This window comes from Mobula hypostoma, chromosome 2, assembly GCF_963921235.1.
Source record: "Mobula hypostoma chromosome 2, sMobHyp1.1, whole genome shotgun sequence".
NCBI lineage: Eukaryota > Metazoa > Chordata > Chondrichthyes > Myliobatiformes > Myliobatidae > Mobula > Mobula hypostoma.
The window spans coordinates 21167641-21311819 of record NC_086098.1 but is presented as its reverse complement, the minus strand read 5'-3'; the positions used below and the strand labels follow the sequence as shown (position 1 = coordinate 21311819).

Sequence of the window (144179 nt, the reverse complement as noted above, 5' to 3'; positions counted from 1 at the left end):
ATCCCTGCTTCCTAAACCTCATGTATGCTGCCTTCTTCCACCTGACTAGATTTTCCACCTCACCTGTCACCCATGGTTCCTTCACCCTACCATTCTTTATCTTCCTCACCGGGACAAATTTATCCCTAACATCCTGCAAGAGATTCCTGAATATCGACCACATATCCATAGTACATTTCCCTGCAAAAACATCATCCCAATTCTCACCCGCAAGTTCTATCCTTATAGCCTAATAATTTGCCCTTTTCCAATTAAAAAATTTTCCTGTCCTCTCTGATTCTATTCTTTTCCCTGATAATGTTAAAGGCCAGGGAGCAGTGGTCACTGTCCCCCAGGATGCTCACCCACTGAGAGATCTGTGACCTGACCTGGTTCGTTACCTAATACTAGATCTAGTATGACATTCCCCATAGTCGGCCTGTCAACAGACTGTGACAGAAATCCATCCTGGATACACTTAACAAACTCTGCCTTGTCTAAACCGTTGGAACTAATCAGGTGCCAATCAATATTAGGGAAGTTAAAATCACCCATGATAACAACCCTGTTATTTTTGCACCTTTCCAAAATCTGCCTCCCAATCTGCTCCTCGGTATCTCTGCTGCTACCAGGGGGCCTATAGAATACCCCCAATAGAGAAACTGCTCCCTTCCTGTGCCTGACTTCCACCCATACTGACTCAAAAGAGGATCCTGCTACATTATCCACCCTTTCTGTAGCTGTAATAGTATCCCTGACCATATTGCCACCCCTCCTCCCCTTTCTCCACCACTCTCTATCCCCTTTAAAGCATGGAAATCCAGGAATATTGAGAATCCATTCCTGCCCTGGTGCCGGCCAATTCTCTGTAATGGCCACTACATCATAATTCCATGTATCCAAGCTCTCAGTTCATCATCTTTGTTCCTGATGCTTCTTGCATTGAAGTACACGCATCTTAGCCCTTCTACCTTACTACCTTTACACCCTTTATTCTGCTTCTCTTTCCTCAAAGCCTATTTATATGTTAGATTGGCTTTACTCCATGCACTACAGGGAAATATTCAGGAGGGATAGACATGAAGGAAGGGGAGGTGGGGTGGCGTTGCTGGTTAAAAAAGAGATTAACGCAATAGAAAGGAAGGACATAAGCCGGGAAGATGTGGAATCGATATGGGTAGAGCTGCGTAACACTAAGGGGCAGAAGACGTTGGTGGGAGTTGTGTACAGGCCACCTAACAGTAGTAGTGAGGTCGGAGATGGTATTAAACAGGAAATTAGAAATGTGTGCAATAAAGGAACAGCAGTTATAATGGGTGACTTCAATCTACATGTAGACTGGGTGAACCAAATTGGTAAAGGTGCTGAGGAAGAGGATTTCTTGGAATGTATGCGGGATGGTTTTTTGAACCAACATGTTGAGGAACCGACTAGAGAGCAGGCTATTCTGGACTGGGTTTTGAGCAATGAGGAAGGGTTAATTAGCGATCTTGTCGTGAGAGGCCCCTTGGGTAAGAGTGACCATAATATGGTGGAATTCTTCATTAACATGGAGAGTGACGTAGTTAATTCAGAAACAAAGGTTCTGAACTTAAAGAGGGGTAACTTTGAAGGTATGAGTCGTGAATTAGCTAAGATAGACTGGCAAATGACACTTAAAGGATTGACGGTGGATATGCAATGGCAGGCATTTAAAGGTTGCATGGATGAACTACAACAATTGTTCATCCCAGTTTGGCAAAAGAATAAATCAAGGAAGGTAGTGCACCCGTGGCTGACAAGAGAAATTAGGGATAGTATCAATTCCAAAGAAGTAGCATACAAATTAGCCAGAGAAAGTGGCTCACCTGAGGACTGGGAGAAATTCAGAGTTCAGCAGAGGAGGACAAAGGGCTTAATTAGGAAGGGGAAAAAAGATTATGAGAGAAAACTGGCAGAGAACATAAAAACGGACTGTAAAAGCTTTTATAGATATGTAAAAAGGAAAAGACTGATAAAGACAAATGTAGGTCCCCTGCAAACAGAAACAGGTGAATTGATTATGGGGAGCAAGGACATGGCAGACCAATTGAATAATTACTTTGGTTCTGTCTTCACTAAGGAGGACATAAATAATCTTCCAGAAATAGTAAGGGACAGAGGGTCCAGTGAGATGGAGGAACTGAGCGAAATACATGTTAGTAGGGAAGTGGTGTTAGGTAAATTGAAGGGATTGAAGGCAGATAAATCCCCAGGGCCAGATGGTCTGCATCCCAGAGTGCTTAAGGAAGTGGCCCAAGAAATAGTGGATGCATTAGTGATAATTTTTTAAAACTCGTTAGATTCTGGACTAGTTCCTGAGGATTGGAGGGTGGCTAATGTAACCCCACTTTTTAAAAAAGGAGGGAGAGAGAAACCGGGGAATTATAGGCCGGTTAGCCTAACGTCGGTGGTGGGGAAACTGCTGGAGTCAGTTATCAAGGATGTGATAACAGCACATTTGGAAAGCGGTGAAATGATCGGACAAAGTCAGCATGGATTTGTGAAAGGAAAATCATGTCTGACGAATCTCATAGAATTTTTTGAGGATGTAACTAGTAGAGTGGATAGGGGAGAACCAGTGGATGTGGTATATTTGGATTTTCAAAAGGCTTTTGACAAGGTCCCACACAGGAGATTAGTGTGCAAACTTAAAGCACACGGTATTGGGGGTAAGGTATTGGTGTGGGTGGAGAATTGGTTAGCAGACAGGAAGCAAAGAGTGGGAATAAACGGGACCTTTTCAGAATGGCAGGCGGTGACTAGTGGGGTACCGCAAGGCTCAGTGCTGGGACCCCAGTTGTTTACAATATATATTAATGACTTGGATGAGGGAATTAAATGCAGCATCTCCAAGTTTGCGGATGACACGAAGCTGGGTGGCAGTGTTAGCAGTGAGGAGGATGCAAAGAGGATGCAGGGTGACTTGGATAGGTTGGGTGAGTGGGCAAACTCATGGCAGATGCAATTTAATGTGGATAAATGTGAAGTTATCCACTTTGGTGGCAAAAATAGGAAAACAGATTATTATCTGAATGGTGGCCAATTAGGAAAAGGGGAGGTGCAACGAGACCTGGGTGTCATTATACACCAGTCATTGAAAGTGGGCATGCAGGTACAGCAGGCGGTGAAAAAGGCAAACAGTATGCTGGCATTTATAGCGAGAGGATTCGAGTACAGGAGCAGGGAGGTACTACTGCAGTTGTACAAGGCCTTGGTGAGACCACACCTGGAGTATTGTGTGCAGTTTTGGTCCCCTAATCTGAGGAAAGACATCTTTGCCATAGAGGGAGTACAAAGAAGGTTCACCAGATTGATTCCTGGGATGGCAGGACTTTCATATGAAGAAAGACTGGATGAACTGGGCTTGTACTCGTTGGAATTTAGAAGATTGAGGGGGGATCTGATTGAAACGTATAAGATCCTAAAGGGATTGGACAGGCTAGATGCGGGAAGATTGTTCCCGATGTTGGGGAGGTCCAGAACGAGGGGTCACAGTTTGAGGATACAGGGGAAGCCTTTTAGGACCGAGATTAGGAAAAACTTCTTCACACAGAGAGTGGTGAATCTGTGGAATTCTCTGCCACAGCAAACTGTTGAGGCCAGTTCATTAGCTATGTTTAAAAGGAAGTTAGATATGGCCCTTGTGGCTACAGGGGTCGGGGGTATGGAGGGAAGGCTGGGTTCTGTGTTGGATGATCAGCCATGATCATAATAAATGGCGGTGCAGGCTCGAAGGGCCGAATGACCTACTCCTGCACCTATTTTCTATGTTTCTATGTTTCTATGAAACTGGAAATTGATGTTGAAAGTATTGTGCTCAAAGTGTACAATCATTTCAGCATCTCAGCTAAAAGAACAGCCCAGTTAAAGGAATTCTGTGAATTCGTAGACTTGTCTAGGGAGGTTATTTGGGAGGAATTGAGGAATGGAAAAGGTGTAGTAACGCTTATCGGGGTGTATTACAGACCACCTAATGGGGAGCGAGAATTGTAGGAGCAAATTTGTAAGGAGATAGCAGATATTTGTAGTAAGCACAAGGTTGTGATTGTGGGAGATTTTAATTTTCCACACATAGACTGGGAAATCAATTCTGTAAAAGGGCTGGATGGTTTGGAGTTTGTAAAATGTGTGCAAGATAGTTTTTTGCAGCAATACGTAAAGGTACCAACTAGTGTTGGATCTCCTGTTAGGGAATGAGATAGGTCAGGTGACAGAGGTATGTGTTGGGGAGCACTTCGGATCCAGTGATCACAATGCCGTTAGTTTCAATATAATTATGGAGACGGATAGGTCTGGACCCAGGGTTGAGATTTTTGATTGGAGAAAGGCTAACTTTGAGGAGATGCGAAAGGATTTAGAAGGAGTGGATTGGGACAATTTGTTTTATGGGAAGGATGTAATAGAGAAATGGAGGTCATTTAAAGGTGTAATTTTGAGGGTACAGAATCTTTATGTTCCTGTTTGGTTGAAAGGAAAGGTTAAAAGTGTGAGAGAGCCATGGTTTTCAAGGGATATTGGAAATTTGGTTCAGAAAAAGAGAGAGATCTACAGTAAATATAGGCAGCTTGGAATAAGTGAGGTGCTCAAGGAATATAAAGAATGGAAAAAGAATCTTAAGAAAGAAATTAGAAAAGCTAAAAGAAGATATGAGGTTGCTTTGGCAAGTAAGGTGAAAATAAATCCAAAGGGTTTCTACAGTTATATTAATAGCAAAAGGATAATGAGGGATAAAATTGGTCCCTTAGAGAATCAGAGTGGACAGCTATGTGCGGAGCCAAAAGAGATGGGGGAGATTTGGAACAATTTCTTTTCTTCGGTATTCATTAAAGAGGAGGATATTAAATTGTGTAAGGTAAGGGAAACAAGAAGCGTAGTTATGGAAAGTATGATGATTAAAGAAGAGGAAGTACTGGCGCTTTTAAGGAATATAAAAGTGGATAAGTCTCCAGGTCCGAACAAGATATTCCCTAGGACCTTGAGAGGAGTTAGTGTGGAAATAGCAGGGGCTCTGACAAAAATATCTCAAATGTCATTCGAAACAGGGGTGATGCTGGAGGATTGGTGTATTGCTCATGTTGTTCCATTGTTTAAAAAGGGTTCTAAGAGTAAACCTAGCAATTATCGGCCTGTGAGTTGAACGTCAGTGGTGGGTAAATTGATGGAAAGTATTCTTAGAGATGGTATATATAATTATCTGGATAGATAGGGTCTGATTAGGAACAGTCAACATGAATTTGTGCATGGAAAGTCATGTTTGACAAATCTTATTGAATTTTTTGAAGAAGTTACTAGGAAAGTTGACGAGGGTAAAGTGGTGGATGTTGTCTATATGGACTTCAGTAAGGCCTTTGACAAGGTTCCACAGGGAAGGTTAGTTAGGAAGGTTCAATCGTTAAGTGTTAATATTGAAGTAGTAAAATGGATTCAGCAGTGGCTGGATGGGAGACACCAGAGAGTAGTGGTGGATAACTGTTTGTCACATTGGAGGCTGGTGACTAGTGGTGTGCCTCAGAGATCTGTACTGGATCCAATGTTGTTTGTCATCTATATTAATGATCTGGATGATGGGGTGGTAAATTGGATTAGTAATTATGCAGATGATACTAAGATAGGTGGAGTTGTGGATAATGAAGTTGGTTTTCAAAGCTTGCAGAGAGATTTAGGCCAGTTAGAAGAGTGGGCTGAAAGATGGCAGATGGAGTTTAATGCTGATAAAGGTGAGGTGCTACATTTTGGTAGGACTAATCAAAATAGGACATACATGGTAAATGGTAGGGCATTGAAGAATGCAGTAGAACAGAGGGATCTAGGAATAATGGTGCATAGTTCCCTGAAGGTGGAATCTCATGTGGATAGGGTGGTGAAGAAAGCTTTTGGTATGCTGGCCTTTATAAGTCAGAGCATTGAGTATAGGAGTTGGGATGTAATGTTCAAATTGTACAAGGCATTGGTGAGGCCAAATTTGGAGTACTGTGTACAGTTCTGGTCACCAAGTTATAGGAAAGATGTCAACAAAATAGAGAGAGTACAGAGAAGATTTACTAGAATGTTACCTGGGTTTCATCTCCTAAGTTACAGAGAAAGGTTGAACAAGTTGGGTCTTTATTCTTTGGAGCGTAGAAGGTTGAGGGGAGGACTTGATAGAGGTATTTAAAATTGTGAGGGGGATAGATAGAGTTGACATGGATAGGCTTTTTCCATTGAGAGTTGGGGAGATTCAAACAAGAGGACATGAGTTGAGAGTTAAAGGGAAAAGTTTAGGGGTAACATGAGGGGGAACTTCTTGACTCAGAGAGTGGTAGCTGTGTGGAACAAGCTTCCAGCAGAAGTGGTTGAGGCAGGTTTGATGTTGTCATTTAAAGTTAAATTGGATAGATATATGGACAGAAAAGGGATGGAGGGTTATGGGCTGAGTGCAGGTCATTGGGACTAGGTGAGAGTAAGAGTTTGGACTAGAAGGGCCGAGATGACCTGTTTCCATGCTGTAATTGTTGTATGGTTATATGGTTATATGTTGATAATTGTAATCTGTTACGGCATGTTGTGACTAGATGGCTCTCTCTTTTGCCATCTATTGACAGAATACTTAAGTGCTGGAAAGTCCTAAAACGTTATTTTCAGAGTCTAGGTGAGGAGGAGAGCCCCAAGGTACTGTGGAAGTGCTTTGGAGATGAAGGAAGTGCTTGTGAATCATCAGAGATCTATTCCGTTTTCTTCAGTCACACTCTTAAATTGTTCTCAGACACTATTGAAGCACTAGAAGTCGTCATTCAGCATAATTTCAGTATTTAAGCTAATGGCTGAACTGAAAAGTAAACGAGAGAAGGGTAAAGGACTGCTTTTTTTTGGCTTTGCAGTGAACACCAAGCTTAGCTAGCTTCCCCCAGAGTGTCTAAGAAATGTGAAGCAGACTTCATTGTTTTCCATGAATGAGTCAAAAGGTACTTAAGTGACAGGTATGACTTCTCTGAAAACAGCTTTCATAACAAAGTGTCAAAATTGAGTCTAACAAGTTCCATACCTTTTGGAGAATTCTGTGATGCAGTCAAGGCCTATAACATTCAAGATATTGATATGGCTGAATTATATGAAGAGTATGGGATTGTGGAGGTAATTATCAATACTCCTGAGATAGTAGATAACCATAGTGAAGAACGTTATCTCAAGCTGCTCAGTAAATCTGAGGTCTCTTTTACAAACCTGAAGAAGGTGAATGCTTATACCTTCTCTATTCCATGCAGCAATGCTCACACATAACGAGTTTTATCAATGATGACCTCAGCTTGGAGAAACGAGAGAAACCATCCTGCAAGTGGACTCAGTCAAAGCAGAGCTCCAAATATGCAACAACTTCTCAGAAGAGTGCCCAGCCATGTACAAAAAACTCCTGGCCAACAGAAGACTCCTGGAGATGGCAAGTAAAGGGCAGAAGTACAAAAAATAGACATCCATACCTCGCAATCCATGGTAGGCCTAAGTAGGCTACTTCCTTTAGTTTGTGAAGTCATTTAATTTGGTTAGCATTCTGCTTCAGCAGGAGTAAAAATGAATATTCATCTCTTTCAGTTCTTTATTTGTACTGTATGAATGCGTGTATGTAATATGCAGAATGATGAATCATTGAATAGGAAAAAGGGCTCTGGCAGAAAATTTTTAATAATGAAATAGCTAGGTTTTTGCTGCATTTATATAGATTAAAAAAAGCATCATGTAAGAATTTTTATTTAATAAAATAACTAAAGTGATCATCTATTTGCATTTGTTGTTTTTGCAATACAGTTTAAATTTTATTAAAAAAATAATTTTTTTGAAACACACTGTATATATGGTAACCTATGACCATGTTTGCAATGTCCTCCTTTTTGGAAATTTGGAAATGGCCACCCTATCTGTGGCTGATACTCCAAGGACACTTAAGTTGTTTCTATTTTCCCATGGAAAATGGGTGATTTCCAGCAGGGAACAAGAGGTCATCTGGGTCCTTGGCTGCTCATCCACAAGAACTGGAGATGACAATCTACCCCGCAGAAGGGTTGGGAAACCTGTGGGAAGAGATCATAAAGTTCCTGAATCATTACACAGACTGGGACTATGCTCCTGGTGTGGGAGGGATACAGGGAGCGGAACTGTGCATGGTGTTCTCAGAAGTGTGACATCAGTCGTGTGTTGGCATTATCTCGTCTCATAAAGGAAGATTACAGAAAAAGTTGGTGGAATATCAAAATGCACAAGCTGGTAATGGTACAGTAAAGCAGGCTGGTTTAATGAATTACTGCCCACTGACAATGGTCTGACAATCTGGTAATGGTGCAGTAAAGCAGCAACACACACAAAATGCTGGAAGAACTCAGCCGGCCAGGCAGCATCTATGGAAAGAGAATACAGTCAACGTTTTGGGCTGAGACCCTCCAGCAGGATGGGAGAAAAGATGAGGAGGCAGTTAGAAGATGGAGCAGAAGGGAGGAAGAAACTCAAGGTGATAGGTGAAACTGGGAGGAGGGGAGCGGTGAAGTAAAGAGCTGGGAATTTGATTGGTGAAAGAGATACAGAGCTGGAGAAGAGGGAGTATGATAGGAGAGGACAGAAGGCCACCCCACCAGCCTCTCGTCCAGCTTCTCTGCAACTTCTGCTATCTCCAACAGGATCCCACCAAGCACATCCTTCCCTCTTCTCCCCACCCCCTACTTTCTGTGTTCTGCAGGGATCGCTCCCTAATCCATTCATCCCTTCCCACTAATGTCCCTCCTGGCACTTTCCTTGCAAGCAGAACACATACCCCTACACCTCCTCCCTCACTACAATTCACAGCCCCAAACAGTCCTTCCAGGTGAGGCGACACTTCACCTGCAAGTCTGCTGGGATCATATACTGTGTCCAGTGCTCCTGGTGTGGCCTCCTGTATATTGGTGAAATCTTACGTAGATTGGGAGACTGCTTTGCCTAGCACCTATGCTCCATCTGCCAGAAAAAAAAACGGGATCTCCCAGTGGCCACTAATTTCAATTCCACTTCCCACTTCCATTCTGACGTGTCCACCCATGGCCTTCTCTACTGTCACAATGTGGCCACACTCGAGTTGGAGGAGCAACAGCTTATATTATGTCTGGGTACCTCCAGCCTGATGGCATGAATATCAATTTTTTGAACTTCCAGTAATGCCGCCCCCCTTTCCCTCTCTCAACTTACCTCCTTGCCTGCCCATCGCCTCCCGCTGGTGGTTCTCCCATTTTCTTTCTTCTATGGCCTTCTGTCTTCCATTAGTTTGCCCCTGTATCTTACACCAATCAACTTCCCTGCTCTTTACTTCAACCCCTCTCCCTCCCAGCCTCATCTATTATCTTGTGTTCCTCCACCCCCCTTCTAAAACTGACTCATCTTTTCTCCTCCAGTCCTGCTGACAGGTGTCAGCCCAAAATATCCGCTGTGCTCTTTTCCACAGATGCTGCCTGGCCTGCTGAGTTCCTCCAACATTTTGTGTGTGTTGCTCGGATTCCCAGCACCTGCAGATTTTCTCTTGTTTGTGCAGTAAAGCAGGCTGGGTTTTAATGGGTTACTGCCCACTGGTTGCAGGAGACTGGGATAGAATTTCCTGCCTCTGGGTGTGTTGAATCTTTGGATAATTCAATGCTGTTATCTTCTAGGGAGAACATTGAATAGGAACAGGCCCTTCAGCCCACTATGCTGTGGCTGAACTAATTAGACTAGCAAATACACTAACCACTTCTGTCTACACAGTACCTGTCTCTCTCCAATGTCTACACGTTAATGTCCATATCTAGGAATATCTTAACCACCTCTATATCTGTCTTTACTCAAAACTCCTCCAGTGCCTTCCAGGTAGCCACCGTTCTCCATGTAGGAAACTTACCCTACACACTGCCTGTTAACTTAGCCCTCTCATGTTAAATGCATGATGTGTATTAATAGGCAACTGGGAAAGGATTACAGTTGTCTACTCAATGTCTCTCATAGTCTTTGTCACTGCAGAGAAAATAACACAACTTGTCCAACTTCTCCTTGTTGATAATGCCCGCTTATCCAGAGAGCATTGCAAGGTCCTCCTTGTCCGTCTAGGAGAGCAGAACTCAGGTAAGCCTGTAGAGAAGGCAGGCTTGCTTAGAGTGGGTACAGCTCAGTCAGGATGTGTTGATGGTGGAGTTAATTTTCTGGACAGGTTGTTGTTTCAGTATGGGGGAGATGATCAGAATCACAGAGGGTGCAGGAGAGGGAACAGGCACAGTCAGAGAGATGAAGAAGTTCTTCCTGCTCTTCCGCCAGGGTTTAAAGTTGGTGGAGAACTCACCAATAAACATGAAGAGTAACCGGAAGTATCCACAGAGTACTGAAGAACAAAGCATCAGATGAAGGGATCTTTTGTCTCGCCGAACCGTTTCTTCTCTGTTGTGTCATGTTCTCCACAGTAAGACAAGAGGTAAAAGGAGCTTTACTCGGTCTGATCGCGGGTTGTATTTTTGAATGTGGTGGAGGGAGCTTCACTCTGTATCTGACCCAGAAAGTGTGCGCTAGTTTTCATCGTATCTACCGTCTGCACACACAAAGCACCATAATCTTATGAGAATGGAATGTGTGTTCCAAAGACGGAAGAAGAGGATGATGCACTTGTCGCCCTTTCCCAGACGGGCAGAGAACAGTGTTTTCAACAACAGCTTGCAGAGCTGGCTAGAGGATGGTGTCTGACACCCAGTACCAGAGCGGGGAATTGGATGGTGTATCTGGCTACCAGACCCAGGGGGGAAGGGGCTATAAAATTTGCCATTCTTGACCATTTGCCTCTGACCCTTTGCCCCTTACTGCAAGCCTAACAGAAGTCTACGACTTCTCAAGCACATTTGTCCACTACAGTACACTTCTGCCTCCCAGTCTCTCTCCCCATCCCAGAATCTCAGCCTCCAGCCCTCCGCATTCGCCCCTGCCCCTTCCCTCTCTGGCAGACTCACCTTCCGTCATCTGGCAGGCAGCAGCAGTCGAGCCAGCGAAGTACTTGGTTCCCGTAGGATTTTGGTTGCTGTTCAGAGGTGTTCTGAGTTGCTGCTGAGAAAAGCTCTGATCTGCTCCTCACTCTCTGGGTTCATCTTGGAAATGTCTGTCCCGAACTTGTTGTCAAAGCAGGGCGGTGGTGGCATCCGTTAGTCTCGCGAGACCATGGATCTGTGCCTGGAAAGTTCCAGGGCGCAGGCCTGGGCAAGGTCGTATGGAAGACCGGCAGTTGCCCATGCAGCAAGTCTCCCCTCTCCATGACACCAATGTTGTTCAAGGGAAGGGCAAGGGCCGATACAGCTTGGCACCGGTGTCGTCGCAGGAGTTGCCAGAAAAAATGGTCCTAGCCAGACAGTCAGGATTGTGTACCTTGGGTAGAATGTAGATTCTGCAGATGCTGGTTACCCTGAGAAAGACATTAAATGCTGGAGGTGCACAGCAGGTAAGGCAGCATCTTTATAGAGGAATAACAGCTCGGGGTGTCAGATGTCAGAGTTCAATTTCAGCGCAGTCTGTAAGGGTTTGTATATTCCCCCCGTGACCATGTGGGTGCTCCGGTTTCCTCCCACAGTCCAAAAACGTACCAGTTAGTAAGTAAATTGTACTGTCATTACTGTTGTCAGTATTAGAGAGGTGGGTTACTGGGCAGTGTGACTTGTTGGGCCTGAAGGACTTATTACACGCTGTATCTTCAAATGGAATCAATGTTTTGGGCTGAGGTGCTCACCAGGACTGGAAAGGAAAGGGAAAGAGAGCCAGAATAAGAAGGTAGGGGAGAAGCAGAGTCCAAGCGGACAAGTGATAGATGAAGCTAGTTTAGGAGAAAGGTGGGTGGGGGTGGGGGGGGTCGGAGATGACAGGTGGAAAAGGTGAAGGACTGAAAGAGAATGGAAATTATAAGAGAGTGGACTGTGGAAGAAAGGGAAGGAGCAGGGGTACCACAGGGAGGTGAAGTGGTCGGCAGGGAGCCAGAATGGGAAATGGAAGTCACAACACGCTGGAGGAACTCAGCAGGTCGGGCAGCATCCGTGGAAATGATCAGTCAATGTTTCGGGCCGGAACCCTTCGTCAGGACTGAGGAAGGAAGGGGCAGAGGCCCTATAAAGAAGGTGGGGGCGGGAAGGAGAAGGCTGGTAGGTTCCAGGTGAAAAACCACTAAGGGGAAAGATAAAGGGGTGTGGGGAAGGGAGGCAGGGAGGTGATAGGCAGGAAAGGTGAAGAAGGAATAAGGGAAAACACAATGGGTAGTAGAAGGAGGTGGAACCATGAGGGAGGTGATAGGCAGCTGGGGGAGGGGGCAAAGTGACATAGGGATAGGGGAAGGGAGGGGGAGGGAATTACCGGAAGTTGGAGAATTCTATGTCAATACCAAGGGGCTGGAGACTACCTAGACGGTATATGAGGTGTTGCTTCTCCAACTTGAGTTTAGCTTCATCATGACAGTAGAGGAGGCCATGTATGGACACACCCAAATGGGAATGTGAAGCAGAGTTGATGTGGGTGGCAACCGGGAGATCCTGCCTGTTGCGGTGGACGGAGCGGAAGTGCTCGACGAAGCGGTCCCCCAATCTGCGTCGGGTTTCACCGATGTAGAGGAGGCACACTGGGAGCACCGGATGCAATAGATGACCCCAACAGACTCACGGGAGAGAGAAGAATTTACTGACGATAGAGAAATCAATATGTCTCAGGTTGGAAGCTATGCAGATGGAATATGCTTGCTTTAGGTCGCATCTAGAAATTCCAGTTGGCAGACAATTTCCCTCCACGCCACTCTGACATATTGAGAAATCATGTACGTGGCAGGTTACAGCAGTGGTTTGCCTTTGCCTAATGCCGGGTGAGTTTAAAGAGATCACCACCTCTTGCAGTGGATGACCAGGACGTCTAAGTGCCTTGTCGTGCTCTTAGTGCTCCACTAACGCCTACTGGCCTGCCTTCTTGACCGTTGGACCATTAATCAGTCTCCTCTGCTCCATCTGTCAGGGCCGGACGTCACACGCTGGGATAGGCAAATCCCCTACCTCACTGAGGGTCAAGGACCCATCGGCTACCCTCACCTGGTTTGGCCTGTCTGCCGAGACGGTTTACCGGGGTGTGGCCGCTGCACGTGCTACAGCTACTTGGAGCCAAAGGTGAGAGCTGAGCGCCAGGTGGGGACCAAAGGTGGATGAGCTGCCCTGAAAAATGGCATGGCAGGCCCCCCACCAGAGGCGCTACCCCTCCCTAGACACCCCATACTAAACCAACCTGAGTGCGGCCTCATCGTAGCGGTAGGGGAGGCTATGGAAATATTAAAATGGGTGGGCACCGGAGAATCCTACCTTTAGTAGCGGATGGAGGGAATATGCTCGAAGCGGCCCCATTTCTTGTCCCCAAACTTTGACGTTTAACCTTTTCCTCAAGGCGTGGGAAGGAGCCAGTTTGTGCTTGATTGGCAGGTGGGTGAGGAGGCCGGGCTTGGCTAATTGGCGAGGACAAGAAAGGGGCAGGACCTGTCGTTGATTGACAGTTAGCTCTGGAGCTGCTGAGTGGCCAGTACGAGAAGGAGCGGGAACACGGATTGGACGTCGTTTGGCTCATACAAAAAAGGAGCATGACTCCACATGGAGCCGCTCATTCCTGAGGAGCAACTGAGGCTACTAAACTGAAGGGACAAGACTTCCCACTAATTGACACAATGGCACAAGGTTTGGGGTTTACCGATAAGGACTAATAAGGGGTGAGTCAGATCAGTAACGAGAGAAAATCTGCAGGTGCAACACACCCCAAATGCTGGAGGGACTCAGCAGGCCAGGCAGTATCTATGGAATAGAGAACTGTCAACATTTTGGCCCGAGAGCCTTCAGACTGTACGCCTTTCCATGGATGCTGCCTGGCCTGCTGAGTTCCTCCAGCATTTTGTGTGCCCTGCTCGGGTCGGATCAGCGGTTGACGTGCTCAAGAGATGGAGTGTGGCAGCGTTCGTTGGTGCCGATAAGAAGTGGGAGGAACTGAAGATGAGAATGAGAATGAGAAGGGGAATGAGAAGGGGCAGGACGGATAGGGCACATCAGTGTACTCCTCCTCGAAATTTTGTGTGCATTTTGTACTGAACCCGTTTGGAATGTCAGCGCCATCCCGACAGTGTGTACCCGAGCCCACAGTCACTGTTGCAGACTTAAGATCGGTCTTTTGAACCCATGGAAAGTCAGGCCCAGAGGATTTTGGGGGACAAAGTGTCTGATCTATTTCGTTTAGCCCAAGAAATAGTGGATGCATTAGTGATAATTCTTCAAAACTCATTAGATTCTGGACTAGTTCCTGAGGATTGGAGGGTGGCTAATGTAACCCCACTTTTTAAAAAAGGAGGGAGAAAGAAACCGGGGAATTATAGACCGGTTAGCCTAACGTTGGTGGTGGGGAAACTGCTGGAGTCAGTTATCAAAGATGTGATAACAGCACATTTGGAAAGCGGTGAAATCATCGGACAAAGTCAGCATGGATTTGTGAAAGGAAAATCATGTCTGACGAATCTCATAGAATTTTTTGAGGATGTAACTAGTAGAGTGGATAGGGGAGAACCAGTGGATGTGGTATATTTGGATTTTCAAAGGGCTTTTGACAAGGTCCCACACAGGAGATTAGTGTGCAAACTTAAAGCACGTGGTATTGGGGGTATGGTATTGATGTGGATAGAGAATTGGTTAGCAGACAGGAAGCAAAGAGTGGGAATAAACGGGACCTTTTCAGAATGGCAGGCAGTGACTAGTGGGGTACCGCAAGGCTCAGTGCTGGGACCCCAGTTGTTTACAATATATATTAATGACTTGGATGAGGGAATTAAATGCAGCATCTCCGAGTTTGCGGATGACACGAAGCTGGGCGGCAGTATTAGCTGTGAGGAGGATGCTAAGAGGATGCAGGGTGACTTGGATAGGTTGGGTGAGTGGGCAAATTCATGGCAGATGCAATTTAATGTGGATAAATGTGAAGTTATCCACTTTGGTGGCAAAAATAGGAAAACAGATTATTATCTGAATGGTGGCCGATTAGGAAAAGGGGAGGTGCAATGAGACCTGGGTGTCATTATATACCAGTCATTGAAAGTGGGCATGCAGGTACAGCAGGCGGTGAAAAAGGCGAATGGTATGCTGGCATTTATAGCAAGAGGATTCGAGTACAGGAGCAGGGAGGTACTACTGCAGTTGTACAAGGCCTTGGTGAGACCACACCTGGAGTATTGTGTGCAGTTTTGGTCCCCTAATCTGAGGAAAGACATCCTTGCCATCGAGGGAGTACAAAGAAGGTTCACCAGATTGATTCCTGGGATGACAGGACAAGAAGAAAGACTGGATGAACTGGGCTTGTACTCATTGGAATTTAGAAGATTGAGGGGGGATCTGATTGAAACGTATAAAATCCTAAAGGGATTGGACAGGCTAGATGCAGGAAGATTGTTCCCGATGTTAGAGAAGTCCAGAACGAGGGGTCACAGTTTGAGGATAAAGGCGAAGCCTTTTAGGACTGAGATTAGGAAAAACTTCTTCACACAGAGAGTGGTGAATCTGTGGAATTCTCTGCCACAGGAAACAGTTGAGGCCAGTTCATTGGCTATATTTAAGAGGGAGTTGGATATGGCCCTTGTGGCTAGGGGAATCAGAGGGTATGGAGGGAAGGCTGGTGCAGGGTTCTGAGTTGGATGATCAGCCATGATCATAATAAATGGCGGTGCAGGCTCGAAGGGCCGAATGGCCTACTCCTGCACCTATTTTTCTATGTTCGGTTTTTTTATGTGCGGAAAGAGGGATTGGGGGGGGGGGTTGATGTGCCTGATCCGGGGTTAGGGGGCTCTAGAGAGAGGTAGTACTTTTGATGTCTGCTGGCCGCACTGTACCTGAAAGGGTAGACGGACATCACTGGTCCTCATCTGTCTCCTAAATCTCTCATGTTTGCCTCCAAGTGGCACACCCCCAGTACACCGCTTCAGCTGGCGGGCGAAGTAACGTGAGGGTGTGGTGTTAACACCGCACCACCTTGTCGACAAAGTCACCGGCCAGGGTGGATGATTGCCCTGAAGAACTACGATGATCAGCTCTGGTCTGGCCTGGAAAGGGATGGGCGTCACCAGGCCTCAACACATGGAAGGGCCTCTACGACCAATAAAGGGGGTTGCGAGATCCGCACCAAACCAAATTGTGCCTGATCTGTTTTGTTTGCTATTCTTGTGCGGGAGGGTGGATTTTGGGGCTGATATACCTGTTCCGGTTTTGTTTTTTTTTTGCGTGGGGATGTGGAATTTGGGTGTTGTTGATCATGCTGCCTTTCTTTTCTTTCTTGGTTTCATGACTAGCCAGAGAGTTGAGGAATTTCAGAGTTGTATACTTTGATAATAAATTAACCTTTTGAACCTTTCCCTATTACTCATTGATTTGGAGTCAAATATATAAAGGTAATAGACAAATCTTCCCTGAAAGACAAAACCAAATGAACTTTACTCCACATTCTTGTGCTTTCTATGATTTCTGGTATCAAATTATTTAAATTTCCCCTTTACTGTGATGGGATTTGAACCTGTTCCTGGGTCAAGTGTTCAACCCACTAAGTGTAACTTAATCTGGGAAAACTAAATGGTTGTGAGGCCTCTTCAGAGTGAAGAAGACATACCACAGAAACAAGACCTTCGGCCCACCCTGTCCAGACTGACCAAGGTAGAGCTGTACACTAATCCCGTTTTCAAGCCTTCTATACAGTCTGATTCTCATCTACTTCTCAAATGTTGTGAGAGTCTCTGTCTCCATCATTTACTCAGAATCAGGTTTAATATCACTGGCATACGTCGTGAAACTTGTTGTTTTGCGGCAGCAGTACACTGCAATACAAAATACCAAACTATAAATTACAACGAGAAATAAATTTTAAAATTAGTAGTGCAAAAAGAAAGCAAAAGAAGGACAAAAAAATAGATAGTGTACAGGGGTTCATTACCATTCAGAAAATTGATGGTGGAGGGGAAGAAGGTATTCTTGAACAGTTGGGTGTGTGTCTTCAGGCTCCTGTACCTCCTCCTTAATGGTAGCAATGAGAAGAGGGCTTGCCCTGGATGATGGAGGTCCTTGATAGTGGATGCTGCCTTTTTGAGGCATCACCTTTTGAAGATATCCTCGATGCTGAGGAGCTTGGGCCAATAATGAAGTTGGCTGAGTTCACAACTTTCTGCAGCTTTTTCTGATCGTGTGCAGTGGTCCTTCCATACCAGACAGTGATGCAACCAGTTAGAATGCTCTCCATGGTACATCTGTAGAAATTTGTGATGGTGACAAACCAAATCTCCTCAAGCTCCTAATTAAATAGAGCCATTGTGGTGCCATCTTTGTACTTGCATCAATTTGTTGAACCCAGGAAAGATCTTCAGAGATATTGACACCTGGGAACTTGAAACTGCTCACCCTTTCCATCAATAAGGACTGGTGTGGGTTTCTTTGACTTCCCCTTCCTGAAGTTCACAATCAATTCTTTGATCTCACTAATATTGAGTACAAGGTTGTTGCAACACCAGTCATCCAGCTGATCTTCCTCACCGCTGTGTACTTCCTTGTCACCATCTGAAATTCTGCCAACAATAGTTCTGACATCAGCAATTTATAGATGGTGTCTGAGCTGTGTCAAGCCACACAGTCAAGGGCAAAGGTCGTGGGCTACACACACAATCTTGAGCGCCAGTGTTGATTGACAGTGAAGAGGAGATGGTAGTTTTGTTCCATACTGACTGTGGTCCCCCAGTGAGGGAGTCAAAGATCCAGTTGCAGCGAGAGGTACAGAGACCAAGGTTTTGGAGCTTGTTGATTAGTACTAAGAGTATGATTGCATTGAACACTGAACACCTAAAGAAGACTGTTGCAGATTTCAACCCGCCTTCTCATCCATCACCCCATATCTTAAAACTATGTCCTCTGCCACGCAAATAAATACCCTATTATGTACTTTACATATCAAAATCGTTCTTTTGATCACTGCTAGGTGCAGCTGAAGTTCTGTGGGGCTGGATGGTAGCGTAGAGGTGAGCTTTGCCAGCAATCAGGATTCAATTCCTGCCGCTGCCTGTAAGAAGATTGTACGTTCTCCCTTTGACCACGTGAATTTCCTCTGGGTGCTCCAGTTTCTTCCCACAGTTCACGACCCTTCATCAGGACTGGAGAGGAAAGGGGAAAAACCAAAATAAGAAGGTGGGTGGGGGGAGGAGGAGGAATACAAGCTGGCCGGTTGAGACCAGCTGAGATGGAAAGTGGGTGGGTTGGGGAGGTGATAGGTAGAAGAGGTAAAAGGCTAAAGAAGACAGAATTTATTATGAGAGGACAGTGGACCATGGAAGAAAGGGAAGGAGTAGAGGAACTGACCCCGGGAGTGTGTAGGGTGTTGTATCTGACCCTGGGAGTGGGTAGAATTTTCTGTCTGATGCCCAGTCCCAGGATGAGGAGGACACATGGACATTGCCATCATTGACCATTTGCCTTTCATCCTTTGCCTTTCACTGCAGGGCTAACCAAAGAGTGATACTGCAATTCCCAATGTGCATTCGCCAGTACACATTCTGCCTCCCATGGGAGTCACTTTGAGCTCCCTCACATCTATCGTTACGCTGACTGGGACAGCATAGTCTGGGCCAGGTTTAGAGGGAGTGGATCCGTGTCTGTGCACAACTACAAATGTTTGTACATATATATTCAATAACAGCACGCACACGGGAGATGGCTTTAATTGGTGTATTCACATTGCAGCAAGAGAGACAGAGAGAACAACATGCATGTGCAGACAACAGATCAACACATTGTACTAAGGGAGGGATCATTGTTCTAAAAGATATAGATCCATACATTAGACTTCCTCCCCCTGTAGACTAATGCAATATAAAACTGTATATGTACAAAACATTCAATCCATAAACCCATATTCCATATTTGTAGATTACTGGAAGATTTGAGAGTAATATGATATTTTCTGTGAATAAAAACACAAGTAACAAGTGACAAGAAAATACAAACACAAGTTTCTGGTGTCCAAATATATATGTAATTTTATTTATTTATTTATTTATTTTGCGTTACAGCGTGGAACAGGCCCTTCTGACCGAAAGAGTAACATCGCCTGGCAACCCATTTATTTATCCCAGTCAAATCACAAGACTATTTACAGTGTCTAATTACTTACCAAGCAGAACACCTTTGGAGTGTGGGGGGAAACCAGAGCACCAGGAGGAAGTCCACGCTCTCGCAGGAAGAATATACAAACTTCTCCCAGATGGAACTGAGTCCTGAATTCTGGCAATCCGAACTGTAATGGTGCTGCGTTAACTTCTACAGTACTATCGTGCACTAATTATATATTGACTATTTCAAAAAAATAGAAAATTCTACAAATACTTAGGGGATCAGGCAGGAAAAACATCTTTGCCATAGAGGGAGTACAAAGAAGGTTCACCAGATTGATTCCTGGGATGGCAGGACTTTCATATGAAGAAAGACTGGATGAACTGGGCTTGTACTCGTTGGAATTTAGAAGATTGAGGGGGGATCTGATTGAAACGTATAAGATCCTAAAGGGATTGGACAGGCTAGATGCAGGAAGATTGTTCCCGATGTTGGGGAAGTCCAGAACGAGGGGTCACAGTTTGAGGATAGAAAGGAAGCCTTTTAGGACCGAGATTAGGAAAAACTTCTTCACACAGAGAGTGGTGAATCTGTGGAATTCTCTGCCACAGGAAACTGTTGAGGCCAGTTCATTGGCTATGTTTAAGAGGGAGTTAGATATGGCCCTTGTGGCTACAGGGGTCAGGGGGTATGGAGGGAAGGCTGGGGCGGGGTTCTGAGTTGGATGATCAGCCATGATCATAATAAATGGCGGTGCAGGCTCGAAGGGCCAAATGGCCTACTCCTGCACCTATTTTCTATGTTTCTATGTTTAAGTTGCAAGCTCAACAATCGATAGGAGAGATGGATAAATAAATAAACAACCTACTTTCAGTCAATTGAATAATGTTTTTTACCTCTTTATTTTGTTATTGTGTTGAACTGTTCAAATGACTATTAGCAAACAAAATTTACTTATTGGTAGCATGAAAGCCAAAGCAAATTTATTATCGAAGTACGTATATGTCTCCATATACTATCTTGAGATTCATTTTCTTGCAGACATTTACAGGAAAATAAAGAAATACAATAGAAATTATGTAAACTATACATAAACAAAGATTAGCAAACGACCAGCCATTGTATAATAGAAACACGATACGGTCAGCTGAACATAATACTGTAATAACACATTTACTTGTGGGGATATCAACTGATTACTGTTTACTAAAGATATAGCAATCTTCACAAGTCCCTGGTTGTTTCCTTAAGGTTGACATAGACAGGGGAGGCAGTGGGGATAACGTAGGGTAATATAATGGATGATGATGATACATATTCTTCAAAATAGAAACTATTCTCTATAATTCACATACACATTCAATGAATAATTGTGTTCATTTTAAGAGATGGTGTCTGACATAATGATGACAGTTTAAGGACTACCTTTTCGTTTGTTGGTACTGGAAGTAAAGGGCTGTGGCTTTTGCTAAGCACATAAAATGACTCTTGCATGTTTTATTTAATAGGTAGCTCTCACTACCTATTAAATGCTCCCAATGGTGTGTGTCTCAAATAGTCTCTGAGTACTAAGTCCAGCTGATCTTCACATGTGGCTTAGCTACTAAGCCCACCAGAAGCATTTCTACTGACAGGAGACGGGGTAAAGGTGGGTTCCTGGTGCCTTAAAACCAGTTGTTTTGGGCAGATGCATTGGCAGCCATGGTTGGCAGCTCATCTAGGAGAAGGAAAACTTTGAGTTCTAACCTATGCTGTCTTGCCGCTATACCCACTTATGGGGAAGACTTTGGGAGTAAACCCCAAGGAAATATATAGAGCTGGAGTCCTAAGACAGTCCAACATTGAGTTCTACGCTGTCTGGCAACGGTGACCAGACTGTATTGGTCTCTGGCATCCCTTTGGATTCACCAACTGTGTGGAGATGGGAAGCCTGTTGCATGGCAACAGCTTGCTCTCCATACCATTCTGCCCTGGCCTGCACACCAGCTTGCGTACCCCACAGACAACATATTCATGATCGACTCCAACCAACAGAGGGCCGCACCAGTCCCTGGTTAGTCTGGCAAAGACTTTGCGATATTTACTCAGCTATTAACTCAAGCATTGTTCAGTTCAGACTTTTGTTTGCTCTAGGATGAGATTTATGACATTAATTTCTGCAAAAGACAGCTGTTTGAGCTTATGTTTTGCTCACTGTTTTCAAGTGTTTTATTAGACACTGCAATATTCTTCAGGATAGGCAAAGCATGCCTCAAAGTTGATCTGAAAGTGATTTTACAACAGATGTTGGATGAACGTTTCTTACAAAGTTTGATGGGCAGTTGACAGCCAAGTAACTTTAAATGCAAAAGTAGAATAAAAATGAACCATAAAACCATTTTATAAACCTCTCCATAGATCTCCACTAGAGTTAATTCATATTATAGCCATTTGAAGCCTAGAAGGCTCCTAATTTCTGGACATGCAGTTGATGAGGGTAAAAAACTAGGTTTCACTTAAGTCTGGGCATTACTTAATTTATAAATAATATATTGCATTAAAAACAATCATATCTTGAACAATGCTGCAATTACAATTCTTGGGCAGAATATTAGATGAAGCACTGAATGGATGCAGACTTCTTTGGTTCCTGAGTTTTTCCAATCATTTTTACCATTTTTACATCCATTATTCAGGATTTATGACTAAACTCCGGCTTTCCTATTTTCCCAAAAGTGTGAACTATTTCTTTTCCTCAGAGTATAACTTAGAACCTTTGCATGATATGTCCTTCCATGTAAAATCTATCTCAATGCATCCCATGGGATCCCTGGAAGGTTTACTATCTTAATAATAAACTACTATGTTTTTGTTCTCTGAATATATTCCAGAAATTTTATTTTCTCTACGATGGGTGCCTATAGCTCAGATTATAATCTTAAGGACAAAGTGCAGATCATACAATAATGCTGGATAGTTTATCTAATACAGATGTAAACTGATCAGATGACATTGCACATTAACCATACAATCTGATGGAACTAGCTTTGCTGGCCCCAAAGTTCTGAACTCTAACAAAGAAATTAAGCCCTATCTGATATGAATATCCATGGGTATCCTCACTAAAGTGAGGTTATACTATAACTACCCAATCATCAAAGACTTGTTCACTTCCCTGCCTATCCACCACAGTGGGTTTTATTGCCAATACCCACTATTTGAGTGGTGCCCTCCATCAAAGAGAAGATAGTTCTAGCTGGTAAATTCATTTAAACACAGTTCATTTACTTTCAGAGACACAATTTAAATTGAAACAACATTCTTAAAGCCCATTTAACAGTCTCAGAAGATGTCTATTTTATAAAAACTTCCAAGTTACAAGCCATTTCTAAAACACAAAAGATTTCCCAAATCACAGGTACAACTCCTATAAGCTAAGAAGACATATTCATGAGCTGCAGATGAACCAGTTGTCCTTCACAGAAATTGAAGGCAGAGAAATAGATTTTAGTTCACCCCATGTTTCTTTCATGCTTCTTGATGTTTCTCAGCCATTCTTAAAAAGTCTGAACTGTTCTCTAAATTTATACAATTTCTTTGCCACTTGGGTGACATCACACACGTGATACTTTTTTGGATACCTTCTAAAACAGACAGTCTAAAGGCTACTGGAGACAGTTACCAGGTACCCACAGTTAATGCTGTGAAGCTGACTATCATGAGTATACAAACTTTCCAGCTTCTTGATAGATCAGCTATTGATATGCTGAGTGATAATATCAATTAGGTTTGCAAGCTTCCTTGAATTAAACAACTCAGCCAGTGCTGTTTGTTTTGAAACAAGCCAAATTAAATAACCCATTGTCTTATACTGCACCTCTTCAGCAGTTAGGCCAGGTGCTGTGAGCCAGCAAGGCAGTGCCTGTTTGCAAAGCTGCCCTTTTAACTTCAAACTGATTATTACTTGCAATTGACTTTAAAATTTGAAAGCCGGCTCCTGTTTATGACTGGAAGCTAAACAAAGAATACTGGTTGGAAGTTTAACTTATTTAAAAAACAACTCCTTAGTCTAGAAGTTCACAGCTGCTGTATTTAGAAAGCTGAGCTTGGAATAAATGACTCTCTTTGGGCCTGGACAGTGAATATCCATCAGAACAAATAATAGAAGAATATGATTACATTTAATATAATTTTGAAAAGCATTTACTCTCTAGATTTAGAAAACTAAATTCAAATATGTCAGAGGTGCTCTTGATTTATCTTATATTTTGTTCTACTGTACTTTAGCCCAATAGTTAAATAATTCAGTATAATGCATGAATAATAGAAAATAGAGTTAAAAGCTAGTTGTGCTGGTTTCCTTAGTGCTGCTTATTTAAAATTGGCTAAATCAGTGCAAAGGATAGTTGAATTTTAAGTGGAAAATAATATTTCTCTGATACTGAGTTTCCGAGATATTTAGTATTGTCTTCTTAAATAAAATTGAGCTGGATATTGGCTATGCCCACAAAGTTGGCCTATGACCAAAATAAATAAATCATCAATGCAAATTTGCACTAACAGTTTTGGCTTGCGAGGCTGTTTTCCTTCAAAGCATGCACCCTAATTCATGTTTTTAAATCTTTTAAATATATGCGATGTTAAGTTGTTAGGAAGCCAACCACTTTACCCTCGTACAATTAATAAATGGTTCTATATAATTGTATAAAGTCACTTGTAGCTATTTAAGTTCAGTTTTCCTTCAGATGGTGGATGCTTTTGAATATTTATTTTTTGTGATAAATTGTTTTAGGTATATTAATAAAGTTGCACTGTTTCTACCTTTATTTATTAATATAATTAGCCCTTTTAAGTTTTGCTCTCTATTTCCGCTATTTCAAGATAGCTTTTATGTTTTCTGTAGGGAAATGGTTTGAGGAGAAATGAAAGAAACAAATCACATATCACAATTTGAATATAGTTTATATTTATATTTCTGTTGCAGTTAAGTGCTAATCTTATCTTTTCATTGAAAGCCATTCTTCTGTGCTAGCTTGGGATTGGTTTATTTAAGGAGCATTGCAGCCTTTCTACTGGCTGTCGTTTGGCACCATGGCACCAGCTGATGACATCATGGTGCCGGTAGAGTATAAATCTAGTGTGCTGAAAACACCCCATCTTTTTCCTTTTTTTGCTTCAGGGCCTCACCAATGGACAGGGTTGCAACTGGTGCCACAGAAACAGTGGAAGTGTGCTGCACAGACAGAGGGCCCATGCACACACTTTAGTAGCTGGATGTAACTGGTTTAGAGTCTGTCTTGTCCTGTAAATCAATAGTTAACTAACTTTCCTATAGTGAGTGTCTTCTGCCTCCACTCAGTGATTTTACGCAACAATTTCTCAGTGTGTTACATAGAAATACTTGGCCTCTGTGATCTACAAATTCAATTAACTCCTAATCTAGCCGAATCTGTGGATCAGATTAGCTACACCTGCCCCATTCCACTTTTCATTGGCATTATGGTACTGATAAGTTAAGTCTAACAATAACTTTTAATAACTCACATGTTGGAACTCACTTGGGATTAGAAACTCTTCTAAAGCCCTCAAGGAGGAAAACCCTTCACATATTGTGGTTTCTTAGCAACAAGTATATGGGTGATAAATAAGGCTATTTTATTAATTTTGTGCAACCACAAGTAGCTGGTGTAATTTGACCTGGAGACTATCTCAGTCATGGTCTGGCCTGAAAATAATGGATTTCCATAAGCAAGGCACTAAAAAAATACAGAGCAATTTACCTCGATTTCTAGATTTTTACCTTTTGAAATTGACTGTTTTTGGCATCACACACCTCATGGGACTATTAAAGGTATGTACCACCTGATGGATGGCAGAATGGAGAAATAACTCTACCAAAGGAGGTGTAAGACGCTCTTTCCCTCTGCTAGCATGAACGTCACCTTTGGGTAAGGCTTAGCAACTCCTTAGCTTCCCCGATCAGGGTCAAGTGAAGCCATTGGAGCAGGTAGTGGATGATTGTATGAGCAACTGGTGCACATCAGGAGTCCTGGATATTCAACCACTCATGCCAGGCGGACAATCTCTAAACAGTATTGATATTGGCTGGGGTCATCCATCTTGTAAAGACACTGCCCAAAAGAAGGCAATGGCAAACCACTTCTGTAGAAAAAAAAATGCCAAGAGCAGTCATGGTCATAGATCATGATCACCCACATGATATGACATGGCACATAATGATGATGTGCCACCTGGAACTTGGGCCCACTGGGCAATCTCGCTACAGTTAGTCTATAGTGAGGAGCAATAAGTTTATTTCCATGGTTGCAGGAGTCAGCATGGATTTACGAAGGGAAAATCGTGCTTGACTAATCTTCTGGAAATTTTTGAGGATGTAACTATGAAAATGGACAAGGTAGAGCCAGTGGATGTAGTGTACCTGGACTTTCAGAAAGCCTTTGATAAAGTCCCACATGGGAGATTAGTGGGCAAAATTAGGGCACATGGTATTGGGGGCAGAGTACAGACATGGATTGAAAATTGGCTGGCTGACAGGAAACAAAGAGTAGCGATTAACGGGTCCCTTTCGGAATGGCAGGCGGTGACCAGTGGGGTACCGCAGGGTTCAGTGCTGGGACCACAGCTGTTTACAATATACATTAATGATTTAGATGAAGGGATTAAAAGTAAGATTAGCAAATTTGCAGATGACACAAAGCTGGGTGGCAGTGTGAAATGTGAGGAGGATGTTATGAGAATGCAGGGTGACTTGGACAGGCTGGGTGAGTGGGCAGATGCATGGCAGATGCAGTTTAATGTGGATAAATGTGAGGTTATCCACTTTGGTGGTAAGAACAGGAAGGCAGATTATTATCTAAATGGAGTCAAGTTAGGAAAAGGGGAAGTACAACGAGATCTAGGTGTTCTTGTATATCAGTCACTGAAAGCAAGCATGCAGGTACAGCAGGCAGTGAAGAAAGCTAATGGCATGTTGGCCTTCATAACAAGGAGAGTTGAGTATGGGAGCAAAGAAGTCCTTCTGCAGCTGTACAGGGCCCTGGTGAGATGACACCTGGAGTACTGTGTGCAGTTTTGGTCTCCAAATTTGAGGAACGACATTCTTGCTATTGAGGGAGTGCAGCGTAGGTTCACAAGTTTAATTCCCGGATGGTGGGACTGTCATAAGTTGAAAGATTGGAGCGACTGGGCTTGTATACACTGGAATTTAGAAGAATGAGAGGGGATCTGATTGAAACATATAAGATTATTAAGGGATTGGACACGCTGGAGGCAGGAAGCATGTTCCCGCTGATTGGTGAGTCCAGAACCAGAGGCCACAGTTTAAGAATAAGGTGTGGGCCATTTAGAACGGAGTTGAGGAAAAACTTTTTCACCCAGGGAGTGGTGGATATGTGGAATGCTCTGCCCCAGAAGGCTGTGGATGCCAAGTCTCTGGATGCTTTCAAGAAAGAGATGGATAGAGCTCTTAAAGATAGCGGAATCAAGGGTTATGGGGATAAGGCAGGAAATGGATATTGATTGTGGATGATCAGCCATGATCACAGTGACTGGCGGTGCTGGCTTGAGGGGCCAAATGGCCTACTCCTGCATCTATTGTCTATTGTCTATAAACCTGCAAAACCCTAATTACCACCTCAGCATAGCAATACCATGACTACTTTGACATCTTTGCACTACAATAGATTTTGGAATTATATCTTATTCTTAGCATGATTTTCTTCTATAATTTTGTATAATATATATTGAATTTATGTTTTTCTTATTATGTCTCTACGTGTGTCTTTTCCTGAATGTTCCATCTCTAATGCTATGTGCCTGTGAATCAAGATCATGAGATTTGTTAACCATACAGCAGTAGCATAATGAAATACATGACAGATAGATAGAAAGAAAAAAACCTGAGTTATATTAAGTATATATATATATGTCTATTAAATAGTTAAAGTAAAATAAATAGTGCAAAAAACAGAAATAAAAAGTAGCGAAGTAGTGTTCATGGGTTCAATGTCCATTTAGGAATCGGATGGCAGAGGGGAAGAAGTTGTTCCTGAATTGCTGAGTGTGTGCCTTCAGGCTTCTGTACCTCCTTCTGATGGTAACAGTGAGAAGAGAGCATGTCCTGGGTGGTGGGGGTCCTTAATGATGAACACCACCTTCCTAAGGCACCGCTCCTTGAATAGTACAGAGGCTGTTACCATGATGGAGCGGCCTAATTTTACAAGTTTCTGCAACTTGTGCAGTACCCCAGCACCCACCCCTCCCCATATCAGATAGTGATGCAGCCAGTCAGAATGCTGCCCATGGCACATTTGTAGAAGTTTTTGAGTGTTTTAGATGGAAAACCAAATCTCCTCAAACTCCTAATGACATATACTTTAGCTGTTGTCCTGCCTTCTTTATAACTGCAACAATATGTTGCATCCAGGTTAGGTGTACAGAGATATTGATCCCTAGGAAATTGAAATTGCTCACTCTCTGACCCCTCTACGAGAATTGGTTTGTGTTCTCTCGTCTTGCCCCTTCTGAAGTCTACAATCAGCTCTTTGGTCTCGCTGACATTGAGTGCAAAGTTATTGCCATGACACCACTCAACTATCTGGTATATCTCACTCAAGTACGCCCTCTCATCAGCATCTGAAATTTTGTCAAAATGCAAATTTATAGATGCCATTTGAGCTATCCCTAGCCACATAGTTATGGGTGTAGAGAGAGTAGAGCTGTGAGCTAAGCACTCATCCCTGTGGAGTGCCAGGGTTGATTGACATTAAGAAGGTAAAGATGGAATACAAAAGTAAGCTAGCCAATAATATTAACGAGGATACCAAAAGTTTCTTCAGGTACATAAAGTGTAAAAGAGAGGCAAGTGTGGACAATTCTGGAAAGGTAGTAATGGCGGACAAGGAAATGGAGAACAAACTGAATAAATATTTTGTATAGAAGACACAAGTTCCAAGTGTCATGGGTCATGAAGTGTGTGAAGTTACTATTTCTAGACAGAAAGTTCTTGGAAAACTGAAAGGTCTGGAGATAGATAAGTCACCTGGACCAGATGGTGTAATGTCATGGTTCTGAAAGAGGTGGCTGAAGAGATTATGGAGGCATTAGTAATGATTTTTCAATAACCACTAGATTCTGGAATAGTTCTGGAAAACTGGAAAATTGGAAATGTCACTCCATTCTTCAAGAAGAGAGAGAGAGGCAGAAGAAACAGAGCTATAGGCCAGTTAGTCTGCCTCAGTGTTGGGAAAATGTTGGAGTCAGTTATTAAGTATGAGGTCTCAGGGCACTTGGAAGCACATGCTAATATAGGCAATAGTCAGCATGATTTCCTCAAGGGAAAATCTTACCTGACATACCTTCTGTAATTATTTGAAGAAATAATAAGCAGGATAGTCAAAGGAGGATTGGTTGGTGTCTCTACTTGAATTTTTAGAAGGCCTTTGACAAAGTGCCACATATAAGGATGCTTAACAAGCTACTAGCCCATAGTATTAGAAGGAAGTTTCTAGTATAGTTAAAGCAGTGCCTGATTTGCTGGAGGCAAAGAGTGGGAATAAAGGGAGCCTTTTCTGGAAGGCTACCGCTGATTAGTTCCACAGGGGTCTGTGTTGGACAGACTTTTTATGTTATATGTGAATTATTTGGATGAATTGATGGCTTTGTTGTAAAATTTGCAGATGATATGGAGATCGATGGAGGGGCAGGTAGTTTTGAGGAAGTAGAGAGGCTACAGAAGGTTTAGGCAGATTGAATTAGTGTTGGGAAGTGTATGGACATGCACTTTGGTAGAAAGGGTAGATTATTTTCTAAATGGAGAGAAAATACAAAAATCTGAGACACAAAGGGACTTGGGAGTCCTTGTACAGGATTCCCTAAAGGTTATTTGTAGCTTGGGTCGATAGTGAGGAAGGCAAATGTAATGTTAGCATTCATTTCAAGAGGACTAGAATATAAAAGCAAGGATGTAATGTTGAGACTTTATAAAGCGCTGGTGAAGCCTCACTTGGAGTATTGTGAGCGGTTTTGGGTCTCTCATCTTAGAAAGGCTTTGCTAACATTAGAGAGCAAAGGAGGTTAACAAAAATTATTCCCGGATTGAATAGCTTGTTAAATGAAGAGCAGTTGATGGCTCTGGGCCTGTATTTACTGGAATTCAGAAGAATGAGTGGTGAATTAATTGAAACCTACTGAATGGTGAAAGGCCTTGATAGAGTGGATGTGGAGAGGATGTTTCCTATAATGGGAGAGCCGAAGACCAGAGGACACAGCCTCAGAATAGAGGGGTGTCCTTTTAGAACAGAGATGAAGAGGAATTTCTTTAGCCAAACAGTGATGAATCTGTGGAATTCTTTTCCACAGGCAGCTGTGGAGGCCAAGACTTTATGTATATTTAAGGCAGAGGTTGATAGATTCTTGACTGGCTGGGGCATGAAAGGATACATGGAGAAGGCAGGAGATTGAGGCTGAGGGGAAAATTGGATCAGTCATGATGAAATGGTGGAGCAGACTCAATGGGCCAAATGCCTAGTTCTGCTCCTGTATCTTACGAATATAGTCATAGTCATAGTCATAGTCATAGTCATACTTTATTGATCCCGGGGGAAATTGGTTTTCATTACAGTTGCACCATGAATAATAAATAGTAATAGAACCATAAATAGTTAAATAGTAATATGTAAATTATACCAGTAAATTATGAAATAAGTCCAGGACCAGCCTATTGGCTCAGGGTGTCTGACCCTCCAAGGGAGGAGTTGTAAAGTTTGATGGCCACAGGCAGGAGTGACTTCCTATGACGCTAGTCTAGTTCCATCCCCACATACCGGCCTTACGAATGAGTTTATTGATTCTGTTGGTGTCTGCTACCCTCAGCCTGCTGCCCCAGCACACAACAGCAAACATGATAGCACTGGCCACCACAGACTCGTAGAACATCCTCAGCATCGTCCAGCAGATGTTAAAGGACCTCAGTCTCCTCAGGAAATAGGGATGGCTCTGACCCTTCTTGTAAACAGCCTCAGTGTTCTTTGACCAGTCCAGTTTATTGTCAATTCGTATCCCCAGGTATTTGTAATCCTCCACCATGTCCACACTGACCCCCTGGATGGAAACAGGGGTCACCGGTACCTTAGCTCTCCTCAGGTCTACCACCAGCTCCTTAGTCTTTTTCACATTAAGCTGCAGATAATTCTGCTCACACCATGTGACAAAGTTTCCTACCATAGCCCTGTACTCAGCCTCATCTCCCTTGCTGATGCATCCAAGTATGGCAGAGTCATCTGAAAACTTCTGAAAATGACAAGACTCTGTGCAGTAGTTGAAGTCGGAGGTGTAAATGGTGAAGAGAAAGGGAGACAAGACAGTCCCCTGTGGAGCCCCAGTGCTGCTGATCACTCTGTCGGACACACAGTGTTGCAAGCACACGTACTGTGGTCTGCCAGTCAGGTAATCAAGAATCCATGACACCAGGAAAGCATCCACCTGCATCGCTGTCAGTTTCTCCCCCAGCAGAGCAGGGCGGATGGTGTTGAACGCACTGGAGATGTCAAAAAACATGACCCTCACAGTGCTCACTGGCTTGTCCAGGTGGGCGTAGACACCGTTCAGCAGGAAGACGATGGCATCCTCAACTCCTATTCGGGGCTGGTAGGTGAACTGGAGGGGATCTAAGTGTGGCCTGACCATAGGCCAGAGCAGCTCCAGAACAAGTCTCTCCAGGGTCTTCATTGTGTGGGAGGTCAATGCCACCGGTCTGTAGTCATTGAGGCTGCTGGGGCGCGGCGTCTTCGGCACAGGGACGAGGCAGGATGTCTTCCACAGCACAGGAACCCTCCGGAGCCTCAGGCTCAGGTTGAATACATGGCAAAATACTCCACATAGCTGAGGGGCACAGGCTTTGAGCACTCTGGTACTGACACTATCCGGTCCTGCAGCCTTACTTAGGTTGAGACATTTCAGCTGTCTTCTCACTTGTTCAGCTGTGAAGCCCACCATGGTGGTTTCGTGTGGGGAAGGGGTATAGTTATGAGAGCAGGGTGGGGGACTCTGAGGAGGGGTAGGAGGGGAGAGTGGAATATGTGTTGGTTGGGGGCCGACAACAGATGGCTCATGTGGGGGATGGGCAGGGGCCACAATGTCAAATCTGTTAAAGAACAGGTTAAGTTCATTGGCTCTGTCAACACTGCCCTCAGCTCCTCTGTTGCTAGTTTGCCGGAACCTTGCTAGTTAGACAGAAATCCTTTTTTAAAAAGACTGTCTTCCATTTACTGTACAATGTGTTCCACTAATGGACTTAAGTGTGCAACCTTTTACCCTTTTATCAGGTTATAATAATCTTTATAAATGTATCGTAACTCTTTGAAATCGGATTTTTGAAACTTCTATTTTAGAAAATTGCAAAAAATTTATTACTTTATGTGTTATAGTCTCCTAAAGCCTTGACTTGCTGAATCCATTAAATCTCTAATATCATTACATCTGTCTACTGTTTGCTTTTAGGAACACATACATTTATCAAATCTGTTCATAGGAACCCTATGTGTTTAGTAACCACAGGGAGAAAATCACACGGAATGAGATAAGAGACAGCAAATTGATTGTAGAGTGAATGATTCAAGATTCTTACAAGGGTGAACATCTTCTGGGTAATTTATTATTTTGAAATGTTGGGTTCCTAGGTCTGTTTTGCCAGGAACATGTGAAGCTAGCTTTTTTATTTCAACTTTTTTTGATTCATGATTCTTAGGTGGAGTGTTAAGTAGAACAGGGGACTTTAATAACATTTTCCTCCGGCCCCCCTCCCCAACTGTCATTTTGCGAGCTGCAAGTTGAAGCATAAACTCCATTCCTGGAGCAGATGTTGCCTTAATCCCAATTTACTGGGAAGATCTTGATATTTTCTGGTGGGATAACCATGTGTAATTATGACCTCTCTGGTAACTTCCAGGTAAATCCAGGAGTCCTGCAGACAAGATGCCACTGTTGCATTATCGTAGCGTTCAATTCTAAATAAACTTCTTGGCGAACTGATATTGTGATTGTTGAATTTATGCACAATTGGGTGCATGCTCTTTGCACATAGATGGGAGGGGGAATGAAACAGTGGTACAGCTAGCAGAGCCACTGCCTTGCAGCTCTAGACACCTGGGTTCAATACTGATTTAGGATATCTTGGATGCTGCCTGTGAGGAACTTTCAAATTCTCCCAGTGACCACATGGACTTCTACTGACTCTTCTGATTTCCTCCCACATCTCAAAGTTTTGTGGTTTGGTAGGTTAATTTGCCACTGTAATTTGCTCTCAGTACATAGGTGAGTTGTAGGGAGTGGGGAGAAGGTAAGGACGCTGTGCGGAGAATATAAAAATGGGATGAATGTACGTTACGATCAGAGTAAATGGGTGGTTGACGGTAGGCATGAACCCCATGTGGTATCTTTGTATGACTCTTAATCTCAATTCTGTTACATCACCACTTTTCTCAAATTAATTTGAAATGATTTGATGCTCACATTAATATAATGATTACTGATCCACCTAGTCAAAGTATATTACTCAGATATGTTTTGCCTCACTGTGAATAAAGTTCAAAATAAACTTATTATCAAAGTACATATATGTCACCATCTACAACCCTGAGATTCATTTTCTTACAAGCAATCACAGTAACTACAAGAGACAGAATAGAATCAATTAAAGCCCACATCCAACAGGACACAAACAAATAATGTGCAAAAGGTAACAAACTGTAAAAATACAAAGAGTACATAAATAAATAAATAAATAAATAAATAAGCAAGCAAGCAAGCAATAAATATTGAGAACATAAGATGAAGAGTCTGTAAAAGTGAGTCCATAGTTTATGGGAACAGTATAGTGACAGGGCAAGTGATGTTGAGTGGTTATCCCTTCTGATTCAAGAACCTGATGGTTGAGGGTTAATAACTGTTCCTGAACCCGGTGGCGTGAGTCCTGAGGCATCTGTACCTTCCTTCTAATGGCAGCAGTGAGAAGAGAGCATGTCCTAGGTGGTAGGGGTCCCTGATGATGGATGCTGTTTTCCTGCAACAGTGTTCTGTGTAGATGTGCTCAATGGTGGGGAGGCTTTATCTGTGACGTACTGGGCAATTTCCACTACTTCAGATAGAAAGAATCCTATCAGGATTCATCATAGATTGGTGTGGCAACTGTTCTGCATGTGACCACAAGAAACTACAGAGAGCTGTGGACATAACTCAGCACATCACAGAAAACAGTGTTCCCTCTATGGACTCTGTCTATACTTCTCACTGCTCCATTAAAGCAGCCAGCAGAATCAAAGTCCCCACCCATCCCGGACATTCTCTCTTCTCCTCTTTACCATTGAGTAGAACATTCAAAAACATGAAAGCACACACCTCAGAATCAACATCTGATGTGATTTTCCTTTGGTGTTCCCATACAGGCTGTGAAGCAACCAGTCAATATACTCTCCGCCACACATCTATAGAAGTGCTACTGTACGATATACGTTGAGGCAGGTTACCATGTTCTTCTTACTCATTGATATAATTGAAGCCTACTTGAAGCAGGTGGGCACCTCGGACTGCCGAAGTGAGGGGTTAAAGAGATTTCAGCCAGATGGTCAGCACAGGTCTTTATACTCATTCATGTACTCCATCTGGGCCGGACACATCCTGTGGCTTCACCTTCCTGAAGGATGCTCTCCCATCGGCCTCAGGGACTAAAACCATAGGGTCATCAGGGGCTGTGGGAGCTTGTGAAGGTGCTTCCATGTTTTGGCTGTCAAAGTGAGCATAAAAGGCTTGAGCTAATCTGAGAGTGAATCACTCGTAATTATTTGGGTTGGGTTGGGTTGGGTGAAAATAAGTGTTAAGATTTGTGAAAAATAATTCATTAGCAACTACTCTCTCTTTATGCTCCTGACCAGTCTGATTTTTTTAATAGTATTGAACTTAGATAATAGTGTCTTGCCACATTTTTATGACATTAAAGGCATCCATTAGTCTTGCGAGACCATGGATCTGCGCCTGGAAAGTCTTCACTCTCCAGGGTCCAGGCCTGGGCAAGGTTGTATGGAAGACCAGCAGTTGCCCATGCTGCAAGTCTCCCCTCTCCACGACACCAATGTTGTCCAAGGGAAGGGCGTTAGGACCCATACAGCTTGGCACCGGTGTCGTCGCAGAGCAATGTGTGGTTAAGTGCCTTACTCAAGGACACAACACGTTGCCTCGGCTGGGGCTCAACCTCACGACCTTCAGGGCACTAGTCCAATGCCTTAACCACTTGGCCACGTGCCCACCCATTTTTATGACAATACTAATACTAAAGTTTCTCTCCTTTGAAGGACTATGCTTAAATTTCCATTGACCTTAATATAACTGTAAGGTAGAGTTATAGAGAACTACAGCACAGAAACAGGACATTCAGCCCATCTAGTTCATGCTGAACTGCTATTCAGCTTAGTCCCATCGACCTGCACCTGAATAATAGCTCTCAATACCCCTCCCCATTCATGTTTCTATTCAAACTTTTCTTAGAAGTTGCAATCCAATCTGCATCTACCACTTCACTGAGTGAAGACATTCTCTACCTCAAGATTTCCTTAAATATTTCACCTTTCACCCAAAACCTATAATCTCTAGTTCTGATCTTATACAACCTCAATTAAAAATGCATACTTGCATTTATCCTATTGACATGAGTGGCCTCATTATTAGGTAGTTCCTGTACCTATAAAGTGACCACAGTGTGTAGTTTTATTGTCTTTGGCTACTGTAGCCTCTACACTTCAATGTTTGACATGGGCATTCAGAGGTGCTCTTCTGCACACCACTGTTATAACATGTGACCTCTTGAGTTATTGTCGCCTTCCTGTCAGTTAGAACCAGTCCGGGCATTCTCCTCTGACCTCTCTCATTAGCAAGGCATTTTTGCCCACAGATCTGTTGCTCTCTTGGTGTTTTTTTTGTTTCCTTCACTGTTCTCTGTAAACTCTGGAGACTGTTGTGCATGGAAATCCCAGATGATCAGCAGTTTCTGAGATTTTCAAACCACTCCGTCTGGCACCAATAATCATTCTACAGTTAAAGTCACTAGATGACCATTTCTTTCTCATTCAGATGCTTGGGCTGAACTATAACTAAGGCTCTTGACCATGTCTGCATGCTTTTATGCATTATCTTGCTGTCATGTAATTGTCTGATTAGATATTTGCATTAACAAACAGGTGTACAGGTGTATGTAATAAAATAACTACTGAGTGTACATCTCTTATAATTCTATGTATCTCTCAGAAATAACCCCTCATTCTTCTACAGTCCCAGGAAAAATGTTTTAACCTGTTCAATCTTTCCCTATAAATCAGGTCCTTAAATACTGACAACATGTTTGTAAATTTTCTCTGTACTTGTTCAATCTTATTGATATCGTTCCTCTAGGTAGGTATTGCAAATACTCCAAATTTGGCCTCACCAACATCTTGTACAACTTCAACATGATAACTCAGCTCCTGCACTCATTACTTTGATTTATGAAATCCAACGTGACAAAAGATCACTTTACACCCTATCTGTACCAGTGACTCCACTTTCAAGGAATTATGGATCTGTATTTTCAGATCCCTTTGTTGTACCACACTCCTAGTTAAGGGTGAACAGTGACAATCTGGCAGCCTGCTTAGAATTCTGACTGTTCCAACCAAATCAGCTGAAAAGAGCTTTGCTAATATTGTGAAAATAATGCTGGAACAAAACCATTGTTGATTCCAGAACGCTTTCGACCATTAGACATCGGAGCAGAATTAGGCCATTTGCCCCATCAATTCTGCTCTGCCATTTGACCACGGCTGATCCATTTCCCCCTCAACCCCAATCCCCTTCCTTCTCCCAGTAATCTTTCATGCCCTGACTCATCAAAAATCTATCAGCCTCTGCCTTAACTGGAGTCAATGCACTGGCCTCCACAGTGTCCTGTGGCAATAAATTCCACAGGTTCACCATTCTCTGGCTAAAGAAATTCCTTCACATCTCTGTTCTAAATAGCCGACCCTCTGTTCTGAGGTGGCACCCTCTGGCCTTAAGACTCTGCCAATAGAGGAAGCTTTAGGTTTCATAAGCTAAAAGAAGGGGAGTCCATTTCAGCACATGCAGCTGAATTGATGAGATTGACTGAGAATTGTCAGTTCAGTGATGGGCTTAATACACTGAGAAATCATGTAAAGTGCTACTAAAACTGTGTATCAGTTCCTAATAGTTATTGACAGAGGAATTCCACCAGTTTCAACTGCTGTGTTCATTTGATTAACTGTAAATGAACAAAATCACCACTACACCAAGTGCAGATAATGAAACTGCCTTCACACTATTTCACCCTCCAAATCTTAACTTCCATTGTAATTTTCAAGATAATTGTCGATACCTTCAAATTCTTTGTAGTTCCTAACTTGTTGAAGTAGTGAGATTATTTTATTTTCACTCCCGTCCATTTGTTAACTCCATTCTGAATACTTGAAACCACCGTGAGCAAAACAATTCCTAATTGTCTTAATGCTTATTTCTTGCCAACTATCGGTGACAAAAGTCACTGCTTTTTGGACACAAACACATACAACTAACTCTATTTAAAAACTGATCGATCTACTCATAATGTTGTGTCTAATGGTCACACAAGTGACCTTATTAAGATCATTAGATGTCTAATTCAGAATAGCGTTCTTCACGGAGTGAGCACATATTAAAAACAAGAGTGAAAATGCGGCTCTTCAGCTGATCTGAATGAAGAATTCTTACTCAGACATATGAGGCCTATAAAAAGCCTTGGTAGTGACTAAAACTGAGTGTGCTTGGGGTCATTTGTTGATTAAAGTAGCTGTACACATAAAATCAACTTTGCTTCCAACTTCCACCCTGCCCTCAAATTTACATGGTCTGTTTATGACACCTCCCTCCCCTTTCTCAATCTCTCTGTTTCCATCTCTGGAGATAGTCTATCTACTGATATCTTTTAGAAACCCATTGATTCTCACAGCTACCTGAACTGTACCTCTTCCTACCCTTTTACTTGTACAAATTCCATCCCCTTCTTTCAGTTCCTCTGTCTCTGCTGCATCTGCTCCCAGGATAAGGCTTTTCATTCCAGAACTATGGAGATGTCCTCCTCCAAAGAAAGAGGCTTCCCTTCGTCCACCATCAACACTGCCCTCATCTGCATCTCTTCCATTTCATGCATGTCTGCATCATTCCACCCTCCTGCCGCCATGCCAGGGATAGGGTTCCATTTGTTCTCACCTAGCACCCACTAGCCCCCCTGTCCAGCGCATAATGCTCTGCAACTTCCGACATCTCCAACAGGATCCCAGCACCAACAACGTCCTTCCCTCTCCCCACTTTCTGCTTTCCACAGGGATCACTCCCTATATGAATCCCTTGTACACTTGTCCCTCCTCTCTGATGTCCCTCCTAGCACTTAACCTTGCAAGCAGAACAAGTGCCACACCTGCCCCTACACCTCTTCCTTCTACCATTCAGAGCCCCAAACAGACCTTCCAGGTGAAGTGACATCTCACCTGCGCATCTGTTGGGGTCATCTACTGTACCTGGTGCTCCCAGTGTAGCCTCCTGTATATCGGTGAGACTCGACGTAGATTGGGAGACTGCTTCGCTGACTATCTATGTGCCGTCCACCAGAAACAGCAGGATCTCCTGGAAGCCACCCATTTCAATTCTACTTCGCATTCTCATTCCGGCCTGTCAATAATGGCCTTCTCTACTGCTGTGAAGAGGCCACACTCAGGTCGGAGAAGCAACACCTTATATTCCATCTGAGTAGCCTCGACCCTGATAGCAAGAACATCAATTTCTCGAACTTCCGGTAATTGCACCTCCCCCCGCCTTCACCATTCCCCATTCCTGGTTCTCTCCCTGACTTTATCCCCTTACCTCCCTATTACCTACCTCTGGTGTTCCTCCTCCTTCCCTTTCTTCATGTTCTTCTATCCTCTCCTATCAGATTCCCCTTCTCCAGCACTTTATTCTTTCACCAGTCAACTTCCCAGCTCTTTACTTCACCTCCTCTCCCCTCCTGGTTTCACCTAACAGCCACCACCTTGTACTTCTTCCTCCCTTCCCCTCCCTTCTTACTCTGACTTCTCATACGTTTTTCCAGTCCCGATGAAGATTCTTGGCCCAAATCGTCATCTGTACTCTTTTCCATAGATGCTGCCCGGCCTGCTGAGTTCCTCCAGCATTTTGTGTGTGTTGCTTTGGATTTCCAGCATCTGCAGATTTCCTTGTGTTTGTGATTGACGTAGCTCATCTGGCTAACTGTGACAGGCATCTTTTTATTGACACAACCACGAGATTCAGAACAGAGATGCGAAGAAATTTCTTTAGCCAGAGGGTGGTGAATCTATGGAATTTGTTGCCACGGGCAGCAGTGGAGGCCAAGTCATTGGGTGTATTTAAGGCAGATATTGATAGGCATCTGAGTAGCCAGGGCATCAAAGGCTATGGTGAGAAGGCAGGGGAGTGGGACTAAATGGGAGAATGGATCAGCTCATGATAAAATGGCGGAGCAGACTCGATGGGCCGAATGACTGACTTCTGCTCCTTTGTCTTATGATCTTATGTTTCCATGGAAGGATGACACTTATTGTCCAGCCTTAACTTAAGTGCTCCTGATAGATTTGCTAGACCACATCAGAAGGTAGTTTAGAGTCAATCTTACTGATCGGTCTGGATGTTGTGGGGCTGAGGCTGTGAAGTAATTACTGTATTTAATTCAGAAAAGATCGTGGACTGGGGAGGAAGCAGGATGTCAGAAGGAGCATTAAGTACAAGGATATGCTATCTTCTGGAGTTTTAGACCATAAGATATTGGAGCAGAGCTAGGCCATTCAGCTCAGAGTCTGCCCCGTCATTTGATCATGGCTCATTTATTTTCCCCCTCAGCCCCCTTCTCTTGCCTTCCTCATATGACTTTTGCCACCTTTACTGAGGTGCAATGGGACTTGGGAGTCCTCGTGCAGGATACCCTTAAGGTTAACCTCCAGGTTGAGTCAGTAGTGAAGAAGGCGAATGCAATGTTGACATTCATTTCTAGAGGAATAGAGTATAGGAGCAGGGATGTGATGTTGAGGCTCTATAAGGTGCTGGTGAGTCCTCACTTGGAGTACTGTGGACAGTTTTTGTCTCCTTATTTAAAAAAGGATGTGCTGACTTTGGAGAGGGTACAGAGAAGATTCACTAGAATGATTCCGGGAATGAGAGGGTTAACATATGAGGAACGTTTGTCTGCTCTTGGACTATATTCCGTGGAGTTTAGAAGAATGAGGGGGGACCTCATAGAAATATTTTGAATGTTGAAAGGCATGAACAGAGTGGATGTGGCAAAGTTGTTTCCCATGATGGAGGAGTCTAGTACGAGAGGGCATGACTTAAGGATTGAAGGGCGCCCATTCAGAACAGAAATGTGAAGAAATTTTTTTAGTCAGAGTGTGGTGAATCTATGGAATTTGTTGCCATGGGCAGCAGTGGAGGCCAAGTCATTGGGTGTATTTAAGGCAAAGATTGATAGGTATCTGAGTATCCAGGGCATCAAAGGTTGTCTTGAGAAGGCAGGGGAGTGGGACTAAATGGGAGAATGGATCAGCTCATGATAAAATGGTGGAGCAGACTCATGGGCCGAATGGCCAACTTCTGCTCCTTTATCTTATGGTCTTATGATCTAATCAAGAGCCTGTCAACCTCCACTTTAAATATACCCAGTGAGTTGGCCTCCACAGCTGTTTGACAGATTCACCAACAACTGGCAAAAGTAATTCCACCTTATCTCCATTATAAAGGGATATCCTTGTATTCTGAAGCTATGCTGTCGGATCCTAGACTCTCCCGCTATTGAGAACATCCTCTCCACATCTACTTTACTAAGCTCTTCAATATTTGATATATTTCAGTGAGATCTCATTCTTCTAAATGGCAATAAGTGCAGGTTCAGAGCCATCACATACTCCTCATATGTTAACCTTTTCATTCTCGGGATCATACTGGTGAACCTCCTCTAGACCCTCTCCAATGCCAGCACAAACTTTCTTAGATAAGAACTGCTCACAATACTCTGAGGGCAGTCTGACCAATGCCTTATAAAGGCCCAGTTTAGTCCCACTGCCAACAATATCTCCACAAAAGGCATTCAGGTAACAGTCCGCATCACCTCATAGTCATACAAGCTACTCTGTGCCCCAGAAGGTAGCCTCCACAACATTCGATAAGGTACCACATAGGAGATTGGTGGGTAAAATCAGAGCTCATGGCATTAGGGGGAGGATATTGACATGGATATAAAACTGGTTGGCAGATAGAAAGCAAAGGGTAGCAGTGAATGGGTGTTTCTCGGAATGGCAGGTGGTGACTAGTGGGGTGCCACAGGGCTCAGTATTGGGACCACAGCTGTTTACGATTTACATCAATGATTTAGAGGAAGGCATTGTGAATAACATCAGCAAGTTTGCTGATGATACTAAGCTGAGTGGCAGCGTGACATGTGATGAGGATGTTAGGAGAATTCAAGGTGACTTGGATAGGCTGGGTGAATGGGCAGAAACTTGGCAGATGGCGTTTAATGTGAATAGGTGTGAGGTTATTCACTTTGGGAGCAAGAACAAGAAGGCAGATTATTATTTTAATGGTGTGGAGTTAGGTAAGGGAGAAATACAAAGAGATCTAGGAGTACTTGTTCATCAGTCTCTGAAGGTGAATCAGCAAGTGCAGCAGGCAGTGAAGAAGGCTAATGGAATGTTGGCCTTTATTACAAAGGGAATTGAGTACAAGAGCAAGGAAATCCTTTTGCATTTGTACAGGGCCCTGGTGAGACCACACCTGGAGTATTGTGTGCAGTTTTGGTCTCCAAGGTTAAGGAAGGACATCCTGGCTAAGGAGGAGGTGCAGCGCAGGTTCACTAGGTAAATTCCTGGGATGTCTGGACTGTCTTACGCAGAGAGGTTAGAAAGACTGGGCTTGTACATGCTGGAATTAAGGAGATTGAGGGGGGATCTGATCGAGACATACAAGATTATTAAGGGATTGGACAAGATAGAGGCAGGAAATATGTTCCAGATGCTGGGAGAGTCCAGTACCAGAGGGCATGGTTTAACAATAAGGGGTAGGTCATTTAGGACAAAGTTGAGGAGGAACTTCTTCTCCCAGAGAGTTGTGGAGGTGTGGAATGCGCTCCCTCAGAAGGCAGTGGAGGCCAATTCTCTGGATGCTTTCAAGAAGGAGCTAGATAGGTATCTTATGGATAGGGGAATCAAGGGTTATGGGGACAAGGCAGGAACCGGATATTGATAGTAGATGATCAGCCTTGATCTCAGAATGGTGGTGCAGGCTCGAAGGGCCGAATGGTCTACTTCTGCACCTATTGTCTATCTGGCGAACGTCATACAGAGATGCAGAAAATCTAGAGTAACAACAAAGTGTTTGAGGAACTCAGCAGGTCAAGCAGCATCTATGGAGGGGAATAAACAGTCAATGTTTTGTGCCAAGACTGGACTAGATCTTTAGATAGTTTGGATTTCATGAATAAATGGCTGGCAGTGTCAGCAAATAGACAGAGCCTTCTGGACTTGTGTGTTTGGCTGCATGCAAGCTGACGCAGTGTTACTCTGAGTGTTACAGGAGGATGCTGGAAAAAGGCCAGGAACATCATGAAGGATCCCAGCCATTCTGCCCATAGTCTGTTTGTTCCACTCATCAGGGAGGAATGTACGTGACAGCCATGCTAGGACCACCTGACTCCAAAACAGTAATTTTCCCCAAGCTGATCAACACCTCCAGTCACAAATCCAACCCCCCCCACACACCCCCACCTTCACTACTTTATAATTTGCTGTTAGCCACCTTATGTACAGCACTCCTGTGCCTAACATCATTTTGTGGACATACATTCAATCTATGTGTTTATAAGCTTTCTTATGTCTTTATTGTGTACTTCTTACGATTGTGCTCCATATGTATTGTGCTTTTGTGCTGCATTGGATCCAGAGTAACAGTTATTTTGTTCTCCTTTACACTTGTGTACAGGAAATGACATTGAACAATCTTGGATCTTGAATACTGAATTTTGAGTCTCTCCAGAGACGTAGTGAACACTCCTCTCCTCAATATTATTTGCAAGGCAAAATCTGGGCCATTACTTAACAGATGATAGCTACCAGACTTTACAATACAACTAGGACATGATCAATAATTTCTTTTATTCAACAGGTGAATTATTTATAACTTGTGGAAAAGTTAATATTGCTATACTAAATGGAGCAAGAAGTCAATTTCTATCAATATTTCATTTTTAATATTTTACTCATATATTGTTTAATGCTGCTATGAAGGAAGAGAGCACCGAAAATGTAATAACATATCAATGCTGGAAGATATTGGATACCTTTGAAAATATACAATGCCGTATACGTGTTTGTAAAACAGTATATTGATTATTGGGATGTGTGAGGCATTAAGGGAGGGGTAGCACCTCTGGTGAAGGGGCTTGTCATGTCTCTCTCACCTTTAGTCCCCACCGGACTCCCAGTTCTCACTTGTGGCTCCGAGTAGCTTTTGCATGCAACAATCTTCCTGTTTGTGGGAGTTTGGTGCATGGTACACCGCTTCGACAGGTGAGCCAAACCAGATGGGGGTAGTCGGCAGCCTCATACCCTGGTGAGACAGGGACATGCTTGTCCTAGCATGCGAAGTCAGCTCTGGCGGATGGTGAGATCAAACGGCCAGGAAGGCGATACTGCTACACTCCATGGAGAGTGAAGGGCATGACAACCATAAGACCATAAGACAAAAGAGCAGAAGTCGACCATTCGGCCCATTGAGTCTACTCCGCCATTTTATCATGATAGTCATACTTTATTGATCCCGGGGGAAATTGGTTTTCGTTGCAGTTGCACCATAAATAATAAATAGTAATAAAACCATAAATAGTTAAATAGTAATATGTAAATATGTAAATTGTGCCAGGAAGTAAGTCCAGGACCAGCCTATTGGCTCAGGATGTCTGACCCTCCAAGGGAGGAGTTGTAAAGTTTTATGGCCACAGGCAGGAATGACTTCCTATGACGCTCTGTGTTGCATCTCGGTGGAATGAGTCTCCGGCTGAATGTACTCCTGTGCCCACCCAGTACATTATGTAGTGGATGGGAGACATTGTCCAAGATGGAATGCAACTTGGACAGCATCCTCTTTTCAGACACCACCATCAGAGAGTCCAGTTCCATCCCCACAACATCACTGGCCTTACGAATGAGTTTGTTTATTCTGTTTGTGTCTACTACCCTCAGCCTGCTGCCCCAGCACACAACAGAAAACATGATAGCACTGGCCACCACAGACTCATAGAACATCCTCAGCATCGTCCGGCAGATGAGCTGATCCATTCTCCCATTTACTCCCACTCCCCCACCTTCTCACCATAGCCTTTGATGCCCTGGCTACACAGATACCTATCAATCTCTGCCTTAAATACACCCAATGACTTGGCCTCCACTGCCGCCTGTGGCAACAAATTCCATGGATTCACCACCCTCTGGCTAAAATAATTTCTTCGCATTTTTCTTCTGAATGGGCACCCTTCAAGCCTTAAGTCATGCCCTCTCGTACTAGACTTCCCCATCATGGGAAACAACTTTACCACATCCACTCTGTCCATACCTTTCAATATTCAAAATGTTTCTATGAGGTCTCCCCTCATTCTTCTAAAGTCCGAGGAATACAGTCCAAGAGCAGACAAACGTTCCTCAGATGTTAACCGTCTCATTCCCGGAATCATTCTAGTGAACCTTCTCTGTACCCTCTCCAATGTCAGCACATCCGTTCTTAAACAAGGAGACCAAAACTGCCCACAGTACTCCAAGTGAGGTCTCACCAGCGCCTTATAGAGCCTCAACATCACATCCCTGCTCCTATACTCTATTCCTCTAGAAACGAATGCCAACATTGCATTCGCCTTCCTCACCACCGACTCAACCTGGAGGTTAACCTTAAGGGACTAGGCACAGAAGATGTCACGGTCATCCACTGCAAACAAGGAAGACCCCAGTTTGTAGTGCTTGTTTGTACCACTGGACTCAAAAATCCGAGGTTGAAAGAGTGGAACTGTTTCAGTGCAACAGCTTTTTCACCTTTAAGACTCTCCCACAAAGGTTTCACAATGGACACCCACCATATTGATTATTAATTTACATAGATTTAGACCATAAGACCATAAAACAAAGGAGCAGAAGTCGGCCATTCAGCCGATCGTGTCTGCTCTGCCATTTTATCATGAGCTGATCCATTCTCCCATTTAGTCCCACTCCCCCGCCTTCTCACCATAACCTTTGATGCCCTGGCTACTCAGATACCTATCAATCTCTGCCTTAAATACACCCAATGACTTGGTCTCCACTGCTGCCTGTGGCAGCAAATTCCATAGATTCACCACCATCTGACTAAAAAAATTTCTTCGCATTTCTGTTCTGAATGGGTGCCCTTCAATCTTTAAGTCATGCCCTCTCGTACTAGACTCCCCCATCATGGGAAACAACTTTGCCACATCCACTGTCTATGCCTTTCAACATTCAAAATGTTTCTATGAGGTCTCCCCTCATTTTTCTAAAGTCCGAGGAATACAGTCCAAGAGTGGACAAACGTTTCTCATATGTTAACCATTTAAACTTGACCGCAGACATAAATGTGCATTGATTGGGTTTTGTGAAGAAAACATTTTGACTAATTCATGTACTGTTCTGAAACTTAAATCATATCATTTGGCTAACATACAATTTGTTTCTAAATACAAAAATATGATAGGATGTGTTTCGAACATAGAATATTACAGCACAGTACAGGCCCTTCGGCCCACAATGTTGTGCCGACCCTCAAACCCTGCCTCCCATATAAGCCCCCACCTTAAATTCCTCCATATACTTGTCTAGTAGTCTCTTAAACTTCACTAGTGTATCTGCCTCCACCACTGACTCAGGCAGTGGATTCCATGCACCAACCACTCTGAGTTAAAAACCTTCCTCTAATATCCCCCTTGAACTTCCCACCCCTTACCTTAAAGCCATGTCCTCTTGTATTGAGCAGTGGTGTCCTGGGGAAGAGGCACTGGCTATCCACCATCTATTCCTCTTATTATCTTGTACACCTCTATCATGTATCCTCTCATCCTCCTTCTCTCCAGAGTAAAGCCCTAGCTCCCTTAATCTCTGATCATAATGCGTACTTTCTAAACCAGGCAGCATCCTGGTAACACACATCAAAGTTGCTGGTGAATGCAGCAGGACAGGCAGTATCTCTAGGAAGAGGTACAGTCAACATTTCAGGCAGAGACCCTTCGTCAGTACCTCTTCCTAGAGATGCTGCCTGGCCTGCTGCGTTCACCAGCAACTTTGATGTGTGTTGCTTGAATTTCTAGCATCTGCAGAATTCCTGTTGTTAGCATCCTGCTAAGTCTCCTCTGTACCCTTTCCAATGCTTCCAGATCCTTCCTATAGTGAGGTGACCAGGACTGGACACAGTACTCCAAGTGTGGCCTAACCAGAGTTTTATGGAGCTGCATCATTACAACGCGACTCTTAAACTCTGTCCCTCGACTTATGAAAGCTAACACCCCATAAGCTTTCTTAACTACTCTATCCACCTGTGAGGCAACTTTCAGGGATCTGTGGACATGTATCCCAAGATCCCTCTGCTCCTCCACACTACCAAGTATCCTGCCATTTACTTTGTACTCTGCCTTGGAGTTTGTCCTTCCAAAGTGTACCACCTCACACTTCTCCGGGTTGAACTCCATCTGCCACTTCTCAGCCCACTTCTGCATCCTATCGATGTCTCTCTGCAATCTTTGACAATCCTCTACACTATCTACAACACCACCAACCTTTGTGTCGTCTGCAAACTTGCCAACCCACCCTTCTACCCCCACATCCAGGTCGTTAATAAAAATCGCGAAAAGTAGAGGTCCCAGAACAGATCCTTGTGGGACACCACTAGTCACAATCCTCCAATCTGAATGTACTCCCTCCACCACCACCCTCTGCCTTCTGCAGGCAAGCCAACTCTGACACCACCTGGAAGTTTGTTCTTGAAACTGCTGAAAGAGTAATATAGACAGTGCAACAGGAATGATTATGTTTATGTACCATCTTTTATGTGCCTTTCAAGCAATTCCAAAATGCTTAATAGATTTTGGAGTATTGCTGAAATGAAATCATGCTACTAGTGTAGCACATAATATTTCCACACACCAAATTCCCACATGATGATGACTACATTGCATGACCATGAGAAGAGGTAAGAGGAGATCTGTCATGTTGGTCCATGGTTTCCTCTACTACCACGAAGAGGCCACTCTCTTGTTGAAGGAGTGTGTGTGTGTGTGTGGCCTCCGTCGGTCCTGGTCGACCATGGGTACTGCGGCTCTGGTAGTCACTGGTTTGTTGAGCAGTATCGACTGTGGCTATTGAGGCTGATTCTGGAACGGCAGGCTCTGCCACAGTTGTGGCATATGTAGGGCGTTGTGGAATTGTTGTCCGCTGTCCGCTGTGCTCTCCGCTCCTCAAACTGACTCAGGATCACTCTTTTGTCTTGCTCTCGGTGTTGCTGAAGAGTACCTCACCATTTGTTGTGGTCATCTGCTGTATTCTCCCAGCACTCTGTGTTGATTTTTAAGTCTTTCATGTCGCGCTTGCAGAGGTCCTTGAAGCAAAGCTCGGGTCTACCAACGTTCCTCTTGCCTATTGCTAGTTCTCTATAGGGGATGTCCTTTGGCAGTCTACCATCCTTCATACGATGGATGTGGCCCAGCCAGTGCAGCCTGCATTGTCTTAAGGTGTGAACATTGTGGGAAGTCCAGCGTGGGAGAGGACCTCAGAGTTTGGGACTTTGTCTCTCCAGGTGATGCCGAGGATGTTATGCAAATAAACTTGCTTTCTTGCATGTCTTATGGAATGCCCAGCTTATAGACATCAAATATGGAAAATTGAATGGCCACTGGCAGGGATGGATTCTGTGGGATTGCAGTCTTCTTCGGCTAGTTGGGAATGGGACACATTCTTGCTTGCTTTCTCTGTCTATACTCTCTTCATTCCTCTCCCCACCTTCACCTGACTTCACCTGGCAAATCTATTTTGTATTGGACACAAAGCAAACTCTGACCGCCATTCCATTACTTCACTAGTTTTGATGAGATTAGGCTCTGCAAATGGTGGGTATTCCTTGTGTGAAGATTGGCAGATAATATAGGTACAAAGTTACATGGCACAGGCTTTCTGATTAACTCTCTGCTTATGTTTTATATTGTTATCACAAGCTCAACATAATGGGCAGTATTGATTCCACATGATCGTATGTGGTCGGCTTCAATCACTTGGAATGTGTATGTTCTTAACTTATTTTGGACCAGTCATAGTGTAAGTGTGGAAAAGTGGAGGTGGGGGTGTCGGTGAAGGATATCATAAGCATTCGACTCCAAAAGTGCTGATCAGGTTTGACATTGATGGTGAGATACATCCTAGCATGTGCTGGGCACATCATCAGTGATGTAACCTGTGCTCACTCAGTAGCCTCTGCGACCATCCTGATGGCTCTTTTCTCTGCAGCCCCTGTAATGCCAAGGAGAGGATAGGTTCTGCAGAGCAAGTGGCCTGCAAAACCTCTACACCCCATCTTTATATTCTCGCATCGTGCCCTCCAGCCGTGTCTCTGGCTCTGCTCAACCACCTTCTGGTATTTGTCTTCCTCACACTCAACGCCTCCTCAGTCCAGTCTTCCCAAGGAACTGTCGGTTCGATGATAACCACCTGCTTTGAGGTTTCTGACAGAATGACCGTGTCAGGCCTCAGTGATAATGATGCGACAAAGCCAGGGAACTTTAATTGTTACCCAAGACTGTCACAATGGCAGGGGCATAGGGAGCAAGGGTGGACCCAAATGCAAGACACATCTTGTGAGGTTACTTAGATTTAGTTTATTGTTCGATACCAGGAGAGCAAGGCAGGAGCAGGAGTAGCAAACTGGACAAGGGCTCAGGACTACGACTAGGCTGGGACCAAGGGTCTGGGCTTGGACTCGGAATCGGCTCCCAGAACTACGGGAGACATGAAGAGGCTAGGGTATGGACTCCGAGCCTGAGACTGGGCAAGGACCCAATACCTGGGTCTTGCCTCGGACCCCAGAACCAGGCATGGACATGACATCGGCTAGGGAGAGGAGGAACATGGAAAACAGAGCCTCGGTCTCGGGAGAGCAGGTACATGGAACCATAGACACATACACGGAACACAGAGCCGGGACCCCTCCTTGGGTACAGGACATAGGGCCTGGACTCATAACCCCCCGCGGGGCAACGGCAAGACGGCCTGACTTACCCCACGGAGGCAAGGACAAGACAAGACAGAACATGACCCTCCGCGGGGCAATGGCAAGACGGCCTGACTTACCCCATGGAGGCGAGGACAAGACGAGACAAGACATGACTCTCCGCGGGGCAACGGCAAGACGGCCAGACTTACCCCCATGGAGGCAAGGACCAGACAAGACAAGACCAACACGAATGAACACCAGACAGAACCTATCTAGCTCCGGTGATGGAACTAGACTGAAGTGCAGGCGGGGGCTGCAGACGAGGGCTAGAGGCGAGAGGGACAGAGAAGGGATTCAGACAAGGGGGTAGGACAGGAATCACAGACTGCCAGGGCCAGGACTTGACTCAGAACTGGGAAGCCGCCAGGGCCAGGACTTGACTTGGAGCCTCCGGGTAGTGGCAAGCTCTCGACTCGGCCCGGGAACAGTAGACAGCGGTTGTTGATTCCCTCCGGCAGTTTAACTGATGGACCCACCTTGGTGAGGAAACTTTGCAGGCTCGCTTCGGCGAGGTAACTGGACTGGGTTGCTCCGGTGAGGAGAGGCGAATTACCGGCACTCGCTTCGGCAGAGACTAGGCTTGCTCCGGCCAGATGACATCGGCACAGCGTCCCTTAGATGACTTTGCAGACACTCCTGCGCCGAACAGCTGAAAGCCGGAGACTATAAACTACCGGTTCAGCCGAGCGTTCATTGCCTCTAGTCACCAAAGTCGAGGGACACGGGAAATCAGGGAATCAACGGTCTGGATCGTAACATAAACAAGGTAAATTTAAAGGGATCTGGACCATGACAAAGACATGAAGGTACACAGCAATATGTAGGGACAAAGTCTTTGGCAGCTTTCACGCTGAAGGTCGATATTTTAAGTGCATGCCATCAACCTTTTGCAGACAAATCTGTGTGGGTCTCTGACCATGTCAAGTGAGGTGATGCAATGAAGTGTGTGGGGGGAGGCAGGAATGAGGGAGGGACAGTTCCTTCTTGTTGTCAGATTCCACAAAGAACAGGTCATGTGTACTGAATAATCTCCCAAACCAGATAACTGAGTCAGGGTCACAAGTTTTCAATTGCAAGTGGATGGGAGGGTATAAAGCTCTTGTGAAATTCAATTACTGTATTCACAGGAACATGCAGTTTCTCACAACCCCATCTGCTTCACTGGGGTCATGCTTTGTAATCTACCAATTGTCTTGGTCAGTGTACTTTCCAAATTTTGCTCTGAAAAGTAGGCAGTATTGACATGCGTTTATTCTTGTCGCATGTACCAAGATACAGTGAAAAGCTTGTCTTGTGTTCTGTTTATAGATATGAAATCAGAATAAGATAAATCAGTAAAAATGCAAAATGAAGTGTAAAAGCCACCCAAGAGGAGCTGTGCAGGTAAACTATAAACAGCAAGATAACAATGAGGTAAATTAAGAAGCCAAGAGTCCTTCTTATTGTACAAGAATCTGTTAAAAGTGGATTAGAAGCTGTCCTTGAAGCTTGGCTGAATTGAGACAACAGCAGGGAAAAATACGTTTGAATATGTGCTGAGGTTCTCTGCCAAAGTGGTATTAAGGGAACAATTTAAAATCAAATCATGGAAATCAGCATTTGAATCAAAGCTCTTGTTCTTTGACAATCACAGTTCTAAGATGTATAAGCATTCAATTGTTTTACAACTGCACTCAGTCAGATAAGGAAGTAGTTAAATTTGTATAGACTATTATTCTAGGAGTAGATATGCACATAAGATAACCAAATGTATTTGCAAAGTGACATGATGGTGCTCGAATGTTTCCATTTCTTTAATATTCTGTAACAGTTGCAGAATATGCAGCAAACTAACTATGGGGTAAAATCTTTTAGTGCATTGAAAAATATGCCCATATGTTATGCAACTTCAAATAGAAATGGCCATCATTTCATCACCATCCTCTTCCACCCACAAAGAAACATTGATTTTATCTCCCTCAAACTTCCAGGAATACTTCCACTCCATCTTCAGATTCTCTTTTCTTCCCTCTAAGCATGTCATCGCCTCCTTAACCCTCCTTGCCAATCATCTGGCAATCTTCCCTTTTTCTATCTTTGAACCTCTTCAAATAGATTTGTATCCAAGCTTTAGTCCCAAACTGCTCTAACTAAAGTCAAAAACTTACTTCCTTGATGCCTGTGACTATATGGAATTTTCCACCTCTGTCTTGTCCTCTGTTCAACCTCTCAATAATCCCATTTGTTCCATTGTCGAATGCAAGGAGTTTTCCCTCATCTGGTTCCTGTCCTGCCTCTTCCGTTGCCACAGAGATAAGCCAGCAGTTATTTCTTGTCTTACTCACCACTTTTCTTCATCCTCCATGGATCAGTTCTAGTTTCCACTGCTTCCCGTCTCATCCAAGTTGATGTTCCTAGATGTTATGGATCACCTTTTCTATGATGCTGATTCAACTCTGCTTTACCTTGTCAGGTAAATGTGATCATGCCCACCAAACCGTGAATTTCTCAGACCTTTCATGCAATCACTAACAGCTCCAAAAACCATTTTAAGTAAGTTCTCAAATACAGGAGTTGAGATACCAATGTGTGGCTTCACATCATGGGTACCGCCATGAACTGATGTAAACTGGAGGTAGAATACTATTCCAAACAGAAGGAAACCTGTAGGTGCTGGAAATCCAAAGCAACACACACACACAATTCTGGCAGAACGCAGCAGGCCAGGTAACGTCCACGGAAAAGAGCGAAGTGTTGATGTTTCAGGCCGAGACACTTCATCAGGACTGATGAAGAATCTCAGTCCGAAGCATTGACTGTTTGATCTTTTCCATGGATATTGCCTGGCCTCTTGCATTCCTCCAGCATTTTGTGTGTGTTGTGGTAGAATACTATTGAACTGCCAAGCTATGTGACAGACTGGCATTCTGATTATCTCTGGGTGGACATTATGATCCCCAATTTAATCACTGGAAGGATCTAAATTGTTTTTTTTTGGCCAGAGTTTCAAACCTTATTCTCTCCCCTTGATTCCATCCTTTCCCAGGTTGCTGCCTCAGACAGAGTCAGATTGCTTGCACAATTGATGTCCCTCCACAAACTATCATTTGCAATTAAAACCATTGGTGCAGCCTAATGGCTGCCCTCACCCTTTCAAGATTATTTCCACAGATGTTCGTAGGATTATAATGAAGTGCAGTGAACTGCATAATCCTGGTGAGCTGAAAATACTGTCAAACAGGTTACAAAGAATCAGTACAAAGCAAGGCATCACTTCCTTTTCAAGGCTCCTTCTGAGAAAGAAGTCAGGTCACTTTGTCTTGGGCGTGGTAATATTCAGCACTCCATGAACAAGGAGGAAGGGTCGCGAGGTGGAGATACATCTCTACCAAAGGAGCTCCAAAACGCTCGTTCCAACCACTAGCTTGCAGGTCACCCTTGTGCAAGGTGTAGCACCATCGTGATCAGGATCCCGTGAAGCCATGGGAGCAGGTGGTGGATGGTCCCATAAACAGCTGGTGCATCTCACAAGTCCTAGTTATGTGACCACTGACATCAAGTAGACAATCTCTGAAGGGTATTGGTAATGGCTGGGGTCACCCATCTTGTAAAGACACTGCCCAGAAAAAGGCAGTACCAAACCACTTCTGTAGAAAAATTTACCAAGAACAATCAAGGTCAAGATCATGTTCACCCTCGTCATATGACACAGCACGTAAGGGAAAGCTGGAACAAGGGGGTCTTCCCAAAACTATATTCAACTGGCAACTTTCATAAGATTGGTTCTTTACTTACAGCAACATTATACCAGTCCTCCTCTCTCAGCCACACTGCCCCTCCAACTCACCAATCAGCTGAGTCCTCAAGGCCATGTTTACCACGATTAATAGAGTTAGTAATAACTCTACACGTCACTTGCTTCATCACTGGCTCTGATTCTCTGTATGATCTTTTCAAACTCATATCAGCACAGGTGTTGAATGCAGTCATAGAAATTGAGGAAGAAAATGTAATAAATGCCTTAAAAGGAAAAAATATAGTTGTAGGAATGATACTCCGGGTGAAGTGAACTGCTGCATGTCTGGAAAATAGGAATCGGTCCAGTTCTCCGTCAGGTTTATGGCTTACCTGTGGAGGTCCAGTAATCACTGACATACTCATTGTAAAATGATAAGAAGCATTGATAGAATGGGTGGCCAGCACCTTCTTCCCAAGGTGGAAATAGCTAATACAAGAGGACATAATTTTAAGGTGATTGGAACAAAGTATAGGGGGATGTCAGACAGAAATTTTTTTCACAGAGAGTTGGATGTGTGGAACACCCTGTCAGGGGTGGTGGTAGAAGCAGATTCATCAGGGGCATTTAAGAAAATCCTAGATAGTTACATGGATGATGGAAAAATGGAGGGTTATGTAGGAGGCCCGAAATGTTGACTGCATTCTTTTCCATAGATGCTGCCTGGTCTGCTGAGTTCATCCATCATTTTGTGTGTGTTGCTTGGTTATCTAGGAGGGAAAGAGAAAGAGGGACTGATGTTAGAGAAGGTTAAAAGGTCAGCACACTATCATGGGCTGAAGGGCCTGTACTGTTCTATGAACTATGAACACCGATTAGATCAAGTCACTCAGACTGAAGTTCATATCATGAGTCAGAGATTTTCACCAAACCACTTGTAGTTCAGGAACAAACTGAACTTGCCCCTACAAAGAAGATAGTAGGGCAAGGTGGACATTTGTCTGAAAGGCAAGCTAAAGCAATTAAATTCAAAACTTTCCTCAGAGAAAGTATGCTACTAGTCTGGCTCTAACGTACGAATGATGCACACTGAGGGAACTGAAGAAAGTGAAAAAAGTGATGGAAAACATTATAAGATGTAAAAGTAAACGTTACAAAAATAGTGATGGGATCAGATCAGCGCACAACATCCTCGAGGAAGCCAGTGAAGTAAGTATGGAGAGGAAAAAGTATGGAGAGTAAGTCAATGTAGAAATAACAAGAGCAATTGAAACCAAGTTTGGGTTTGGTGAGGTGGGAGGCTGAGAGTACTTAGAAGCTGAAATTCCAGACATGGGGACATATTTTAACCCGAAGACTGAGTTAAATGCTATCAGTCTATTTGCATCCTGAACAAGTGGATAAAGCACATTCCTGCCCCCAAAGAAGAATTTTGTGATGTTTCTTTCTCCTTTGGAACAGGATAAATCTGTCTGACAAGAAGATTACAATTAATGACAGCAAATCCCAATTAATATTTATGCACAAGGATCATAATCAGCATTAGATAACAAACTTCTCTATTTTAACTGTATCCCTTCTCCATTTTCACCCAAATTCCAGTTAGTGTTTCTATTCTTTAAAAAAAAAGTCAGTGGAAATGGTTCCACTTACATGTCTCTTTGTTTAATGTCTGGATTAAGTCTTGTTAAATCAGGTTCAGTTTGGGTAACAGATACACACAAGCCTCAAATTAGATCCTTTTACTTTAGTATTCTGTCACCAAGCAGAGAGAGAGATTACAGGACAACATCATCCTTATAATTTAGCAGAAAAGAGGATGTAAATGTCAAACATGTAATGTGCTAATTACATCACCGTAGGAACATAAACACCACAGGCAGAAGAAAGGATCTCACTGGTTATAATGCAGCAATGGCTAAGCTCCCAGATTGCTGGTTGCAAAATCAACGACAAGACGATAAACAATTCCTGGTCATTTGGATATTGAAAGAAAGACTTTTGACAGCACACACAATGCAGAACTGTTTCTTAGACCATTTCAAAAGCAAGAGCAGTGGGAAAATTAACTTTAAAGTAAATATTAAGGTTCTGATCTCTATGTGCTGGAGTATCTTGACAGGATTTGTTGTCTGTGAATGTACTTCAGGTACTGTGTGAAAATATTCAACATATTCCTTGCCTTTTCCACGGAGATGAACAGTTAATAATATTATGGTAGCTGTGTTTCCACATTCACAATAAGGGGAAATATTTATCCACATGTAAAAGCAAAAAAAAAGCTGAATGCTTAACAGCGCAAACACAAGGAATTCTGCAGATGCTGGAAATTCAAGCAACACACATCAAAGTTGCTGGTGAATGCAGCAGGCCAGGCGGCATCTCTAGGAAGAGGTACAGTCAACGTTTTGGGCCGAGAAGGAGAAAGCAGAAGAGCAAGTAAGAGATTTGAAAGTGGGAGGGGGAGGGGGAGACCCAAAATGATAGGAGAAGACAGGAGGGGGAGGGATGGAGCCAAGAGCTGGACAGTTGATTGACATCCCATATTCCTCTCATATCCCTTTTGTCATATCTTCCTAGAGATGCTGCCTGGCTTGTTGCGTTCACCAGCAACTTTGATGTCTGTTGCTTGATGCTTAACAGGATATGTTGCAGCCCCCTGTGCTCACTACTGAATTCTTCAACATCAGATAGGGCTGTTTTTGTCTGTCCTCATTATCCATCTCTCCCTTTGCTTCAGAATGATATATCTTTTTCTCTCTCTGGCATTGGAGGACACGCCCAGCTTGAACGATCAGCATGCCAGCAAAACAACTAATTTCTTGACATATTTCAGCAACGTCTTATATTCCGTCTGGGTAGCCACCAACCTGATGGCATGAACATCGATTTGTCCTTCCAGTAAAAACCCTCCTCCTCCACTTTTCCCTATGGTCCACTATCCTCTCCTATCAAATTCCTTCTTCCCCAGGCCTTTACCATTCCCACCCACCTAGCTTCACCTATCACCTTCCAACTAGCCTCCTTCCCTCTCCTCCCACCTTTCAATCTGGTGTCCTCCCCTTTCCTTCTCTTCTGAAGAAGGGCTATGGTTTTAAACGTCACCTGTTTATTCATTTCCACCGATGCTGCCTGAAATGCTGAGATTCTCCTGCATTTTGTGTGTTGCTTTGAATTTGCAAAATCTTTCAGACTTTCCCATGTTTATAATAAATCTGATTCTGATTCTGCTCTGCACTTCTATATTCCTTTGTCCATGTTTTTATTTCATATATATTCTCACTCACCAGCTCTCCCCAGTAGGGGGGTCACGGTAGCTTAGCAGTTAGCAGGATATGATTACAGTTCGGGGCATTTCCGAGGATGGAATACAATTCTGGCATCCTCTGTAAGAAGTTTGAACATCCTTCCCATGAGCACGTGTGTTTCCTCCAGGTGCTCTGCTTTCTCCCACCATCCAAAGACATGCTAGTTGGTAGGTTAATTGAGCAAAGTGAATTGTCCTATGATTAGTTGAGGGTTAAATAGGTGGGTTGCTGGATGGTGTGGCATGTTAGGCCGAAAAGGCCTGTTCCGTGCTGTATCTTTACTTTATACTTTATTGTCGCCAAACAATTGATACTAGAACATACAATCATCACAGCGATATTTGATTCTGCGCTTCACACTCCCTGGATTACAAATATTAAATATAAATATATTAAAAATAGTTAAAATTAGTAAATATTAAAAAATTAAATTATAAATCAGAAATAGAAAATAGAAAAATGGGAAGTAAGGTAGTGCAAAAAAACTGAGAGGCAGGTCCGGATATTTGGAGGGTATGGCCCAGATCCGGGTCAGGATCCATTCAGCAGTCTTATCACAGTTGGAAAGAAGCTGTTCCCAAATCTGGCCATACAAGTCTTCAAGCTCCTGAACCTTCTCCGGGAGGGAAGAGGGACAAAAAGTCTGTTGGCTGGGTGGGTCGTGTCCTTGATTATCCTGGCAGCACTGCTCCAATGGCATGCAGTGTAAAGTGAGTCCACAGACAGAAGATTGGTTTGTGTGATGTGCTGCGCCGTGTTCACAATCTTCTGCAGCTTCTTTCGGTCTTGGACAGGACAATTTCCATACCAGGTTGTGATGCACCCTAGAAGAATGCTTTCTATGGTGCATCTATAAAAATTAGTGAGGGTTTTAGCGGACAGGCCAAATTTCTTTAGTTTTCTCAGGAAGTAAAGGCACTGGTGGGTCTTCTGGGCATTGAACTCTGCTTGGTCTATTTATTTATCTCTAAATAAATAGATAAATAAACCCACTCACTGATCAGGCAGCCATGCGTATGTCCAAAGTTTCACCTGAAATATTAACTATTAATGTTTCTCTTCCTGCAGATGCAGGCTGGCCTGCTGAGTATTTCCAGCATTTCCTGTTTTTTGTCAGATTCCCAGCATCTGTAGTTTATGTTTGATTAGTATTTACTCTGACATTTTGCTGATTTTAATCTCTCTATTTGGGTGGCAGGGTAGAGATATGTCTCTACCAAAGACACTCCTTCCCTCTGCTAGCCTGCAGCTTACCCTTGGGCACCTGCTTAGTCCCCTGATCAGGGTCACGTGAAGCTATGGGAACAAGTGTTGGATGGTTATGTGACCTCTGACACCAGGCAGACAATCTCTTAAGAGTATTGATAATGGCTGGGCTCAACTATCTTGTAAAGACACTGCCCAGAAGGCAATGGCAAACTACTTCTGTAGAAAGAAGTGTAGTGATGGATAACTGTTTGTCAGATTGGAGGCCGGTGACTAGTGGTGTGCCTCAGGGATCTGTACTGGGTCCAATGTTGTTTGTCATATATATTAATGATCTGGATGATGGGGTGGTAAATTGGATTAGTCAGTATGCAAATAGTAATAAGATAGGCGGTGTTGTGGACAATGAAGTAGGTTTTCAAAGTTTGCAGAGAGATTTAAGCCAGTTAGAAGAGTGGGCTGAAAGATGGCAGATGGAGTTTAATGCTGATAAATGTGAGGGGCTACATTTTGGTAGGACTAATCAAAATAGATCATACATGGTAAATGGTAGGGCATTCAAGAATGCTGTAGAACAGAGGGATCTAGGAATAATGGTGCATAGTTCCCTGAAAGTGGAATCTCATGTGGATAGGCTGAAGAAAACTTTTGGTATGCCGGCCTTTATAAATCAGAGCATTGAGTATAGGTGTTGGGATGTAATGTTGAAATTGTATAAGGCATTGGTAAGGCCAAATTTGGAGTATTATGTATAGTTCTGGTCACCAAATTATAGGAAAGATGTCAACAAAATAGAGAGAGTACAGAGAAGATTTACTAGAATGTTACCTGGGTTTTGTATGCTAAGTTACAGAGAAAGGTTGAACAAGTTGGGTCTTTATTCTTTGGAGCGTAGAAGGTTGAGGGGGGGACTTGATAGAGGTATTTAAAATTGTGAGGGGGATAGATAGAGTTGACATAGATGGGCTTTTTTCATTGAGAGTGGGGGAGATTCAAACAAGAGGACATGAGTTGAGAGTTAAAAGGCAAAAGTTTAGGGGTAACATGAGGGGGAACTTCTTTACTTAGCGAGTGGTAGCTGTGTGGAACGAGCTTCCAGCAGAAGTGGTTGAGGCAGGTTTGATGTTGCCATTTAAAGTTAAATTGGATAGATATATGGACAGGAAAAGAATGGAGAGTTATGGGCTGATTGCAGGTCAGTGGGACTAGGTGAGAGTAAGAGTTTGGCACAGACTAGAAGGGCCGAGATGGCCTGTTTCCGTGCTGTAATTGTTATATGGTTATAAGAATAATCATGGTCATGGAACCATGATCACCATTGCCATATGACACAATACATAATGATGATGATGAATCTCACTAGGAATTCATTCTGCTTTATACTGAATTTGTGGTTCTGAGTGCATACTGAAAAAAATAATACCATATAATTCCCAAAATCCAAAGGAGAAACTTCTAGTAAAGACGTCTTCTTTTAATTCTGTGCATTTCCTTGCTTTAACAATTTTATAACTGAACGTTAGAATCTTGGGAGTGCAGATTCAGTCAATTATTTTTTGTTTTTGATTGTGAGTGCCTCTTTCGAGTCCTTAAAATCATCAGGGAATCAATCCAGCAGGGAGTGACATCGCAACTGATTTCAGGGTTGGCAAAAGAATTCAGTGTCAGGTTTTCTTCCTTTCAACCATTGCAACCTCTAACAGGTACATACAACTGCCATTATCAGCAGTAGACTGATAAGAAAATGGAAAACACTGGGTGAAAAATTATGCTCTTGCCTTTGTATCAGAGAACTGTGAAGTCCCACCCCTTTGGTTTCTAGGTATAAAAATCCAGCTGACTCCCTTGTGCACAATTGAGCAAATTCTGCACTATTAAGGTTGTTATTGTTGGATGAGATAATAAATCAAGAACCAATTTTCCTTATCTTATGGGTATAAAATTCCGAAGCTGCTATTTCAAAGAAAACTAAGGTAATTATTCCTGGTGTCCTGGCTAATATCTAACTCTCAGGCATCACACAAAACACATTATCCTGGATTTTAATCAGTAAATGCCACCAAGTAAATGTCAAAAGCAAGTAAGAACCACAATTATCAATCAAATGTTGGCACCTTATCTTTCAATGTGCACCAGAGCCAGCACTGGACCTTGCTTAGTTCCCCATCATTTACCCTCAACACTGGATATTGTTTAGTTCCCCATCATTTACCCTCGTGAATTACCCCTCTAATTCTACACTGTTAGACCTACTGTATGACATGCAAGATAATTGATTTCATGAAGGACTATACTCTTTTCCATCGATGCTGCCTGGCCTGACGAGTTTCTCCAGCAAATTGTGTGTTGCCTTAATTTTTCTCAGTTATGTTTAGTATTAATTATGTAAAAGTGCTCTTAAAATGCCTTTGATTGATTTGATGCTTTTTAGGTATTGTAATAAAATTATCTTCTTTTAAATAGTTGTTTTATGTTCCTAATTTTTTTTAAAATTTATTTTTTACTTTAAGTGCATCCACTGCTTATGGCCTTGTTCCTGGACCCCTGCACACTTCAAACCAACAGATAGATCCCCATTGTTCAGATTAACAAAACCTGAAGAACAGAGACTAAAAGCAGCAACCCCATGCAAGCAAAACTGATTCAATATCTTTTCACTATCTCCTCCGTTTCTGGGATCTTGCTGTGTTCCTACTGGCTACCTGGTTTTTGTGTTCCCCATGGTAAAACAGACTTGGCTTCACAAAAGCACTTAATTAATTGTTAAGCACTTTGGGCCATCTGGAGATTGTGAAAAATGTTTTATCAATTCTTTTTATTAACTGTAAATGACTTGTTTTGTACACTGACCCTGATCTTTCGTCAGAATACTGTGTGGATGCTTTAGATATTATGCAGTGTTTATTTTCAGCACATTAAATAGTTCCATAAGTGGAGAGGAAACAATGTGTTCAAACCGAATCCCACCTTCCAGCAATTAACGTGCTAATTGATGGTTGCTATGGGTGCCACAGACCTTCTCCACTGCCAGCATAATCCATAATAAATGTGTTGCCCAACTTTTCCATTTTTGTTATGGCTGCAAAATAAAAGCACAGTGGCAAGTGATGAACACCATATTGAAGATTTGTTTATCTTAATGAGAAAGTTCAAGGGACGATAAAACTAATAGGCTGAAGCAAAGAAAACACCAGTCATCATTCCTGGACGATTGAGTTTAAATCCATTGTGTGGAAAAATAATGAAAAATATTTTTGCTGGTGACTGAAAGATACATGCAAATTCAACATTGCGTTCTTGGGAATATCACTAACGATTACAAATTGTTAGGGCATATTCTGGAATTAGTTTCCTGGAGCTTTGGATGACAATTAATTGAAAACCAGCCAGTGCTGATTTACACTCATTTTGGCTGTCTGGAGTGTGCATGTGAAGAAGAAAATTTGTGAAAATGATATGTAATTCAAGGGAGCATTGTGCATACATTGTAACTATAGAATTACCCTTTGATCCTTAGCATATAACATCTCATGTAGTACTGAATCAAACAGGCCTCTTCCTGCAACAGGATCTCAATATGATGCCTGCTGCTCATTTTTGTTGAGGAAAACAATTCAGTATCCAAACAACAGCAGTTCTACAGATGCTGGAAATTCAAGCAACACACATCAAAGTTGCTGGTGAACGCAGCAGGCCAGGCAGCATCTCTAGGAAGAGGTACAGTCGACGTTTCAGGCTGAGTCCCTTCGTCAGGACCTGACGAAGGCTTTCGGCCTGAAACGTCAACTGTACCTCTTCCTAGAGATGCTGCCTGGCCTGCTGCGTTCACCAGCAACTTTGATGTGTGGTGCTTCAGTATCCAGTAGCTTTAGGGTCTTTGTGGGGACTTTGTTCATGATGCAACATAAATTTATGGTATATAGTAGATAAAATTGAATGCACAGTCATATTCAGGGGCAGATGTACTTCTAGTCTTTGGGCCATGAAAATTAAAACTTGGTTCTATTATTGTAAAATCAGAATGGAGTCATGAAACAAATAAGTCAGCTCATGACAACAACAACTTCTTACATATAAATTAGTACATTTCAGAAGAAACATAGTGGTGTTCCTCTCTAAAAACATGGAGGAACCTTTATAAACTCCCACAGCCTTCGATGACTCTGTGATTTCAGTCTCTGAGGCCGACATGAGAGCATCCTTCCGGAGGGTGAGCCCACGGAAAGCATCCTGCCCAGACAGGGTACCTAGCTGAGTGCTAAAGATCTGCGCTCATCAACTGGTTGGAATGTACACTAATATCTTCAACCTCTTACTTTGACGTTCTGAGGTACCCACCTGCTTCAAGCAGGCTTCAGTTATACTTGTGCCTCAGAAGAAAGTGATAACCTGTGTTACGTACCCTGTAACTGGGTTGCCAAACCAGCAGAAATGGGTCACTCAGTTGGAGTCTGGATTACTAGAACTAAGAAAGTTTTATTAAAGAAACAAGCAACACAGTAATCGAAAGGATAATAAATGCAACAGTTCAGCAATGATAAACACACATGTGCACAGAATTAAGATAAGAGCATCAATCAAGCTCTATCGTTGTCTAGGGGTAAATGACCAATTTCAAAGTGACACAAAGTTCAGTCCAATTTAGTTCAGTTCACAGTAATCGTTGCCATGGCGATGGACAACGTAGGGAGAGAGAGAGAGAGAACGGGAACGACTGATCATTCAGAAACGGCTTCCACTCACAGACCGGCGATATTGCTCACAAGCAGCTTTCGGGCGAGTCCTTTGTGATGTCACCTGAGGTCACCGACTGTGACCCCTCCTCCAGATGCGGTTGATCCCCTGCAGTGAACCCGGCACCCAAGCGAGGGTGGACACACACCGGGTTCCCGCAGGTCGTACCTTTCCGCCCTGTGCGTTTAAGGTCCGGTACTTCCCACCAACTCGTGAGAGGCACACCGCTTCCAGGGTCTCGTTACCTCGGGTGTCGTGTGTGTCCTGCCTTAGCGAACCTGTCCCCTTTTATCCCCCTGCTGGGGTATCGCCTGTCCATCACTTCAAACAGTTCAGGGTTCAAAGGGGGAGCTGCTCCAGACAGCTCTCTCTCCTGTCCCTTCATTACACATCTCCAGATGCTGCTTCATTGTTCCTCATCTCTCCTTCCCCTGAGGACAGGTGGCAGACCAACTGCTGATGCCACTGATGCTAACCCAGGCCAGCAAACATCTTAATTTTGTGTATTCTCGTCACACCTGCCTCACTGACTATCGTCCAGTAGCACTTACATCCACTCCAATGAGGGTCTTTGAGAGATTTGTGATGAAGCACATCAACTCCTGGCTGAGAAGAGACTTAGATCCATTCCAATTTGCCTACCAGAGCAACAGATCCACAGCAGATGCCATTTCATTGGCTCTTCACTCAACCCTGGAACATTTGGACAGAGAAGATGCATACATCAGGATTTTCTTCATTGACTGCAGCTTGGCATTCATTACTACCACAAGGCTGTGTGCTTAGCCCCCTGTTCTACTTGCTTTATACTTATTACTGTGAGGCCAAGCACAGTTCCAATTCTATACTTAAGTTAGCCGATGACACCAGTGTTGTTGGCCAAATCAGAGGCGATGATAAATCAGTATTTAGGAGGGAGATTGAAAATCTTATGGTTACACAACAACACCCTCTCACTCAATGTCAGCAAGACCAAAGATCTGATTATTGACTTCAGGAGAAGGAAACTGGAGGTCCATCAGCCAGTTCTCATTGCAGGATCAGAGGTGGAGAGGGTCAGCAAATTTAAATTCCTCAGTGTTTTCATTTTCATTTCACAGAGTCTGTCCTGTGTCCAGCACGTGAAGGGCATTATGAAGGAAATGCTGCAGCACCTTTACCTCCTTAGAAGTTTGAAAAGATTCAGAATGACACCTACAACTTTGACAAACTTCTATAGATGTGTAATGGGGAGGATATTGACTGACTGTATCATAGTCTGGTTTGGAAACACCAATGCACTTGAATGGAAAATGCTAGAAAAAGTAGTGAATACAGCTCAATCCATCACAGGTAAAGCCTTCCCCACTATTGAGCACATCTACATGGAGCACCGATGCAGGAAAGCAGCATCCATCATCGAGGGCCCCCACCTTCCAGGCCATCAGGAAAAAAGGTACAGGAGCCTCAGGACCCAAACCAGCAGGTTCGAGAACAATTATTACTCCTCAACCATCAGGCTCTGAAACAAGAGGGATAACTTCACTCAACTTCACTCTCCCCATCACTGATCTGTTCCCACAACCTACAGTCTCACTCCTTATCTCATGTTCTTGATACTTATTGCTTATTTGTTTATTACTTATTTTTTCTCTTTTGCATTTGCACTGCTTGTTGTCTTTAGCACATGGTCATCCTGCTGGGTATGGTCTTTATTGATTCCATTGGGTTTCTTGGATTTACTGCATATGCCCACAAGAAAATGAATCTCAGTGTTGTATATGGTGACATAGACGTACTTTACACTTTGATAATAAATGTACTTTGAACTTTGAAGTCATACATCGTTCAGGGGAAATTTGCGAAGATTTTTTTCTGATCAGTTGTCAACTTTTGACAATAAAAATGATTCTGTGCTCCACTCACATAGAGAACAGGCAGCATCAGAATCATTAAACTGCATCCGTGTACCTTGGATTATGAGTCCGAGCCTTGGTATAGATTATCTAAAGCAGTCTGTTTAGATAAGTCAAAGAACAATTTCATAATATTGTTTATTAAACACCACTATTCATCACTGCTCTAAACTGATTCTATGACCTCCAGATTCATTTTCAAGGACTCTCTAAAACTCATGTTCTCAGTACTATTTTTATTTCTAGTTTGTCTTCATTTGCACAGTAGTTATTTGTCAGTTCTTGTTTGCTTATGGGTAACTTTTCAAATAATTCTGTTCTATTTCCTTTTTTCCCCTGCAAATGCCTGCAAGAAAATGAATCTCAAAGTAGTATACAGTAACATATACATACTGTGGTGATAAATTTACTTTGAATTTTAAACTTAAACTGTAAGTAAATAGGATTTGGTCTGACATTTTCTTCTTATTGATGAAATGTGAGCGTCACCAAAAATGCAAAAGTTATTTTGAACATCCCTAAGTATCTTTCAGAAAGGGAGCTTGGGCCACGTCTTGACAACTGTGTGCCTTAGTGCCCTGTTTCAGAGGGAAGTTGTAGATGTCGGACAAAAACTGAAGAGAGTAAATAAAGCAGGCTTCCTTCTCTAGAGGGCAGCAGTGAACAAGATAGGTTTTAAAGCAAGTTGTTGGTTTCAGATAGGTATATCTTAAATTCCTGTATTTTTAAAATAATTGATTTTAAGCTCCCACTGGAATGAGTTTCAGAGGCAGTGTACAATGACTATGCAGCATGTTTAACACTAATAATCTTAAATACATTTCTAAGCAAACAGCTGCTCTCAAATTGCACAGATGACAGGCACAACGTGATGTAACCTTAAATCCTTCATATGAAGGAGAGATAAAGAAACACCGCTTGGGAGAAGTAAACATACTACAAATATGACCTCTGCTCAGCTTCCATAATGCTTCCTCTGATCCGCTGAAGAATGCACCAGAGATAGACCCAGACACACTTCCCCAGCAATAGGATGAAACAATTCACTGATATCACTGAACAAGGTGTGGCTGGCCTCTACAGCCCTTTGTGATAGCAAGTTCCATAGATCCACCATCCTGAGTTCTAAATCACTAGCCCTGTGAACTGTAACTGTGATCAATCAAATAATGACAAGTACAGGAAGGAGACAGACATCCTGCTTACAGAGTATCATGACAATGATGTTTCCCTCAGTGTCAGCAAAACAAAAGAGATGTTGCTTGATTTCAGGAAGGGGGAAGGGGATGCTCATGCCCTTGCTTACATCAAAGGCACTGAGGTCGAGATGGTTGAGAGCTTCACGTTTCTAGGAGTGAACATCACCTATAGCCTGTCCTCATCCTATCATGTAAATGTCATGGACAAGGAAGCTCACCAGTACCTCTGCTTCCTCTGGAGGCCAAAAAAAAATTGGTACATTCCCTTTGATCCTCAGCAATTTTTATCAATGAACCATAGAAAGCATCATGGCTTGGTATAAGACAACTGCTCTACCCATGGCTGCAAGAAACTACGGAGAGTTGTGGACCCAGCTCAGCACATCAGCCTTACCTCGTCCTACAATTCCTGCTGCCTTTGTAAAGCAACCAACATAGTCAAAGAACACAGCCACCATGGACATTCTGTCTACTCCCACTCTCTTTTTGCTGAAGATATAAAAGCCCAAAAGCACGTCCCACCAGCTTCAAGGACAACTGATAAGAGAATGATAAGATGGACTTTTGATCACATTTCCAGTTATTTCTCCCCCTCCCCATTTCTCCTTCTTCATTCCCCATTCTGGCTCCCCTCTTTCCCCTTCTCTTCTCCTCACCTGCCTTATCACCTCCCTCAGTTTTGCCTCCTTCTTCCCTTTCTCCCATGGTCGACTACTTTCCAATCAGATGCCTTCAGACCTTTACCTTTTCCACCTATCATCTCCCAGCTACTCGCTTCATTGTGTCCCCCCCCCCTCACTTGGCTTCATTTATCACCTTCTAGCTTGCACTCCTTCCCCTCCCTCCACCCTTTTAATCTGGTTTGTTCCTGCTTCCTTTCCAAGCCTGAGGAAAGGTCTCAGCCCACCACACCAACTCTTTATTCCTCTCCATGGACGCTGCCTGACCTGCAGAGTTCCTCTGGCATTTTGTGGGTTATTTCTCCATAATCGAGAGCAATGTTCTTGATATCTAAAAGGCTTTAGTTAATTTTAGTTATCTTCTTGTATATTATGCACTTAAAAACAATCTTGTATTTTCTTTTGATTTTAATTACTATGTCCCCTTTGTGTTTACTAAATTTCATTTAAATTTCACTGCTACGCTTTCAACTGTTTGCTGCTGCCCGTTACGCTGCTGGCGTTTAAGGCAGCAATGACAGCCCTCCAGTTCTGTCAGTCGTTGGCCATTCAGATGTAGAAGGAATCTTCACTGCTGTTTCCATAACTGTTTAGTTTTATCAGTCAGGGTTGTTAACCCTGAGCTGAAGCCCTGAACCTGGAGGACCAGAGGATCACTTTTAGTCTGGCTTCTGCCTTTTGACCTGTTTGGCATGGGTGACCCTACCAAGAGCCAAAGTGCAAAGCCCTAACACCAGCCAACGTAGCTCTCTGGGTCATTGAAGCACACAAGCCTCCAAACCACAACAACGTTGTAGTCCCCTTAGCAAAACACTTCGCTAGGCTTCCAAACTATTAAATTCTTGGTGTCAGACTTCAGCTTCTCTTCTTTTGTCTTATCTTTCATATCGCTAGTCATCCAGGGAGCTCCGGATTTGGCAGTGCTTTTAATTCAGGGAATGACAACAACAGTGCATGTGCTACGTGTTGTGAGCCTGTGGGCCTCTGCGGCTTGCAGTAGAACATTGGGCTTCTAGTTGTGAGCCTGCTGTCTACTGCATCTGGGTTGAGGTAGTGCCAGCGACTCCCGTGAAAGGGAAAGCCTGCTGTTCCTCCGCACTAGGGTCCAGCCCTGTGAGCACACACTGACAGATACGTATTTCTGATGCAAATGCAGACATGAGTAAATAGTCATTTGGTCAATAAACTGAAGAGAACCAATTCAATAACAAGTTAATATTTTCATAAGAAAAGCAGAAATGCTTGGAAGCTGCAAAGTATGTATTTGCAAAATTGAGAAATGTCTGCTATCTCTCGTCAGGAGACAGCAGAGAGAAAATGACAACAGAAAACTTTGATGCAGTTTCAGAACATAGTTCTGAGAACAAATTTGTGAATTTATAATAATTGATCAGAACGTGAGGTGGGTATTTGCAAAGAAGGACTATCAGGGTCTACTGGTTGGATCTACAAGAGAATTGTGGTTGAACCCACATACATTCACAGTCTGCCAAGAGCTGTCATGTTTGGATGAAAATTGTGATGAGAATACGATTTCCATAAACCAAATATAAATAGTCAAAGTGCCAAATCTTTGTATCAAAGGCATTTTAACAGCACAGACACAAAAGAATGCAGATGCTGGAATCTGGAGCAACAAACAATCTGCTGTTTTCGACCCGAGATGTCGACAATTCCTTCCCTCTCACGGATTGTGCCCAACCCGCTGAATTCCTCCAGCAGATTGATTGTCGGTCAGATTAATAGCTTATTCGGCACTCCAAACAACCACTACAGAACAAAATTGATCCAAGTTTCATATGCTCTCTACTTCAAGAAGAGATCTCAAAACCAGAAAATATCTGTGCTTTAACAGTCTGCTGAAGGAAGCCAATGGGTTTGAGCAGTGGCAGCGCCAGAGATTTTTTTTCTTGCTGGTGCTACAGTGGGGCTGAATTATTCAGTGATGGTGCTGAGGGATGTACCCTATGGTAATATGTAATCACAAGGCCAGATACATGGCATTCAAAAGTCAGTTTCAAGCATTATGTGCCTACTATAAATACCTCCGTTAATTCGCAAGCAACAGCAATTGATAAATATAATATAGAAGTGAACTGTGACAGTGTTAACAGCATCAGAGACAACCCAGGCTACACAGAGCATAAACAAGCAAACAAAGCATCTGACCCACAGTGCACAACGTGAATCACGCACCAATCCCGCAATCAGCATCAACTGCGTACTTTTCAACTGAAAAACACAGCACTAACCCACAATGTCCACTGCCATTCGCATTACATAGGCAGACAATGCCAAAAGATACACCATTATTAAAGTCAAATAAGGCAAACAACAGATGAAAGGCTTTACCAGGAGTTGGACAAATCGTACTCTGACGATGTAATACCTCAATTAATTCGGCTACTGAATTTAAAACAAAAAGGCTGGAGGCTGCAGGATGGGGTCTTGAGTCTTGAAATACAGAGGCTGATAACTCAGAAGCTGGAGCTCAGAGACAGACTGGGAACTGTACATCAACAGAGAGCCAGGACTTATCCTTCAAAAAGCCAGGACTCACCTTTAACTTGAAACTAACATGAGACTGGACACTGGACAGTACATAGACAGAGCCAGGACTCATTCATAGACAAGCCAGGACTTAACTTTATCTCCACACCAAGGTGGGACAGGTCCACCTGTTGGGTAATGGCAGAAGGGCCAAACTTACCCAACAGAGGCAAGGACAAGACAAGACAGATCCCCCCACAGGGCAACAGCAGAACAGCCCAACATACCCCACAAAGGCAAGGACAAGACAGGACGAGACAAGACAAGACCCCGCAGGGCAATGGCAAAACAGCCTGGCTTACCCCACAGAGGCAAGGGCAAGAAGAAACACCAAGGAACAATAGGCAGTTCCATCTCTGCTTCAGGGTAGCTCCGAGCCTCAGTTCAGCCAGCAACCTCAGCTGGCTAAGAAAACAGCCAGATCCCTACGTAGCTCAGAGTGGCTGGTAGCCACACAGCTGGCCTGGAAAACAGCTAAATCCATACTGCAAAGACAGCTCCAATTACCAACAGCAAGGCTCCATGAAGTGATGGTTCTCCAACACAGCCTAAAGATGACAAGTGGCCACTCTAGCCTTCCACCAGCAGGTTGTTCCTAGGAGAACTTGACAAGACAACCCAGCAGCCCACACTCAAGCCCAAGGCTACTTATATTCCAAGCCCCAAGATGGGAATCAGGTGCCTATGATTAACTCAATCAAAACAAGGGACAGCTGGAAGACCCGGAGTCCTGAGTCCATGGACCGGACCGTGAACTGGAATGTGGACTTCACGGACTGGACCATGACACAATGTGTGTGTGTGGCACCCGATAGTCTCGCGAGACCACGGATCTGCACCTGGATGTATACTATCAATCTCTCGCGTGAGTGAGAGTGAGTGACATCACCACCTTAAGTGATCTTAGATCAGCTTAATTGATCTGAGGACAGCAACAGCAAGACATTGACAACGAACGAATAAGCAGAAGTGTAGAGTGGATCTGACAGAGTTTGTAACTTTATTGCTGCGTGGGTGCTATGGTTATTGGGGGTGCTGTTTCACTAGATCAGCTGGAGAAACAAGCTGTATTCAAAACTATACAGAGAAAGCAAAGCAGCTGCAATTTGTATGTTAAATTTCAGTTAATTTCTTGGTGGTGCTACAATGGTGCTGTTGCAATTTCTGCTGGGGCTATAGCACCAGCAAGCACCACCTTAGCGCCGCCTCTAGGTTTGAGTTAGCAACCGCGTGGGAAAGGAAGTGTTGAAGAAACACTGCATCAGGACTGATTTGTACTTGATTCTATATATACAGTACTGAGCAAAAGTCTTAGGCCCATATATATAACTAGGGCACCAAAGACATTTGCACAGTACTGTATTTGTCATCGTGGGGCAGACAGCAAGTTTGTTAATCTGGCAGGAGCAAAGGATGTTGGGAATAGTGAGGGTGGAGCACTATGGGAGGGGTGTGGGACAGGTGGCTGAGAAGGAGTTCCAGAGGCAGGTTGGTGCTGGTGCAGACTCACCCAGCCCTGAGACACCAGGCAAGGTCATTTGATTTTAAACAATTGGTTTATTGATCATTACAGTATGTCGCTCTCTGGTACTTACTGCTCCCTTCCCTCTCCCTTCCTTCCCCCTTTCCCAACCATGATTTCCGTCTCCTTGCCTCCTTCCCACTCTCAGTCTACAATAGAGACCCATATCAGAACCAGGTTTATCATCACTCACATATGTCATGACATCTGTTTTTTTTGCAGCAGCAGTGCAATGAAATATATAAAATTACTACAATACTGTGCAAAAGTCTTAGGCACCATAGCTATATATATGTCCCTAAGACTTGCACGATAATGTACACAGCGGCCACTTTATTAGGTACACCTGTACACCTGCTTGTTAAAGCAAATATCTACTCAGCAAATCATGTGGCCACAATTCAATGCATAAAAGCATTCAGGCATAGTCAAGAGGTCCAGTTGTTGCTCAGACTGAACATTAGAATGGGGAAGAAAGCAACTTTGGACGTAGAATGATGTTTGGTGCCAGATAGGATGGTTTAAGTATCTCAGAAACCGCTGACCTCCTGGGATTTTAACGCATGTCAGAGTTCACAGAGAATTGTGCGAAAAACAAAAAAAGCATCGAATGAGTGGAACTTGTGGGCCAAATCACATTTTTAATGATAGAGGTCAGCAGAGAATGGCCAGACTGGTTCAAGCTGACAGGAAGGCAACAGTAACTGAAATAACCACAGGTTACAACAGCGGTGCGCAGGAAAGCATCTCTGAACGCAAACCACTTTGAAGTGATCACCCTGAAGTGGAGGGCCTACAGCAGCAAAAATCCATGGACGTTCACTTAGTGGTCACTTTAGGTACAGGAAGTCCCTAATAAAGTTGCCAATTAGTATCTTTTAAATATGTTCTAATCAACATTTTCTGCTCGCTCCGATCAATGCTTCCCTTTCCTTTACCGCCAGTCTCATCCAGCCATTTCAATCTTTATAGCTGAGTTTAGTTCAGTGATGTAGAATGTAAATTCAAGTACTAGATGTCCTAAAAGTTGTGGACTTAGGAGATTCTAAATTAGAAATTAAATTCTGTAAGGGCTGAAAGGTCCAGTCCTTTGACTGCTTAAATCAAAGCTCACTTTCTCTGACCATCAACTGCATTCTTTGTTGTTCACAGATATACCTAAGGAACTCCATCACCCAGAATGTGCCCTCTTCTCATTATTACCACCAGGGAGGGGGCAGAAGACATAGACTTGCATTTTTAGGAACAGCTTCTTCCCCTCTGCCATCAGTCTTACAAATGGTCCATGAACCCATGGATGCTATTTCACTATTTTGCTTTCTTTCTCCACTACTGTATATTCCTATTGTAACTTATAGTAATTCTTACTATAGCACTGTACTGCTGCCACAGACAGTAAATTTCACCACATTTGTCAGTGGTAATAAACTTGATTCTCACTCTCATTCTGACAGGACGATAACTGTTCTAAAACTGTCTACAAGTTTGCTACCATATTTGACCGAGAAAAGCTTTGGGCTATGTCATCACTTTCTCAGATTCAATTGACCCTAACCTCAGTCCTCGTGATAAAACAGCTGAAGTTTAACCAGATAAGGCAGAAGTCTGATTGTTGGAATGGCAGAACTGAGATATGAAGAGAGATTGGCTCAAGGATGTTTACATTCACAGGAGTTGAAAAGAATGAGAGGGTTGTCAAAGACTGACAAAATTCGAACAGGACCTGACAGATTGTATGCAGGAAGGACACTCCCAGTGGCTGTGTGGCCGGAATAAGGGAATCGCCGACTAAAGGATGAGAGGGTAAGTCATATAGGGTAGAGCTGAGGAGAAATTTCTTCTAGAGAATGGTGAATCTCAGAAAGAGTATCAGGTTCAATATCACCGGCAAATGTCATGAAATTTGGTGACTTTGTCGGTGATATTAAACCAGTCTCTGATTCTGAGGATACAGTACAACGCAATACATAATAATAGAGAAAAAAAAACAAACAGTGGATTACAAGGGGTGATTGATAAATTTGTGGCCTAGGGTAGAAGGAGTCAATTTTACAAAACCTAGCACATTTACTTTTTCCTACATTTACACACTTAGTCCAGCAGCCGTGGGGCATACGGATCCCTTCTTTGTAGAAGTTGGCATCTTGGACCTCCAGAAAGTGGTCCACAGCAGGGGTGATTGATAAGTTCGTGGCCTAAAGTAGAAGGAGATGAGGAGAAACTTAAAACTTTCTGCATTTTCACTCAAAGAGTTGAACTGCACGTGCATGTAACAAGAGCTGTATAACTCATTTCCTTCTACCGTAGGCCACAAACTTATCAATCACCCCTACTGTGGACCACGTGGAGGTCCAAGACGCCTTCGTTACATACACGTGCAGTTCAACTCTTTGAGTGATATTGCAGAAAGTTTGAAGTTAATAACTCATCTCCTTCTACCTTAGGCCACAAACTCATCAATCACCCCTGCTGTGGACCACTTCTACAAGGAAGGGATCCATATGCTCCATGACCGCTGGACTGAGTGTGTATATGTAGGAGGGGACTACGTTGAAAAATAAATCTGCTAGGTTTTCTAAAACTGACTCCTTCTACCTTAGGCCACGAACTTATCAATCACGCCTCGTACAGTATGTATGTATGGATGTGTATACATATAAAAATAGTGAGGTAGTGTTCATTGATTCAATGTCCATTTAGAAATTAGATGTAGATAGGAGGAAGCTGTTCTTGAATCGTTGAGCGTGTGCCTTCAGGCTTCTGTACCTCCTTCCTGATGGTAACAATGAGACAAGGAATGAGCTGGGTGATGGGGGTTTTCTAAAAAATATCTTTAAATGCATTCGGGTGTAGAGAATGGGGTTAGGGAGGAGATATTGCTCTCAGGTTTAAAGTACGAATTTTCAGCCTTGGGTCCACAGACTCCTCGGTTAATTGTAGAGGTCCATGGCATAAATATGCTTGGGAGTCCCTGCTGTAATGGGATCAAGGGATATGAGATAGAAACTGGATTAAGAAATAGAATCTGGATGATCAGGCATGATTAAACTGAATAGCAGAGCAGGTTCAAGAGGCAAAGCAGCCTAGTACTAATCCTAGTTTCTATATTTCTCTGTTTCTAATGATGATGCTGCCAGACCTGCTGAGGTCCTCCAGCACATTGTGTGTATTGCTGTAGCTTTCCAGCTTCTGCAGTATCTCTTGTGTCTATGAAGAAAAGCTTTCTTGGTTTGCTGCTGAACTTGGGAAACTCTTAGCTGTGGCTCAGTCAGAAATACCTGTGAATGGATCCGAAGGTGTGGGCTCAGCTCCCGTTCCAGAGGCTTTAGTGCAGCCATTCAGGCTGGTAGTTCACTAGAGTTCAGTAAGGCTGTTGCCCTGTCGTAAACTTAATCTATTACACCAGTGCTCTCTGACTTGCATTGGCTCACAACTAGATTTTACAATGCAGATCTTTTTCTTAGAGATACAGCAGCGTAGCAGGACCTACCAGCCCAGTGAGACTGTGCCTCCCAATTACACCCATGGGACCAATTAACCTACAAACCTGTACGTCTTAGGAATGTGGGCGGAAACTGGAGGAAACCCATGTGGTCACGCGGAGAATGTACAAACTATACAGCGAGCAGCTGGAATTAAATCTGGGTCGCTGGTGATATAAAGCTTTACACTAATTGCTAGACTACCATGAAGCCCAACTCTCTTCTCTTTACAATTCGCCAAAGCCACTCTCCTGTCTGTCCTTTTAATCTCCTCAAACAGCAATGTTCCAGAACAACTGCATTTCCCCTCTTCTGGGACATTTTCATTTAGAATCGGTCCATGATTGCTGGCTACGTTCAGGGGTCAAAGTGTTAAGGAATTTTCCCCCTCAGTATTTCAGTTCTTTTTTCTCCCATTCAGGAAGATCCTTCAAGGCATCACAGTATCAAATGAGTGATAATGCTCCTATGAAGATCTTAGGAGCTTTTCATTTTGTTAAAGGTTTATAATTATTTTGGATTTTTCTCAAGTGCTTTCCCCCACAGGCAAAATTTTTTGAAATGATTTCATATAGACATATAGAAATATAGAATAGTACAGCACAGTACAGGCCCTTCGGCCAACAATGTTGTACCGACCCTCAAACCCTGCCTCCCATATAACCCCCCACCTTAAATTCCTCCATATACCTGTCTAGTAGTCTCTTAAACTTCACTAGTGTATCTGCCTCCACCATTGACTCAGGCAGTGCATTCCATGCACCAACCACTCTCTGAGTAAAAAGTCTTCTTCTAATATCCCCCTTGAACTTCCCTCCCCGCCTTACCTTAAAGCCATGTCCTCTTGTATTGAGCAGTGGTGCCCTGGGGAAGAGGCGCTGGCTATCCACTCTATCTATTCCTCTTATTATCTTGTACACCTCTATCATGTCTCCTCTCATCCGCCTTCTCTTCCAAAGAGTAAAGCCCTAGCTCCCTTAATCTCTGATCATAATGCATACTCTCTAAACCAGGCAGCATCCTGGTAAATCTCCTCCGTACCCTTTCCAATGCTTCCACATCCTTCCTATAGTGAGGCGACCAGAACTGGACACAGTACTCCAAGTGTGGCCTAACTAGAGTTTTATAGAGCTGCATCATCACATCGCGACTCTTAAACTCTATCCCTCGACTTATGAAAGCTAACACCCCATAAGCTTTCTTAACTACCCTATCCACCTGTGAGGCAACTTTCAGGGATCTGTGGACATGTACCCCCAGATCCCTCTGCTCCTCCACACTACCAAGTATCCTGCCATTTACTTTGTACTCTGCCTTGGAGTTTGTCCTTCCAAAGTGTACCACCTCACACTTCTCCTGGTTGAACTCCATCTGCCACTTCTCAGCCCACTTCTGCATCCTATCAATGTCTCTCTGCAATCTTTGACAATCCTCTACACTATCTACAACATCACCAACCTTTGTGTCGTCTGCAAACTTACCAACCCACCCTTCTAACCCCACATCCAGGTCGTTAATAAAAATCACGAAAAGTAGAGGTCCCAGAACAGATCCTTGTGGGACACCACTAGTCACAATCTTCCAATCTGAATGTACTCCCTCCACCACGACCCTCTGCTTTCTGCAGGCAAGTCAATTCTGAATCCACCTGGCCAAACTTCCCTGGATCCCATGCCTTCTAACTTTCTGAATAAGCCTACCATGTGCAACCTTCTCAAATGCCTTACTAAAATCCATATAGATCACATTCACTGCACTACCCTCATCACACCATTTCATTTCACACGGTGGCATTGTAGCATAGCCATTAGAGTAACGCTTTGCAAACTCAGCAAACTGAGTTTATTTCCACTACTGTCTGTAATGAGTTTGTACATTCACCCTGCAAATGCATAGGCTTCCTCCAGGTTTTCTGGTTTCCCCCCACATTTTAAAGATGTATGGGTTAAGAAGGGTTAATAACACCAACAGAGGCATGGTGCCAAAAGCATGGTGACATTTCCGGGCTGCCCCCACACGTCCCCAGGCTGTGATGGTCAAATGCCTCACTTCACTCTATGTTTACGTATTTCAATGTACATGTGACAAATAAAACTGATCTTATCTTATTTCTCCCCTTGGGTTCTGGATAATTTTGGAGATTGTAATGCAATATTTGTAGAACTATCGCGTTTTGAAAAAAAAAAATTAAACTAAACTCACGTCCATTCTCAATAATGATTTCAAAGGCATCTTCTTTTGAAGGTGTCCTTAATGCTGGGGGAGGCTAGTGCCTATAATGGAGCTGGAACTTCACAGTGGGCAAGTGGTTTATCTCCAGTTCCAATTCCTGTTCTGATATGTCAATGTATGGTCTCCTTTTATGCCAAGATGAAGGCACCTACAGGGAGGAGGGGAGCGACACCTTGTATTCCATCTGGGTACCTTCCAACCTGATGGCATGAATATTGTTTTCTTTTTCCTCTGTTCTCCACTCTGACTATTTACCTCTTCTCACCTGCCTATTACATCCCCCTGGGTCCGTCCTCCTACCCTTTCTCCTACAGTCTACTCTCCCCTCCTATCAGATTCCTTCTTCTCCAGCCCTTGACCTTTCCCACCCACCTGGCTTCACATATCACCTTCCAGCTAGCCTCCTTCCCCTCCCCCACCCTCCGCCCACCGTTTTATTCTGACATCTTCCCCCTTCCTTCTAAGTCCGGAAGAAGGGTCTCGGCTCGAAATGTCGACTATTGATTCACATCCTGACCTGCTGAGTTCCTCCAGCATTTTGTGTGGAGTTTGCTGTGTTTGTCACCCTCTGCAGTTTTTTTTATCCCTATCCTGTGCAGTGGCCCCTCTAAATCAGACGATAATGCAACCATTTAGAACAGTGTTGAAATAGTGAATAGTTCATCTTCCACCAAAGTCCACCAGGACAGCACTCAGCCAGCCCTCCAGGTAGATCAGAAAAAGGTAAAGACTTACCTCCCAGGTCAGGCAGCAGCAAACAAGAGTGGGTGATCATAATCTGCAAAGTTTTTTGCAATGATTTCAACTTACTGTTAAATAACTTTGGCAGATTGCAAACAGAGAAGTTCCATTCAAGAGATTAAATATATACTATTTTGTTCCCATGATTTATGCCTGGAGAAGTAAACACTTTGATCAGGAATTCTATTTTAATTCACAAATGTTAAAATTGCAGAAACAGTAGTCTTAGTGAACAATAAACCTGGATTCCCCTGTAGCTTTGGTAGATGTGGAAGCAGTGATACCTCATTACTGTCTGAAAGGTTTAAACAACCACCTTCTCCTATTATACCATAAATTACTCTGAGATGAATTACTTGCAGATTGAACACTGAACCTTGGCAGTCATTTTGGAATGAGGAAATTTCAAACATACTTTTTATTTCAAGATGAAGAGCCTACCGTTTGTGTGTCAAGGAATTCCTTATTTTAACTGCTGAGAATTTGGTTATTCTGTTTGCCAGTAAATCAAATTACCAGCATAACTGGATTTGTAATTTTTTTTGTCACATCTGTACTTGGATGTGATGTTCAGTGGAATAATATATGTTGCATCTTTGGTTCAACAGAAATTTATATATACATAAAATTAAATTGCTGGTTTTACTGAACAGAAGCTGTGAAGTGTTTTGTTTCAGAGGAAGGTTTGCTGGGGAGTTTTCACAAGGGTCAAATGTTCTCTGTAATGTACCAAAAGGTAACTTTGATGTGCTCTACCACCCATGAAAATTCTGTGGATTTCACAATGAGACATAGCTGTACATTTGCTTATTCCCAAAACAAAAAAAAATTCTGGGTAAATTTTGTGTTGTCAGTGCTTTGGGGTACTGTCATTCTGTCATGCATTCCTTATTTTTTTTCTGTTTCGTGGTTGTCTGCAAAGAGTAAGAATTTCAGGTTGAATATTGTAAACATTCTCTGATATCAAATTGAACCTTTGAACCATTGATGTGAATGCTTCTGGTCATCTCTAATGAAAGCTATTGCTTTTATAAACATTGAAATTGAAGAGTAGAGATTACCATGTATAGTTCATATTAGTAGTTGCAGTGCAAGTACTGTCAGTCCAGAGCTTGTGAAGAATCTTCTGACAATATAGACTTATTGATCCATATTGTTGAGTATAATAGTTTTCATTACAGTCCTGTCCTGGCATCCTCTCTGCAAATTGCTGAAAGATTGCAACAATTATTTTGTTTACAGGTTGCTACAGAATATAATTCATGATTTTCTTGCAACACACATAAAAGTTGCTGGTGAATGCAGCAGGCCAGGCAGCATCTCTAGGAAGACGTACAGTCGATGTTTCAGGCCGAGACCCTTCGTCAGGACTAACTGAAAGAAGAGCTAGTAGAGATTTGAAAGTGAGAGGGGGAGGGGGAAATCTGAAATGATAGGAGAAGGCAGGAGGGGGAGGGATGGAGCCAAGAGCTGGACAGTTGATTGGCAAAAGGGATATGAGAGGATCATGGGACAGGAGGCCCAGGGAGAAAGAAAGGGGGAGGGGGGAACCCAGAGGATGGGCAAGGGGTATAGTGAGAGGGACAGAGGCAGAAAAAGGAGAGAGAGAAAAAGAATGTGTTATATAAATAAATAAATAAATAACGATGGGGTACGAGGGGGAAGTAGGCATTAGCGGAAGTTTGAGAAGTCAATGTTCATGCCATCAGGTTGGAGGCTACACAGAATATAAGGTGTTAATGATTTTAACCTGAACTTCTCAGTGATGACTGCATATTCCTGATGAAGCAGGGTTGGGAGAAGCAATATACTGTGTTTTCATCTTCTTAAACAAAAGAACTGAGTATGTAATTGGAATTCTATTGCTCTAATAATCTTTAACAGAATATTCCAGGACAAAGCAGTAGATAAGTACCAGACTAATATGGATAGCAATTTGGATACAGCATACCTGTTCCAAAACATTGATACAGTTGAATTAAATAGGAAGTGTGTTCATAAATTGACATTCAGAGGTTTAGATCAATTGTATTTTGGATCAAATGTACTTGTTGAAGATGGGAATATAATTGTATTTATTTATTTATTGAGATACAGCACAGAGTAGGTACTCCATGCAAGGCACTGCTCCTGCAAGACAACAGATTTCACATCATATATAATTAAGGATGGTAGAGTGGAGATAAGTCTCTGTCAATAGCGAGAGTGCAGAGGAGATTTACAAGGATGTTGCCTGGATTGGGGAGCATACCTTATGAGAATAGGTGGAGTGAACTTGGCCTTTTCTCCTTGGAGCGACGGAGGATGAGAGGTGACCTGATAGAGGTGTACAAGATGATGAGAGGAATGGATCGTGTGGATAATCAGAGGCTTTTTCCCAGGGCTGAAATGGCTAGCATGAGAGGGCGTAGTTTTAAGGTGCTTGGAAGTAGGTACAGAGGAGATGTCAGGGGTAAGTTTCTTACGCAAAGAGTGATGAGTGCGTGGAATGTGTTGCCGGCTGCAGTGGTGAACGTGGAAACGATAGGGTCTTTTAAAAGACTCCTGGATAGGTACATGGAGCTTAGAAAAATAGAGGGCTTTGGGTAAGCCTAGGTAATTTCTCAGGTAAGGACATGCTTGGCACAGTTTTGTGGGCCAAAGGACCTGTATAGTGCTGTAGATTTTCTATGTTTCTATGTTTCTATGAAATAAACTTATTTTGAATTGACTTTATTTCTTAAATCCTTCAGATACAAGAGAGTAAAAATCTTTACTTTACATCTCTATCTAAATGTGCAATGTGCAATCATGGTAATTTATAATAATTTATCATAAATAGAACAGTAAATGGAATATAGGGTACATTCAAGTCAGCGTGAGTTCATCAGTCTGATGGCCTGGTGGCAGAATATTTAATGTTTATGGGAAGTATAATCATCAGAGTAGCATTGCGATCTATGTAGGTCTTCTTTTTGTTGAAATCCAACAATTTCAGCAGTTGTAATGATATCTGGCTCCTTATATTGTTATAGCTGCAAGTGATAATGGGGCATGCTCCCACAACCTATTAAACGCTTCCAAAGGTGTGCACCTCAAATTGCCTCTGACATCCAAGCACTGCTTCACATGTGGCTTAGCTACTAAGCCCAGCAGAACCGTTTCTACTCACAGGAGAAGGGTCAAAGGCAGGTTACTGGAGCCTTAAAACCAGTCGCTTCAGGCAGATGGGGCTCATCAACCGTGGCTGGCAGTTCATCGAAGAGAAGGAAATCTCTGATCTCAGACCTCCGCTGCCTTGTGGCTATACACACTCAACAGGAGGCATTGGGAGTAAACTCCTAGGGAAAAATCCGGAGTGAGAGTCCCTAAGGCAGTTCTACATTGTTGACTAGCAACTCTTGTGACACTGCTAGTACCAAACTGTATCAGTCTCTACCGTTCCTTTGGGTTCATCAGATGCGTGAAGAGGGGGAGCATGCTATTCAGGCAGCAGCTAGCTCTCCATATTGAACTGCTCAGGCTTGTATAACAAGACAGCTAGGACACAGTAACAAAGGTCAACTCTGACCGATGGAGGCCTCAGAATGATATCCATCCAGGTAACAGATGAAGTGATTTCTTTTTACATCGTGAGTGAACAATACATAAGGAATGGAAGCAAGAAGTGACTATCTGGATCATTTCATTTGCTCAATATTTAGCTTAATTACTTTACTTTACTTTATTGTCACCAAACAATTGATACTAGAGCGTACAATCATCACAGCGATATTTGTTTCTGCGCTTCGTGATCCCTGGATTACAAATCGATAGTAAATATTAAAAATTTAAATTATAAATCGTGAATAGAAAATAGAAAAGGGAAAGTAAGGTAGTGCAAAAAACAATGAGAGGCAGGTCGGGATATTTGGAGGGTACGGCCCAGATCCGGGTCAGTATCCGTTCAGCAGTCTTATCACAGGTGGAAAGAAGCTGTTCCCAAATCTGGCCGTATGAGTCTTCAAGCTCCTGAGCCTTCTCCCAGAGGGAAGAGGGAAGAAAAGTCTGTTGGCTGGGTGGGTCGTGTCCTTGGTTATCCTGGCAGCACTGCTCCAACAGCATGCGGTGTAAAGTGAGTCCAAGGACGGAAGATTGGTTTGTGTGATGTGCTGCGCCGTGTTCACGATCTTCTGCAGCTTCTTCCGGTCTTGGACAGGACAACTTCCATACCAGGTTGTGATGCACCCTAGAAGAATTTTGGTATGTAGCTAAACAGATGTGACAAGGAGTCATAGCATATTCACAAGCGACTATCTATATGGCTGCACTTGATGAAGCAGTTGACTACATATCTGCTTGTATGGCTACATATGACTAATTGCATGGATACAAGTTGCAGCCTGAATGATAACATGTCAAAAACTGCATGGACACACACATCTAAATGCATTGTTACATGAAGCTAACCAGTATAATGCATGCCTTTATTTGAAAGATACAGGTCATTTGCTGCATGGCTTCACATAACAAGAAACATGAATTCGCATGCCAATGTATAACAATGTGAAATTAATTGTATGGATACAATTTGCTAACTCCAAGGTCAGAATTAGAAACATAGAAAATCTACAGCAAAATACAGGCCCTTCGGCCCACGAAGCTGTGCGAAACATGTCCTTACCTGAGTAATTACCTAGGGTTACCCATAGCCCTCTATTTTTCTGAGCTCTATGTACCTGTCTAGGAGTCTCTTAAAAGAGCTTATCGTATCCGCCTCTACCACTGTTGCCGGCAGCCCATTTCACGCACTCACCACTCTCTGCGTAAGAAACTTACCCCTGACATCTCCTCTGTACCTACTCCCCAGCACCTTAAAAACTATGCCCTCTTGTGCTAGCCATTTCAGTCCTGGGAAAAAGCCTCTGACTATCCAACATGATCAATGCCTCTCATCATCCTATACACCTCAATCAGGTCACGTCTCATCCTTCATCGTTACAAGGAGAAAAGGCAGAGTTCACTCCACCTATTCTCATAAGGCATGCTCCCCAATCCAGGCAACATCCTTGTAAATCTCCTCTGCACCCTTTCTACAGTTTCCACATCCTTCTTGTAGTCAGGTGACCAGAACTGAGCACAGCACTGCAAGTGAGGTCTGACCAGGGTCCTATATAGCTGCAACATTACCTCTCGGCTCCTAAACTCAGTCCCACAACTGATGAAGGCCAATACACCGTATGCTTTCTTAACCACAGAGTCAACCTGCGCAGCAGCTTTGAGTGCCCTATGGATAATTGCCTCTTTTGTCAATTGCCTCTTGGATAATGGAACTATCAGGCAGAATTGTGCACCAGAGAGCAGCCATTTACAGTATGTAGTTAATTGTGTGGCCACATGCAGCTAATTGTATAGGTATATGCTCCTGACTTCATGATTTCAAAGTTCAAAGTTCAAGGTGAATATATTATCAAAGTACATATATGTCATCATATATAACCCTAAGATTCATTTTCTTGTGGGCATACACAGTAAACCTAAGAAACACAATAGAATTAATGAAAGACTGCACCCAACAGGACGGACAAACAATCAGTGTGCAAAAGACAACAAATTTTGCAAATGCACAAGAAAGACAAAAAATAATAAATATAAAAACAGTAAATGTGGAGAGCGTGAGATGAAGAGCCCTTGAAAGTAAGTACATAGGCTGTGGGAACAGCTCATTGATGGAGCGAGTGAAATTAAGTGAAGTTATCCCCTCTGATTGAAGGGAAGTAACTTTGCCTGAACCTGGTGGTGTGGGCCCTGAGGTTCCTGTACTTTCTTTCTGATGGCAGCAGCATGAAGAGAGTATGGCCTGGATAGTGGGATCCTTGAGTTTTTTTTTTAGTGTGTCGCACCAGACCGTCAGCCATTCTTGTCTGGCGCGTGGTGTCAGATTTGGTCTCCTTTCGGATTAACCGGGTCACGGTATGAACGTTCCTGACTCGACACTTTTTTTTTTACGAGACCGAGCGGCTAGCTTGATGCTCAACCTGGCATGGATGGAAAGTGTGCTGGGAGGGTGGCCCGACTTGGATTCGAACTCGTGAGCCTTCACTCCAGAGTCCGGTGCTGATGCCACTGCGCCACCAGCCGGCCTGCTTAATGGTGAGGAGAGTTTTACCTGTGATCGACTGGGCTGTATTCAGTACTTTTTGGAGGCGCTTCCATTCAAGGATATTGGTGCTTCCATACTAGACCGTGATGCAGCCAGTCAATATACTTTCCACCACACATGTATAGAAGTTTGGCAAAATCTTGTCAAAATCAAATCAAGGTCTAGGACGGGGTAGGCAACCTACGGCCCGCAGGCCAAATCTGGCCTGCGAAGGTATTTTGACCAGCCCGCGAGCAAATATTGGGATACTATGCTTATCTTGGCCCATGAGTGATTTTTCCTTATTCTGAGTGTTTCACGCGACCACACTGATGGACATGCATGGCGTCTTGTTACACTGGCCCCAGGTTCCGTTTTGTTCCAAACCAAACACTGGTATATACGAATGACAGGAAGGCAGACTACCTTATTAATATGTATTAGATACTCTCCGTACACTCGCAGGTGTTCAGACGGGATCGTTCAAATTTGTAAACAGAAACAGCATCACTGTGTTTTAACAAGAAATTCACGCTAAATTTCCAAATATTTACATGTGCTATGATACTTACTGAATAACTCTGGTTTTGAAATAAAATCGAAGAAAAAAATTCCAATGACAATGAATGCAAAACACAGGAAGGTAGACGCTGAGTGCCAAAAGGAAAGGAAAAAGAGGGGGAGAGGAAGATGGCGACGCGACGCAGCGTGCACGCCCGCTCAAAAATGGTATTGTATGTGTTAACTAGGGGCCGTGCACAATCCTGATTTGATGGAGATAGACATGAGAAGCACAGAAGAACACCTGGAGAAACTTCTGAAATGCCTGCTTCTCTGCCGCTGCTACTGTGCGATCGAGAATCTCCAGAGGGGAAGGCCCTAAATCCTCGGCTTTGACTATTGCCTGTTGCCAGGGCCGGGGTTGAAGCGCTCGGCAGAGATGGTGCTCGGTGCTCGGTGTTGGAGGGCTGGTCGGAGGCTTGAAGTTTTCGGACAGACTCAAGAGTCGGCTGTGGTCGGGTGCTTCCAGGGTGCTGCATCGGCAAGTTTGCGGCGCTGGAAGCTCATGGCAGGGAGAGTTTTTTTTCTTCCTTCTACTGTCTGCATGAGATGCTGGGACTTCCGAGAGACTTTGAGACTTTTTTTTACTGTGTCCATGGTCTGTTCTTCGTCAAATTACGGTATTGCTTTGCACTGTTGTAACTATATGTTATAATTATGTGGTTTTTGTCAGTTTTTCAGTTGGTTTGTCTTGTGTTTCTGTGATATCATTCTGGAGAAACATTGCATCATTTCTTAATGCATGCATTACTAGATGACAATAAAAGAGGACTGCGTGTCCTCATAATCTAAAAAAAAATTTCCAAGGCAATTGGACACTAGATTACTTCTTCATCGAGCAAGCTGGGAAACCAGTTTGTCTCATTTGCCTAGAAAATGTTGCTGTGAAGAAGGTGGCAAATATCAGGCGACATTATGAGATCTGCCATAGTGGAAATTTTAACAAGTTTACTGGGCAAGCAAGGAAAGATGAAGTTGAGCGAATGAAGGCTAGTTTTGGAAAACAAACGTCATTTTTTGCCAAGAAAAGCAGTGAAAGTGAAGGAAATACCCGTGCCAGCTACGAAGTCTCAAAACATATTGCAGAAAAGATGAAGTCATTTACGGATGGAGAGTTTGTCAGAGAATGTTTACAGGCAGTGGTGAATATTGTTTGTCCTGAAAAGAAATATTTATTTGCATCTATCAGCCTGTCAGCAAGAACGATCACACGGTGAGTTGAAGAAATGTCAGCAGATGTTATAAGTTGCTTAGGGGATGCCTGCAATGAATTGCAATTTTTTCCAATTGCGCTTGATGAGAGCACAGACTTGAGAAACACTGCTCAACTTGCAGTGTTTATGTGAGGAGTGACCTCAACTTTTCAAATTTTTGAAGAGTTTATTCAATTAATTCCTATGAAGGACACGGTTACTGGAGCAGACATTTTTGAAGCTTTGTTGAAAATGATGTCAGAAATGAAACTTAATGTGTCGAAGCTAATTGGCATCACAACTGATGGGGCACCAGCAATGGTGGGACAGAAAAAAGGCATCATCACATTTCTGCAAGGACAAATGGAAAACCTTGGTTAAAACCTGGTTAAAACCCTAAAACCTGGTTAAAATTCATTGCATTTTCCATCAAGAGACATTATGTGCCAAGTCTTTGAAATTAAAGGATGTTATGGACATTGTTGTGAATTCATTAATTTGAGGCAAAACATAACGAGATGTACTTAAATGGATAATTCCCATACTTAAAGTTTTTATGGCATTTATCTGGCTCACCATCCACTCATTAATACACAATCTGGCCCACAGAGGCAAAAAGGTTGCCGACCCCTGGTCTAGGACAAGAGGGTATGACCTGAGGATAGAGGGGTGTCCATTTAAAACAGCGATGCGGAGAAATTTCTTTAGCCAGAAGATGGTGAATTCGTAAATTCTGTAACCAAAGGCAGCTGTGGAGGCCAGGTCATTGGGTATATTTAAGGCTGAGTTTGATAAGTTCTTGATTGGACACGGCATCAAAGGTTACGGGGAGAAGGCCAGGGAATGGAGTTGAGGAGGGGAAAATGGAACAGCTATGACTGAATGTTGGAACAGACCTGATGGGCCAAACAGCCAAAATCTGCTCCTATGTTTAAAAACGCAAACAACAGGAATTCTGCAGATGCTGGAAATTCAAGCAACACACATCAAAGTTGCTAGTGAACGCAGCAGGCCAGGCAGCATCTCTAGGAAGAGGTACAGTCGCCTGCCCCATGATCCTCTCATATCCCTTTTGCCAATCACCTGTCCAGCTCTTGGCTCCATCCCTCCCCCTCCTGTCTTCTCCTATCATTTTGGATCTCCCCCTCCCCCTCCCACTTTCAAATCTCTTACTAACTCTTCCTTCAGTTAGTCCTGATGAAGGGGCTCGGCCTGAAACGTCGACTATACCTCTTCCTAGAGATGCTGCCTGGCCTGCTGCGTTCAGCAGCAACTTTGATGTGTGCTGCTCCTATGTTTTATGGTCTAAAATTTTAGATGATGTGCCAAATCTTCACAAACTTCTAAGGAAGTAGAGGTGCTGCCATGCTTTCTTCATAATTGCACTATGTACTGGGCCCAGACAGATTCCCTGAAATGATAACATCAAGGAATTTGAAGTTGCTGACCCTCTCTACCTCTGATCCCTTGATAAAGTCTGGGTCATGGACCTTCAGTTTCCTCCTCCTGACATCAATAATCAGCCATTTATTCTTGCCGACGTTGAGTGAGAGGTGGTTGCTGTGGCACCACTCAACCAGATTGTCAATCTCCCTCCTATATGCTGATTCGTCACCACCTCCGATTTGGCCAATGACGGCGATGTCATCAGCAAACTTAAATGTAGCATTGGAACTGTGCTTAGCTTCAAAGCAGTAGGCTAAGTATGTATCCTTGAGGTGTGCCAGGGCTGATGAAGATCATGAAGGAGATATTGTTGCCAATCCGAACTGACTGGGGTCTGCAAATGTGGAAATCGAGGATGTAGTTGCACAAGGAGGTATTGAGATCATGGTCTTGAAGTTTATTGATTAGTTTTGAGGGGATAATAGTATTGAATGCCGAGCTGTGGTCCGTAAAGAGCATCCTGGTGTGTGCATCTTTACTGTCTAGATGTTCCAAGGTTGACTGAAGAGCAATGAAATGGCACCTGCTGTTGACTTGTTGAGACAGTAGGCAAATTGGAGCAGATTCAAGTTGCCTCTTAGCCAGGAGCTGATATGTTTCTTCATTGACTTCTCAAAGCACTTCATCGCAGCGGATGTGTAAATGCTACTGTACTTTCTGTATGGGTACACATAACTGTGCGTAATTCAAGGTTACAGGTGGCTAATTGCGTAGTTACATTGCAGATATAGCACAAGTGAAATGCTACATGAACTTGAGTGCACAGCTCATAGTGGCTCACTGTACGATTGTAAGTTTCTAACTGCGCTGCCACATGTAACAAATTCAACTATTACACAGAGGTAACTGTTTTTAGGTGGCTACTTCACATGGCTAGTTGCACATAGCAGATACCTGGAGGACTACATATAGCTAAATACATGACTACATGTGGTTAATTGCAAGACTGCACATGGTCATTTATATGGCCAGGTTATGATGTGCAGACAAGGTTCCTTGCAGCATGCCTTAACATACCTAGCATCGTGATTGCATGTGCCTTAATGTTAAGCTATCTGGAATTGGTTGTATGGCTACACTTGTACAAAATGTGCAGCTATTATATTTTTGGTAAATTGTGGATATAAAGTACAATACTGCCGGTAACTAGTGGTGTTCCACCGGGGTTGGAGTTGGGACTGCTTCTTTTCATGTTATATGTCAATGCTTCGGATGACAAAATTGATGGGCTTTGTGGCCAAGTCTGCGGACAATATGAAGATAGGTGGAGGGGCAGGTAGTGTTGAGGAAAGAGGGAGTCTGCAGTATAACTTAGACAGATTGGGAGAATAGGTAAGGAAGTGGCAGATGGAATATAGTTCAGGGAGGTGTATGATCAATGCACTTTGGTAGAAGGAATAAGGGCGTAGACTATTTTCTAAATGGGGACAGAATACGAAAATCAGAGGTATAAAGGAAGTTGGGAGTCCTCATACAGGATTCCCTGAAGGTTAACTTGCATATGAGACAGCACTAAGGAAGGCAAATGCAATTTTAGTATGCTTTTTGATAGGACTAAAATATAAGAGTAGGAGTGTTTACTGAGGCTTTATAAGACATTAGTCAGACCTAGCTTGGAGTATTGTGAGCAGCTTTGGGCCCCTTATCTAAAAAGAGACATGCTGCCATTGGAGAGAATCCAGAGGAGGTTCACAAGAATGATTCCGGAAATGAGAGGATTAATGTATGAGGAGCGTTTGATGGCTCTGGGCCTGTACTTGCTGGAGTTCAGAAGAATGAAGGTGGGGTATCTCTTTGAAACCTTTCAAATACTGAAATGTCTAGATAGTTTGGATGTGGAAAGTATGATTTCTATAGTGAATGAGTTTAGGATCAGAAGCACAGTCTCAGAATAGAGGGATGTCCATTTAGAATCCGTAGTACCCAAGACATCCTCAAAAAGTGATGCCTGAAAAAGGTGGCATCCATTACTAAGGACCCCACCACCCAGGACATGCCCTCTTCTCGTTGTTACCTTCGGAAAGGAGGTATAGAAGCCTAAAGGAACATACTCAACAATTTGGGAACAGCTTCTTCCCCTCTGCCATCCGATTTCCTGAAGCAGGGCCTGAAATATCAACTGATTACTCTTTCCCACAGATGCCGCCTGTCCTGCTGAGTTCCTCCAGCGTTTTGTGTTTGTTCGTTATGATCAATTTGACCTCTTAATTACCACCACTTTCAGTCTTTCAGTGTGCACAGAACTTCTAACAAAAAAAGTCCTATCTTCTTTTCACATTACCATCTGATATAAAAATGTTAAACTCAGTAAACTCTAATCTGTTTGGTTTTGCTTTGGCTGAAATCACTTTATTACCATCAAAGCAAATTCATGAATTACACTAATTTGGATGAAGCAGTTGACGTTCTTTGAAGTATGCAATGTGGCTCAAATTGACCATTGCGCTAATTGGAAGCTTAGAACAAAGGACTTTTCTCTATTGACCCTTGGCAAAACGCTGCAGGGAATTTGCACAATATGCAGGAAATACATCACGTGTGACTGGCTTCCTTTGCCTTTGAGTACTTTATGATTGGCAAGTGAAGAATTACTGTAAACATAATTAAGCTGATCAGGGAGCTAGGGCTGCAAAGGAACACAATTACGACTAATGCTTATAATCGTAGAAATATAGGGACTAGTGACCTGGTATTCACTTGAGCTTGAGCTACTCATTTTACTTTGAAACTAATTTAAAAGAAAGTTGTACTGTTTTATATTGGTGATCTTTGATGAGTTTTATGTTTGAAAGATCTACATTTACCTAACTACTCTAATGATCTCAGACCATCTTAAAACTTCCAGTTTAAGATAGCACCCCAGTTTCCACTGTTTGCTGGTGTGGCAGGTGGTGGGGAAGCTCCGTAGTCTTGGTTGCAGCGAAGACTAGGCTTCAAGCCATGGGTTTGCCTTTGGTGCAATCCAGAAGAAGAGATGCCAGAGGCGGTGCAGCGTGACGTCCGTGCATGGTTGGGGGCTGGCCTCGCCCATTGGTGCTGCCCTCCAGTGTTCGATTGGTGGAATAACAGGCTGGATAGCAGTAGCTGCCCACTGCTGGGAACTGTACCATTAGTTTGTGGGACATGTTACTCAGAGTCTTGAGCTATATATGTGTTTTTTTTTTTGCTTGACTGTTTTTAACTCAGTGTTTTGAACATGCTGTATATGTTTTGCACCTTGGCCCCAGAGGAACATTGCTTTATTTAGCTGTATTCATGTATGGTTGAAGGATAATTAAACCTGAATTTGATTTGATTTGTAGTTATTGTTACCGGGCAGGATGTTCAACAGTCAATTTGTGCACAACTAGTTAATGACCACAGGTTGAGTTTAAGTGATGAGCAAAGCAATGTCCTAGGAACAGATGGGACTTTGGATTAATATTTCAAAAAAGAGAGGCACCTCTGCAATAATAGCCCTTTCCTCAATTCTGGACAGGAGCATCAATAGGTTATGAGTTGGAACTGAGTCTTGAATCGGGAGTCTCGGACAACAAAACATATTATCACTTAGTCAGAGTTTTCATTTATAGATAATTTTGTTACACTGTAGCATGCAAAATAATCACTCAGGTGTGTGTGAAATGTCAAAGTTGCTGGTGAACGCAGCAGGCCAGGCAGCATCTCTAGGAAGAGGTACAGTCGACGTTTCAGGCCGAGACCCTTCGTCAGGACTACAGGTTCCAGCATCTGCAGAATTCCTGTTGTTTGCGTTTTTAAAATTCACTACTGCGAAGCCTCTTCCGGTGATGCCTACACCGAAGAAGTTTAGAACCTGACAAAGGGTCTCGGCCTGAAACGTCGACTGTACCTCTTCCTAGACATGCTGCCTGGCCTGCTGCGTTCACCAGCAACTTTGATGTGTGTTGCTTGAATTTCCAGCATCTGCAGAATTCCTGTTGTTTGTGTTCTTCTTGTGTGTGAAATGTGCTTATTTTGTGTGACCTGTTAATAGAAACTGAATTAAAAGTCTAAAATTGGACTGAGATCTAAATCTGTTTTAATGAGGACTGGGGTGGGTGGATTCTGCATGAAGCCTAATGCTAAAAACAATATAATCCTGCATACAATCCCATGACTAATCAATTTCCCTGTCAGAACACATTTGTCACTTATCATTAATAAAATTATACTAAAGACGAAAGGCTGTGCATAAAGATATTGCAAAGGATTGCGGAGATCAACATATTCTTCATCTTGTTTTTGAATTGATAAGAACTGAAATGCACCATTCATTATTTAGCTATTTATTGAAATAAATATCTTAAGTTTAGTTACTGATCTGCTAAATTACACTCCCTCCAAAACCTTTTATAGCCTTGTCATCATTACACGTTTTCACATTAAGTAATCCTTCTAGTTTCCCCCTTCAGCTCCACAGCCTTATGTCCATGAGATACTGGTTAGAACATTACTGGTAGAAAACAGTGTAATGTATTTGACTGGGTCCTGTTAATCACTGACAAGGTCCTGCTCTTTGCCAATAAAACCAACTACGAGCCAAACATATTCTCTGTCTATTCTTCTCCACTGCAAATAGTCTTCCTAAATTGGACTTTGCTGACTTTACCTTCAACAACAAAGGCTTGGACTTCAATAATTACTTTTGTCAGAAAGACCAAGAATATCTATTTGGTTGAACACACAAAATGCTGGAGAAACTTAGTAGGTCAGACAGCATCAATGGAGAGGAATAGACAGTCGATGTTTTGGGCCATGACCTGATAAATGTCAACTATTCCTTCCTCTCCCTAGAAGCTGCCTGACCTGCTGAGTTCCTCCAGCACTCTGTCTGCATTCCTCATCACCTGAAGAACCTTTTGTGTTTATGATATCTATATGGTTACCTCTTCTGTTTCACTTTTACCCTGTTGCTCATCTGGCCAAATCCCTCCAAATCTTCACTGCTGCTGTAATCTCAATGAGCCACACAGCCCAGCAACCCACCTATTTAACCCTAACCTAGTTGTCGGACAATTTTCAATGACCAATTAATCTACAAACTGATACTCCCATGGACTGTGGGAGGAAACCAGAGCACCTGGAGGAATCCAAGCATTCTTGGCGAGAACATGCAAAATCCTTACAGACGGCCAGAATCTAACTTCAATCTCCAGAAAGCCCTGAGCTGTAATAGCATCATGCTAACTATTATGCCAATATAGCACCCCATTAAAAATTTAAAAATTTAAAGACTTGTAAAAATCTTTAAAGATAAAAGAGTTAAAATACTTTTGGGATTTTGGGAGATAAAAAGATTCTATGATCCCACAATTGTCCACTTGCAAACTTCTACCGATCTCCAGTCCTGACCATAGCCCATGACCATGTTGTCATCTATTTCTTGGCAAAGATTAATACTGTTGCTTTTGACCACACTCCCTGGTGTTCAACCTCATGTCAGGAAATTGCCTGAAATAGAGCGAGACCAATGGCAGCTGTAGAGTTGTTTTTGGCACAAAGCTGTGTTTTCCTCCACATTTTCACTCCTTACTTAGACTGCCCACTTCCACCAGTGAACCAGTGGTCACTGTCCCTCCCTCTGTTCATCAGCTGCTCTAAATTCCATCTGTGGCTTTAGTAAAATTCTACACACATTGGAAACTTGAAATTAAAAAGAGACAATTCCAGAAAGGTCATGCAATAGAGCTAGTGATTCAGATTGATGATCTTTTATTAATCTGCAGGTGTTGACTGTTGAAAAAATCTCTTGGATGGCCTCCAATCTCCTACCCTATATATATCTGTGCTCATCAAAAGCTCATCCTCTCATATCTTCTCATCTTTTTCTCCAGACCTGATGAAGGGTCTCACCCCCAAAATGCCGACTGTTTACTCTTTTTCATAGATGCTGCCTGGCCTGCTGAGTTCCTCCAGCATTTTGTGTGTGTTGCCTCGGATTTGCAGCATCTTCAGACTTACTTGTGTTTGTGCCCATATCTTAACCCACTGCAGATCTTATTCTCCTGTCAAAGTTTGCTGAATGCCCTACTTTTCCCTGCCTTTGAGCACAACACAATTTTTAAGCATCCCATCTGTTTTCATGGCCATTTCAACATCCCTGCCAAATCCAAACCCACAAGCCCTACAAGCCTTCCAGATTTTAGCAGTCCTCCACTTCTAGCTTTTTGCTTTCTCTTGAAATTACTCACTTTACCATTAAGGCCATAATTTCAACCAGTCTGGTCCATTAGAACTTTCATTATGAATCATTCCATTTCATTTCCATAATACCATAAGACACAGGAACAGAATTAGACCATTCAGTCCATTAAGTCTGTTTTCCCATTATATCATGGCTGATTTATTATCCCTCTCAACTCCATTGTCCTGCTTTTTCACTGTAACCTTTGATGCCCTGTCTAATCTAGAAGCTATCAACTTCCACTTTAAATTTGCTATACCCTCCACAGCAATCTGTGGCAATGAAAATCAGTTAAAATTCCCCTTTAAGATGCTCCTTACAAAATCCCACTTGGATAAACCCTTTAGGAAGTGGTCTTAATATCTGCTTTTGTGTCTTGTTTTGTTGGGTATGTTTCAGCATATTTGAGGTATTATAGGAATTCAAATTGTTATTGTTTAACTTCTTTATTGCAGAGCCAAACTGAAATTAATTCTATCCCATGCAATATACGTACCCTTACAACTAAAATAAAACCATTGAAACATTTTGGAATTTTTTTGGAGACAAGATCAAAACTACAACAAAAGTGATTGTGTAACGCTGCTGAGCTCTACATTTTACTCATGACAGTCATCTCACTCAGACATTTTGCACATGGCATGTTGGTTCCACATGGTTTATATCTGTGTGGCCATTAGCCCAAGTGTTTCAAGTGCTCAGATCAAACAATGTATTACATTTCTTGCACTGATTTTAAGATGTTTGCCTTCTCCATGCAGAAGGCCATGCCCATTATTAACCTGAAAAATACAGATATTATAAGTAAGCACAGTAAGCACAATTTGCATAAGCATTGGCCAGAAAATTATTAAATATTTGGGAATCACATCTGCGGCTATGATGCTTTCATTGTTAAAGTAGTGGTCAAGTGGACCATCTGCAGAAATGCTCGTTACGTGACAACAGCAATGTATAATTTCAGGAAATCTGTATGACCTCTGCTTCATGTTCAGTAAGCAGAACGTACTGAGCAGTCTACTCTCGGTAATTAGGATTTTCTTGGAACTTTGAATCAAAATACAGGTAGATCAAATAAATATATAATTTATAAGTAGGCAGAATTATTTATAAAATATGGGGTCGAGAGAGTTTAGTTTTATTTAGTAGAAATGGTTATATTAAACTTACCATTCACTTGTAGCAATTATTGAAGACTTTGCTTTTACACGAGTTTCTGAGATTTGATTACATCAGACGAAGTTGAGGTAAATACTAAGAACACAGGAAGATTTACTGTCAAGTGCAAATGTCACAATGCAAACAGATGAACTTTCAAGATCACAGAACTTCAAACACATTCAGTTAAGTACTTCCATCAACATATGCCCTATTTGTGCAATGCAGTGACTTATATAGATTAGTTCTAAGCTCCTCAAGCTAAGAGTTCAACCAAGGGTTAGCAGCTTGGGGATGGAGAAATCTTTGAACATAAGTTAATGAACCCTTAAGTAAAGTTCCATTGCACTCATATTCCACATTTTAACTAGGCAATGGATGAATCTTTCTTCAAAGTCAAGCTTATGTTAATTGTATACAGAGTGAGAGTATAAATGCCATGAAAATTAGCTGTTTGCAGCAGTATCACAGTACATTACAATCATAACAAATCTTAGCTAACATGAACTTAAATTATACAGAACGTACATGACAAAATAAACAAAATGTCACTAATGTAAGTTGAAAAAGCGAGATAAAGTTCAGAGTTCAAAGTAAATTGTATAATCAAAGTACATATATGTCACCATATACAACCCTGAGATTCATTTTCCTGTGGGCATACTCTGCAAATCTACAGAATAGTAACTATAACAGGATCAATGAAAGATCAATCAGAGTGCAGGAGACAATATGTAATGCCCTGGTTAAGTTTTCTACTACTGTGGTGTGAGGTATTTTTATTTTAGCAGTTTTCTGCAAATGCAGTAAGCTTCATAGACAAGTGTTTTGGCTTCAGCTAAAGATAAGGAGCCATTTTGTCAGAATTGGGAATGTTGTGTAACATTTTGCCCAGTGGGATACTATGGGAGATTCGAGAGATCTGGGTGGGATCAAATTTCTGAAGGACAGTAATCTGATTTGGTGTCTTTCGGCAGCTGGTGCAGAAAAGAGCACAAGGGAAGAAGCTTGGAGGATCCCACCCAAAGGAGAGACCCTATTGTAAGACGTGCTTTGTGCAGATGAATGGTTCCGAGGAGGAAGTGTCAATACTCCTGAGTTAGCCACTTCATTTGAAATGGTCTTTGAGGGAAGTTCGAACTATAGCTAGAGTCCTTCACGCAGAATGTGGGTCCAGTGCAAGAGTAAACAAAGTGAAGCATCCTGACTACTCCAGAAATGAGCTCCAATGTTTATGTGCACATTTAGACTGGTTGAAGTGTAATTGGCCCTTTTATTTATTTTTCCTTTTTCTGTTAATTGTTTGTTAAAATTGAAATATTAGTAAATAATATTTACTATGTAATTTTATGCCAGTGTATGATGTGTTATTTTTCTGGTGTGGGCACATGGCCAAGTGGTTAAGGCATTGGACTAGCTACCTGAAGGTCATGAGTTCGAGCCCTAGCCGAGGGAACGTGTTGTGTCCTTGAGCAAGGCACTTAACCACACATTGCTCTGCGACGACACTGGTGCCAAGCTGTATGGGTCCTAATGTCCTTCCCTTGGACAACATTGGTGTAGTGGAGAGGGGAGACTTGCAGCATGGGCAACTGCTGGTCTTCCATACAACCTTGCCCAGACCTGTGCTCTGGAGAGTGAAGACTTTCCAGGTGCAGATCCATGGTCTCGCAAAACTAACAGATGCCTTTATTTTCTGGTGAACAATAACAGTGCATGGGACAGTACTTACAATGTACTTCCCTCTCCGGAACATTCCAACTTTCCTGTTTGGTTGAACCCAAATCATACTGACCCTAGATGTACGTTGCTTCTGGAAGGTGACCTTCTCACCGCTGAGTAACAGGGCTCTTAGCAGAGTTAACTAATGAGCTAGGCTTGTATACAAGCCTTTGTGAGAGGGTCACACAGATATAAACAGCAATAAATAGTGAGAACATGAGCTAATGAGATAAAAAGTCATTGAAGTGAGATCATTGGTTTGGGAACATCTAAATGGATGCGCATGTGAGATTAGTTATTCCCTTTTGTTCAAGAGCCTAGTGGCTAATGGGTAGTAACACTTCTTGAACCTGGTGGCATGAGTCCTGAGGCACTTCCACCTTCTTCCTGATGGTCTGGGCGATGACAATCTCTGATGGTGGATGCTTCATCTTTAAAAGTACAATCTGAGTCTGTCCAAAAACTTCGAGCCTCTGACAAGCCCTCCGACACCGAGCACCGAGCATCATCTCTGCCGAGCGCTTCGACCCCACCCCCGGCCGCCGAGCAACAGGCAAAGCCGAGGATTCAGGCCCTTCCCCTCCAGAGATTTCAGATTACACAGTAGCGGCGGCAGCAAGACAGGCATTTCAGAAGTTTCACCAGATGTTCCTCCGTGCTCTCACGTCCGCCTCCATCAAATCAGAATTGTGCACGGCATCCTACTTGACAGATAACAGGTATTCATCACCGGAGAGGCCGCGCAAATACAGTCACACAAAGAAATTATAGTCCAAGACCCTGAGCCCATGACTGTTTCAGCAACCTGCAATCAAACACAATATGGCTTGTCTTCTACTGAGCAAACACTAGGGGCAGCACTAACTCCAACTTGGTCACCGCACCACACCACCTATGGTAAAGTGTACCGACTCTGATGCCTCCCTCTTGGGTGGCTGTAAACAGGCGACACTGCGGCTTGAGGCATAGTCCTTGCTATGACTGAGGCCACGCAGCTCCCCTGCCGTCCACCGATAAATCAGTGAGCCAGACTTGCAGCATTCTTCATTAACAATGTCCAACAGAGTCTTGCAATCACAAGAAAAGCAACTAAGATGATCACTCGCTGTTAGACTACACACTGACTCTCTGACGCAGGCAGCAGCACGATCTGAACCAAGTCCAGCTCCTTTAGTTTCTCCACCAACCTGCAGTACTTTAAGTTCTTGACGTCCAGCAGGGTCTTGTTAAGGTTCCCAATGTCAGTGGCGTCCCTTTATAAGGGAAAAAAAATGAGCTCAATACTCTCCCACAACAGAAAGAGAACTGCCTAGGATGCCTGTCAAGAAGCACATTTGTGGAGAGAGAAACCACTTAATATTTTGTGTCAGGGAACAGTGTGACTGTTGTGTTTGTCAAGCGTTTCTGTTTTTGTTTTATAGATAGATAGATAGATAGATAGATATACTTTATTAATCTCGAGGGAAATTTGGTTTCGTTACAGCCGCACCAACCAAGAATAGAGCGTAAGTATAGCAATACAAAAACCCCAAACAATCAAACAACAAAATGCGTACTATGCCAGATGGAAAATAAATCCAGGACCAGTCTATTGGCTCAGGGTGTCTGACCCTCCGCGGGAGGAGCTGCACGTTCGGTGGCCACAGGCAGGAACGACCTCCCGTGCCGCCAAGTGTTGTATTACGGTGGAATGTGGCCGAAGTCCAACAGTAAAAAGTTCAATATTCAGTCTGCAAACACGTTCCTCGATCGTAATATACCCCGGATTGCACCATCTGTTGTTAGCCAGAACAGTAAGCACCCAACTTCTTTACACTTACCGCTCTCAGTGCACTTCTGGTCAGCCGGAACGGTATTACCCACCAAACTCCTCTTCTCCAAAAGTCTCTGTTGTCTCGACCCGGTCCTCTTTCCTCGGCTTTGTGATCCCCCTCTGCATCCTCTGTGTGTTTTCCTCCGGATTTCAGCAGGGATGTCCGCTGCTCTGCACACTAAACCGGTCGGTATTTGCTGGTCCATGGAATACACAATGCTACCTTGCTTCTGTCCCGCGTATCGGGATGTAACCATTTCCAGCGCTAAAGAAAACTCAAATAAAGCTCTCTCTACCAGCATGTTAGAGAGGGTGCAGCTTTGACGTGTTACCATGAGAAAAAAAATACAAAAATAACGTAAATTAAAAAGTAAGAAGAAGAAAGTAAGAATAGATCGGAATGGCTGTACCAGGCTGCATGCACCACCGGCGCATGTGCACTAGAAAATTCCAGGATCTGCTGTTTTATTTCTTTTCCACAATGTAGTCCCAGTACCACTGATCCTGATCTGTGAGGGTCACTGGGAACTGTCAGCCCCAGTACAACAAGAATTAGCGTTAGATCTGTAATGATGCCATTGGACATGAACTTGACTCCAGTACAAGATCAGGGGTATTAATATGGAGTGTACATAGAAATACCAGTCCATTTTCACAATTTCCTTCTCTTGTACACCACACTCTGTCCTTCTGCCTACTCTGGACCTTCTCTTCTCTAACTGGCAACAGGATTGTAACACACATAAAAAAGTGCTGGAAGCAGATTGGACTCTCTATTGACAAGGCCAGATGGAAGGTCTTGGACACCCCTTCTTACTTATTCCTGAACCACTAAGAAGAATCAGACCACGGTCTGCCACACTATCACTGCCCTCATCATACGAGGGGTGATTGATAAGTTCATGGCCTAAGGTAGAAAGAGTCAATTTTAGAAAACCTAGCATATTTATTTTTCAACATAGCTCCCTCCTGCGTTTACACACTTAGTCCAGCTGTCGTGGAGAATAAAGATCCCTTCTTTGTAGAAGTGGTCTACTGCAGGGTTGATTGATAAGTTCATGGCCTAAGGAGATGCGTTATTAACTTCAAGCTTTCTGTATTATCACTCAAAGAGATGAATTGCACGTGCATGTAACGAGAGTGTCTTGGACCTCCAGGTGGTCCACAGCAGGAGTGATTGATAAGTTCGTGGCTTAAGATAGAAGAAGATGAGTTGTACAGCTCTGGTTACATGCACATGCAGTTCAACTCTTTGAGTGAAAATGTAGAAAGTTTTAAGTTTCTCCTCATCTCCCTCTACCTTAGGCCACAAACTTATCAATCACCCCTGCTGTGGACCACTTTCTGGAGGTCCAAGATGCCGACTTCTACAAAGAAGGGATCCATATGCTCCACGACCGCTGGACTAAGTGTGTAAATGTAGGAAAAATAATTGTGCTAGGTTTTCTGAAATTGACTCCTTCTACCTTAGGCCACAATCTTATCAATCACCCCTCATATCTGGCAATCTCCCTTCCACAACCTCACTGTCAACCTTATTGTTCCCCTCACTGCCTGTTTCTACCTTCCATCCAAGATTCACAAACAAACAACCACAGGAGACGCATTGTTTCTGCCTGTTCCTGCTGTACAGAATATGTATCCTCATATCTCGACTCCCTCTTAACCCCTTTGGTTCAGCTTGTCCTCATCTACATCCATGACACTTCACATGCTCTTCGTTTTCCCTGGCCATAACTGTATCATGTTCACCAGCGATGTCCATTCTGTATACACTTCTATCCCAAGGCTCTCTGCTTGTTTCTGAATAACAAACCCAACCAGTTTCCCTCCACCACCACCCTTTTTCATCTGACAGAACTGATTTTCACTCTCAACAATTTCTCTTTCAGATCTTCTCACTTTCTCCAGATCGAAGCTGCATTCATGAACATTTGCAGAGACCCCAGCTATGCCTGCCTTTTCACTGGCTATATGGAGTAATCCATGTCCCAAACCTACAAACAATGCTCCCTAATCCTTTCTTCACTACTTTGATGATTGCATTGGCTCAAAGTCCAAAGTAAATTTATTATCAAAGCACATACATATCACCATATACAACCCTGAGGTTTGTGTTTTGTGGGCATTCACATTGAATGCTAGAAGCACAATAGAATCAATGAATGGCTGTCCCCAGCAGGGCAGACAAAGAACTAATGTGCAAAAGAGAACAAACTGTGCAAATATAAAAAATAATAATAATAATAAATAAATAAATAAATAAATAAGCAATTAAAATCAAGAAAATGAGATGAAGAGTCCTTGAAAGTCAGTCTATAGGTTATTGGAGCAGTTCAGTGACAGGATGGATGAAGATGAGTGAAGTTATCACCTCTGGTTCAAGAGCTTGGTGGCTGAGGGGTAATAACCGTTCCTGAACCTGTGCAGAGCTCCTCAATTTCTTCACCTTTGCTTTCAGCTTCCACCCTTCCTCAAATTCACTTGGCCCATCTCGGACACCTCTCTCCCTTTTCTTGATCTCTCTGATTCCATCTTGGCACCCTCACATGCCATTATTTTAGGTTTCAATTCCCTTTGAACAGGGCAGCGCTATGCACTTTGGAGGGACCATTACAGATGCTGCCTTTGCCTAATGATAAGTGATAAAGAGATGCCCTCGCCTTCTTTATCACTGTGCTTGCAGTTGACTCGCTCTGAGTTCCACTTTCCTGTACTCTCTAACTCATTGAACTTCACCAGATCTTATTTTAAAGGAAATCCAATTCCATTGAAATGAGATAGGATCTGTCAAAGGTAGAACAGGAGAATCTGCTTGTGGGTAAATTTACAACCGGGCAAGGGGAAGCTTTCAAGCTAGCGATAAAAAGCGCTCAGGGACAATATATTCTTGCAAGAGTGAAAGCCAAGGGTAACAAGTACAAGGATCCCTAGTCGTTGAGGGATATTGTATGTTAGATAAGGAAGAAAAGTTGGCTGAGAAAACTATGGTGAGTTCTCTCAAGAGTATGAAAAGTGTAGGAAGATGTTTAAAAAGAAATCAAGGAGAGGAAAAAAAAAGGACATGAAAATTTCACTGGCAGATAGGATTAAAGTAAATCTACACATATTTTATAAGCATATTAAGGACCATAGAAGAACTGGGAAAAGCATAGGGCCCTTCTGGATCAATAAAGCAATCTGTGGTGGAGCCAAAATGTATCAGAGAAATAAATGCTTTTCATCAGTATCTGCAAAGGAAACAGACTTTGTAGTTGGAAGCTTCAGCAAAGGGGAAGGTGAAAATCTAGTCTCCATAAATAATGAGGAGGCCTCAGTGTTATGGCAGGTAGATAAATCCCATGGACAGGATGAGATCTATCCCAGGCTGGTATAGGAAGCAAGGGAAGAAGTTGTTGCAACTCTGATTGAAATACAAGACAGACCAAGCCACAAGTACCAGATGATGATGACTGTAGATTGGCAAAATGTGGCCTTCCTTCCCAAAAAGTGCAAAAAGGAAAAACCTGAAAATTAGAGTTCTGAGTTTACCACCAGTACTAGGGATGTTATTGGGTGAGATTCTGAGGGACAGGATTAACGATCACTTGAAAAGGCAGGAACTAATCGCAGGTAGCCAACATGGTATTTTCCAGAGACGATCATGCCCAACCAAAATTTCCTGAGGCGTGTTGATAAGGGCAATGTGGACTTCTAGAAGGCCTTCAATATAGTACCTCAAGTTTAAGGTCCACGGGGTCCAGGGCAAGTTAGCAAATCAGATTCACAATGTGTATTATTCGGATATGGATATAAGAAGAATAATCAGTAAGCTCGTGGACAACATGAAGACACAAGATTTGTGGACATGTTGACTGCATGAAAGATAGTCTTCAACCATGCTCAATTTGTTACTGAGATGGACTGAGAGGTGGCGACTGGCATTTATTACTGATAAAGAGAAGATATACTTTAGGAATGCTAAAGAAGCGCCAAGAATGGTAAGATGCAAGAAAGTACAGAGAAACCAAAGGACATTGGCATGCAAGTGCAAAAACCCTTGAAGGAGGATAATGGGAGAATGATCTTCCTTATTCAGTGCACTGAATGCAAGAGCAGAGAGGTTATGCTCCAATACTATGAAGCCTTGGTCAGACCTCTGCTGCAGTATTGCATAGAGTTCTGGCCTATGTTGTCATTCTGGCTTTGACTAAACATAGGCCACATGCATTTTCCAGAACCTTCTCCTTCCCTCCTCCATTTTCTCAGAAGTTTGTGAAGATTAGGCATGTCATCTAGAACTTTGATAAACTCCTATAGATGTGTGGTGGAGAGTATATTAACTGGTTGCATCAGAGCCTGGTTTGGAAACACCAATGCCCTCGAACTGAAGCGCATACAAAGAGTAGAGAATACAACCTAGTCCATCACGGGTAAAGCCCTCCTTTCCACTGAACGTATCTACACAGAACGCTGGCGCAGGAAAGCAAGATTCATCATTGAGGACCCCCACTTTCCAGTCCATGCTCTCTTCCCATTGCTGCCATCAGAAGAAGGTATGGGAGCTTCAGCACCCAAACCATCAGGTTCAGGAACAGTTATTACAGCTCAGTCTTCAGGCTCTGGAACTAGAGGAGATAACTCAGCTCAACTTCACTTCACTGCAACACTGAAATGTTACCACAACCTATGAACTCACTTTCAAGGATTCTTCATCTCAAGTTAGGGCGGTCTTTCACTGATTCTATTGTATTTCTTGCTTTTACAGTGAATGCCAGCAAGAACATGAATCCCAGGGTTGTATATGTTGACATATACATATTTACTTTGATAATAACGTTACATTGTCTGATGAAATGTGAACTTTAAGTCTTTGGTGTGCTTACAGTTCCTAAACTTGCTGCGTTTTTACCCCAAAGAATATTTCCCCGATGTGCACAGAACAGCTCTTATTTCAGTGATTCTGGTCTTCATTTTCATTCCCGTTGTTCTCACTCCAGTGAAGGAATTCTCTGCCCTCCTGAGCTTTCCAAACCTGTTTTTCCATGTAGCCCTACCTACACCAGGCATTGCTAACATCCATATTAACTCTATTTCACTTTCCGGATCTACTGAACGTTTCCATCATTTTCTGTTTTTATTTCAGATTTCCACCTTTTGTAGACTTATGGAGTCAAGGTTATATAGGATGAAAACAGGCCCTTTGCTTCACTGTGGTAATGTTAACCATAAAGTACCTCTCCACCCTAACCCCATTTACTTGCAATTGATCTGTGAAACTAGAGCTGAATGTTGTGGGTGCACTTGTCTCCACCACCTTCTCAGCTAGCAAATTGCAGATAGCAGCCAACTACTGAGTGAAAAAATTCTTCCTCAGATTCCCTCTCAAGATCGTATTCCTCACCTTATACTTATGTCCTCTGGTCTGATGTACATTTTCTATGTGTAAAAATTCCTTACTGGTTACTTGATCTATGTCTCTCAGAATTTTGTATGCCTCTATCAAATCACCCCTGCCTTCTTCTCCACTATGCCCCCACCTTCCCTGTCCAGCCTAGCCAGTCTCTCCTCATAAGGGAAATTTCCATTCCAGGCAACATCCTGTTGCATTTCCACTACACCCTCTCCAGTGCAATTACATACAGTATCTTCTATAATAGTGACCAGAACTGCATACAATCTTCCTGTGCTCTAACCAATGTTTTATCAGTTTGTACCAAGACTTTCCTGCTCTTACACTAAGTGGACACTTCATTAGGTACATCTTGTGCATAATAAAGTGATCTTTTAGTGTACGTTTGTGATCTTTTGCTGCTGTTGCTCATCCACTTCAAAGTTTGATGTGTTGTGTATTCAGAGATGCTCTTCTGCACACTTCTGTTGTAATGCATGGTTATTTGAATTCCTATTGCCTTCCTGTCAGTTTGAGCATCACAGGAAGTCATTCCTGCCTGTGGCCATCAAACTTCATAAATCCTCCCTTGGAGGGTCAGACATCCTGAGCCAATAGGCTGGTCCTGGACTTATTTCCTGGCATAATTTACATATTACTATTTAATTATTTATGGTTTTATTACTATTTAATTATTTATGGTGCAACTGTAATGAAAACCAATTTCCCTCGGGATTAATAAAGTATGACTATGACTAGGACTATGACTATGAACCAGTCTGGCCATTCTCCTTTGACCTCTCCCATTAACAAGGCATTTTTGCCCACAGAACTGCCACTCACTGGATGTTTTTGGGTTTTTTTTTTGCCGCATTCTCTGTGAACACTGGAGACTGTTGTACGTGAAAATCCCAGGAGATCAGTAGTTTCTAATATACTCAAACCACCCTGTCTGACACCAACAATCACTCCACTATCAAAGTCAGGTAGATCACATTTCTTCCTCATTCTGATGTTTGATCTGAACAACAGCTGAACATCTTGTCTATGTCTGCATGCTTCCATTCATTGAGTTGCTGCCACATGATTATTTGATTAGATATCTGGTTTAACAAGCAGGTATGCAGGCGTACCTAATAAAATGGCCACCGAGTATACAGTCTGTGCAATGGTTGATGAAAAATGGTTTGACTCACTTTCATGTTCTTTATATTTATTGTTCATTTATTTATTATCATTATTATTTGTCTTTTGTATTTGCACATTGGTTGCTTGTCTGTCCTGTTGGTGGGTGTAGCCTTTCATTGATTCTATAATGGTTCTTGGACTTACAGTGTATGCCTGCAAGAAAATGAATGTCAGCATTGTATACGGTGACATATACATACTTTGATAATAAATTCACTTTGAACTTTGAAATGTGTGTGGCCACCTTCAGAAATCCTTGAGCTTTTATACCAAATTCCTCTGGTCCTTAATGCTCACCAGTAATCTACTATCCAGGGTGTGGGTCATAGATTCCACCTCCACCCCCAAATTTCACCATCTTGCACCCATCAGCTTTGCTTAATATCACTAACTATTTAGAAAATAATTTGGAAATAAATAATAAAGCTTCCATTATTCTCTTCAATTTTCCCTTTATTTAATCTGGTATTTTATCTCCAAATAGATAATTTGCAAATTTAACAATAATTACCATTTAAAATCAGTTGTTTTTGAAGGACAGATTCCTACCTCACATGCATGAAGTTGACAGCTTCATCTCCCTTTCCTTCAAAGGTCAGTGTAGTTCATGAGCTCACGGTGACTTGGCGGAAGATTCAAGCATTGGGATATAATAAAATTTTTCACTCTAACATGAAATTCGTGTTATTTTGGTTTAGCACAAAGAGAAAAGTAAGAATGGGGAAATCTCAAACCTACAGTAAATGTGTCGTAATAATTTCTCATATTTATTCAAACAGAAGATAAATTCAGTCTGTTCAGGATGTGTAATCTGGCGTGCCCAGTTTCCACCCAGCCCTTTGCTGAGTGATGTTTGGACTTGGACACTGGAGATCAAATTCTCCCTTTCCGTTCCTTTGTAATTTGAACATAGAACATTTAATACAACTACATAATGCCATGTCATTTTAAGTTTATTTATTGCAAAACAAAGTCAAATATTATCCTGTATATTGTTGGATATTTTACAAATTAATGTTGAATACTTTTTACTCTTTTTAAATTAACATTAATTGACTCGATTAACAAGATTAAATAGCGTTGATGAACAGTGTTTCCGACGCAGGATGTCAAACTTTTTGTTTCCTCAGATGGACGAAGTTTCTCAACCCTGCCTGATGAAAGAGCAGTCTGGAAATTTACATCCATGTAGTCTAGATCCCTCTCCACTTGCAGTTAGTTTCATTTTGTTCATAAAATAATATTGACAGACTCTAGGAGCAAAATTAATTTTTTTGGAGCTGTGCTTCTGATGCAGAATGTCTAAATGTTTTTTCCCTTAGAAGAAGCTTCTCAATACTGCTTGACAACATAACAATCCAGCATCTTAAATCAAGCTAGAGGCTAGAATCCACTCCACTTGCAATTAGTTGCATTTTGAACTGCTTACATTCTCTAACGTTTGCAAATGGATAATTACCTCAATAGGATTTCAGTATTTAAAATGCATATATTGAGGCTTCAAAATTGCCAAAAGCAAACTCCAATGAAATTACCTTAATACTGAAACTTCTCAATGAAAGGCTTTAGTCTACAATGGCATATAACGTTTTTCTCTTGGAATCCACAACCATAGACCATAAAATTAGCTTCCTCTGTATAACAGTTTAAGTTCATTAGATCATATCTTACTGAAATGCAGATGTTTGTATGTATTACCCGCAATTTGAACATGCTGGTTTATATTAGACAACCATCTAAATGTCCTTATTATTCATTTTTTTATGTGTGTGGTGTGTGTGTGTGTGTGTGCACGTGTGTGAGCGTGAGTGCACACGTGGTGTGTGTGTGTGTGTGTGCGCACACGTGCACGCGTGTGAAACACAAGCAAATTTAGATATTCATTAATGTAATTACATTTTTAAAAATGTTAAAATAGGAAGAAGGTAAATTAACTTAATCAAAAAGTAATGTTGAAAGAATATTATAGTATTTCTTATCTCCGTTGTTCCACAGGAAAGCAGATAAGAGAACTTCAGAATTCTTCTACTCAGGCAATCCAATGCCTTTCCAGAGAAGTAAGTGGCAAAGTTAGTTAGCCAGTGGTACTTGGCAGTAGTGTATGGAAAAGAACAACCCTACTCCACTGATTCTGACACCTTCTGGGAAAATATCAACAATGAGACATTGGCTACTGCGTGAGTACGCTTTGGAACAAAGGCTAAAATGACCTGGCTCCTCTGCAGCATCTAACCACATACTGTTTTTACTTGTGAATAAGAAAAATCTAACTTAACTAACTCTGCTATGACAACAAACTAATTATGGATCTCTCAAATTCAAAGAAACCAGGGTCACATTTTAGAAAGCTGTTAAAGAATATGCCCAAGGGAATTGGCAAGACCTCTGTGAAAAAGTCTATGTTAAGAGAGGAAATTTTGTGATATCTGAATGGAATCAAAGAGGAACTTTGTCCAACTGCTAAAAGCACTGCAAATCAAAAAGCTGAAGAAAACAAACAAAGGTACTAACGTGTCTGCCAGGCATTTTTATTGCACTGAACATTAGAAAGAGCTTTATTCAAAAAAAGTCAATAGAATCATAGAATCCTACACTTGGAAACATGTCCTTCAGCCTTTTATGTGGTCTGTGTTGCCTGGTGGCATAATTCCATCTGCCCACATTTGGAGGATCGGTCTTGAAAACCCGATGTAGTTATCTAGATGGCTTTTAAGTTTTGCCAATCTGCTCGCCTCAACCACTGTTTTTGGCAGCACAGTCCAAACACGCACCACCCTTTGCGTGAAGAAATGACCACTGTTGTCCCTTTTTAATCTCCAAATCTTAAACCTTCGCCCTTCTGTTTTTAACATTCTCTCTTTTGCTTTAACTTTCTCTGTGGTCCGCATGATGTTATTTTATCTGACCCAAGTCCCAGCTGGTAAAGTTTCCTTGAACGACAGTGTGGGTTCAGAGATGGAGGAGTGTTGACTAACATGTCCTTCTCATTGCACCTTATGCATGGAAGAAGGCTACGAGCAGCGGCCAGCAACTCTATTTCTCAACTCTAATGAAGGTTCCAGGACCTTCAGCAGGTGCGATCTGACCTACGAAACCATTCTGTAATGTTCTGTGTTTGCTTTGGTATCTATGCAATCTGGTTAAAAATCATCTTCCTACTGAAGATACTGAAGGGTGAATAACTGTAAATTCCTTGGCATTATCATATTAGAGCAAGGGTTCCCAACCTGCAGCTCACAGATCCCTAGGTTAATGGTAGGAGGTCTATGGCATTAAAAAGGTTGGGAACCCCTGTATTAGGAGATCTGTCCTGGGACCAGCATTAAAATGCCATCACCAAGAAGGCACAACAGTACCTCTATTTTCTTAATAGTTTGTGTAGATTTGGCATGCCACCTAAAACTACTATAGATACACGATGGAGAGTATCCCATCTGGTTGCATCATAGCCTGGTCTGGAAACACTAAGAGCCAGGAATGGAAAACCGAACAGGAATTGGGGATACAGCCCAGTGCATCACAGAAAAATCCCTCCCCACCATTGAGCACAATTACATGGAGCACATGGATTACAAACGGCATCCCTCATCAAAGACCCCCACCATCCAAGCCATGTTCTTTTCTCAGTACTACCATTGGAAAGGAGGTATGGGAGCCTTAGGTCACACACCACCAGGTTCAGGAACAGTTATTACCTTGCAACCATTAGGCTCCTGAACTGGTGTGGATAACTTCACTCACTTCAATGCTGAACTGATTCTACATACCACTTTCAAGCACTTTCATGTGTCTACAACTAATGCTCTCAGTTTTATTTATTTTTTAATAATTTTAGTTATTTGTAATAATTTAATGGTATTAACAACGTTTTCTTTTGTATATATATTGTTAGTCAGTCTTTGTGTATGTATATTATTTTTCATAAATTCTGTTGGATTTCTTTATTTTCCTATAACTGCCAGGAACGCCACGAGAATGTATGCTTAGTTCCCTGCTCTACTCACTTTGCACCTGTGACTGTGTGCTAAGCACAGCTCCAACACCGTATACAGGTTTGCTGACGGTGCCACTGTTGTGGGTCGTATCAAGGGTGGTGATGAACTGGCATGCAGGAGGGAGATCGAAGATTTGCCTGAGTGGTGTAATAACAACAACCTCTAACTCAACGTCAGTAAAGCCAAGGAACTGACTGCAAACTTTGAGCGAGGGAAACTAGGTGTCCATGAGCCAGTGCTCCTCGGACGATCGGAGGTGGAGAGGATCAGTAACTTTAAATTCCTGGGTGTCACTCTCTCAGAGGACCTGTCCTGGACCCACCATATAAATATGATTGCAAAGAAAGCATGACAGCGCCTCTACTTCCTCAGAAGTCTGTGGAGACTCGGCATGTCATTAAAAACTTTGTCAAACTTCTGTAAAGATGTGTATTGGAAAGTGTGCTGACTGGCTGCATTTAAGCCGGGTATGGGAACAACCAATGCCCTTGAGTGGAAAAATCCTACAAAAGGTAGTGGATTCAGCCCAGTACATCACGGGTAAAACCCTCCCGACCTTTGAGCACATCTACATGTAACGTTGCTGTAGAAAAGCAGCATCCATCATCAAAGTTCCTCACCACCCAGGCCATGCTCTTTTCTCACAGCTGCCATCAGGTAGAAGGTACAAGTGCCTCTGGACTTGCATCACCAGGTTCAAGAACAATCACTACCCCTCAACCATCCTGCTCGTGATCAAAAGGGGATAACTACATTCTTTCTGTTTCTGGTGTTCCCACAACCATTGGTCGCACTTTAAGGACTCTTGTTTTTTCATGCTCTCATAATTTCTTGCTATTTATTTATATTTGCATTTGCACAGTTTGTTGTTCATTGATCCTGTTTATTGTTACTGTTTTATAGATTTGCTAAGTATTCCCTGCGGGAAAAAGAATCTCAGGTTGTATGTGGTGACATGGGTGTACTCTGATAATAAGTTCTTTGATAAAGAAATTCCATGAAGTATGAGAAGCCATTTACAGCTGAGTTCTGGTTTTATACTGGAATGAAACAAGACTGCTTCATTGTGCTTTTTGCCATGGGATCAATTATGGTTTTCAAAACAATTATTCTGATGCACTAATAGAACATACTGATACCATGTGGCTAATCTCCAGTTCCTGGTTGCACAAATGAAAGAAGCTGGACAGCTATTGTATAACTTCATTAACATGCAAAGACCCATGCAGTTGGAAGTTAAAATTAATAAAATGCTAAAGGAGTGAATTTGCCCCGTATCATGATTTCAGCAATTCACCGACAGCCATGTAACTACACTTAGTCCAGGATCTTCTCTGCAGCTGTTGAGAGTGCAAGGAACTGCAAGAAAATATTTCTCTGGGAGCTGTAAATATCTCCGCATTTTCATCACTGCTAGATTTTCACTACTCCTCGATAACTTGAAGAATGCTTTCATGAAAGCAGCATCATAAAACATTTTTCAAATTCACATGCATTGTCTCAAATCCAACTCTATGCACATTTTGTAACTGACTTCAGTTAGGTCATGAAAATTCTGAAAAGTAAAACTGAATTTAAAATTAAATGACACACATCAAAGTTGCTGGTGAACGCAGCAGGCCAGGCAGCATCTCTAGGAAGAGGTACAGTCGACGTTTCAGGCCGAGACCCTTCGTCAGGACCCTTCATCATTTAAAATTAAATGGTTCTATTGCCCAGTCTGCCACTCTGCTTCACAATTGTACACCTCCTTGGAGGGATCAACATTATGGATGGCTAACATTCCTTGAAAATGGTCTGATCCAGAGTCTCAGTCAGCTGAAGGGCCTGAACTGTGCTGTGGAATACTACACTCAGTGGCCACTTTATTAGGTACCCCTGTACGCCAGCTCGTTAATACAAATATCTAATCAGCCAATCATGTAGCAGCAACTCAAATCATAAAAGCATGCAGACATGGTCAAGAGGTTCAATTGTTGTTCAGACCAAATATCAGAATGGGGAAGAAATGTGGACTAAGTGACTTTGACCGTGGAATGATTGTTCCTGTCAGGTGGGGTGGTTTGAGCATCTGAGACACTACCGATCTCTTGTTATTTTCACATACACCAGTCTAGAGTTCACAGAGAATGGAGCGACAAATGAGCAGCAGTTCTGTGAGTGAAAATACCTTGTTAATGAAGGAGATCAGAGAAGAATGGCCAGACTGGTTCAAGCTGACAGGAAGGCGACAGTAAATCAGATAACCACACATTACAATTGTGGTGTGCAAAAGGGCAATTCTGAATGCACAACACATCAGACTTTGAAGCGGATGTGCTATAGCAGCAGAAGACCACAAGCATACACTAAATGGCCAATTTATTATACCTAATAACGAAGCCATCGTGTATGTCCTTTGCTCTTTGTTCTTAAAAAGTTGATGATTCTTTTCACACCACAGATACTGCTTGGATAGCTGAATTCCTCCAGCAGCTTGGTTTTGTTTAAAATTGTCCTGCCATTCTTAAAAGAAAGGTAAACATACAATGTGTGCTCGATGCATTCAACCATGCACAATGTGTTAGAGGTCTTATTTGCTCAAGTACCTCTCTGCATCTCTTTATTTATATCCATTTAATCTGCAGTGTTCACATCTGGGTAGAGAAAAATTCTGCCCATACATATATTACAAATTAACGATCAGTAGAATTAAGAAAAAAATAATTGAAATTATCAGGGCGTTCAGCATGTGAGTGAATAGATTTGAAATGAGGCTTGAAGTCCATGATCTGTTGTTTTGATTTTGACCACATGCAAGTCTTAATTTAATTGATTGTAAGGACTGTGTTAAGAGAAAGCATGTACAGAACTGACCCATAAGAATTGTTGCATCATATCCCACAAGTAGAAACAACGTCATTGCAAGAGAGAGAGCAGGACAAATGGCTGATCATCCCCAAACTGATTAGACAGGAAAGCTTGATGAATGAATGCAAAAGCAAATCTGATCCTTTCATTTTGGAGACAAAATGCATGGAAATGTTCCTTGACCAAAGAGCACAGTGGAAATTGATGGTAATGTTGAAGATGTATTTGCATCGTACAATGTTATATGGGAATGCAGAAAGCAATTCCAACCAAAATACGTTCTGAAATGTACAGTAGGTTAAAAAAATCTTTTCATGCCATAGAAAACACACAATGTTTGATTCACCAAAAGAATACAGAATTTACGAGTTCATTTCAACTGGAAATTGTGACCATCTATCAACTTGGAAATGAGAACTGGAAAATCATTTGAGACAAATGGTACGTTCATTTGCTGAAGGTCCATCTGCAACTTTGGATTCTTCTTAGATTGTTTGCATGCGGCTCCAATGGGAATAACCAAATATTCCTGTTTAGGAATACTACTGCTGAAATCCACGGGCACAGTTCAAAGTTCAAAGTTCAAGTTTAAAGTAAATTTATTATCAAAGTACATATATGTCACCATATACAACCCTGAGATTTTTTTTCTTGTGGGTATACTCAGTAAATCCAAGAACTATAATAGAATCAATGAAAGACCACACCCAACAGGGTGGACAAATAATCAATGTGCAAAAGACAATAAACAGAGCAAATAAAAAAGAATAAAGAAAAAAAAAGTAAGCAATAAATATAGAGAACATGAGATGAAGTCCTTGAAAGTGACTCCTTAGGTTGTGGGAACAGTTCGCAGATGGAGTGAGTGAGGTTGAGTGAAGTTATCCCCACTGGTTCAAGAGCCTGATAGTTGATGTTCCTGAACCTGGTGGTGTGAGTCCTGAGGTTCCCTGATGATGGATGCTGCTTTCCTACAATAGTTCTCCATATTGATATGCTCAATGGTGGGAAGGGCTTTACTTTTTATAGGATTCTTCATTCAAGGGCATTGGTGTTTCAATAGCACTTCTGATCCTGATGGTTTTGAATGCCAATCTGTAGTTGATGAAGAGCATCCTGGTGTATGCTGTCCAGATGATCCACATTGAGTGAAGAGCCAATGAAATGACATCTGCTGTAGGCATGTTGTGCTGTAGGAAAACTGGAATAGATCCAAGTCATTTCTCAAGCAGGGGTTGATGTGTTTCATCATCAAAACTCTCAAAGCACTTCATCACAGAGGATACGTCCTACTAAGCAACAGTCATTCAGGTAGATTACTACATTCTCTGCCCAATGAAGCAGTGGAGGCTACCTCAGTAAATATATTTAAGATGAGGTTGGATAGATTTTTGCATAGTAGGGGAATTAACGGTTATGGGAAAAAGGCAGGTAGGTGGAGATTAGTCCATGGCCAGATCAGCCATGATCTTATTGAATGGTGGAACAGGCTCAGCAGGTCAGATGGCCAACTCCTGCACTTGTTTCTTATGTTCCTATGTTCTTCTTAGGCACTGGTACAACTGAAGCATACTTGAAGCAGGTGGATACCTCAGACTGAAGTGAGAGGTTAAAGATATCGGTGAACACTCCAACCAGTTAATTGGCACAGATCTTTAATACTCAGCCAGGTATCCAGTCTGAGGAAGATACTTTCAGTGGGTTCACCCTCCTGAAGGATGCTCTCATGTTGACCTCAAAGACTGAAATCACAGAGTCATCGGGGCTGTGGGAGTTTATAAAGGTTCAACCATGTTTCGGCAGTCAAAGTGATCATAGAAGGCATTAAGCTCATCTGGAAGCATAAGCCTGCTATCTCCTCCGTCGCTTGATTTAACTTTGGAAGAAGTAAAAGCATTCAAGCCCTATCGTAACTGTTGTGCAACCTTAATTGATTGAAGTTTAGTCCAGAATTTCCACTTCACCCGTGAGATGGCTTTCTGGAAATCGTACCTGGACCTCTTGTATCTTACTTGGTCCCTAGGCCTGAATGCCAGTGATCTGGCCTTCAGCATACTGTGGATCTCATGGTTCATCCAGGGATTCTGGTTGGGGATGACTCCGAATGATTTTGTGTGGACCCACTTGTCTACAGATGTTATTATAAAGTCCATGACAGCTGTGGTGTATTCATTCAGATCCACTGATGAATCCTGGAACACAGCCCAGTCCATTGACTCGAAGCAATCCTGTAGCTGCTCCTCCACCTCCTGTGGCAACCCCTTTGACGTCCTTATCTCTGGAGCCTAGTTCTGTAGCCTCTGGCTGTATTCAGGTAGAAGGATAGCCAAGTGATCAGATTTTCTGAAATGCAGTCTGGGTATGGAGCCATTGATAACCTTTATCATTGTATGGTTACTTCAGTAAGCAGATATTCAAAACTGGCAAACCTCGGACAGCAGACTCGGGTTGCGAGTGCAGTTCCTCTTGAGGAAAATAGATACAGCAATGCAGTGCTTGTCTGCATGTTTGATTGATACGCAATGGGTTTAGACTTCCACTCCCAATGATCCTGCTGGCAAATGTACAGTCTCTGTAAAATAAAACTGAAGACCTCAGAGCAAGATTGCTGTAATAGTGGGGCATCAAGAGCTGCTATATACTTTGCTTCACAGAAACATGGCTACCCCTTGCCATTTCAGACTGCAGCTCAATGGCTTCACCATTCTCCATAAAGGCAGGACAATAGAGTCTTTTAAAGGCAGAGGAGGTGGAGTATGCTTTACGATTAACTCACGTGATGCACAAACAAAGTGGTTCTGTCTCAGTCCTGCTCACTCAACCTGGGACATCTAGCAGTCAAGTATCGTCCATTTTATCTGCCAAAGGAGGTTTTCACCATCTTCCTCTTAGCGCTGTACATTCCACCTCAGGCCAATGTGAGGCTAGCTTTCGAGGAGCTGAGCAATTAAATCAGCACCCAATCGGCCAGCTCGAAGAAGTCTCTGAAAAGCTACCACCAACATATCACCTGTAGAACCAGAGGAGCCAAGACATTTGACCACTGTTACACCACCAACAAGAACGCTTAACATGCCATCCCACAGCCACACTTTGGAAAGTCCGATCACCAGGCTGTATTTCTATTCCCAACACAGAGACTAAAGACCACAGCACCAGGAGTGAGGACCAAGAAGCTATGGTCAAGGGAGGGGAAGGAGCGGTTACAGGACTGCTTTGAGTTGGTAGACTGGACAATATTCAGGGACTTATTTTCAAACCTGAATGAATATGCCATCGTTTTCACTGACTTCATCAAGACATACGGTATGTGAATGAGTGTGTGCCTTTGAGAACATACTGGACATGGATAAACCAGAAAATTTGTTATCTGCTGAGGGCTAGATCTATGACTTTCAAGACTGGTGATCTAGAAATATACAAGACGTCCAGGTACAACCTATGGAAGGCTATTTTAATAGCAAAAAAAAATTACTATTGAATTTAGAGACAGAGTCAATGCACATCAGTTCTGGCACAGTTTCCAGGCCATTACTTCCTCTCAAAGTGATACCAAGCATCATGAGTGGTTATGAACCTTCATCCCAGATGAGAAGAAAACATTTTATACTCACCTTGAATGGAAGAATAAAGCTACACCTGTGCAAATCCCTGAAGCATCTGGGAACCCCTGTGACCTGTGTCTCTGATGTCAGAACATATTTCAAGAGGGTGAACCCTCACAAGGCATCAAGATCTGATGGGGTCCCTGGTAGAGCTTTGAAAACCTGTTCCAAACAACTGGCAGAAGTGTTAAAGGACATCTTTAATCTCTCACTGCTGCAGTCAGAGGATTCCACCTGCTTCAAAAGGGCAACAATCATACCAGTACCCAAGGAGAATAGGGTAAGATGTCTCTGTGACTGATGCCCAGTGACACTGACATCTACAGTGATGTAGTGCTTTGAGAAGGTTTTCATGGCTAGAATCACCTCCTGCCTAAGCCAGGACCTGGACCCACTGCAATTTGCCTATCGCCAGAATGGGTCTACACTGGATGCAATCTCACTGGCACTCTACTCAACCTTGGATCACCTGGACAATAGCAACACCCACTTCAGGCTGCTGTTTATTGACTACTGCTCAGTGTTCAACACAATCATACCCTCAGATCTAATTAGCAAGCTCCAAAACCTGGGCACCTCCTCTGCAACTGGGACCCTTGACTTGCTCAATGGGAGTCGACAGTCTGTGTAGATCGAAAATAATGTCTTCTCCTCACTGACGATCAGTACTGGCCATGAATGCTCCTCAAGAATGCGTGCTTAGCCCACTGTTCTACTGTCTTTACACCAATGATTGTGTGCCTAGGCACGTCTCAAACGGCATCTATAAATTTTTTGGCAGAATTTCAGATGGTGACGAGGGGGCGTACAAGAGTGAGATAGATCAGCTGGTTGAGTGACATCACAGAAACAACCTTACACTCTATGCCAGTAAGACCAAGGAATTGATTGTGAACTTCAGAAAAGGGAAGGCAAGGGAACGCACATCAGCCCTCAATGGGGGATCAGAAGTGGAAAGGGTGAGCAGTTTCAAGTTCATGACTCTCAATATCTCTGAAGATCTACCCTAGGCCCAACATATTGATGCAGTACAAAAAAGGCATTTCAGCAGCTATATTTCATTAGGAGTTTGAGGAGAGTTGGTACGTCACCAAAAACACTCACAAATTTCTACAGATGTACCACGCAGAGCATTCTAACTAGTTACATCACCATCCGGTATGGAGGGGCCTCTACACAGGATCAGAAACAGCTGTAGAAAGTTCAAAACTCAACCAGCTCCATCATGGGCACTAGCGTTCATGGCACCCAGGACTCCTTGTAGGTAAGGAATGTCAGCAGTATTTGATAATTCATTTGTACAAGATACACAAAAATCTGGTGGAACTCAGCAGGTCAGAAAGCATCTATGGAAGGGAATAAATAGTCACCGTTACGAGCCAGGATCCTACAGGACCCAATGACAGGTCTTGGCTGAAACGTCAACTGCTTATTCCTCTCCCATAGATGAACCTGACCTGCTGAGTTTCTCAAAGGTTCAAAGGTCAAGTTTAATGTCAGAGAAATGTATACAATATTCATCCTGAAATGCTTTTGCTTCGCAAAACATCCATGAAAACAGAGAAGTTCCCCAAAGAATAAACGACAGTTAAAGGTGAGAACCCCAAAGCCCCCCCCCAGCTCCCCCCTCCCGCACATAAGGGCAGCGAGCAACGATCCCCCCTCCCCCCACCAGCAAAAATAAAAGCGCATCAGTACAATCACGGAGCCCAAGCGTGTGCTAAGCAATAGCAGAGACACAGACCAAAGTTACCCCAAAAGCTTCGCATTTCATCCAAAATTCGACAACTCACGGGTTCTCTCTCTCCCTGGCAAGGGAGAGGGAGGTGACCTCATTTTCACAGTGAGCAGAAGACATAACAACAACCCGCTGGTCTACGATCTTCAGCCTTTTGGATTTCCCGCATCTGCAGAATCTATTGTGTTTATACAAGAATATTTGCTCTTTTACAAGATTACCTAATGGTTCATAATTTCCACCAAAGTTTTATTAAAGCTAACATGAGAAAGGTACAGATCATGAAGTATGTTATCAAAATCATGTACTAGAAGCCATAAATAGAGAAGAAGAAACTTTTGTGTTATTGGAAATGGTCAGATGACTATACAAGAACAATATCAAGATCGATGTAAAGCAAAAGTACATTCATACAGAAAGACACAAACACGAGGAATTCTGCAGATGCTGGAAGTTCAAGCAGCACACATAAAAGTTGCTGGTGAATGCAGCAGGCCAGGCAGCGTCTCTAGGATGAGGTACAGTCCACATTTCGGGCCGAGACCCTTCGTCAGGACTAACTGAAAGAAGAGCTCTTCTCTTCTAATCTCTTACTAGCTCTTCCTTCAGTCAGTCCTGACGAATGGTCTCAGCCCGAAACGTCGACTGTACCTCTTCCTAGAGACGCTGCCTGGCTTGCTGCGTTCACCAGCAACTTTTGTGTGTGTTGCTTCATATAGAAAGAAGTAGTTATCTTGGGCCAGCAACAGATGCAGATGAGTTGCACCCTGTCAAAGAAAAGATGGAAGCAATTTAGAAAAGAAGGATATTTGTAAACATTGAAGAAGCTAGATCACTCTTGGTGCAATACTGTGCTAAACTTTGCCAGACATTGCATCAGCATTGACATCATTACATCAATTACTGTAAAAAGTTGAAAAATGAAAATCAAGCAAATATGGGAAAAAGGAAATGGGTTGCAAAAGAATAGTCTAAGTGAGACTTACTTTGTTAGTTGTAAGTAACTGTTAGTTGTAAAATAAACACAAGAATCTCTTGTGTTTATCAGACGTTGATAGCTGTCTTTATGATACAAGCCACATGTTGAAACCTAAGTATTGGAGGATGTAATTGGAGGTGGATGATAGTGAAGTAAAATCCTTTCTTTTAGTATGTATTTTTTGGGATCTGGGTATCACTGGCAAAACCACTATTTCTTTTTATCTAACACTAAACTTGAGAAGTTGGCAGGAATCTTCTTCCTTGAACCATAGCAGACCTTCTATGAATATTGATTCTGAATGCTGGAAATCCCAGGCATTGGAAGAAGCAACAACAATGAACGAGTGTTAACATTCCAAGCTGGGATAGAATGGAACACCTGTATGGTAGCTATCTATACACCTGAAACCTTGGTCCCCTTGATAAAACAGATTAGAGTTTGGGTAGTCCTATTGGAATAATTTAAGGTGAGCAAGTTGAGTATATTTAATAGGTGGCATACGTTGTCGGCTAATGTCGGTTGTTGGTGGAGGAATGCTCAAAGTTCAAAGTAAAGTTATTAAAGTGCCTATATGTCAATATATACAACCCTGAGATTCATTTTTTGTGACATAATCAATAAGTCTAGTAACCAATATAGAATCAATGAAAGGAGACTGTTGCTGTAGTTTCTAATTAGTGTCAGTTGCATGTGCGTATGTGGCCATTAAACACTAAATGCTTAGACAGAACAGTTTTTAAATAGTGTCTCTTTCACCAATCAACTTCCCAGCTCTTTACTTCATCCCTCCCCTTCCAGGTGTCACCTATCATCTGGTGTTCTCTCTTCCATCCCCCCCGCCACCTTTTAAATCTATAGATGCTACCTGGCTTGCTGAGTTCCTCCAACATTGTGTGTGTAAATGCTGAGGAATTCTTCTCTCAATAGCGCCCTTTTAGAAAATGCTGATGCAGGTGAGGTGTTACGTTCTGTGTCTGCTATGCCATCTGGCAGGAATTCAGGAAGAGGGAATGAATAATAAGGAGTCACCAGAATGACTTCCAGTCTCACATCCCTGTCCCAAGTTGACCGGTTGCTTCAAACTACTCAGTGGCTAAAATTCAATGAACTGAGCCAACCTAACAATACTGTGCAAAAGTCTTAGGCACAGAGAATGTAGCAAGGGTATCTTAGACTTTTGCACTGTACTGTAGTAATTTTATGTACTGCTGCAACACCAAAACAAAACAAATTTCTTGACATGTGTGAGTAATGATAACCCTGATCCTGACATGGGTATCTATTGTGGATTGTGTGGGAAGGTAGCAAGGAGTGGAGAATCATGGTTGGGAACAGGGGAAGGGAGAGGGAAGCACCAGAGAGACATTCTGGAAGGAACAATAAACCAATTGTTCGGTGATCAACTGACTTTGCCTGGTGTCTCAGGGCTGGGTGTGTCTGCACCGACACCGCTCCCAGTCCCTGGGGTACTCCCTCTCTGCCACCTGTCCCACACCTCTCCCACGGCGCTCCATCCTCACCATTCCCAGCATCCTTTGATCCCACCAGATTTAGACCATAAGACCATAAGACAAAGGAGCAGAAGTCGGCCATTCGGCCCATCGAGTCTGCTCCGCCATTTTATCATGAGCTGATCCGTTCTCCCATTTAGTCCCACTCCCCTGCCTTCTCACCATAACCTTTGATGCCCTGGCTACTCAGATACCTATCAATCTCTGCCTTAAATACACTCAATGACTTGGCCTCCACTGCTGCCCATGGCAACAAATTCCATAGATTCACCACCCTCTGACTAAAAAAATTTCTTCGCATTTCTGTTCTGAATGGGCGCCCTTCAATCCTTAAGTCATGCCCTGTCGTACTAGACTCCCCCATCATGGGAAACAACTTTGCCACATCCACTCTGTCCATGCCTTTTAACATTCGAAATGTTTCTATGAGGTCTCCTCTCATTCTTCTAAATTCCAAGGAATACAGTCCAAGAGTGGACAAACGTTCCTCATATGTTAACCCTCTCATTCCCGGAATCATTCTAGTGAATCTTTTCTGTACTCTCTCCAACGTCAGCACATCCTTTCTTAAATAAGGAGACCAAAACTGCCCACAGTACTCCAAGTGAGGTCTCACCAGCGCCTTATAGAGCCTCAACATCACATCCCTGCTCCTATACTCTATTCCTCTAGAAATGAATGCCAACATTGCATTTGCCTTCTCACTACTGACACAACCTAGAGGTTAACTTTAAGGGTATCCTGTACGAGGACTCCCAAGTACCGTTGCATCTCCGAACTTTGAATTCTTTCCCCATTTAAATAATAATCTGCCCGTTTATTTTTTCTGCCAAAGTGCATAACCATACACTTTCCAACATTTTACTTCATTTGCCACTTCTCTGCCCATTCTTCCAATCTATCCAAGTCTCTCTGCGGACTCTCCGTTTCCTCAGCACTACCGGCCCCTTCACCTATCTTCGTATCGTCAGCAAACTTAGCCACAAAGCCATCTATTCCATAATCCAAATCATTGATGTACAATGTAAAAAGAAGCGGCCCCAACACGGACCCCTGTGGAACACCACTGGTAACCGGCAGCCAACCAGAATAGGATCCCTTTATTCCCACTCTCTGTTTCCTGCCAATCAGCCAACGCTCTATCCATGTATGTAACTTCCCCGTAATTCCATGGGCTCTTATCTTGTTAAGTAGCCTCATGTGTGGCACCTTGTCAAAGGCCTTCTGGAAATCCAAATATACAACATCCACTGCATCTCCCTTGTCTAGACTACTAGTAATTTCCTCAAAAAATTGTAGTAGGTTTGACAGGCAGGATTTTGCTTTAAGGAATCCATGCTGAGTTCTGCCTATCTTGTCATATGCCTCCAGGTACTCTGTAACCTCATCCTTGACAATCGACTCCAACAACTTCCCAACCACCGACGTCAAGCTAACAGGTCTATAATTTCCTTTTTGCTTCCTCACCCCCTTCTTAAATAGTGGAGTGACATTTGCAATCTTCCAGTCTTCCCGAACCATGCCAAAATCTATCCACTTTTGCAAGATCATCGTTAATGTCATTTACAAACTAGCTCTCTGCTCACGTTGACAAATACAGTACACTGCAAAAATTTTTGGCACCCTAGGGTCAGGAAGTTGACTCTAGCTACATATATCTGCCTAAGACGTTTGCACAGTATTGTATATTGCAAAACGCATTATCAGTGCATAGAAGTAACCAGATTTAGTAGCTTTCTTCCATGGCCATGCCTTCTATCCTCTCCTATCAGATTCCCCCTTCTCCAGCCCTTTATCTCTTTCACCAATTAACTTCCCAGCTCTTTATTTCACATCTACCCCCCCGCCAGTTTTAGCTATCACCTTGTATTTCGTCCTCCCCTCCCCTCACCATCTTACTTCGACTTCTTGTCTTTTTTCTCCAGTCCTGAAGAAGGGTCTCGGCCTGAAATGGTACTATTTTGTACAGCTTGAATCCATTACTGACAGAGAACAGGCATACCATCGAGAGAATATTTTTGACAGATGTTTTAAAATTTTATTTTGAGATACAACACGGTAACAGGCTCTTCTGGCTCAACAGGCCTGTACCTCCCAAATACACCCATGTGACCAATTAACCCACTAAGCTGTACCTGTTTGGAATGTGGGAGGAAACCGGAGAACTCACGACTCACGTGGTCATGTGGAGAACGTACAAACTCCTTACAGACAGCGGTGGGAATTGAACCTGCCTCACTGGCGCAGTAAAGTGTTAAGTTGTCATACTACTGTATCGCCCCCTAAAACTAGCAGGGTTGGTTTCTCAATGAGTATTCTTAGAAGCAGAGTCTCCCAGGTGGAATGATGAAGACGGAAAATCACCATTACTGAACTCTCTCTTACTTTTCCCTAATGTACAAAGACAATACAATATGAAACTCTGCTCTAGAAATCTGATCGCATGCCACAAGTTGTTTATACATTACATCTTAAAACACTTGTGCATCTGTAGTGGTCCTCTAGATTTTTGAACCAGCCCCTTATGCTTATGATGCCTAGTGTCGGTGGGTATACACCGTGATATCCTGTTTGGCATTGCGTGCAAGGAAGTCTATTGTGTATCGAAGACCAACAAATGCAACTTGCTTTGGAGAGATCGGGCTACTACTGTATTAATTAACAATTTAAAACAAATATAGGCTACTACTAGTAGGGCTGGGGAACCTTTCTTTCACCAGGTAGCTGCTGCTTTTTAAGTTTAATTTTCTTCACTGAAATAGATCTGATCTCTAAGCATTATTTGAGTTCCATGTCAATGTCCTCAAGTAGCTTCCCAAAATTCCTCCAAGTCATCTTCCTGTTCAATGCCATCCACTAACACATCAGTCATCCTCCAGTTGAACCTATCCACCTGCTTCCCAGGATCTTATCCCATCCACCCACATCCCAATCTTCCCTCTTGGTCATCCTCTTCTGTGTTCCTGTGCACAGCCTACCTAAGCTCCCCACTCTCATCTCCTCAGTTCCCATACCCTACTCTAACCTCTTCACCCTCGTCTTCTAAGTTCCCACACACTACCCTAACCTTTTCACCCTCTTCTTCTCAGTTCCCATACCTTAACCTAATCTCCTTATCCTAGTCCTCAGTTCCCATCACTTACCCTAACCACACCACCCTCTTGTTCTTAGATCCAATCACTTCCCAATGTATCCATCAATTTCAAGTCTGATGGAAGTACACTATTGACGAGAGGCCTTAGTGCACATAGTAAGTGAGATTTTCTCTATGACACACATAGTTTCTCATGAAACTCATTCTATTGAATGATCAGAAACTTTCCTCAGTCTGTCCTCACTGAGGGTGGCTCACAAGATGTGAAAAGTGTTGCATGATTTCCAGTGACTTTCCATAATCAGAGACGGTATTGTATAATTGGGGCAGGTTGGCAGGGGAGTGTTGTATTCTGACTGTTTTGCAAAAGGTCATTCTTTCACATGATTGAGAAAATGACTCAACAACGAATTAGAGTGGGCATCCCAGTGGTCAGATATAGAGACATGCAAATGCATAGGTCTTTTCAGAAATGCAAACTTTATTAAAGATACAGAGAAAAGGTACAAACTCTCTGTTAGCTCATCCATATTGCAAACATTACTGAAGTATAATGACTCACGCAAAATGCTGGACAAACTCAGCAGGTCAGGCAATATTGACAGAAGCGAATAAAGAGCAACACTTCGGAACAAGACTATTCATCAGAATTTCAGCCTTTATTCCTTTCCATAGATTCTCCAGCATTTTGTGTGTGTTACTTTGGCTTTACAGCATCTGCAGAGTCTCTTATGTTGCAGAAATACAATGTGCTTTTGCCCACCTATCACTCTCATATCATGAAGTGTGATCATGAAGAAGGGTCTTGTCCTCAAAAGTTGACTGTTTACTCTTTTCCATGGGTGTTGCCTGACCTGCTGAGTTCTTCCAGCATTTTGTGCATGTTACTCTGGATTTCTAGCATCTGCAGAATCTCTTGTGTTTCTGAAGTGTGATTCTCATTAAGAAGGCTGACTCCATTCTAAACTAATCAAAAAGGCTGGATCTGTCCTTGGCTACGACCTGGGCTCTTTTGAGTTAGTGTTGGAGAGGAGGTCACTAAACAAATTGTTATCCATTGTGGACAATCAGGCATATCCTCTCCATGACCTACTGAATAAGCAATGGAGCACCCTTTCGATCAGACTCAATCAGCTCTGCTGTCACAAGGATCGTTACAGAAAATCTTTTGTACCAATTGCAATAAGTATATGCAACAGTTCATCTCTGTGTGACAGGAGAGCACACGTCATAGCACAGTAGTCTCTGTTTTATTACTACGTACATTATCTTTGCACAGTATTGCACATTATTGCACACTGGTAAATTATTGTGTATATTATTATTCTGTACTTTATTATTAGTTACTATTGCTATTATATTTCTTATTATTGCTAAGTGTGTTTTTAAATGTTGCTGCTGTAACAAAATAATTTCCCATTCGGGATTAATAAAGTACTTTTATTATTATTATTCTCCTGGATTAGTTTCTATGATTTTCTGACTTTGTACTCTTAACAAGTTAACTCATTCATTCATGTTGAGAATTGCCGCCCATACTGTACATAGGTTGACAGAGCGTATACAAATGATCTTACTCAAAATATTTAACAATGTTCATTGCAAAGCTCAGTGCATAAATAATAAGAAGTATCATGTAAATGCTGTTATTTCTGAAAAGGTTCCCTGTCTCTGATTTCTCAAATTAACTGCTGATCCCACTGGCCATGGCGTTTCAGAAAATGAAGATATTCTTAATTTAATGTATTGAGAAGGAAGACCCATAGGATAAACTGAAAGGCCTATTTATGTCTGCCCATTATTACTGCTCATTGACTTTGATGGTTAATGTCAGCATAAAATTAAATTATTTTGTTTCATTCTAAATATCAAATCAACCTGCTATGTATATTTTCCTGTGAATTCAGCAGTATAATCATGCATGGTAGATCATGTCTGATCAAGGTTATAGAGTTTTTTGAGGAAGTTAACAGGAAAGTGGATGAAGGCAAGGCAGCTAATGTTGTCCACATGGATTTTAATAAGGCATTTGACAAGGCCCACCATGGGAGGCTGGTCAAGAAAGTTCAGTCACTTGGCATTCAGGATGAGGTTGTAAATTCAATTAGACACTGGCTTTGTGGCAGAAGCCAGGGAATGGTAGAAGAAGGTCACCTTTTTGACTGGAGGTTTGTGACCAGTGGTGTGCTGCAGGCTCCTTTGTGGCTTGTCATCTATATCAAGTCAGAAGGCATGGGATCCAGGGAAGTTCGACCAGGTGGATTTGGAATTGGCTTGCCTGCAGAAGGCAGAGGTCATGGAGGAGGGAGTACATTCAGATTGGAGGATTGGAGAAGTGGCAGGTGGAGTTCAACCCGGAGAAGTGTGAGGTGGTACACTTTGGAAGGACAAACTCCAAGGCAGAGTACAAAGTAAATGGCAGGATACTTGGTAGTGTGGAGGAGCAGAGGGATCTGGAGGTACATGTCCACAGATCCCTGAAAGTTGCCTCACAGGTAGATAGGGTAGTTAAGAAAGCTTATGGGGTGTTAGCTTTCATAAGTAGAGGGATAGAGTTTAAGAGTCGCGATGTAATGATGCAGCTCTATAAAACTCTGGTTAGGCCACACTTGCAGTACTGTGTCCAGTTCTGGTCACCTCACTATAGGAAGGATGTGGAAGCATTGGAAAGGGTACAGAGGAGATTTACCAGGATGCTGCCTGGTTTAGAGAGTATGCATTATGATCAGAGATTAAGGGAACTAGGGCTTTACTCTTTGGAGAGAAGGAGAATGAGAGGAGACATGATAGAGGTCTACAAGGTAATAAGAGAAATAGATAGAGTGGATAGCCAGCGCCTCTTCCCCAGGGCACCATTGCTCAATACAAGAGGACATGGCTTTAAGGTAAGGTGTGGGAAGTTCAAGGGGGATATTAGAGTAAGGTTTTTTAACTCAGAGTGGTTGGTGCGTGGAATGCACTGCCTGAGTCAGTGGTGGAGGCAGATACACTAGTGAAGTTTAAGAGACTACTAGACAGGTATATGGAGGAATTTAAATTGGGGGCTTATATGGGAGGCAGGGTTTGAGGGTCGGTACAACATTCTGGGCCGAAGGGCCTGTACTGTGCTGTACTATTCTATGTTCTATGTTCAATGATCGAGGAATGACTGTGCCGGCATGTGGGTGTCAGCAAATTAGAATGGCGGGAAGAGTATAAAAGGCAGACATTTTTACTTTGGCAGTTTGATCGAGGAATGACTGCGCAGGTGCTTGGATGTCAGTGAGTTAGACCGGCAGGAAGAGTTTGAAAAGAAAACAGCTTTATAGAACTTAGAAAAATAGAGGGCCATGGGTAACTCTAGGTACTTTCTAAAGTAAGTACATGTTCGGCACAGCAATGTGGGCTGAAGGGCCTGTATTGTGCTGTTGGTTTTCTATGTTCCGATGTTTCTCTAATGTGGTTAACTGGATTAGCAAACTTGACGATGACACCAAAATTGGGGTGTAGTGGACAATGTGGATGGGTGTCATGGTTTGCAGAGGGATCTACATCAGCTGGAAAAATAGGTTGAATAATGTCAGATGGAATTTAATGCAGACAAGTATGAGGTTTTTCACTTTGGTAGGACCAGACAGAGTAGGCCTTGCACAGTGCACGGTAAGGCACTGAGGACTGTGGTAGAACAAAGGGATCTGGGAATACAGGTCCGTAATTCATTGAAAAAGTCATCACAGACAGATAAGGTCGTAAAGAAGGCTTTTGGCACATTGGCCTTCATAAATCAAAGTACTGAGTACAGGAGATGGGATGTTATGTTGAAATTGTATAAGACATTGTTAGGGCCTAATTTGTTGTATTGTGTGCAGTTTTGATCACATACCTACAGGAAAGATTAGATTAGATTAAATTAGATTAGATTATGAGGACACTCAGTCCTCGTTTATTGTCATTTAGAAATGCATGCATTAAAAAATGATACAACGTTCCTCCAGAATGTTATCACAAGAAAACACAGGAAAAACCAAGACTAAAACTGACAAAACCACATAATTATAACATATAGTTACAACAGTGCAAAGCAATACCATAATTTGATAAAGAGCAGACCATGGGCACTGTAAAAAAAAGTCTCAAAGTCCCGATAAACTCATCATCTCACGCAGGCGGCAGAAGGGAGAAACTCTCCCTGCCATGAACCTCCACGCGCTGCCAACTTGCTGATGCAGCACCATTGGAAGCACCCGACCGCAGTGGACTCTGAGACCATCTGAAAACTTCGAGCCTCTGACCAGCCCCTCTGACACATCCTCTCCTAGTACCATCCTCTGCCGAGCGCTTCGACCCCGCCCCGGCCGCCGAGCAACAAGCAAAGCCGAGGACTCGTGGCCTTCCCCTCCGGAGATTTCAGACCACACAGTAGCAGTAGCAGCGAAGTCAGGCATTTCAGAAGTTTCACCAGATGTTCCTCTGTGCTCTCATATCTGTCTCCATCAAATCAGGATTGTGCACGGCACCCTACTTGGCAAAGAACAGACATCACCACCGGAGCGGCCACTCCGAGCTGCGTCGTATCGTCATCTTCTCCTCCCGCTGATGTAAATGAGATTGAAAGTGTATAGAGAAAATTTACTAGGATGTTGCCTGATCTGGAGGGCCTGAGTTATAAGGAAAGCTTGAATAGGTTAGGACTGTATTCTTATGAACATAGAAGACTGAGAGGAGATTTGATAGAGGTATTCAAAATTATGAGGGGTATAGATAGGGTAAATGCAAGAAGGCTTTTTCCACTTTGTTTGGGTGGGACTACATCCAGAGGTCATGAGTTAAGGGTGAAAGGTGAGAAGTTTAAGGGGAGCAAGAGGGGAAACTTATTCTCTCAGAGGTTCGTGAGAGTGAGGAATGAGCTGCTAGCACAAGTGGTGCTTACGAGCTCAATTTCAATGTTTAAGAGAAGTTTGGATAGATACGTGGATGATAGGGATATGGAGGGCTATTGTCCCAGTGCAAGTCAATGGGAGTAGGCAGTTTAAATAGTTTCAGCATGGACTAGATGAGCTAAAGGATCTGTTTTCGTGCTGTACTTCTCTATGACTCTATGATTCTATAAGGGTCCAGAGGAAGTTCACAAGATTAGTTCTGGAAATGAAAAGGTCAATATATGAGGAGCATTTGACGGCTCTGGGTCTGTACTCCCTGGAGTTTAGAAGAGTCCTCTTTAACTCATATGTTTTGGTCTTGCCCTACTTTGGAAACTTTTTGGAGAGATATTTTCAATATTATTTCTAAGGTATTAAATATAGATATCTCTCCTCACCCTATTACTGCTATCTTTGGACTATCTAAAATTTCTAGTAATCTTTCCCCTTCAGCCCGTAGAATGATTGCATTTCTTACTTTAATGGCGAAAAGATGTATTTTACAACATTGGAAAGAGCTTAATGCTCCAACTACCTTTTTTTGGTTTTCTCAGACGATTTTATGTTTGAATCTGGAGAAAATTAGAAGTAACCTTTATGATTCTTCATTTAAATTTGAACAGATTTGGGGACCTTTTATTCGATATTTTCATTTAATGTAATATTTACCCTTCTTGTTTTTTTTCACTGTTTTAATGGAGGTCGGGATTGAGGACGTGATTTTAAGTTTAACTCTGTTTGGTTTCAAGTTAGCCCATTGCTTTGCTTTGCTTTTAGTTAGTTGCACGGTGGGGTTTTTTTTGGGGTTTTTTTTTCTTTTTTTCCATTGATATATATAAAATCTAGTATACTATTATGTTATCTTGGTTTCTTATGCTTAAATTACATTGTTTGTAGTATTTTCTTTTTGGTATTGTTATCTTTTGGAATTTTATTATACTTTAACATTGTATTAATGTTTATATGGCTTACCTTTTTTGTATACTTACTCAATAAAAAGATTTAAAAAGAAAGAAAGAAGAGTGAGGGGGGTCCCCTTGAAATCTTGTGAATATTGAAAGGCCTTAACAGAGTGGATGTGGAGAGGACGTTTCCTTTAGTGGGGGAGTCTAGGACCAGAGGGTACAGCCTCACAATAGAAGAGTGTCTCTTTGGAACTGAGATGAGGAAAGAATTTCTTTAGCCAGTGAGTGATGTATCTGTAAAATCTATTGCCACAGATTTAAAATCTATTGACTGTAGAGGCTAAGTCATTGCGTATATTTAACACAGAAGCTGATCGGTTTTTGATTAGTAAGTATGCCAATGGTTATGGAGACGAGGCAGGAGAATGGCGTTAAGGGGGAAAATCAATAACCCATGATGGAATGGCGGAGCAGAATGGCATAATTCTACTCGTAAGTCTTATAGTCTTATAATGAACCTATCTAATTGATTTTAACTGTTCTTGATCCATGCCTGATTTATTTGATTTTATCACCACAATCTATGAACAAAGCATTGTGTTTCCTTCATCAGCATAGACTTAAATACTCTCTTGTAATTTGAAGGACAGGAATGTTTGCCAGTTCTGTGACAGACAGTTCAGGATATTTCAAGGTTGTGAAATGCTTTTCTACTTGCAAAGGATAGCATTATTCACATAGTTTCAGAATCAATCATGTTTATTATCCCTCATAGATGACATGAAGTTTGTTGTTTTGTATCAGCAGTACATGGCAAATATATTATAAATATTGCTATGTTATAAAAATAAATAAATAGATTTAAAGATGAATAATGAGGTAGTTTTCATGGGTTTATGGACTGTTCAGAAATATCACAGTCTGGTTTGGATCAGCTACCAAACAAGGCAAGAATAGACTCCAAAAAACCGTCAGAGCTGCGGAAAGGATTATTGGCGTGAAGCTGCCCTCGATCCAGGACTTATATGCATCTGGAGTCAGGAAGCGAGCAAACAGCATCATTGTAGACCCATCGCACCCTGGACATCACCTGTTCCAACTCCTTCCTTCTGGTAGGCGCTTTAGATCACTGTATGTCAGGACAAATAGGTACAAGAACAGATTCTTTCCGTATGAACACTTGAACTTTAGTCTATTATAAACCAAGTCCACCTGTACATACACAGGTATACCTCATTGTATATAGTTCATGATTATTTGCACTATTGTTTTGTTTGCTTTTTGATTCTGTACAGCGAGAGCTCAGGGAAACCGGCACCAAATTCCCTGTATGTGTCCACATACTTGGTGATAATAAAGGATTCTGATTCTGATTCTGATAATGGCGGAGGAGAAGAAACTGTTCTTCATACATTGAGTGTGGGTCTTCTTATTCCTGTACCTCCTTACTGATGGCAGCAGCACAAAGAGTGCATGTCCCAGATGGTGAGATCTTCAATGATCGATTCCATCCTCTTGAAGAACCTCTGCTTCAAAATGAGTAGCCCAACGAGTGCATGTCCCAGATGGTGGGGTCTTTAATGATTGATGCCATCTGCTTGAGCCACCTTCATTTCAAGATGGCCTCAATGGCGGAGAGGGTTGTGCCTATGATGGAACTAGTTGAACCTACAAACCACTACAGCCTCTTGTGATTCTGAGCATTGCAAGCTCTCTACCAGGTTGTGACGGAACCAGTCAGAAGGCTGTCCACTATACACCTGTAGAAATGTGTAAGCCCTTGGTGACGCATCAAATCTAGTAGAGTTGTTGCTGTACCTTCTTCATGATTGCCTCAATGTGTTGAGCCCAGGATAGATCCACTGAAATGTAAACGTTAATGGCCAGGTGCTTGAAGCTGCTCGTCCTTTCCACCTCTGACCCTTCAATGACTGATGTATGTTTTCCTGACTTCCCCTACTTGAGGCCCACAATCAATTCATTGGTCTCGCTGGCATTGAATGTCAGGTTGTTGAGTTTGTTGTTGAGATATGACTAGCCCCCGTGTTGCCATCTGAGACTCTGTAAACAACAAAGGTTTGCATGCCACGCAACAGAATTAATATGCAAGAGTTTGCCTTTTCGCATTGCTATGTATTATTCATCATGAAGACAAAAAACTGTTGCTATGATATAAATTAGATAGTTCCAATAATGTAGATTACTTGTGTTTCACGTCAGGAATGTCTTCCTCTTGCGTAATTATTCTGCAATACAGCTCACCAGCACAAGTTTTTATTGGCTTCCCCGGATACTAAATGGATTGTGAAATACGTGACAGGAAATTTAGTTTGCATGCATTGTTCATTGAATCTCAAACTTGGCTTTGCATTGAATTTAAATGATCTCGATGAAAGGAATAGTGTACAAACTGGATGTGGCTACCTGAAGGACTTTGCAGATAAATGCTTTCTTTCGGCTGCCTCTTGTGTAGCCCAGGAATTTAAAATCACTGTAGGGGTTTACACCCTGATCTTGTACAGTGCATTCAGACTGCTAAGTGAGGTGAACGTATTAATATAATTAATATAAGACTTCCTTCTACTTCCCAATGTGCTCTAATAAAATTGTGGTTCACTTTGAATAAAGTCAACTCAGAAGGCATGGGGCATTATTTAGCTTTGGTAGACTGGGAAACTACATCAAAAGATTTGGCAGTAAATCAGCAATAGTTAACTTTTAACATTTAACTCTTAGTTTTCAAGTATTACAGCAGTTTAAAGTAAGATGCAGCAAGAATAGTCAATCAACTGTGTTCATTGTTGGAAGTTTAATGTAACAGTAGATAAAAAGAAAATTATTAAGTATTTGGGGAATAAAGAAATGGGAGAGAAATTTTCAAATATTTTGTTTCTTCATTCGGTAGAATGAAAAGCATTTGAGGATAGCAGATGACTGCGGGTATGGAGTAAATGGGGAACGCAAATGAATTAATACTAGTAAAACACTATTGAAATTAATGGAATTGGAGAGTGAAAGAATGACAGGACTTGATGACTTGAAGCTAGGGTTTTGACAGAGGTGACTATGGAAAGAGTGGATGAACTGGTTAATATCAAATGTTCAAAATTTCATTTATTATCGAAGTATGTATCCATATACAACTTTAATTTAGACACAAAACAAAGAAAGAACATGAAAGTCATTCAAAGAGAAACATCAAACCCATCCCCGCCAAACAAAAAAGAACAGCATCCTGATTATCAACTCTCAAACCCCCATCCCCTGCATAAACATTAACCCCAAACTCCCCTTCCCCTGCACAAAACAGAACAAAAACATTGACTCCCTCGACCACCACCCCCTCCTCTTGGACACTCGGTTGCTGTTAGAATATAGATCTAGAATTATTTTCAGTCTAAAATTATCTGTATCATTTGTTAGAGGAAGAGGACAACATTTGATTATGTAGAGGTTAAAATGTCATGGCATATTCACATTTTAGTAACACAACATACAACTGCCTCTGTATGCCAAGCCATATTGACATAACGGTTTTTAAAGGAACATAGAAAGCTTTTGGATCCAAGAAACTATTCCCCTTTTCACTGCTAAATTACAGCAAATTATTGTCTCATCACTTCTTACTCTACAAAAGATACTTCGGTACTATTTTCACTTTACATACAAAGTTCAGCAGCTTTATTCTACAGTATCATAACCCTTTTCCTAGTTTCCAAGTATTTGTCTTGGATTACAGACATTCGAATGCTTCGAATGCAATGACACATGAATTAGTCAATTAATTGACCATAGCAATTAGTCACAAATTGTGTGTTGGTGTGTGGTAAAATCTATAGGGAATTGACACCATCACTGATCTTGCTTCTACCTCCTGTACAAGAGTAGGCCAAGAGTAGGGACTGTCCAGGTAGGCCTATTGTCCCTGCTTGCTCCAGCCCTACTGAACTCATGTACTCATACCCTGATTCCATTCTTCGCTCCTTGGTTCAGTCCTTTCCCAACTACAACTGCAACACTTCTCATGCTCTCGATCTTCTCACTAACTTTCAATTCCTTGGCCCTGACCACCTCATCTTCACCATGGATGCTCAGTTCCTGTACGTTTCTGTTCCCCCATCAAGAATGTCTCAAAACCCCCCACCCCCTGCTTCTTTCTTGACAAAAGAACCAACCAATCCCCCTTCCACCACGTTCCTCCTCCATCTGGCAGAACTGGCCCTCACACTGAACAATTTTTCCTTCAGCTCCTCCCTCTTTCTCCAAACCCGAGCTGTTGCCATGGGTACTCACATGGGCCCAGCTATGCCTGCCTCTTTGTCAGCAATGTAGAACTATCTAAGTTTGAAGTCTTCCCCAGTTATACACCGCAATCTTCCTCCGCTACACCTACTGATCTCCATTGTTATCTCGACTATACGTCTTCCCATCCTGTCTCCTGTATAAATGTTATTCCCTTTTCTCAGTTTCTTTGCCTCCACCAAATCTGTTCCTAGGATGTGAATCAGAGATGTCCTCCTACTTTGAAGAACAGAGTTTCTCTCCCTCCTCCATTGATGCTGCTCTAACCCATATCTCCTCCACTTCTCGTAAGTCCATACTCAACCCATCTTCCCACCACCTTAACAGTGATAGAGTTCCTCTTGTACTTACTTACCACCTCATCAGTCTCCACATCCAACACATCCAAAGGGATCCAGTTACTAAACATATCTTAACCATCCCCGCCCCCCCCACCCCCCCAGCTTTCCTGGTTTCAACAGCGATCATTTCCTCTGCGGTTCCCTTGACCACTCATCCCTTCCCACTAATCTCCCACCAGGCCTAAGCACTACACTTGCTCATACACCTCCTCCCTCACCTCCATTCAGGGCCTCAAACAGCCCTTTCAGTTGAGGCAACACTTCACCTGTGGATCTGCTGGGGTCGTCTACTGTGTACAGTGCTCCTGATGTAGCCTCCTCTGCATTGGTAAGACCCATTGTAATTGGGGGACCGCTTTGTCAAACACCTCCGCACCTTCCACCTCAAGTAAGTACATGTTTCGCACAGCATTGTGGGCCGAAGGGCCTGTATTGCGCTGCAGGTTTTCTCTGTTCTATGTTCTAAGGGGGACTTCCCAGTGGCCAAACATTATAATTCCATTTCCCATTCCTGTTTCAATGTATCGATCAATGGCCTCCTCTTGTGCCAAGACAAAGCCACCCTCAGGGTGGAGGAGCAACACCTTATATTCTGTCTGGGTACCCTCCAGCCTGATGGCATGAATATCGATTTCACCTTCCAATTAACAAATAATCCCCTCCCCATTCCTCTAATCCCCACTGTGACTTTTCAACTGTTCTCACCTGTCCATTACTTCCCCCTAGGTCCCTTCCTCCTTCCATTTCTCCAGTGGTCCACTCTCCCCTCCTATCAGATTACTTTTTCTCCAGCCCCTTACCTTCCCACCCTCCTGGCTTCACCTATCGTCTTCCAGCTAGTCTCTTTCCTCTACCCCACCTTTTTATTCAGGCATCTTCTCTCTTCCTTCTCAGTCCTGATGAAGGGTCTTGGCCAAAAATGTCGACTCTTTACTCTTTTCCATAGATGCTGCCTGACCTGTTGAGTTCTTCCAGCATTTTTTGTGTGTTGTCTGTAGGGAATTGAAAGGAATGTTGGGAGAACTGGAGAAAAAAAAAGGTTTAATATTTAATTAGTGCAAGTGAGTGGTTGAAGGATATCATTTAGGATAGATCTGTTTCCATGCTGAACAGTTCGAAGATTATGATAATGAACAATTTGCCTAAAAATTTTTTTGCTGCATTTCCTGCATTATCTTGAGAACTTTGATGATTTATAAAAAGGCATATCAAATTTGTAAAAGTGAGATGTGAACACTGGCTTTCCGGAAGAACATTTCAGCAAAGGTAAGAAAGAGTGTGCTTCCTACAATCAGCCAGCAGATAATATAAATAGCAGAAACCCTGGAACAGAATTGCTGCTAGGTGCTAGTCACTTAAATTTATAGTATTTAAATACAAAGGCATCACGTTAGAACCATATATTTCTTGCATTTTCTGTTTTTATTTCAGGTTCCTAGCATTTTGTTTCAATATAAGACGTTTCGGAGGTTAGGAGGATGATGGTGCCTAGCTCCTTTGCTTTCATCTTTGGAAACAGCTCTATTTCCATCTTTAATATCTGTGTTTTTCCCTTTCAGGTTTCTTTTGAAGACACTGACCTGGAGTTACACGCTGACTTCAGTTCTTTGAAGGAATGGGACCTGCTCTCGGGGTCTCATGACTGGCCACTATTCAATATACCAAGGACGTGGCCGGGATGACTAGCACACCTTCAGGGTTCTGGGATTTCATGGCTCTGAAGGTGGGCGAACTTGAAGTCGGTGCCTCCGCAGGAAACTGGTGTGTTGTGGGTGTACACAGAAAATCGAAAGCAACAAGCTGGCTGCTGGCTGTGTGCCTAGAGACTCAAGTTCTTTGGGCACAGACCTCGGAAAAAACAACGCAACATTTAACAGCATAAATCAGCGAGTTGTTTGTTATGTCTCCCCTCTTGCTGTGAAACAGGGACACCTCTTTTTCCCTTATCAGGGAGAGAAAGAGCCTGTGGTATGTAAAATTACTGGGTGAACGAGTAGTCTTTGGGGTACTGCAAGTCTGTGTCTTTATTGATGATTTGTTGCACGCTTAAGTGCTCGGTAGGGGGCACCGATGCTTTTTTTGCTGGAGGGGGAGGAGGGATCGTCACTTTGATGCTGCTTGTGCTTGGGTAGGGGGAGCTGGGGGGTGGCTTTGGGGTTCTGACATTTAACTGTCTTTCATTCTTTGGGGCATTCCTCTGTTTTCAAGGATGGTTGCAAAGAAAAAGAATTTCAGGATGTATATTGTATACATCTCTCTGACATTAAATATACCTTTGAAACCTTTGAGATGTTGCTTATTGTGCATTTGTTTTTTAAAAATGTTCTCCAAATGTAGGAGCAGGTTAATGCTATTTATGGAATGAACTATTAATTGCTGAGTTACATTGAAAATGAATGGAAAAATCAAAGAAAGGATAGAGTCAAATGAGGAGAGCTCATTAACCTATTGTTGGTGGCAGTATGGTTAACAGACAAGACACTTTGAGAATAGATTAAAAAGAGTCAAATTGCATCTGCATCAGCACTTTGAAAGAAATATTGAATCAATCTAGTTTTTACCCCAGAATCCTGTAAATCCCCTTTTCAAAGATAACATTGAATCTGTTTCCATTATTCTTTCAGACAGTGCATTCCAAATCATAACTACACAGTTCTACCAAATATTCTTCTCATCACTAATTTGAGACAGCAGGAATTCCACAGTAGCACCTGGGCCACTAGGCTTTTCATTTCAACCATGCCTAAATTTCCAATAAAGGATTCCAACAAATTTATTTCTTGTCTGATGATATTGTGTGTGGAATTAGAGCCTGGTAGCTCATTGTCTATCTTATGTATATCATATTTACTGGCATGGCAACAGAATAAAGCAACTTTCCAGTTCTATAGTCTGATTTAATTTGGCAGAACATTGCTTACAATGGGCATCACATTCCTTGACATGGTGCGGACAAGTGATAGCCCTTAAATCCGCTGTGTGCAATAGCTGGATGGTCAAAAACAGCTTGCGAAGAAAATTTAGAAATCAAAGAGTTAAATTGTTTCCCTGCATTTTCTTGTAATTTCTGCATGAGTTCTCCTCTGAGACAACATTTATCTCAGTAGCTGAAAGCTGGTTCCCATTATTTTGTATTATCACTCGTTGCTTCGCCGGGTGCAGTTTCCATGAATGATGGAACCGTTCAGACACGGAACATTCCTTCATGTTAACATAGTTCAAAAAAATATCTTGTTCCCTAAATTATTGATGCTATCATTATAAAGCTATACTTTTAGTAACCTTAATGCATTCAGTAAGATAGGAGAGCAGCATGGAAAATTCTATGGCATATTGAACTGTAATAGGTACCAGTTGTGATGACGGCACAACCTTGATTATTCTTCCCCTTCTTATCTAGCTTTAAGCATTTTGAGCTTGTTTGAAGTACAAACACACAATGCTTAATTGCACAAATGTAAAATTCATTCAGGAAGGAGCCCTCATTGAACATATAAAAAAACCTTAATATTTATCAATCAAAGCATATTGCAATGCTGCAATGGTTAGTCAATGTACATCATTAATATTATATTGCTTAGCTCCCTTCATTAGCTGGCATAAACGTTGTTAGAATTAATGCTGGGATTTTCACCCACGCACGCGAGCCCCATGTCATGTGCGAGCAACTTGTGCAGAAGCATATCTTCACAATGCTTGTGTAGGTGCCTTTGCAATTTCCAAAAGGGGACTTGCTTGAGAAAGTTCCTGCTGGTAAGGCTACAGAATCAGAGTGAAGCAGCTGGTAGAGCCACTTTCCCACACCATGGGATACCCAGTTTCAGTCGCAGAATCCCTAGCGGCAGCCTGTGTTTACAACTGCTCCCTGTTACTGTGTACATTTCCTCAGGGTGCTCACATTTCCCCCTAGATTTCAAAGATAGTCCTGAAAAGGGCCTCGGTCCGAAACATCGACGGTTAATCCTTTTCCACAGATGCTCCCTGACCTGCTGAGATCCCCCAGCATTTTGTGTGTGTTGCTGAAGATGGAGGGGGTTTATACATTAATTGGCCGTTGTAAAATTGGTCCTTGTGTGTAGCTGAGCAGTAAATTCTGGGAGTGGAATTTAATGAGAATGTGGGAGATAATGTGTTAAAATGGGGATGCTGCAGGATTAACATAAATGTTGATGGTCAGCATGGATTCAGTAGGTCAAATGATTTGTTTTTATCATGTATCTCATTATAACTTATGTCTATAAATCTGGAAGACTGAATCCTCCTCCTGTTGGTCCCCAGTAAGGGATCCGATTACTTGGTCCTCGTGTCTGAACACCTCCACCCACCAGCAGTAGCTGTTCTATCACTGTCCATCATGAGGCACATCTACAAGAAGCACCTCCACAATAAAGCAGCATCCATCATCAAGGACCCCCCCCCCCCCACCATCCAGGCCATGGTCGCTTCTCACTGCTGCCGTTGGGAAAGTCATGCTAGATCCTTAGGTTCCACAGCGCCAGGAACAGGAACAGTTATTACCCTTTGTTCATCGGGCCCATGAACCAGTGTGGATAACTTCACTCACCTCAACTCTAAACTGATTCCATAACTTACGGACTCACTTTCAAGAAGCCTACAACCCACGTTCTCGGCATTATTTATTTATTTATTTATTTGCACCGTTTTGTGCAGCTTTTCATTGATACTGGTTTATTTCTTTGTTCCACTGTGAATGCCTCCAAGAAAATGAATCTCAAAGTAGCATATAGTGACGTATACACACTTTGATAATAAATTTACTTTGTACTTCGAACTCTCCCTTTCATAACCCATTGCTGGTCCCAGCTCTACACACCAAATACCAATTTCACAATCTTCCCTTCCATCTCCTAACCACAGCCTGCTGAGCTAACCTATCTCCTCTCTATACTCAAATTCCAAGCTATCGACTACTTCCTCCTTCCCAGTACCAGTCCCCACAAACCATCACTTGCCCTGACCTCTCTTTCAATCTTCCAGACCAATCCCTGTTCTGATCTCAATGAAATGTCTGTTCTTATGATCCTGACCCAGCAATAATTCTCCATGCCCAGAATTCCTGCACCAAACACCAGACACACACGTACTTAATTTCCCTTGAGCAATCTGCAATGAGCCTTTCCTGGTGTAGATTCTGTTCACTCATGTGCACCAGTCTGGCTCTTGTGCAATGCAAATTTTCCAGGCATAGACATCAGAACAAAGCGTAAGTTGGCACGCTGTTCACCAGCAGCTTAACATTCCGTTCTTGGACAAACATCAGTGTAGCGCTGCCTCAGTGCTACACTTTAGTGCCAGCATGGATTTTGTGCTCAGCCCTCTGCAATTTATCTGGAACAATTCTGTTTCAGGCAAGCACTGAGTGGTTGTTATCGACGTGCAACTTGCACATGAAGTTTATAAATGACACTTTCTCTTACTCTGCAACATCTGTCCTCATCCTCACAGGGAAATTGTTTTTCAAGAAAATATATAAAAAGGAATAGAGTTTCAGGGTTTCATTGTACTCTTTTTGTATATATAAATATAACAGTATCTTAGTCATTGTCATCTTGAGTAATCCAAACTTCAAAGTAAATTTTATTATCTGAGTACATATATGTCACCACATACAACCCTGAGATTATTTTCCTGAGGGCAAATATAAATAAATAGCAATAAATAATGAGAACATGAAATAATAAGATAACGCATCGTTAAAGTGAGATTGTTAGTTATGGGAACATCTTAAAAGAAGCGTGTAGTTATCTCCTTTTGTTCAATGGCCTGCTGATTGAGGGGTAGTGACTGTCCTTGACACTAATGGTGCAAGTCCTGAGGCCCTTGAACTTTCTAACTGATGGCAGCAGTGAGAAAAAAGCATGGCTTGGGTTGTGAGGATCTCTAATGATGGATACTGCCAGATAGTTGAAATAATAATGCAGATTAATATTCCAAACTACCTTTTGGAAAATTAACCCTGAAGTTTTCTCCTCATGTTGTGGACTATATACCTTTAGTCCTAAAGTTCTGGTTTATGATTACACTCAGTCCTTTGATGCATCCCTTCTTTGTTTGTTGCAAACGTTCTACTGCATGTATGGGACCAAGAATCCCATTGCCTGTCCTCTGCCTGTTTTGAGAGTTGAGCACAGGAGTAAGCGAGTACATTTGCTTCCATTCAATTTCCGACATTAAATCCAAACATAAAAAAGATCAAGTGTTGCGCAGTGAGCTCAGAATCAGCATCAGAATTGGGTTTAGTATCACTGGCATTGGTTATGAAATTTATTGTTTAGTAGAAGGATCTGTATTCAGTGATTTAATGCCACAAGGCAGCCTGTCAGAACTCCACTATTTTGAGCTTTGTTTCAAAAAGGCACCCTCCATTTTGTTTTATTTGAGTTTTATCATTTATACCAATTCCTGTTGGTATGTTGTATACTACTATTACTTACCTACTCTTATTATCAGAAGAACATTGAAAACAGTTTATTTACTTATTTGCAGCAATACAAAATGGAGGAACTAAGCAGGCTGTCAGCATCAATAGAAAAGAGTGAACAGCTGACATTTCGGGCCCAGACCCTTCTTGAGAAGATGCTGGAGAAGGGTCTTGGCCTGAAACGTCACCTGTTTATTCTTTTCTGCAGATGCTGCCTGACCTGCAGAGTTCCTCCAGCATTTGGTGTGCGTTGCTTTGAATTTCCAGTATCTGCAGACTTTTTCGTATCTTTTTATTTATTTTGAGATCCAGCACATAAAATGCACTTCCTGCCCTTTCAGTTGCGCTTCCAGCAACTCACTGATTGAACCCCGGCCTAACCACAGGATAATTTACAACATCCAATTAACCTACTAACTGATACCGCTTTAAACTGTGGGGGAAAACCGCTGCGCCAGGAGGAAGCCCTCTCGTTCACAGGGAGGACATACAGATTCCTTACAGATGGCAACAGAATTGATCTCCAAACTCCCACGCCCCGAACTGTAATAGCATTGTGCTAACCGCTAGGCTCCTGTAGCTTTATGTGATTTCTCTCACATAATAATGCAACAAGAAACAGCAATGTTCACTACATATGTATTTACAATGTATTGTTGTTTTATTATACAATAAATCATACCATTAAACCATTTATTAAGGGTAGATATTTGGTATTATTCCATACATATAAATATGGTTATAACCTACAGTACCTCATAACCGGGAACATAACTTGATTAATTTTTTCATACCCTGGGATTATTTAGCAGTGTATTCTGATCTACTTGAGCATTACGGACTTCTGCTGAAACTGTGGTCTGTCCTATGAGTGGGTGGAGTGCATTAAAAATATTATTTAAAAAAGAGAAAACATATTGCCATCTCAAATGTTGGCAGCTTTTAGACTTGCAAGATTAAGTTTCCTTAAACAAAGTTTGTGCAATCACATTTTATGCTTTCAGATCGAAACAGTGCCAGTGAGTCAGTTGCCTGTCGAGGACTTTCATATATTAAACTTGAGCCCAATATTTATCTTCTGAATATGCCAATCAGCTTTTTCCATAATTTCCAGAATGACTCACACTTGTGACAATGCGTCATCATGTATAAGCTGATTAATTCTGCAAGGATATATGCTCTCGGTGGCCACTTTATTAGGTACCAGCTGAATCTAATGAAATGGTCACTGAGTGTGTTCATGCCCTTCAGCTACCCACCCACTTCCAGGTTTAATATGTTGTGCATTCAAAGATGTTCTTCTGCGCACCTTTGAGTTGCTGTCGCCTTCCTGTCTGAACCAGTCTGGCCATTCTCCTCTGACCTCTCTCATTAACAGGGCATTTTCACCACAGAATTGCCGCTCACTTGCTTTTTTTTCACACACACCATTCTCTGTAAATTCCAGAGGCTGTTGTGTGTGAAAATCCCAGGAGATTAGCAGTTTCTGAGACACTCGGTCTACCCTGTCTGGCACCAACAATCATTCCAAGATCATTCACTGAGATCACGTTTCTTCACCATTCTGATGACTGGTCTGAACAACAAATGAACCGGATGACCGTGTCAGCATACTTTTCTGCATTGAGTTGCTGCCACATGATTGGCTGATTAGATATTTGCATTAATGAGCAGATGTATAGGTCTACCTAATAAAGTGGCCACCAAGTACACATTGACCATACCAGCAAAGCAATGAAGCAAGAGTGGTGAAAATAATTACCATACCTTTTATATATTTCACAGATTTCTGAAGAAATACTGGTTAGTTTTATGTTTTGTAAGTCCCAAGCATAAAACTAACTGGAAGAAAAACAGTGGAGTCTGGAATGGGAGTCTGTCTCAATTTTTACTTTAAGCAAGGTGCGCACGTAGGACATGGTGGCATAATCACATGTGCCATTTACATACTTTTACATATAACCGCAATGAATTATTTAAACAAAGAATGTTTAATCGAACAATATAGTTACAATATTACCAAAATATTACTGAGATATTAAATACACAACACGCCTCCTTGCTTAGCTATAAACTCCAAATCTATATAGACATCCATTGCATAGTAACTTTTAAATTGTCCCATTCAGGCTTAAAGATTTCATCACTGTAGAGGATTTCTAACTCTTATGGGATAATGTTTTTCCTGACAAGCGGGGAGGGGGGTTCACTCTCTTTGGAAGGAGAGACATGTGGATGTGAAACAATCTCAGGTTCTGGGGCCTCCTCTGTGCTGGTTGTCAGAATCGACGCAGGAGATGGTTCTAAGCGGTCTGGATACCTTTCTTCTGGATGTATTGGCATCCCGTACAATGTATAGCAAGGTTCACTAGATGATGCGGATCATAATGTGTGAGTAAAGTGTCTGACGTCACTACTTCCTTTGTCTTTTGGAAAGCTACCTCACACTGCTTTGTTCATTGGCAGTAATGAGTTCAAGGGGTAGCCAAGTTCGGTAGGAACCTGATATAGCAATTGACAAATCCTAAAAAGGACCACAACTGTAACACAGCCTTTGGCCTTGGGGCATCCACCACTCCTTGCATTTTCTCAGCACATTTGACTAAACCCTGTGTGTTGAAGGTGTGACCACAGTAAGTGAAGCTTGGTTCAAAGAATTCACATCGGTCGCATGGTGCTCTGAACGCATAATCTTCTAATCTTTTTAGACCAAAAGACCATAAGACATAGGAGCAGAATCAGTCCGTCTGGCATAAAGTGTCTGCTCCACCATTTAATCATGGCTGATCCTTTTTTCTCTATCTCCTCCTCAACCCCAGTTCCCAGCCTTCTCCCTGTAACCTTTGATGCCATGTCCAATCAAGAACCTATCAATCTCTGCCTTAAATACACCCAACAACCTGGCCTCGACAGCTGCATGTGGCAACAAATTCCACAAATTCACAACCTTTGGCTAAAGAATCATTGTCTTGAGATTTTGGAGATGTTCCTTGTTGCCTGGGCACTGAGTTGCCTGGGCACTGAGTAACCTGGTCCACAGCTTTTTGCCTGAGTGCAGGTGCAGATGCAATTCCAAAAACAGCCTATTATAGTGATAAAAACTTTTGTGAGTGTTTATGGTGGGTGTTTATGATAGACTCTTTTTCCATCTCCATCTGTAGGTAGGACTCAACTAAGTCCACTTTACTGAAATGTTTCCTACCAGAAAGGTTTGCAAAGATATCATCAAACCTGGAGGTAGATAAACTTGCAGAACAGTTGCAGATTGGCATTTGTGATGCTGTAAACATCACTGAATCCTGACTGAAAGAAGATTATAGCTGGGAGCTTAATGTCCAAGGATACACATTGTTTTGAAAGGATAGGCAGAAAGGCAGAGTTATCGGCGATGCTCTGTTGGTAAAAAATGAAATCAAATCATTTAAAAGAAGTGACATCGGGTTGGAAGGCGTTGAATCATTATGGATAGAGCTAAGGAACTGCAAGGTTGAAAAAAGCCCTGATGAGAGTTGTATATAGACCCCCAAACAGGAGTGAGGATGTGGCCTACAAATTATAATGGGAGATAGAAAATGCATGCCAAAAGAGTCAATAGAGTTACAATAGTCATGGGGGATTTCAATATGCAGGTAGATTGGTAAATTCAGATCGGTGCTAGATTCCAGGAGGTGCAATTTCCTATGAGATGGCTTCTTAGAGCCCACTAGAGGATCAGCTATCCTGGATTGGGTGCTGTGCAATGAAACAAAGTTGATTAGAAAGCTTAAAGTAAAAGAATCCTCAGGGACAAGTTATCGTAACATGAACAAATTCACCCTGAAATTTGAGAAGGAGAAGCTAAAGTCAGATATATCAGCATTACAGTGGAGTAAAGGGAATTACGGAGGCATGAGACAGGAGTTGGCAAGAATTGATCGGAAAAGAACACTGGCAGGGATGATGGCAGAGCAGCAATGGCTGGAATTTCTGTAAGTAATTCAGAAGGCACAGGATATATACATCCTAAAGAGAAAGAAGTATCCTAAAGGAAGAGGACACAACTGTGGTTAACAAGAGAAGTGAAAGCCAACATGATATACTTACCTGGCAGGGAACCATCGGTGATCAGGAGGGCCGAGATTTCAGGACTAGACTGTCCCAGTGCATTTTGGGTGTGCTGATGCCTGCAATATCCCAAATTGCAGGATACTCAACTGCAAAATTTGTGGTGCTGGGGACTTGTTTGCACTCTCCCCGATAATAAAAAAGCCAACATGAAAGCCAAAGAGTGGGCATATAATAGAACAAAATTAGTGGGAAGTTAGAGGATTAGGAAGCTTTTAAAAAGCAACATACAGCAACTAAATAAGTCATTAAGAAGGTAAAGATGGAATATGAACATAAGCTAGCTAACAATATTAAAGATCTTCAGATACATAAAGTGAAAAGAGGGGTGAGAGTGGATATCAGACAGCTGGAAAATGACGCTGTAGAGGTAGTAGTGGGGGACAAGGAAGTGGTCTATGAACTGAATAAGTATTTTGCATCACTGTGGAAGATGTTAGCAGTATGGTGGAATTTCCAGGTGCCAGTGGGCATAACAGGGTTACCATAACTACAGAGAAGGTTCTTGGGAAACTGAAAGATCTAAAGCTAGATAAGTCACCTGGGCCAGATGGTGTACATGCCAGCGTTCTGAAAGAATGTGGATGCATTAGTAATGATCTTTCAGGAATCACGAGATCCTGGAATGGTTCCAGAAGACTGGAAAATTATAAATGTCACTCTACTCTTCATGAAGGGAGAGAGCCAGAAGAAAGGAAGCTACAGCCCAGTTGGTCTGACCTCAGTGGTTGGGAAGATGTTGGAGTCAATTACTAAGGATGAAGTCTGAGGATACTTGGAGGCACATGTTAAAATAGGCTGTAGTCAGCATGGCTTCCTCAATAGAAAATCTTGCCTGACATATCTGTTGGAACTGTTTGAAGAACTATCAAGTAGGAAGGACAAAGGGATATCAGTTGATATGTACATGCATTTTCAGAAGGCCTTTGACTGGGTGCCACACATGAGGCTGCTTAACAAACTACAAGCTCATAGTATTACATGAAATATTCCATCACGGTTAAAGCAGTGGCTGATTAGCAGGAGGGAAACAGTGGGGATAAAGGGAACCTTTTCTAGTTGGCTGCAGATGACTAATGGTGTTATACAGGGATCTGTGTTGGGACTGATTATTTTTACATTACATATCAATGATTTGGATGATAGAATTGATGGTATTGTTGCAAAGTTTGCAGAAGATATGAAGATAGGTGGAGGGGCAGGTAGTTTTGAGGAAGTGGAGAGGCTACAGAAGGACTTAACATAGATTAGGGGAATGAACAAAGAAATGTCAGTTGGAATATAGTTTCAGGAAGTGTATGGTCATGCACTTTGGTAGAAGAAATGAAAGGGTTGACTATATTCTAAATGGAGAGAAATTACACAAAACTGAGGTGCAAAGGGATTTGGGAGTTCTTGCTGAAGATTCCCTGAAGGTTAATTTGCACATTGAGTCTGTGGTGAGGAAGGCCTATGTGATGTTAGCATTCATTTCAAGAGGACTAGAATAAACTGTAAAAGTAAGGATGTAAAATTCAGATTAGTGAAGCCACACTTGGAGTATTATGAGCAGTCTTGGGCCCCTTATCTTAGAAAGGATGTGCTGAAACTGGAGATGGTTCAAAGGAGATTCACAAGAATGATTCTTGGATTAAATGGCTGATCATATGAAGAGTGTTTGATGGCCCTGGGCCTGTATTCGCTACAATTCCAAAGAATGAGGGGTGACCTTATTGAAACCTATCAAAGGCTTTGGTAGAATGAATGTGGTGAGGATGTTTCCTATGATGAGAAAGTCATAGACCAGAGAACATAACCTCAGAATGGAGAGGCATCATTTTAGAAAGAAGATGAGGAGGAATTTCTTTAGCCAGAGGTTGGTGAATCTGTGGAATTCTTTGCCACAGGCAGAAGGGGAGACCTAGTCTTTATGTATATTTAAGGCAGAGGTTGAGTGATTCTTGACTGGTCAGGGCATGAAGGGATATGAGGAGAAGGCAAGAGATTGGGAATGAGAGAAAAATTGGATCAGCTATGATGAAATGGCGGAGCAGACTTGATGGGCCATATATTGATCTACGTTAAGTATGAGGTTGATGGTCACCTTAAAATCACCTCAGATTGCCAAGAAGACTGTCTCTGGAGTATTATTAATGGCTGGGGTCATTCGTCTTGTAAAGACACTACACAGAAGAAGGTAATGGTAAACAACTTTTGTCGAAAAATTTGTCAAGAATAATCATGGTCATAAAGATCATGATCACTCATGTCTTCTGACACAGCACATAATTGTAACCCTAGATTAGGCTAGCAGCTTAATCTAGGAGAAGATAGCCTCCAGTCTGGCCAAGCTTAAGAAATCTTGTTTGGGTGGATGCTGCATGATGTGTTCCCCTGTCACAAATCAGTACCACGAAATAACAAACAGTGCACAATATGCAATTTAATGATTAAGCTTTATAATTCTTAATTTAACTATAGTGTTGATAAAGAAAAAAAAAGAAAAAGGGCCCATTCTCATGAAACAGTCCAATGCACTCGTTGGAGCTCATTGTTTTCCTGTCTGTTCGTTCTCCATCGATTTCTCCCCGAGCGTTGACTCCTGACCCCATTCCAAGTCCACTCCGCCCTGCAGTCCACGACTTCCCCGTTCTGGCATCTTCTCTCTCCATCTTCCGTCGAATGAAAGACCACAAAACCTTCTCTGGGGCACACAAGAAAGGAAAACATCTCCCCTCATTGGCCAGTGCACATTCCAAAGCCCCCCTTATCTCTAGTCATAACCCAAACACTGCATTACAGAGAAACCATTACATTAACAGGGAAAACTTTCCCAAATTGCTACATAATGATGGTGATGATTAATCCAGTTTGCTGGTAGCAAATTTCTGGCAGCCCAAAGCTAT

General features: G+C 42.5%; 1 long non-coding RNA gene and 1 other non-coding gene across 2 annotated transcripts; both read left to right on the top strand.

The window, feature by feature from the left end:
* Positions 1–71042: 71042 nt before the first annotated feature.
* Positions 71043–132847, top strand: LOC134358331 (uncharacterized). The gene is made up of 3 exons (XR_010020857.1): positions 71043–71139; positions 104523–104704; positions 132308–132847. It is a non-coding gene; the product is annotated as an uncharacterized LOC134358331 (long non-coding RNA).
* Positions 132848–141265: 8418 nt separating this feature from the next.
* LOC134343154 (U1 spliceosomal RNA) lies at positions 141266–141427 on the top strand. The gene has a single exon (XR_010017196.1). It is a non-coding gene; the product is annotated as a U1 spliceosomal RNA (small nuclear RNA).
* Positions 141428–144179: the final 2752 nt, after the last annotated feature.